This window comes from Cyprinodon tularosa, unplaced genomic scaffold, assembly GCF_016077235.1.
Source record: "Cyprinodon tularosa strain WSP-4 unplaced genomic scaffold, ASM1607723v1 ctg81, whole genome shotgun sequence".
NCBI classification, from domain to species: Eukaryota; Metazoa; Chordata; class Actinopteri; order Cyprinodontiformes; family Cyprinodontidae; genus Cyprinodon; species Cyprinodon tularosa.
Window position 1 is genome coordinate 2,058,533 of NW_024039574.1, and position 144,179 is coordinate 2,202,711.

A 144,179-nucleotide genomic window follows, 5' to 3' on the forward strand; every position below is an offset into this window, starting at 1 on the left:
TCAAAAGTTTCACAATATGAGTATTTTTATGTATAGTGCCTTTAATTTCTGTTTTTTGTTTTCTAGATCACCCTTGTGAATAAAAGTTTGCCTGAACTGGTCATTCCTAAATAAATTAGTTAATCATAAAAGGTCTGTTATTGCATGCTCAAACAAGAACTGGAGGACAGCACTTTGCTGCTACCTACTGGCCAGAGTTTATCCTAACAACATGTAGAAAAAGGTGAAATCCAATGTTTATTTGTGTTCTTTCGGCTGTCTCCTTATTCAGTGGTGGCCACAGTAAGTCATTATGATTAGCAAGTCAGCTTCGTTTAAGTTTTAATGCTCAATGCTTTCCTGACGCAGCAGGGATTCGAATGAATAACAAGTTATAATATATTTTTTAAAAAGTTAACTCATTTTGATAAGTGAGACACATTAAATAGATTGTTTATATCCTCATCTATTTTTTAAGCCATAAGTATGTCAGTTATGATAATTTGTCATTTATAGCCAATAAGAGCACATTTCAGATTATAACATTACCATATAGAACCAAAAACAATACGTAATGCTTAATAATGTCATGTTTTAAATACTGAAAATAATTGGACCATGATCTCCGACTTCTGAAATGATTGTTTAAGGCCCTGAAAGTAGAACCCTGGAAAAGTGTCCTGTAAGGTCTGTGAATTCTAGAAAGCATTCAATAAGTTCCAGAAGCGACTTTTTTAAGCTTTATTACAGACACAGGAATCTAGTCTATAGTAGTAACTCTGGAAGTCCTTCAGTTCAGGAATATAACCTTTAAGGTCTCTAACAGAAACATATGGAATGGGTTACTTTAATATAATTATTATTCTCTCATACTGTAAAAAGAAAGTACAAACCACCCAATTTATTTCTATCAGGAATGTATTATGTGTTTTCTTTGTTCCATTTTGCCAATAAACGAGAAATGAAATGATGAAATCTATGAAGTGTTGCACTCTTGATATCAGTTTTATATAATCCTACACTGTGTACTGTGAAGTCTCACAAAACAACATGGAATTAACCTCAAATTAGAGGAAGTCATGCTTTTGTTCACTAGCTCTGCAAGTTTTAGCTAAGAATGTGTCATAGTGGAAGTTTGAGAAACTTTTTTGGTAAAATCAGCCAAATTTTTAACTGTCAATGAAAATCACTTTAAAAGACCACTTCAGATTAATTTATTTTTGATATTTATTTCTGTTATTTATTATAACATACCTGCATATATCCTAATGGTTTCACTGCTGTAACCGTACCATACCACAGAGGCGCCTGTGTGTGCATGTGTTTATCAACAGCCACATCTGTCAGGTCTGAAGCATCCACACAGACCTCTTCTGTTCCTGCAAAGCGGCTCTTCTGGGCTTCATTCATTTGCTCTCACAGAGAAGTGTTTTGCTCTGCTCAGACACCTTCTCTGAATGAATGTGTCTGCCTAGCTAACAACTTCCTGTGGCCGGCTGCAGACATGTTTTTACAGCTCGTGGTGACGGACACAAAGCCTTCTTTGAGATGTGGAGTCTAAGAACATGCAGCAGAGGAACACAGGAGATGAGAGGTCACCATTCTTGAATTTATTCTCTTCCTTGGAATACATGCCGCTGAAACATTTCATGTTGTACAACTTTTAGATCGTTCACACACAGAAACACATCATTATAAGGTTCTTTCTTTGCCTCTCTGTGATTTTTGTTACATGTTTAAAAACTAAATGCATATCACTTAGTCTAATATTTCTTGGAAAGATTAGGAGTCAGCCCTCTCTTATTAGGGAAATATTTCCAGGTAGTTTTGTACAGATTCCAGAGAGTTTAAAGTCTGGAGGCTTTGCTGTGGTGTTTGTAATTCCAACCTAAAACAAGAGAAAGAAATATACTTAAGACATGATTTTATGCATTTAATATGTGAAAAAAAAAAAACCTTACATGTTCCCGTTGTCCTGATTTTTCTTTACCCACCTAAATGCATCTCAGTTTTGGAACCAGCCGATGACGTAGCTGCAGAGGCCGTGGAAGCTCTTCCAGCAGTACTCTGTAGCAAGGCGTGACACCTTAGATTCAGGTTCCTCTGTGGGGAGCGTAGTGGTCTTCACAGGCTTGAGGGTGCTTTTCTTGCTTTGGGAGCCCTTGCCCAGCTGGGGTTTACCTTTTTGAGGCTTCATAGTGGGTTTGATTTGTGTTGGTTCTGCTGGCTTATTTTGCTCCTGGGCGGGCTTTGAAGGCTTGGGAGCTGAAGTCTTTGGCCATGAGTTTAGAAAAGTCATTTGAGCCTCATCAGAATATTTCCTGCACATATGTGGTCGGTAGATCTTGGCTCCCTGGCAGGAGTTTTTCAGTTTCCGCAGCTCCCACATCATCTGGGTAAAGTAGTGGCGAGGATTGTTGTTGTAGGCTCGGCATTGGGTTGGTTTTCCCTGGAAGTCGCAGTAGTAGGACCGTCCTGTAGTCTGGCTTGGGGCTCTGCAGGACACACGCACACGAGTAAAGTTTCCTGCTACAGACACCGCCATGGTGCATGAGTCCTTTGTCTTGGTGTTGAATCTGATGGTGTCATCCCAGATGTTGGGCTGCTGCTTCTTGCTGTCATTGCTGCTGTCGCTGCTGAGAGCATTTGAGACACAAACAAATGCAACCAGAGGCAGCAGCAGCATCATAACTTTCATCCTGCTTCTCATAGCAAAGTTTGGATCTGACCTGCTGCGGTAACTGCTCTGCTTGCTCCAAAGGTAAAGATAGGAGAGGCTACAGCAGGAAAATGCAACTTTACAAGCTGACGTATGGTTTATTAATGATTGGGGCTTACTTAAACTCCTCCTTCGCTTGCTCACGCAAACATAAGGTACATGTTGCATGTTTAAACCTCAGAAAATGATTGACGAGATGGCTGGTAGGAGGGGAAGGGATGGAAACCACAGGAGGATATGGAGAGCTAATGAAGAGTAAGAGGCGTAAGAGACTTACACATGAGACCAGATGGTGGCATAACAGGAGGACCATTGACCATTGATGAGGAGGAGAGCAGCAGGAGTTTGCCCTCCTTGCAGATTTTATCTGGGTTGTTTTTTTCACTTTTTTACATTTTTAAAATCATTAAACTAATTTTGAAATCGGATCAAAATAGCTTGAGTTTCTTGAAAAGGGTCTTTTCAAGAAACAAAATTGAATTGAAAACAAAAATTGCCAATAAGCACTTGAAATAACTACCCAATGAGTTTTTTTTCTCACAACTCTTTTACCTTATCTTCAAGATTTTCTGCAAAAAAGCCAAAGTCATTGTTCTATAAGTTATGGCAAGTCTTCCAGGGGATGAAGCAATAAAACAACTGCAGATAGTCACACCGCTACCACCATGTTTAATGCGGTCTGTTTCTGAAATGATTGATTTTATGTATAATGCAACCATTTTTTGCATTTACTTAGTCATATTTATTCACTTTAACACATTTTTTTCATATTAGCATGGTCGGACATAGAACAATTGTGTGGAAGTAACTAAATATGATTAAGAAGCTAGATCCTAAAAACAGTTGCATTATTTTTTCAGTGCTGAAACTGTATTCTGGATTGTTTCTGGTTCTGAACCAAATTAACCAATAAAGCATGAAGTGTAGGGACTGTATAGTGATGCATGAAGTCGTTAATGTATGGCTAAAGTAGTTTTGATAACCTATAAATTTAGACCATAAGTTCTTGCAGTTGAATGTTTATTTGCATTTTCTTAAATCATCAGTCTAAAATCACTTATTAGTGTCACCAAACAGGTAAAGACAGCACTAAGCTAGGAAGACCACCAGTATTTGGCATCATTTTATGTTAATTAATGTCAAAGTCTTTTTAAAGTTAAGGAGAATTCTTTATCCGGAGCTCCTCAGAAATTTCCAGCACAAGCCTCCCGTCTGGGGTCTTTGGGGATTTATACATCAGCAGGCATGAGTTCCAGCAATGTTTCTGCCTCCCAGAAACCATCAGAGCAGACTGTTTAATTTGGCCTCACAGGGTGGTCTGCTAGTTTTTCTTTCAAGATGCAGATCCTGACTACCATACTTGTCCCCTTACATGTGGTTTCAATGACGTAATCAACCTTAATTTGACTTTATGGGCAGATGTTTCATCTTTTTTAGGAATACGGAAGCTACTGTATTATGAGGATAGGGACTAGAGAATTGAATGGCACTGGTCTCTTTGCATTAGAGGGATGTGTTAAATTGTGAGGGATTGAGGGATAGCACAGCAGAAATAACTTGTTATACAAAGAAATGCAGTCACTTTTAGGGGGAAACTTCTGAGTCAGAGAAGCTTTAAAATCTGTGACTAACATTAAGTTTAATGTTAGTCACAGAAGTACATTCTCTATGTAAAGTTTATTTGTGAGCATTTTTTTTTTAACTCAAACCAAAATGGCTACACAAAAGTAACTGAAGTAAAACATTCCTGACAATATAATGTTATGGTCAAGTTTGTCTACTAAGCCTAATAGAAAACAGCATCACAAACTGAAACATCAGGAAATGTAAAATAATAATCTGGCTGAATCTATTATTTGAAGGTGGGCTTCATAAATTATATTTATGATGCAAATCAGCACAGAACTAATCCACAAGAAGAAAATTAATTTCCTGGATGAGTAGCGTGGCCCCATGATGCTATACGGGTAACTGTGGGTGAGCTGGCCAGACAAGAGCATTAGAGAAGACCAAGGATGTTCTAATGAGATAGTGTGAAGAGGAATGGTGAAATATCCCTCTGTGTGTATTTTTCAGCCTAATAAACCGAAGTAGGCTTTGTTTAAATTAAAAACCTCACATGCACTTCTTTAAATGTAGCTAAACCAATTTGAGTTAGATTTGTTTTGATACTGCCTATACAGTAATTTGAGTTGTTTTAAAACTGATGAATGATTACATTAAAATGAAATTAAGCTCTGAAATGCTTTGAAGGAGAGAAAGTGTTGTTCCAATGGACAAAAGCGGGGCATGCAAAATATAAACAGCAGTGGTGCTAGTAAACTCTTGTACATGGGATTTTTAAAAACAGTATTAACTTTAGAATTTCCAATAATCAATAAGTATAGGCAAATTAAATATCTGTTACTTTTGTTAGTCATTGACATTTTGTTTTAATAACTGTTCAAATAACATTGACAAGAATACAAAAATACAATGGGTTTAAAAAAAAGTATTGGTTTGTAATTTCAAGCTTAAACCAAATATTCAATGTTTTAAAGGATTTAAAGCAGTGTGGTTAATAATGACTGTAATAAGTCATGAAATGAGCAGAGGGAAGAGTAGAAGCTCTTCGCCTCAGGAACTGGACCCTAAATGGCTGCATTGAGAAGAAACAGCATCTGTATATGTAAACAGCTCTATGCCTTAACTAAACCATGTGACAAAACCCACTCAGTAAGGTCATCATTTGCATGAGGATCATTTCAACACACCTAAACCCTCATGCCAATAATTGTATTTTTGCCTCTTGTCTTTTTAATCGAAATAAAACTGCTTTTTTAGGCTATTATTATGGTTCATTGCAGAGAGTCAGACTCAGTGGTAAGAGTTTATGATGCATACGCCAAAATTAAAACCTTAAAATAGAAGAAAAAACATCACAAAGACTTGGTCGACTGAAGTTTTTATTCAAATCTGCAATTTCTGAACAAAATTCATCATTTCTTTGGTCCCTAGACCTCTGTTGTCATGGCAACATGGTCTGTAGCAAAAGCTTGCTGTGCTAACTTTATGTGTTAGCTGTCCTTAAAAACTTAGCATATGAGTATGCTAAAAAGCTGAATGTATTGTTTGGTATTAGATCAACTCTGAAGCTGCCAATGATCTTATTTATTATTTAAAGGCATAGTTCAATATTCTGGGAATCCAATTTGTGGATCCTGACAGGGTTAGCTGAGAGAAGAGATGTCCAAAATTGAAAAACACAAAAACTGAATGAATGTGTTTAGAACAGAACAGAACATTTAAATTGTTTGATTATCTCAAATAAAATATATAGTCTCAGTTTATCTGTTATCTGTAATGTACCTTCACTTGGAAAGCACAGTGGTGGAAATGTTAAGCTTTTGTCTGGCAAACAAGTAAATTTAATTGAAATGCATTTTTATGCAGACATTCGTGGTGACTGGAAGAAAAGTTAAAGCTCTGGATCAAACATAGTTCTCATAAAGCCAATATCTGGTTATACTTCTAATATTTACGTAGAATATTACAATTATTTGTTATTTTGTGCTAATTAAACACAAAAGTGTCTAATTATTTACCGAAACTATTGGCCTGACTGTGATTTTTTTATATTTTCTCCTAAAAATCTACGCAGTCAATCATCCAAAAATAATTTAAGCTATGATACAAATACCCAGAGAGAAAAAAAACAACCAAACAATAAATCTACAAAAAACAACAACACTAACATTATATAAAACCAAAAATAAAAGATATATAAAACTTTCTAAAGTTTTGAAAGTGTAAAAAAAATTTACATCTCAGTTGTTGTGGTTGAACTGATGTACATAGAATTTCATTCTTTACAAGTCAGTGTTGATATGCAGGAACTGAGGGATTTCTACAGCGTGGATAGCTAGAAGGACGCTGGAGCGATCAAGAGAGGATTTTATAGGTTTGCAGATGGCTGCCATCAGAGATCTGTTTAAACAAGATGAGGAGTGTTCCTGATTCTTGGCTTTTCTTATCTTCAATGGATCAATAAGCTGAAACAAATCCCAGCAATCCTGGAAAAAGGACAGGAAAGGGAGCCATTTGTTATACTCTCCAATACTAAGAAAAATATGTAAGTTTAAAAAGCACAAACTCACCTTTCCAGGACAGATCAGTTCCAGCTGTCCTGCCCACTGCGGAGGAGAAAACATCAAATCAAACACGGTGCATTGTGCAAAAACACCTAAAATTTTAACTTTTTTAACATTGGCTGGAAACCTCTTTTTTGTTAGTGCTCAGAATGAGGCCAAAAATGATTTCCTTCATTGTTTTACGAGCTCTTTTAAGCGTTTTCTGATCAGAATAAATACCAAGTATCCAAGCTTGTTTCCTCATTTTTGAATTCTCCTACTCTCTCTGTCTGCTACTTTTCGTCTTCATTCATTAGTTTTTTACTAAATCATTGGTTATTTTAATTTAATCATCACTATACATCATTATTTATTTCAGTTTGATAGAACCTCTTGTTGATTCTTATATGTATCTTTCATTTGGTAATCTGTAAACCTTTAAAATAAACCTTTTGTAAAAAGTATTGTTTTTCTTGAGGAGTCACTTTTGGCTGCACAAAGAGGTTTTTTCAGTTCATTTCTACCGGTATTCTGCTTCCTGTGTGTGGTGACGAAATAAACATGGTTCCTCTTCCAGCCATGCTTGTCCAGTTCTAGTTGGTTTAAACATTCCATCATTGTTCTGAGTCTAAATACAGCCATTATGCAAGCAGTCATTTTCTTTTTTAGCCCTTTCCTCATATATGGGGATCAGCTATATCTGCCTTCAATAGAATGTTTTCTTATATTTCCCACTTAGCAGGCTTGGTAAGAGAAAGTCTCTGATTCAAAGTCATAATTGCACCCAAGGGAAGCAATTGGTATGAATATCGTCAACGCTTCAGTGAACCTTATTGTAGGGATGTTGTAAGGATTGACCAACCACCGGTGTTACTGCATTTCTTAAACAAACCATTATTTCCTCATGCGGGGATTGCTCCCTGCTTAATAAACTTATTTAAAGATTCGCTTTTTCCACCTTTTTCAGGCTGGACATTTTTAAAGTTTTTGTTTTTATCATCTAAACTTTGAGGGACGCAAAAAGGCAAATTATCAAGGAACCACTTTTAAAGGCTTGTGTCTAATTCTTTAGTAAAATCCTAAACAAATACTAAAGATAGGCTGGTTTAACAAGCATGAAATATTTAGGAGAGGTGACTTTAAAATGCATCCAATTGTCAACTTTACTAATTTTAAATAAGTGAAAGATGCCTAATTTTCTCCGACTTATCTACTTAATAAGGTCATTACTTATATCTGGCTGCTTGGAAGAAATTGGCACAGTACTCTCTGAGATTTAACTGATGTTGCATCATGGAGCGGTGTTGATGTATGCGAGTCAGATGGACAAGTTTTTATTTATCTTTTCACTGCAATCTTTAAGAAAAGACCACAGATCACGAAGGTGAGAGTAGATATTAAAAATAAAAAAGGTGATGTTTCTCATCAGGAGAATGATACCAAACTGAAGACGGTTTGATGCTGAGTGGCCGATGGGCGGTTAGTGAAGTTAGGTGACCATTAGATGGAGGTTTTCACAGGTTGTAAATACCTCTAATAAGGAAGAGCGTTCCTGAAGGTCACCATTCACTTGGTGGAGCTGAGGCCCGAGGGAACCAAGTCAATGTTTCATTATAGGGAGAGCTAAACACACACATGGACATGTGGAAGTCCTTATTACTGTCTTTAAAGTTACATTCTTTGAAACTTTTTTTCTGGGCTACAGATGAAATCCCCTTCACCAATTAATCCTTCCGCATGCAGACGAGCAGAGTTTCAAATAGAGCACAGCTCATACCTGAGCGGGGCGACGTTTCCTCTGTGATCACACACCTGTTTATCGTGATTATGTGTTTTAGCCCTACTGCAACACAAAATGGAGGGGGATGAAGATGAGAGTAACAACAGAAACACCCTCCTGACGCTAAAAAGCGTGAATTGATCCAAAGAAAGTTTATGCTGAGAAGTAGCAGGCAAGATAGGTAGGAAAGGTGTGATATGGTCCAAAATATCCCCTTAAGAAATGTGGGGATAAAAGGGAAAGGCTAAAAAGGCTAAAGTAAAGCTATAAGAAATTAGAGTGCAACAAGCCACGGGTAAGAGTATCTGGAGAAAACACCAGGATTGAATGAAAGGAAAATCCAAGAAGAAGAAGAATTATGGAAAGAGACAGAAAATATGACAGATTAGTTTCGTTTTGAGCTGAAAATGCTCTGAATCTCCGATAGCAGAAGTGAAAATATTTCCATCTGTAGCTGTCCAAGAAAAAATGATGCACTCACTCTTCAAAGACGTCCTCTGTGTCCATCCGTCTGTAGTATTTGGCCAGTTTGATGGAAAAGATAATGCTGGGAATCAGAAGGATGCAGCAGGCTCCCAAACCCATCCAAAATGTGTTCTGAAAAACAACAACACGAAACTGTTAGGTTTAATGCTGAGTTAAAATATGCATTTATTTAGATTCATAATTATAGAGGTAGATTTGTAAAGCTGTGGGCTCCATCAAAGAAAGAATCAGGTGGGGATAATCCTGCAGCAGGACACCAACAGGCCGATAACAGAGCGGTTCTAGGTTAACAAGCTCCAGTATGCTCATCAGAAAGTTATCATCTTAGAAATACAATAATAAGAAATTATTTGTTTATACCTTCTAATGAATATTGTACCTAATAGCATTAAATAAAATGGCTGGGGGTAGATTTAGCTCTGCAGAGATCTGCTAATAAGTTATTGTATGATTCATTTGTGTTGAAGAATGGGATGCATCTAAAAGCAGTAGGACATTAGAGGCTAAGAACTGGACTTGGACGACCCTTGACATCTTTCATGAGTGTAGCAAAACTTTTAAAATAAACCATATCTTTTACACTACAAAAATATCCAAATAGAAAACAAGTGAATAAAACATCTAATCTAATTCTATGGCATTCAAGAGGAAAAACCCAGATCATCACAGATCCTCTATTATAGTTAACAGATAACAGGAGGTGATTCTCCCTGTTTATTTTTTATTTTTTTCTTTCTTTCACATATTTAAATGTATAAACATTAAAATGTATTCAGGAACAAACTGAGCTCAAACACAGAGACAAGAAGGAACTTGTTTCGTTAGATTGTACCAGCTCTATGTTAATACAAAAATCAAACGAGGATGACTAACGTTTGAACTTTCTAAAAGTTATCAATTTCTTTCAATCTGAATTTTGAATTCTAACCTATTTAAAATTGACTGATTTAGCTTTGCTGAAGCTGCCAATCAATCGAAACCAGAATCAGTCGTAAAAAAAGAACTTTAGCTTCACATGCTCACAGTGTGCAGCTATTCAATGTAAATGTTAAATTTTAGAAAAAGGAAAAGAAAAAAAGAATGTTATATAGATGTGAGTTTGTAAATCCAAATCTTTTTTAAAGGTAAAGTAGCTGACTGCTCTGACTATAAGGGTTTGATCAGAGAGACAACCTAGGGAAATTATAATTGATAACAAACTGATAGGTTAATTGAAGATATGTGGTTTGTGTTAAAACGTTAGCATTTATAGGAAGCTTCCAATGGTCCTTTAGCAACTGCTCAGTTGGCTTGTGCCGGCTCTGGATGAGATCACAAGATGCCTCCTGCAAGTTAAGCACAGTCTGATGGCTGCTACTGAGGCTTGGTGACCCTAAGCTTAAGTGAGGTTTATAACTAACTTACTCTTAAAAAGAAATAAATTATAAATAATTAAATAATAATACAGGTTCCAAAAATGTTAAAAAAGTTCGAAGACATTTCGCTTCCCATCCAGGAAGCTTTTTCAGTTCAAAATGAATTGAATTTTTCAAAAGAAAATGAATTTTGAATTGAAAACAAAGGAAAGTCCAGTGGATTGTTTTTTTTTACTTTTTTGGAATGACTATGACCTGGATGTCTGAGAATCTCCACCAGCAATAATAAAGGTGTATTGTTAAACTGTTGAAATGTAGCTATAAACATATAAATTAATAACGAACTCCCAAAATGGATATTTTTTAAATTACTTTACAAAAACTGAAGTTTGATTTTAAGATGATAAGCACTGTAAAAACAAATGTTACCAGAGGTGTCAAATGTTTCTTACTCAAGTAGAAGTATACATTCTACTGTTTCAAAACATTTAGAACTTGGAGTATAAACTTCAGCTTCTTACTCAAATAAAAGTGTAAAAGTACCATTTTAAAACTACTTTAAGCATAAAAGGAAAAGTAATGCTTTAAACCTTATACTTTTTACTGCACTACCCTCTTAAAGGAACATGTTTCAAAAATTCTGAATGATAACTTCCTTATACTGAATTTTCTTAGTTTTATAACTAATGGAAAAAGGGTAAAATTTAACTTTGCATCATCTTGAAAGCAATCAGTCAGAGTTACTGTGAGCACACACAGAAACATCCACAATGAGTAATTACCACTGAGTCGATGATGAAGCTGCATGCCACGATCTCCATGCTGTCCACCATGTTGCTGATGGGTTTACACTGGGCTACCTCTGCTGTTAGCTGCAGGGGGATAAGGACACACAATATGAACATTGTTGAGTCCCAGGGTATTGCTGGAAGTTGCTGTTCCTGGAGAAACCAACTTAAATCAACAGATGAAATGTCCCGGGAAATTCCTGGAGTGGCTGCTTCTGGCCAACAGCATAACATCTAAATAAACTTCAGGAAGTCATTAGAACCCTGTATATACAGTAAGGCCACTTTAATGTGAACAGTGGGCCTTCGTGCATTTTTCCCCCATCTAGACTGAATCAGTTAAAAAGCAAACATACATCTTTGAAATGATTTGTAAAATACTCACCGAGTTTTTAACCCATTCAGTGTACTGCTTGAAGTAACTCACAAGGCTCTGCACAAAGGCCTTGGTCTCCTGCAGACCAGCAGAGAACCATGTTAGAAATGACAGACTTCAGTAAAAACATTCTTTTAGATAAAAGGATGTAATTAAACCAGAGGTTTAATAATGGTTCAGCAGAGAATAGAAATATAACATTTTAAGAAGGCTTAAATTATGACAAAGAGAGATTTCCTTTTCTTGTTTCTAAACAGACCTGAGCAACCCCTCTGAATTCAGATTTTGCTTCCAAAGAGTCAGACATTTCTTTATCTTTAAAGAGGGCTTGATCAACAGCTCTAGACCTTCTGCAGTTTTTCTATTGATGCTGCTTTCCCAACCTATTACAACCAAATGCTAAATGTGTAATTATTGAGATGCACCACTTGTACCAACAAATTGTTTAGGAATAAAAACATGAGCTTAGAAAATGAGCCAGTGTTCCTTAAGAACATTACAGAAAACAGAACAAGCTACTTCCAGACGGTGTCTGCTCATAACATTAAAGTCCTATCTGAATATGCACTGAAGTTAAATCCCTTTTAGAAAACAAAGTATATTAAGCACATGTATTTCCTATGATGTGCCAGTGTCTATTTTTGTTCAGAGAGAATTGTTATATCTTTTTATTATTTTTATTCCTAGTTTTGACGCCAACTCCGTCAACTAGAAATAGAAGCTACCTAATATTAGCGAAGAAGAATGCCCAGTAGTGTCTGCGCAACCATCTGCTTCATAAGGGTGGCTTAAAGTCAAACATAAATGTGACCAGTTGGATATCTGCCGGAGTCATCCTGGTTTCCTGAGGGAATCAGTTCTAAATCTAAATTTGTAGCACAACTTCTGCAGGGAGAATGGAGCCACCTTGTTTCCTACGCATTCTGGATAGAGTGAAAAGCATTTAAACCTAGATCTGCTGAACTTATGAATAATTTTTAAAATAACTTAATCTGTTGATTATTAAAGTTAATTTGGAATCTCTTTCATATGATACAATGAAAATTAGTATGATATGTGATTGTTTATTGGTCCATAAAACAATATAAACTCTGTCAGGATGCCTTCCTGCTGTGCTGCTTTTTCCTTCAGCTCAGACTCTCAGCTTAGTGTCACAGCCACAATCAGGTAAATAAAATAATAGTTATATACGGCATAAGCATCGGTAACATCAGAAATTAGATATATGAAAATGTGTTTTAATTATGTTTTCAAACAAAAAGCTCCACAGGAAAATGTAACTGTGACATTATGTTACAGTTCATAGGTTTGAGATTGATATACTGGATAAAAGAACAGTGATCATTTATAAAAATATTTACACAAAGCTAATGTTCATGGAATTCCATTTCATTGGGAAGTTCAGACTAGTTCATCCAGCCAGAAATCTGGTTCGCCAGCTCATTTATAACAAACTCTATGAATCTTCTCCTTAAAAGAACTGAAGCGACAATCAACGGGAGCCGGAATTGCTCTAATTCAAATGTTAAAGGTCTAAAATTCAAAGAATGCTGTTGAGTAGAGAAAGAGTCAGCTACTTTTTGCCATATCACTGAATTGTTGTTTGTCTATTCGAAATAGGTTCCTGGCCATTTTAGCACAAAGTTCAACTGTGAATGCCTTAGTGCCCCCAAGAGGTCAAATAAATATTTAGAAAATCTCTGACATCTAAGAGTCTGCTTCTTCACCATGTCCTTAACTCTAAGCATTCAGCATGAAATTATTTACCTGAAGCAGTGCATCTCCAACATTATGGAAACACCTGAGATTCTTGCTGAATGTGTTACAATACTTCATCATCAGAAACTGTCCCATCATTCAGTTTACATGTTATGATCTAGCTGCATGTCTGATAAACTACAAACAGTGCTTTAGCAATGAGGACATTCCAAAAGAAATGTCAGGTAGTTTTGTTTTTGAGGTCTGACACCTCTAATGTTTTTCTTCAAATGTCCACTTCTACCATCTCTTAAGGATCTAATGCTGTTCACATTTCTCTTCATTCAAAGAGCAACCTTTAAAGATCTTCAGAAAGCCCATCTAAGTAATTGTTAAGTGAAAAGAAAGTTTGTTTCTTAAGAAACAAAATATAAAGAAAAAAATTCACCATTGCAGCAAAAAAATAGACAATTTTGTTATGAAAAAGAGTGATATTGGCAACAACTGGTAAATTAAAAATAAACAAAAACAGGCTTTTAAAGCAAATGACACACATAACAGATCTGGGTGCTAAATTTAATCCACTTCATACTAAGCATGTTCTTATTTGCAAGTTGCTGTTTTTTTTACCTGTTTAACAACATGTGAAGCATTGTGAGTTATGAGGTACTCCGCTGCATCAATGGCACTCAGAATGTTTGTGACTTTCATCTGAGACACAAAGAGGAATTCAGCTCATCTGAGCACAATCAACTCATTCCAGTGTAAACTGCTCTTATGCTGACAGTTTTACCCACAGGCAGGTCATTGGATGTCCTCTGCAGCAGTATGATGCTCTGGCTGAGGGTGCTCTGCAGGAGGACACAAAAACCCAAAACTTTTAAAGATTTCTTTTATTAATAAAGGCACACCTAAACAGCTGGGTGTCACCCAGAGCTAAAAAATGTTGGTATTGTCACTGGAACATATGACCCACGTTATCACAGCACAAACACAGACAGAAAACACCTCGCAGCAGCTTACCCGCGCTCTGACATATTTCTTTTACCAAAGAGCGCAAGAGGAGAAGGAAGAAGAAGTTAGAAGAAACTTAGAAGATTTAATAATGTGAAAACAAGCTGTGACTGAAATGCACTGTAGCTCTTTAATATAAACAATATCAGTGTGCAACTCGCTCCTTTTTAAGCTTTTATCTAACTGCATAGTTTAAAGTGAAATTAGAGATGTAAAAGGAGTCGTCTCTATGTATTCAAGACGTCCAGGTTTTGGTTGCTTACCATTGCTTGCTCCAGTGGAACCACCTGCTCCCTGTGGATCGTTCTGATGCTGCTAGCGTGTCCCTTCAGTGCGTTCTCCAAAGCTCCACGTGGCTTTAACGCACAAATAATGTAGGATGAATAAGAATGCAGAAACTACACACTGATTTAAAGATCCCAAAGGTAAATGACCCACATATAGCACTGTGCCGTGATCAGATTAGACCAAAATAAAGCTCTTTGACATAAACTCAACCTGCTGTGTTTAGAGGAAAATAATTGCTGGATATGTCTTAAAAATCAGTAAACCAGCAGTCTATACCATAGATGATAACACTATGATTTGGGGCGGTTCAGTGTTGTGCATGAAATGTGTCAGGGTTCTGCCCTCTGTTTAAGTTTATTTTTAGTTTCTTTGTATTTGTAGTTGTTTTCTAGCATTGTATTGATCTTGAGTTACTCTCCGTCGCCCCCTTGTGTTTGTTTCCTTTCCCTTTGGCGTCCTTCTAGCTTCCATCCACACCTATTCCCTGTCAGCTCATTAGTCCAGTCTTTGTTCTCTCCTATATATGCTCTCCCTGTGCAGTTCCTCAGTGCTGATTCCACCTCTTTTCCTGGCTCCTCATGTATGTTTTCCAAGGTGTCTCCTAAATTCTGTTTTTTTTTTCTTTCTGTATTCCTTATTTTGGATTTTTTTGGAATTCTGCGAGTACTTCAATAAATCAGTAAAACTCAGCCTACTAATTTATGCATTTGGGTCCTAAAAGCCTCCACTCAATCTGAAAAAAATGCTTAAATGTTCATTTTATGAAAGACTTTATGAGGTAATTTTACTTTTTTTATGCCATTTTAAATTAGCAATGCTATATTTTTAGGTAGAGAACAAATAAGCTAACCCAGCTGTCACTCTGAGTTATGCATTCTAATTGTCAAGAGAGGCCTGTTAGAACATTATGCAAAGATGTGTAATTATACAGAAAAACAGGACAAGTGCAAAATGTTTAAGCTCATAAATAATTTATGACAAAACTTTAGATTTTTCATCGGAGCTTAGAGGCAGGGGGACAGAATGACTCACTACAGAGTAAAATAGCTGAGTTGCTATTCGACCCAAACACGTTGCTTTGATGATGAACCAACACTGTTTGAATCAAAAGAAACATTTCCAGAAACATAGAGGATTTAAAAAGCTCCTGTAAAGAGCGGTAGACTAAAAACCAACATGAGATCTATGCAAACATGCTGACCAACTGCAGAAAATATGTCTTTACTCGCTTGCTTAGCAGCAACTGCTGAGACACCAATCCTAAGTCATGTTTTACTCAGTTTGATTAATAAACACTTTAGTTACTTTTAGTTGTTATTTTAGACTTTATATCTGTTATTTCCCCTTCTGTGTGATCTTCAGAGATATACGCCTTTAATGAATGTATTTCTTATAATAAAAGCAGTGTTACATGTTCATGCAGTGAAATCAGGACTAACCAGCTGGTCGGCCTGGTCCTCCAGGTCAGAGCAGAAAGACAGCAGGTCAACAAGAGTGACCCCCTTATTCACCTGGAAACAGGATTACCCTTTCATTAGTGCCATCAACAAGTTTAAACTCTTTGTAATAAAACAAAAATATCAACAGTAAAGAAGTATTTATTTTTCTACTGCGGATGTTGTCACAGTTTTAACCTCAGAATGAAATGTTTGCAGCAGGATAGAAACGACAACTGAAGATAAAAGTATACAAATGATTTTTATTAAGCTCTATCTTAAATGTGGATAAACACAATGATTAACAATCATTAAATAGCTTGACTTGATGTTTCTGACATCACTGTGAGGATTTAAACCGACTCTTCTTTACCAAACACATTTTATCACAGCTTTGAGTAAAGATGAAGTTGGGGCTTCAACTACCCAGTTGCAGCATGTAGTTTTCCAATGTTCAGGCCTAATATTGCATGTTCATGATGTGTTTATGATCTTTGTCCTAATGACTGAGTTTGGGCAAAGCTTCAACAGATTTCCCTGACTTTGGTAAACAGAGGAGCTAATTGACTGATTGTGTAAATGGAAAATAATCACAAATAACTACACTTTTACCATACCTTAGAGATAAATTTTTGTAATTGTTGAAATGATGTTTTACTGTCACATATGACACTGTTCAGTATAACCACACATTTTGAGTCTGGTCTCATCAGCCTGAAGACATTGTTACAGACATCCTGTGTCTCATTCTAATAAGCTCTGAAGCCAGTTTTTTTTTTCTTTTTTGAAAAAGAAATTCGCCCCTTGCAAAGGATCAAATTTGCTTATGCTCGTTTCATTTTTTTTTTATTATTTAACAAGCTAACTGAATCCGAGAAGGAGCTCTTGGCATTTGCTGCATTTTCTCTGTGCGGTCTAGGTCTGGTCTTGGGAGGAATTTGCCAGAATATTTACTTCTTGGAAGATTTCCAACTAAAGATTTACTGACAGGTTGCCTTTCATGCTTTTCTGGAAATGGCCATATTAATGGAGGCCAACAGTATCTTTTCTAAGGTAATTTCTTGTGTATTTATGTCTAAACACAATGGTGACTAATCAATGAAAGACATCCAGAATTAGCAGCATCAAGCCTCTATTTTCTCTATTATTTTAACAATAAGCATCAAGGTAGTAGTGATACCTGTTTTTAGTCACAAATACATTGACAATTATAAATTCTCACAGGACAGTGACACTGAACAAGACTCTAAGTAAACAAAGAAGTTTATTGTGTTAATTTGTGCATTATAATCTTTAACAGACAAATCACCTCAGCCAGGTAAGCTTGATAGTCAATATCACCGAGTCCTGAGTTTGCAAAGTTGATGAGGTTATCTCTGCTGGCCTGGTCCAGTAGCATGATGTCCTTCAGGTCCACTTGAACTCCGTCAAACACTTTAGCCAGATCTCTGTTGTACTATTATGAAACAGACATAAAAAAAAGCAACTTTGATCACAACCATCCTGCCTTATCAGTTAACAGAAAGCAGTGAAACAGCGACACTCACCACTGTCCTGTTGAGGAAGGTGTTGATGTTGAAGATATTCTCCAGCTGCAGAGCGTGATACAGCCCATTGTTCTCATAGCACTCCCTGTTGGATAAATATCGTCATTACACAAAGAAACCCAACTTTACTGCCTTTCTGATGCAATTTCAAAGATTTCTTAATAATTTTCCGAACAATTTTTGGATATACATACAATACATACAAAAGGAAATTACATTGTTATCAGTTTTTTCTGCATATAAATATGTATATATAATCTCTTAAAAGAAATTAAAAATTGAATTTAACATAAATAAACAAAAATTATTGATGCACCAATTGGTGAGCTCATCTTCGTTTGATTTGCTCCCCTTGTTGATTAGCTAAGTGTTCCTAAAAAAATATACAAAACATCACACATCTACATCACTATTACTTTATATGTTAAAGTTTGTGAAACTTGGTCTTTGAAATTAAAATGTTTGAAAAACTAAGTCTAAATAACTGATTATGAATGTGTTGTAGTTCATGGAAAGAAAACCCAGAGCCCTCAAACATGTGTTTGACAGGGAATCGATACAGCCCAGTAAAGCTTGAAGAGCGCAGTCATTTTGTTGAAGACAAAAGGAGGAATTTCAAATAAATCAAATTTCAGCCTTCTAGAAAATGTTATGGATTATAAACTCCTGCTAATTGTCCTGCATGTTATCCTGTTTTGCTACACTTTTATTTCTGTCTCGGGGTTTTATTGGACCAGTTTCTTGCCCTTTTAATCAGCTAATGCACATCTTATTCTTCTTTAAATGTATTTTCATATACTTTTTCAACTGTTTCTTCTAATTATCCTTTTGCACCTTGAACCCTAACTTCTAACCTTGCAGTGTAAATAGGAATACTTGCAAACATTTCTCAACTTTTAAGCTTTAGCTACTCACCCATCCTGATCAGCAAAAGTACTACATTGGAGCCTATTCAAAAAACTAAATGTGCTTTCTTTTTCTATGAGAGTTTATAATGCATTTGCAGTTCTGATATGGGAAACAATAGTACAAAACGGTAAATATCGTTTTCTTTATAGACAGATGCGTCTTTTTCACCTGTACATGCTGCCCAGGGTCAGGTCGATGTTTGGATTCTGGAAGAGCATCCCAGGAAGGAAATTTCTTTTTTCAGGATGAACCAGGAAAGGTGTATCTATGATCTGCACAGACAAGATGTTCACCAACAGAACAATTTAACCCCATTCTACATCACTATCCTGTTCAGATGTGATTGAAAAGAAGATGGAGGAGAGTCATGATTCATGAATTAAGATTTCCATCTTTTGTACCTTGAACAGCTGTCGGTTAGCCAGAGGTTCACATATCAGCTTCTCCACGTTGCCTCCAACAACAAACATGGTTGTAACGATGCCCATCAGTCCCCAGGCAAAGATAAATGAGAATCCCACGCCACTGAACGACAAAAAGTCAAAATTACCTCTAAAATCTACTTTGGAAGTTTGAAATTTGTGTTGACGTGTTTTAAATATGATTTTTTGTTAAAACAAAATAAAAGACTTGAAAGGAAACTCTTAAATACTGTAACACTATGAAACTATTATCAATATCAAACTCTTGTAAAGTAGATTTATCCATAAAATAAATTGCCCAACTTGGTAACCTATAATAAATTATGTAATTTTTTCCACCATGTTCTGATTTTACTTTCATTTCAAGAACAACAACAATAGAGCAAGTATTGCTTGGTAGAGATTATTTTGTCTGTTTAAGAAAAAAATGCTGGACTTTTTTTACTGAAGACTAAACATGGTCATTTAAAGCAGATAAGTAAAATTGATAGCAGCCACTTAAAAGCTAATTTTGAACGTTTTTTATGGAAACGTACGCCATCAGCAGGTTTCCTCCGGTGTTCGACAGGCAGCCACGTGTTGTCGGGGAAGCCTGCTTATCGTAGCCACAGGTGCCACAGAGCAGACCAAGCACATTAAAGGCCAGAATAAGGACGACTGTGCAGAGCACAGCAACGCAGATGATCCACCTGCAGCACAAAAAAAAAACTGTTTAATAGTCTTCAGTTTCTCAAGTAGTCAGAAGTTTACATGGACTGATTGCTGGCTTGTTGCTGCTGCACAGTACTGTAAATGCATTTGTTAAGAAGAAAAATGCTGCCTAAGATAAATAAATAAATCAAACCTAGATCAGAAAAAGAAGAGAAATCAATTTAAAGTTGTTGTTTTTTTTTGACAAGGTTCACAAACCTGTAGAAATCCATTTGGTCAATCTGAGGATAAAACGACTCGAGATACTTGTGTCTTTCATTGAGAAATATGGTGAAATTAGCCAGAGAGGATTCCACTGGGAACATCTTGGAGAATGCGGTGATCTCATTTCCAATCTTATCCAGCATGTTTTTCACTCCTGCATGAAAACACAAGCAAACAACTGAAGTGACAAGGATTTAAAATGAAAACTGACATTTTGTCACAAGCTATGTACATATGCTAACAAACATCACAACACATCATCATGCTGTGGGGACATGTTTCTTTATTAGGCTCTGGGGAATCCAGTCAAAGTCGACACAAAGATGGATGGAGCTACAAAAACATTGGCCAACATTGTCAGAACCTGGAAGACAGTACATATTGGGCTGTTGATTAACCTGATGTCAAAGCATATGAATGTGTCAGAATGGGCTAATCAAAGAGAAAACAAGGTAATTGGAAATCTGTGGCATTATATTCATAGATATTCTCCATCCTGTCTAACTGAGATAGAGATATTTCTTGACAAAGAAAAATAGGAGGAAATAAGTGAAAGGATTTATTAATACATCAAAGGTCTTACAGTGTTGATTTAAAGGGGCTGATTACAAATTCATACCAACCCCCTAAACCGAAAACCATGAGCTAGATTTGTTAATTTTATTCTAATAACATCATTCAGAAGATCCATAAGAACATTGAAACAGGACTTACGAGGCAGAGCTGTGTTTCATCATTTAAAGGAATGCATGTGAAGAAAGAGCATGAAGCATTTAGTCAAAACTCAGTTTGATCTTACAAAGGGCCATGCACCTGCCATCCTCAAACCCATAGACAAACCCACAGGGATATGTGTGTACCTGTGACTATGTTTTTGGTTTGCTCTTTTACCAACGCTGGTGTGTCATTAAAGGAGGCATAACCCTGCAGAGGAAAATAAGAAGAAAAAAAAAAAAGGAAAGTGGAAAAACACAGATAGTTACTGGAGCATAAAGCTATTGACCAAACTATATGACAGTGTCTTGGAAACAGGAGTTTTACCTTTTGGACAATGTTGCTGAGATCTACCTTCAGTACCGTGTTAATGTTAGCCAAGGCATCATTAACATCTGGGAGCTGACAGGGAAGACGGAAATGTGAGTAAAAGGAAGAACAGGAAACGCTGGATTTACATTCTAGTTTGACAGTTTTGTCAGTTTAAAGGAATGATAATGTCCACTGTGAATTGACGGATGGACAGACGGATTCATACTGACTCTGGGTCATTTATATCAAGCACATATAAATCTTGTAATAAATTATCCTCTTACCCTGGAGAATTCAGCATTGACTCCCAGCTGAGGCAGCGCAGACCGGATTGAATTGCAGGTGGGAGACGCGGCTCCGTTTGTGCAGGCAGGGTCAGACAGGGTGTTGGACAGAGAGGAGCGCTCCCCTGTCAAACTGGCCTGAAGCTTTCCCATTCCTTCCTGAAGGATCTCCAAAGCAGAGCTGACGTTTTCAAGGGCCTCCTTGGTCTCCCGCATAGCTAAAATCAACATTGGACATGTGAGAGAGAGTCAGAAACTACATTTAGACATAATAGTATATCATCTGATTACATCAAACTAAACTTAAACCATTCATCACAACTTCACAGCTAAATGTAAATGATGTGCCTCTGAAGGTCATCAAAATTTGATCTATTTCAGCAGCTGAATTTAAAGCATGAAACATGTACATTAAGATCATCATACTGAGAACAGATTTCAAATGTACATTTCTGTTATTTTTGGTGATTATAGTTAAAAAGTATATTACACCCAATTCTTTTTTGATGAAAATTCTCCTACACACAAGACTAACATAAAAGACTGCAAACTTGCCTAGCTGATCCCTGACAAATTACATTATCAAAGAAGCTTCTGAAGTTTTTAACATTTTCTAAGTACTAAGTGAATAAAAAGAAGAGTAAAGGCAGTTGATCAACATTTCCATACAAAACAACCATTTTTTATTAGTCTTGTTTAATATTGTTTTTGTTTTGTAACTTTGGGTTTATGTAATAATCAAGACTAGAATTCTTTATGTGTATTTCATTTTCTAAATTGCAGTGCTGAAATAAACTGATATTTCCATGATTTTTAAAGCATTTTAAATGTACATGAAAAACAAATAAGACATCACCAGAAGGCCCACAAACACAACAACACAAAGACGGCACCACTGGATCCATATCAGCTTTGTTTACCTTTAATAGCACTCTCAACTTTCGCTTTTGGTAAAAAAAAAAAATGAAAAGGGGACCAGGGAAGTAAGAAGAGAGTACAAATAATGTAATGATTTTATTTGGTGCATTCGGGTTATTCTTCAATTATCAAATTAATCAAAAAGCAAAAAAATACTGTAGATTCATGCGTGCATTAGATTTGTGCAGGAATATGTCATCAACTGGGGGTCAAATAAAGCTCTGTTACCTCCTGCCATCCGAAGGGCAGCATCCAGCGCAGGAACCACCTCTTTCTCTAGATGACTGTGGATTCTGGCTCCCAGCAAAGGGCCAATGTCTGTCAGAGATCACAGACAGATTAGATGCATGAAAACAACAAAGGTAAAGAAAGATATTTGAAAAGCATCAATAATCTTACTGTCAAGGTCTGACAGGACTTTATTCTTTGCAGTGGTGTACTGGGCAGTCAAGTAATCGATTTGCTGCAGCCGGAAACACATTAATGTTATTGATTCATATACAGCTAAGTTGTTTCATATGTGTGAGGGTGAGTGTGTTTGAGAGAATACCGCTGGGGTGTTGTTAGCGAATGTCTTCAGGTCTCTCATGTTGGTGTTTATGAGTCTTCGAGTGCTTTTGATCTGAGAGCTGATGTTGTGGTTGGCTGCATAGGCGACAAGTACTCCCAGACTGAAACAAGCAAATGAGGGAAGAGTCAGATGTGCAGTGACCAAAATGAACCAGAGGGGGGCAGTATTGCTCCAAAACACCAGCTCTAAATAAAATCCTGTATTTAAAAAAACACTGAGGAATAAAACAAGGTGATTCAATTTTCATTTAAAATTTGGAGTAACTCTTGCTTCTTGGATACAAAAACTTTGTTAACAAAGAAAAGCAACTATAAAATATTATTTTGTATTATTTAAAATCTGATTTTTTTTTTCTTGATCAAGGAAAAAAAGGGAAAAATCGTGTTTTTTCTTTTCTGTTTTTGCCTCTGGCATTTTGATTGAAACTTTCCATTTTTACGTTTTTTGAATTACAACCAGCAAGATTAAACCTTTGGTATAATCTGTAAGGATGGCCTGTTAACTCATCTTAATATAATTAGTAAATCATTTTCATTATCTAAACTTGCTTTACATCCAGGCTGGCAATATATAATCTAAAGATAGCAGTTTTTAAGACTTTAATGGTTTCAAACAATGAATATGAGAGTGAATGTCACATGACCAACAAGTACCACATGGCCCACCACCTCTAAAACACAATATAGCACCAACATGGAAAAAAATACAGGCTAATATCATCAACCCAGTTTTACTTATTGGACTGATGCAACTTATTTATTTCCGATATGATACCAATATTGCAGTTTGAGTAATAACCAATCCCAATATTAACCAATACAATATCAGCATATATATGAATCACACATACTTTTATTTATTTATTTATATATATATATATATATATATATATATATATATATATATATATATATATATATATATATATATATATATATAAATGAAAAATAAAAACTTCTGTTGGGGAAATAAATTATTTGAAGAGAAATAATAACCAAATACTAGATTCCCATTTATCCTATCTGCAAAAGATTTTATCTTCTAAAAAAAATACCTACTTAAAACCAAAACAAACCAAACAAAAATGTATATATATTTCAATATATTTTTTATGTCTTATGATTTTTATGATATATAGAGTGATTTATATCAAAGTGATGAACCTTCCTATTAGACTGTTTACATTGGATTTTAGTTATTTTTCTGCCTTTTTCCAAAAATAAATAAATTATAATATACCTGAAAAGCTAAAAACATGAAATATAAAAAATTTGTGCAAATAACCTATTTAAAGATCTCTATATATTATATAAAACTAAACTTTAAGAAGGGAGGTCCCGTACTGCAAACCCTTTTCCATACACTTCCCTACATGTTTTTCTGTCTCCTGTATGTGAAACTATTTCCTTTATTCAGATTCACTGCTGTGTAGGAGCCCTGACCATGAATGAAAGTGAGAGAAAAAAAGGCATGAGAAAACAAATCCCCCCCTCTGGATCTCTGTGTGAGCATGAGCAGGCATGTTTGTGATGTGAAAGGCTCCATTCAGATGGAGACACAGAGGCTTCTCCCAGTCAGATCAGTAACAGCTAACTGTCCAGCAGATCCTGTTTCTGTGCACAGGTCAGCTTTACATCTATAGGTTGGTGCCCTGCTCTGTATCACTGCTGACCTGCATGGCTTCTTAGGATTTCAAATAGGAGGTTCTTTTTTTCCAGGACATCAATACATTAAAACCATTTTTCTTTAAAGCTAAAATGTAACTTCCAGAGAGCAGGGACTGTATGTGTCTTTTGCAAAACTCATACCCAGTCTAAAAAAAAAAAAAAAAAAATCAAGGTGAAAGGTGATACACATGTGCAGAACCTTCTCACAAATGGAAAACTGTTACATATACAAATTAAGATCCAAATAAGATAAAGGTAAATGTACAAGACTTAGAGGTTCTATCCATTTGACAATATGTTTGAAACCTTTGTTTCCTTGTATTTAAACCATAAGAGTTTTAAGATTGCTCTGTTTTATACACACAGGATTTGAGTTTAAACTGTGAAAAAAGGCTTTAAATAAATCTACATTTTTTTTTAGTTAAACAAAATGAAACAAATCAAGAAATGAGAGCTTTGAAAATGTCCCACTGTCTGTTAAACTGCACTTATGTAATATTCTAGTGGTTCAACAGACCTGAATCAAAAGAGAGGATAATTTTGAGACCTCCAGTTACTGAGGAAGTGTTGGAGTTTAGGTATTTCTGCATCCGAATAACAATTTCAGAACAGATTTTAACATGTTTGGGGTCATTATCTTCTTAAAAGACTAGATATGAGGCCAAATGAGGGAGTTTAATTTAAGATGCCCGCAGCATCACGGATCCTCCACCTAATTTAACACTAAAACTGAGGTTGTTCCACATATGCATTCTTTTACTGTAGGATTGTAAGATTTAAACCAGGGAACCTTTAGCCTTCCCAAAAAAAATGTGTCCTTCTTTAACCACTACGCCACCGATTCCCCTTCACAACCAAGAACAGCCACTCAGACATTGAGTTTGATAGAAAGTAGGACCAGTGACTTGAATGCAAATCACAGTGACAGAATGCTTTCACCAGTGGCGGCCGGCCCATAGGGGGCGCTGGGGCACCGCCCTCCCTGATAAGAAGAGAGAAAAGTAAAATATATTTTTAGAAATTAACTCATAAATGTCAGTTTTACTCTCTAGACTGTGTACCTATAAGCAAAACAGATTATATAAAGTACATTTCCCTATCTACTGTCATTAATTTGTGGATTTCCACAGACAGACTCCTACCGTCTCTGTTCTGGGGGCGCTGATCAGACTGACCCACATTTGCAGAGAATCTGTCAATCATGTACTATTGCTAGGTGAATTTAATGGCCAATCAGCGTCTCGGAACTTTATGGTATTGGGGCGCTGAAAATACTGCGCTTTAACAGGCTTCTGAACCCAAGCGCAGGTGCAGACAGTTAGAGGGAAGATGGCGAATGTAACGACCGAGATGCAGCTTCCACCAAATTCGGTGAGATCCTTATTTATCTACCCGTTTGCCAGAAGAATATCCCTGTTGTAGGATATGAACATTTCATGTCATGGTTATTGTGACTGTGACGAATCCACCTCGTCGCTTAAAACAACCTCTCTAACTTTGCGCGCCACACACACATTCCTGGTATACTGTGTTTGTGAGGACCAATACACTCGCGCTGAGACCAGTAGCTCCATGAACTTAAAACACACAAGCTGTTCCTGGTTACCTGCTGGCGTATTGAGGGTGCACACTTAATATTTCAGTGGGGTTAGCCGTGTGTGTGTGTGTGTGGGGGGGGGGGGGGGGGGGGGGTGTACGTGTTTATGCTACGGGGACTTGTCATCTTCAGTCTGGCTGCGTCTTTGCTGGGTTCAAACCCAGTTTGGTGTAATTGAATAAGTCAATGAATCTGTGTAAAAGAATTAAGTTGTAAAAATTATTTGTTTTTGTACATCAATTGTTTGTGGAGGTAATATATGGACAAAACTGATTAATGAGAAGAAATCAGAAATAAGAGAGCCTGAGGGTAGGGGCTTAAACTATTTAATGAGGGCTGTGGGAAGAAAAGCTGCAATTTTTGTTTTCTGTTTCTTTGTTACATTGCTGGTAACTGGAGGGAGGCTGAGGCCCAGAGTATCTTGTATGTTCAATAAATCACCAACACCGGTAACCCGACTGAGACTGGATTCTTGGAGGCCAAAGAACCCCGTCACAGTGACCCAAATCATCACTGTTACTGTTATTATATAGTAAATTAAATCATTACTGTTAAATTGTATGTATTGTCCAATTGTTTATTTGAATTCTTATTCCGGATTAGTTGGAGACATACACTAGGCTATATCAGCCCCACCAAAAATATTTTTCACCACCCGCCACTGGCTTTCACTACAAATCTATGGAAGGTTTTCAAACATCCCAGAGAGTGTCTACTGGGGCGGATCACACAGGTGTGACACTGAAACGCCCAGAAAACTGTGCCCTGTCACATGACCCTGGAGCAGTTCCCCTGCAGTGTGAAAGCTGCCTGTCCCAGCGTACCAAAAACAGGAGCCGAGGATGTGATGTAAGAAGGATGCATTTAAGTGGAAGAAGAAAAATAAGACAGAGCTCAAATCTAAAATAACAAAAGAAAAATGTCTCACGCTGCTAGAGTATTGAAGAGCTGCAAGCACAGAACTATACACCAAACAAACCCTCTGTAAATTGTTTTGCTCTGCTCCATCAGCTCAATAATTCCCCTCAAGCCATCTGTTGCACCAGCATGATGTTCTTAGGCCCAAACTAACAATCTCTCTGTGAAAGCAAACTCTGGAAAGTGAAGGTGTGCAATTTTTAACTTTAACTCTAACCTGGTCTGATCCCTGGACTGGACCAAACTGCCTCATTAGTGATCATAATGATCCTATCAGTGTAACTGTTCCAGCCCCAAGCCTGCTAAAGGACCATAACCCTGACCCCCTCAGGGGTTTCTTTTCTATCACCTCCTCTTTCCCCTCTGAACAAATGACTGCGTCTCAGTGGATCCATCTGAGAAACTCCTGAAGTCTGCAGATGACACCGCTCAGAATCTTCTGAAGCTTCATCGGCTAAAAGAAATTAAATCTTTAACGGAGAGCAACCCCCACGCCGTTCCCCCTCAGCATCTTCAACAACACTGTGTCCACTGTTCCTTGAAGTGTTTCTGCCACACAGACTGCTCAGAGAAAGACCCAGCAAAGACTGTAATCCATGCAGCAACTCAAACAAATCAACCTTCCACTGGAAGGTTATCCTCTACATCCACAGTATTCAGTCTGGTTCATGCATTTCCATCTGTGTGGAGTTTGGCTCATCTACAGAACTGGAAAGGTCCAAACTGTCATGACTAATCGGGTCTGCAGAAAGGATCATAGCTGCTGGCTTTCCCATCCATCAGCTGGACAATACTAGGCTCTAAAAGGAGCAACTAGCATCTCTACAGACACCACACATAGATATTTACCCTCAGGTCAGCGCTAAGGGTGCCATCTATTTGAACTTTTACAATCTGTTCACTTTTTAATGAAAAAAAAAATAAAAACATGCTACATGTGCTCACTTGTACATTCTGCTTTTAATCATGTCCTTTCTAACCCTTTCAGGTTTCTTTCTACACTGTGGTTGTAGTTTGAACTGTTTGTTAATATATGATATATGAGAGGATAACTAAAGCCAAATTCCTTGTTTATTTTATCAACTCATACTGATTCTGACAACAGGGAAGAGGAGGAGAACCGCTCACATGATGAAGATGGTGGTAGCAATGAGCGAGGCGGTGAAGAACCCTCGGTGGCAGTCGGCGTTTTTCCTCTGCCTCTGATGCATCTCACCTCCACAGTTGTCACAGCATCGACACATGCAGAAACAGGTGGCAACGATGGGGGTGAGGATCACAAACACGATCCCAAAGACCGCGCATATTAGGAATCCAGACTCATAGTGGATCCACTGCAGGGGAAAAGAAGATTTATCAGTAGACCGTTGGTTGCAGCTTTGGATGATATTATGGGAATAAATGACTTTACCTGTAGCAGCAGGACAACGTTGTCTGGCTGTGTAATCAGAGAGAGAGAGCCGTTGGAAAACAGAAAAAAAGAGATCACAGCAAAGACATTGTTTGCCTTTTGTTCAATAATTGAATAGAAGCAAAGCTCGTCAAAGATAAGATTTTATAAATCTTGATCCAAAACCTTTGAGCTTGAAGGTTATCCTTAGTGTATTGGCAGTTGCTGTTGTTTGTAATCTTTTAAAGTTGTCTTGATTTCAACCAGTGGGTGCTCCTTACTGTCTATCTGTTAAAACACCAATAACTGACTGACTAATTATTGGCAATTTTCACAAAGTAGTGATGCTACCAGAAATCTCAATAGCAGTTTATTGGGTTTTCATAAGATTTGAGGTAACCTTGCATCAACATGCTTTCAACCCTTTATTCAACCTGTATGAACTGTTTTGCTTGAAAAAGAAATCCAAATTAACTACCCAAGGTGTTAGTGATGTGTTAGTGATGCCACAAAAGGTGGAAAACCTGAAGAGGGTAAATATTTCTGTGATGATTTCTTTACTAATGACCACTGAGTAAAGGACATTTTTTAAATTGAATCATTTGGCTTGTAGTTTAAAGGGCCAAGGCCAATTTCTTGAGCTACATTGCAAAAAATCTAATCAAATAATTTTCGCTTAAAACAAGAGATTTTTTTTTCTTGAATTGAGAAGGTAAGTGAGACACTTTGCCAACAGAACGACAATTTATATATAAAATAAGAAAAAAACTATTGCATTGTCATATTTTAAGTGCATAATATCTAATTATCTTACTTTAGGAGTAAATATATTCATTCCATTGGCAAGTCATCTTATTTACCTACTGCAATTAGGGGGAAATACACTTAGTTTTAGAACTTTCTCTAGATTGTTTTTGTAGTGTAAATTTGGATAAAGACAACAGAAAATAACAGAGACAAATGTACCTGTAAAAAGATGATGTAATGTGTCTGCAATGTAATGAATCTCTAGATTTCTGTCCTTATGCAATGCTGTTTTTCTTTTGGAAAGTTGGTTTCTATATATTAAGCATGCATTCTACAGTATGCTGTTTACAGAAGTTGCATAACAATTTAGAGGAAACTAGCCTAAGTCTAAAAAATAACTTTAAAAGGCTTCCAGAAAAGCTGGAAAACAATCAGCCAAATACCAGAAACTCTGCCCAGATGACAGCAAAATAAAGTCAATCAAAACACAAGGTGCTTAGCTTTAATAAGGAATTGCATAAATTCTTACTGATGCTTTTAACTTGAAAACCAACATACCTTTCTCCATTCTTCTATTTTAATTCCTCCCATGTTTTGCTGTATGATTCTAACAATAAGATCTGAAACAAAAAAAATACAACATTAATGAAGTGCTTTAAATCTGTAAAAAAAAAAAAAGAATAAACACAGATTCAGACGCAGATCAACTTCAGTTTTTGGACGATAAGCGACACAGAAGTGGGAGGGGAAAAAATCCATTTATCTGCTCACAAACAGACAGGAAGGATAACATGGAATCAGTTTTTTTAATATCAGATGACAGTATTGTGATGATGTTTCCTCTTACGCCGAACAGCTGTGTGTTTACTGAGAGCTGTTTGAACCGAGCCAACCAGGACTTCAGATGAGCCCAGCTGTCTGTGTTTACTGTATCTAGGTCAGCTGACGCTAAGCCTACCTGCTGCACGTTGACTCACCCGCTCTGTTACTCAGCAGGTAAACTGATTCCCTCGCACACACGCTGCAAATGGGGCTAGGACATTTGCACACATTAAATGTACGGATTGTGAAAAAGTTGCTGATTTGTGGGTCTTGTTTTTCATAACACTTGTTTCAGATCATCCCACCCCTCTGGGGATAAAAAGCATGGATTGTTCATGCATTTATTTAGACTTAGACTAAGTTTATCATCATTTTGTGCACACAGGGTGTAAACTAGATAAAATTTCTTTTAGTACAGCTCTCAAGACATTTCCAAGACATTTTGTCAGCCTATAGTCAGCCCATAGAATATTTTCCCAATATTTTTCATTCATAAAGCAATCCAAACCAACCTGGTTTTTTCTTGAACATATATAACTGATTGTGCCTCCTGGGCTACAATAACATAATCAGTTGTTTAGGACTGATGGTAGTGAGAGTTTTTTCATTGCACTGGACGAATCTTGCATCTTCTGTGCAGAAATAATTTTTATTTCAGAGATATTGAAGGTTCTGTTTAAGGTCAGGCCACAGCATCTCAATCAAGGTGGACGTTTTATTATTATGACCCCCGGTACCATAAATTCCTGAGCTTGTTGTCACAAACTGATAGCCAATACATTTCCCTTTAATCACTGATCTGTCAATTCCAGCAAGTCATAGAATCATGAAGGAGAAAACATTATTCCACCATCTCTATGTTTGAGTGCAGTGCTGTGATTCCCAAATCTGTCCGCAGGGATCCCTGTTCTGCATAATTTAGATTTCTCCTTGGTGAATCAGACCAGGAAAGAGTGGCTGATAAACAGGCTTCTTCAGCACTTGATTGCAGAGGAGGAGCCCTAATTGAAATCAGGTGTGCTGGAACAGAGACATATCGTCGCTGTAGGAAAAAACCTTGTAACTCCCATTTTGGACTATTTTTTTTTTTTCATAAATTGATACAATTGGTCAGTCCCCACGTGTGAACGTATGTTTTGGAAAATATTAACCAATTAAAAGTGTTGAAAAAAGGTTGGGACTTAATCTCGTTACTCCATTGGACTTTTCCGCTGTCGCTGTTTTTACAATTTCATGTAAACTTTATGGTTTTGGACATACGAGGTTTCCGTCAGACAGCGACGATATGAAACATGCAGGGCAGGGGTCCCTGAGGACCAGGGATGGGAACCATTGGTATGGGTCTTTCTTGTTTTTGTTTTCTACAGCGCTGTTAGGAAGCACACCTTCTACAAACTTCCACTCGTCTCATCAGCCCATAAAATATTTTTAACCCTAACCTTTGTGTCCCTTTTGGTCAGCAGTAATTTTCATCTTTGATGTCACCGTAGCCCAGCTTTTCTTTTTAATTAACTGTTTCATTATGATCACTAAGGTTATAAGGGCTTTAGATATTGTTCATGTTTCCTTTATGATCTTCAGAGGGAGGAAGGGAAACCAAAACTTATACTCAAGTAAGATGTGTGTGAAATAGCATGAAAAATGGGAATCTGGGGAACTACTCATGTTCAGGACTATGGAATTGAAAAGGGTTATAATTACATCATTTTAAATTCTTCTTTCACTGAATGAGGTTCAGGTAAGAACTTCTAAACATTAGTTTATGTCACAAAAAAAGTTTAAATCCACCCAACTAGAGGAAGAAGTTTACAGTTCAAATAAGTAAATAGGAGGGGGGAAAAATGAAAGAGAAACAGAAAAGATGAGACAGGGGAAGGAAGACAGGTTTTTAGGAACAAAAAACAAACAAAAGTAATGATAACAGTAAGAGAAAGCAGGACACAGTAAATGTTAGCAACAAAAATAAGATTTGGACATACAAGACTTGATCAGACACTTAAAGGTGTAGAAGAACAAAACAGAAAGTTGTGATAATTGCATGTGTCATTGCAGGATCAAACCATACATGTTATATTGCAACGTGTGAAATGTGAGCATGAATTAAGATTTATAGTATAGAATTTAAAAAGCTTTTGAAAAAAGAATAACATTGCCAGTGAGCTCATAGATGGTATAGGACAAACATTTACTAATTACTAACTTAGGTTTTTTCATGACAATATTGATTAATATAACCTGATACTCTAGTAGGCTGTATACATAAATACACTTAAGACAATAAACCATCATTATGATTATTATGATTATGACTCCAGACCAGATGATTGTAATGCATGCCTTCAGGTTTTTAATAACCCCTCAGAATAAGCAGATGAAGAGGAGGATTTACAGCTGATTTGGTTCCAGGACTGACAGCACATTACATTAAGAAATCTCATCTTCTTTGTTCCAGTTGTTGCAGAAACAGCAGCTTGCCAAAGGTTACTAGCTCCACACTGAACGTGTAACAACTGTTACTGTGGAAATGCACATGCTATATTGGCTGTGTACGTAATATAAATGGTTTGTTGCATAATTACAACAATGGGCATCAAGGGATAAAAATCCCTCTTTAATAACAGACTTGTATTGTTTTTTTTTTTTGTTAATTTTCATTAACTGATTTAGATCTGGAGAAACTAAAACCGGGGGGAATTTGGGAGTTAATGTTCACATCAATGCAGATACACCAAAACATCTCTCCACTTTTTATTTAGCAACAGAATAATTTATGTTTCATTCATTTTAAAAATCAGACCCTGCTGATTCATCATTAAGTGGGTAAAATCACCGGATCACATAAAATAACATTAAAAAAGTACATTTCTGAGCAGAACTATAAAAAAAAAAATTTAATTTTTTCTTTGATTAATTCATTTAAATCCAAAAAAATGCAGAAGGAGAAAATAAATAGAACAGCAGATGGAGACTGGTCTAGCAGATTAATGCTGACACAGTTGTCACAAAGACTCACCATCAGTAACTCCATGGGAGTAAAAATAGACTTTAGGGTAACTCCAACAATGCTTAACAACAACCTTTTTACACTACAAAATATTACAATTCCTTGCACCCTTTACCTTTAGGTCCCAACATGTTCATATCTTCCATTACGTTTTTTTGGTTTTAGTTGCACTATAACACTATTTTTAAACATACTGCATTACTAGATTAACAGAGTTGTTTACTTTTGTCACACTATTTAAAGAAGACATCTGGGAATATGTTGCAGCTCTGTCTATAAATATTCAGGAGCTGCACCGATCAAGTGGTCACAGATCGAAATCTATCCCTCAATCTGTTTCTTACTGAAGTTTAAGCAGCTCTTATCAAACAAAAGAAAAGATGCACTGCCTAAGCTCCCTGGCTGAAAAAAAACTAGAAAAAAAACAAAATTAAATTCAATGGCAGAGAGCCCTTTATCAACCTTCCAATCTGACAGTTCACCAATTAAAGAGCCATCCACACATTTACAGTTGACACACTACAGAAAACAGTCAACTGAAAAACATGACAGAAATGTATGAAGATAAGGTAATCAGGAAGGCTGAGTCCATTTTGGATAATTATACCCATCCCCTACACAACGAATTGCAGTTTCTATCCTCTGGTTCCCGTTTTAAATATCCACCAGTTCGGACCAACAGATACAAACACTCCTTTATTCCCTCTGCTGTTCAGCTGCTAAACTCCACTAGGAAAAGCAGATAGCCATATGTTGCATGCATATAGGCCTATGCTCTCATTCATCCCCTGCACTGCACATATATATTTTTTTTCTCTCTCTTTTATCCACCTTACTTTTATCTTTTTAAAATATTTTTATGTGTTTCTTGTTTTTCTTCTTTTATTTTATTTTTTATCTGTGATTTGTGAAATGTGAACGTGTGTGTGAAAGGTGTACTACTACTGCACAAAAATTGCCCATACTGGGACAAATAAAAAGCTACTGACACTAAATTTACCTGATTAATGCTGACAGTTAACCCAGCTGCAGATGCTAAATTAAAGAACTATTTAAAGAATGTTTGTGTTTAGCACATTTTTTCTATTTCTTGCCAATAGTCTTTTTTCTTTTCTTGCAAGAAAACACACAGACACATAGTTTTTTAAATCATCCTACTCTCATTTCTTTGATCTCAGCATAGCATTTTTAATAACTGTAAAGGATTTTCTCTTATTCTTACTCTCTACTTTTATGTTTTGAACTTTGTGTGAAGCTGCAGATATACCTGAATTACCCACAGAGGGACATAGAGGATATTTCTCCTGTGTTCAATTAACGTAGTTCTCATTTGAAACACATAAAAAAGGTTCTCCTTCCAGTTTTCTAGATCAATCAAAACTAAGAAAATTATTCAACATTACTTACATGATTTCAGCTTTACAAATCAATTGACATTGTGTTTTCTTGGCCCTACTGGCCTTCATTTGATGGTATTCTCACAGGATATGGGTTTGAGAGAAAGAAGACTTGCAGCAAAGGGTCCACATGCCAAGACATGGACAAGACTCAAATCCTGCAGTGCCAGACGTGTCCCCCTGCTTAAGCCAGTACATGTCAAGGCCCGTCTCAAGTTTGCTAGAGAGCATTTGGATGATCCAGACGATGACTGGGAGGATATCATATGGTCAGATGAAACCAAAATAGAACTTTTTGGTAAAAACTCTACTCGTCGTGTTTGGAGGAGAGAGAATGCTGAGTTGCATCCAAAGAACACCATACCTACAGTGAAGCATGGGGGTGGAAACATCATGCTTTGGGGCTGTTTTTCTGCTAAGGGACCAGGATGACTGATCCGTGTGAAGGAAAGAATGAATGGGGCCATGTGTCGTCAAATTTTGAGTGAAAACCTCCTTCCATCAGCAAGGGCATTGAAGATGAAACGTGGCTGGGTCTTTCAGCATGACAATGATCCCAAACACACTGCTCGGGTAACGAAGAAGTGGCTTCGTAAGAAGCATTTCAAGGTGCTGGAGTGGCCTAGCCAGTCTCCAGATCTCAACCCCATAGAAAATCTTTGGAGGGAGTTGAAAGTCCGTGTTGCCCAGCGACAGCCCCAGAACATCACTGCTCTAGAGGAGATCTGCATGGAGGAATGGGCCAAAATACCAGCAAAAGTGTGTGAAAACCTTGTGAAGACTTACAGAAAACGTTTGATCTCTGTCATTGCCAACAAAGGGTATATAACAAAGTATTGAGATGAACTTTTGTTATTGACCAAATACTTATTTTCCACCATATTTTGCAAATAAATTGTTTAAAAATCAGACAATGTGATTTTCTGGATTTTTTTTTTTTTCATTTTGTCTCTCATAGTTGAGTTATATCTATGATGAAAATTACTGGCCTCTCTCATCTCTTTAAGTGGGAGAACTTGCACTATTGGTGGCTGACTAAATACTTTTTTGCCCCACTGTATATTAAGTTGGATTAAAAACTTCTTCCTCTGTTGAAGAACCTGCAGCTCTGTACTACATTTTGTGTTACTGCTTTAAATGAACGTTGTGCAACAATTTCCCCTTTTTACTGCCTGAAATCGAAAACTGCATTCACATATATGTTTTTATGGGTGTTTTATTACCTGCACTATTAATCACATACATTTTCATAAGGAAGAATTTTATATAAATTTTTATATAAGGCTGGTTGCCAGTCTGCTATCTTGAAAGTATAGATGCCGGTGAGGGATAAAATAGTACTGCTACGCAGAATAATAATGCATTTCCCCTTCCAGCCAGTTCTGTGTGATTGAGAGCCGGTGGTGAAGGTCATTTGGAGATGCTAACCCAACAACTGAAAGTCTGCACTACTGCAGCACAATGCAGGTCCATGCATTTGCAGCAGAGAGAACTGGTTTCACTTCTCCAAGAAAGCTAAAAAAATAGAGCTTAAAAGACAACACAAAGATACATTAAAAAACAGGGAGCTACTAAAGAAGAACGATTTTAAAAGCAACAATGAAGTTGCCATGTTTCTCAGTGACAAGTGAACTGTACTGCCTAAATTAGCCTAAAACTAGCTTTCCATTCAGTTAGATTAGACATTGGTGCTTGTTACCATGGAAAGTACAACAGCAGATCCTGCAAACGTATACCAATTTTGTTGGTATATGCCGGCTTTTTGGCACATTAAATGCCAGCTTGTAAAGACTTCATTTGACTTCAGATATCATAACATCTGCATTGCACAGTGTTTTCTACACACAGCAGATAGTTGTTGCAACGCTCCTGAGGCAGAGATGAGCTATTGTATAGTGTTCGTTTGAGTGAAATACCCACATTATACTGCGAGATTACAGTAATTCTTACACAATACCCCTTTAAATGAAAATAAAATGAAATTATCAGGATATTTCAAAGAAAGCTAGATTTCCATTATCTAGGACCAGCTTATTCAGTGCATTTTATATCTTAGCACCTTAAATAAGCTTGATAGAGAATGTAAACTCTCAAAGATACAGTTAAGCTAGCCCTAATAAGCCTCTCTTGTAGTAAAAGGGAAAAGAACAGTGATTTTGGTTGTCTCTTAGGACCACATAGTTAATCCTGTCAACCCCATCGTCGTAGAAAAAGAAGTCGTGATGGAAATTTAACAACACTTAAGGAAAACGGTCCATTCAAAGAACATGCCAGGCAGTGAAAGAGGGAACGCATCCATCGCTGCAGCTTACTCTGCAGATATGAGCATATGAGTACATCTGAGTTGTGTCGATGCCACCTGCTGTTTCTCAGCTACTTAGTTATAGTAAGCCCCTGAGGGCAGTAAGGCTTAGACAGCTTAGTTCAATGACCCCGTATAAGAGGTAACTACTGTAAAGGAAGGGGAAAGACAGGGATAAACAACCATCAGAAGTAGACTGGAAAAGGTGGACAGAACAGTTGACATGAACTAATGCTCCAACAGCAGAGAAATCTGTTTTTGTTTTTTCCTTCTGCACAACAAACAAACACATTCCATTTGCTTTGTGTATTTCATCATATTGCTAATATATCATCCTTTATTCAAAAGCAAATTCTGTCTAATATGTAATTCAGAACCTTAAAACCTGCTTACTGCAAAGCGTAAATATAGGCTAACACAATCCTCTATTCTGACCCGCTTGAAGAGATTACTGGAAGGTGTGGATGAAGCCTTATGCAACTTCAGCATCCCTCTCTGCCTCCTCACATACAAACTGCAGTAACATCATCCTGCTTCATTTGCAACAAAAAATGGATCTGAAATGACACTTAAAATAAAGGAACCAGTAAACATATTTCATAGAAGCATTAAGAAGTCCAACACTTATCTTTGTGTGATTAATATGTTTTTAGATACAAAAAACTAAAAGTTACTTTGAAAAAAACTTGTTTAACTGCAGATGTAGCTTTAAATACTAGTATAAATACTAGTTTTATGCTAGTTTCTTTCAGGGGAGTTTTTTTTTTTTTATCACACCAGCTTTAACACTTCTTTGTCTTATTGTTCTGTTTCTAGATGAGGCCATTACAGAAGCTACGACTACAATTAACTACATATATCCTTTGTAATTCATAGAACTTACACATGGCCCATTTATTCCATCTATAGCTCTCTCTTTCCTGGATGGAGACACTGGATGGTGGCCTACTGGTCAGGTCATTGTGCTTGGATCCCAGAGGTTCTGAGTTCAAGCCCCACTCTGACGGCCACTCTGGGTCTCTGAGCAAGACCCTTAACCCCAGCTTCCTGGGCGCTGCACAATGGCAGCCCACTGCTTTCCAAAGGTATGGGTGAATTTCGTTGCTTTGTAATTGTGACAGTGTAATGACAATGGAAGTTGAAGTCTATTCTAATGGATATTTTGATCCCAACAACAATCATCAATGTTTTTTACAAGAGTACCTGCTCTTGTTAAATTATGCTCTTGCCATCAGTATACAGCTGTTTCCATCCTAAATAAGAAATTGGAAAGGATTTTTTTACTTTTAGTTACTTGACTGGTTTTGGATATTTTTATTTACTTCTACACATTATAATCTAAAAAAATCCAACACTGTGGGAAAAAAATACATTTCTAACGCCTGCTGTGTCATGAAGCACAAACCAACATGATTAATGACTAATGTATCAATAAAGTTTGAAAACAGGATATTTGTCCAGAATGGAAATAACAAAAATTTATTGAATATTGGTGTACATAAAAAGAGGCAAAAATGTACAGGTGCTGGTCATAAAATTAGAATATCATGAAAAAGTAGATTGATTTCAGTAATTCCATTTAAAAAGTGAAACTTGTATATTATATTCATACATTACATACAAACTCATATATTTCAGATGTTTATTTTGTTTAATTTTGATGATTACAAATGACAACAAATGAAAATCTCAAATTCATCATATCAGAAAATTAGAATATTGTGAAAAGGTTAAAAATTGATGGCCCCTGGTGCCACACTCTAATCAGCTAATTAACTCAAACCACCTGCAAAAGCCTTTAAATGGTCTTTCAGTCTAGTTCTATAGGCTACACAATCATGGGGAAGACTGCTGACTTGACAGTTGTCCAAAAGACGACCATCGACACCTTGCACAAGGAGGGCAAGACACAAAAGGTCATCGCTAAAGAGGCTGGCTGTTCACAGAGCTCAGTGTCCAAGCACATTAATAGAGAGGCGAAGGGAAGGAAAAGATGTGGTCGAAAAAAGTGTACAAGCAAGAGAGATAACCGCACCCTGGAGAGGATTGTGAAACAAAACCCATTCAAAAATGTGGGGGAGATTCACAAAGAGTGGACTGCAGCTGGAGTGAGTGCTTCAAGAACCACCACACACAGACGTATGAAAGACATGGGTTTCTGCTGTCGCATTCCTTGTGTCAAGCCACTCTTGAACCACAGACAGCGTCAGAAGCGTCTTGCCTGGGCTAAAGAGAAACAGGACTGGACTGCTGGTGAGTGGTCCAAAGTCATGTTCTCTGATGAAAGTAAATTTTGCATTTCCTTTGGAAATCAAGGTCCCAGAGTCTGGAGGAAAAGAAGAGAGGCACTTCATCCACGTTGCTTGAAGTCCAGTGTAAAGTTTCCACAGTCAGTGATGGTTTGGGGTGCCATGTCATCTGCTGGTGTTGGTCCATTGTGTTTTCTGAGGTCCAGGGTCAACGCAGCCACATACCAGGAAGTTTTAGAGCACTTCATGCTTCCTGCAGCTGACCAACTTTTTGGAGATGCAGATTTCATTTTCCAACAGGACTTGGCACCTGCACACAGTGCCAAAGCTACCAGTACCTGGTTGAAGGACCATGGTATCCCTGTTCTTAATTGGCCAGCAAACTCTCCTGACCTTAACCCCATAGAAAATCTATGGGGTATTGTGAAGAAGAAGATGCAATACACCAGACCCAACAATTCAGAAGAGCTAAAAGCCACTATTAGAGCAACCTGGGCTATCATAACACCTGAGCAGTGCCACAGACTGATCGACTCCATGCCACGCCGCATTGCTGCAGTAATACAGGCCAAAGGAGGCCCAACTAAATACTGAGTGCTGTACATGCTCATACTTTTCATGTTCATACTTTTCAGTTGGCCAACATTTCTATAAATCCTTTGTTTTTATTGGTCTTCAGTAATATTCTAATTTTCTGATATGATGAATTTGAGATTTTCATTTGTTGTCATTTGTAATCATCAAAATTAAACAAAATAAACATCTGAAATATATGAGTTTGTATGTAATGTATGAATATAATATACAAGTTTCACTTTTTAAATGGAATTACTGAAATCAATCTACTTTTTCATGATATTCTAATTTTATGACCAGCACCTGTATGTATCAGCAGTAAGGAAGCAAATAAGCCTATCATAAATTAATTCCTCCACAACTATAAAGTTCCTTAACTTTTTGACTCTTCTAGTTCCTGATAAACATAATGTCCACAACCAATCACAGTAATTGAATCCAACAGGCAAACACCAGCAAATGACCCACTTTGCATGTGCCAAGGCATGTGTTTGCTCCTGTGTGCGTGTGTGTGTGTCACTGTGCCATCTGCAGTACTGGTGTATCAGCCCTCTGTTAGCATTAGCCCAGTAGCTGCTTATCCCCTAATCCAGCCTGTGTGTATGTAAGAGATAAGAAACAGATTCAGCCACAGAAAGATGCAGGAATACCGACTCCTGATGAAATTAGCTTTCAAAAGTAATCATTTTTAGAATACTTGTCAGGGAAGAATAAGGTGCATATTTATGAAAAATTACTGGATATTTATTTCTTTTTATTTGACAAAATACCACATTTTCGTTTAATCATCTTTCATCTCCTTAATGCCAAGTTTGTTTTAAGTTTCTTCTTTGTCCTAAGGTGTCCAAAACCCTAAAATCATTCCTTTTATTTATAAGATATAGAAATTTTTGCAATAAATCTATAAAGAAATTAAGCACATTTTTCATATCAAAACAGCAGTTTTAGTTGGGATGGATGGATGAATGGATGGATGGATGGATGGATGGATGGATGGATGGATGGATGGATGGATGGATGAATGAATGGACGGACGGATGGACGGACAGATGAATGAATGGACGGACGGATGAATGGATGGATGGACGGACAGACGGATGGATGGATGGATGGATGGATGAATGGATGGATGGATGGATGGATGGATGAATGAATGGACGGACGGATGGACGGATGGATGGACGGACGAATGGATGGACGGATGGATGAATGAATGGACGGACGGATGGATGGACAGATGAATGAAAATGAATGGACGGACGGATGAATGGATGGATGGACGGACAGACGGATGGATGGATGGATGAACGGACGGACGGACGAATGGATGGATGGACAGATGAATGGATGGACTAACGGATGTATGGGTGGACAGATGGGTGGATCTCTCAGCTCCCTTGTGCTCATAAAGTGGTAAAGATGGTGAGGGACATTGTGTAGTTTAGTCAAAATGTAGAATTAAAGAAACAAGGCAAGTACATCTAGTGAGCATCTAGTGAGCATCAAGTGAGCATAGTATCACTGAACTGTCAACGATTTATTTCAATAATTTCTAATGAGACACACTGTCCTTCTGGTCCTAATTCAAACCTGACATCCTTGTATTAACCCCACCATCTTGTAGTAGTCAGCACTTTTCCACCTAATCTGATAACCTCCTACACAGTGAATTTAGAAGTGTTAATTTAACTATTAAAGCTACAGTGTGTAATTTTCAGCGACATCTAACGTTCAGACTGCAGACTGCAGCAACATGAACGTCTCCCCCCCACCGCTTCTCCCCCCCAACAGTACGGCGAGCGTTACGGGACAAAATGTCTTCCACGACGTGGGCATCACCTACCTTCTCAAGTGATGAGGTTTGTTTACATAGATAATTTTACAGATAGTATTTCATTAGTCTGTGTAGGGTATAGATTTCATGTAGACTTAAGATAATAAATATACCCGTTATTTTTTCTACGTCGTCGTGACGTTTTGGTGAGCTGCTTTGCATGGTGATATAAACAGACGAAGTAATTGTAATTTAACAGCGAGATTGTGTTCGCTGGAAGAATATATATTCCCCGTTTACAGAGTCCAAGTCTTGTTTGTGGCACGGGGGTTACAACGCGAGGAAGAGGGAAAGGAAGAGGGCAGAGAGGCCGGGGTGAGCGTGCAGCTAGGGCCAGGCGAGAGAGGGGAGCCAGCGGGGTGAGAGCAGAGGAGGAAAGGCTTGAAGATCTCCAAAGGAGCCGGAGAGAAGTAACCGAGGTATATATCCAGAAAATCATTTTACAGAAAATTACTGAATCATTACCTGTGAAACGTCAGGGACGTTGCTGAATAAGTATACTGGAGAGTAACAGCATCATCACGCAGCATGATATTGTTTTAGACAGGTCTGAGCATCCTGTACTCCAAAAACTGCAGTGATATTAGACAATTGTGTGTGTAGGATTAATTACCTGTCCAACAGAAAACTGGCAACTTGAGCGTCACTTTGAAAACCTTTTTCCTCCATCAGTGACTTCCATCGTGTAAATGCCGTGCCAATGTTGATCCGTGTTTTTTTGTCGTTTCTTGTCACGCTTGCGTTTATTCTCGTCGTGTTTCCGCTTCTTAGATGACGGGGGTTCGGTGTCCGCCGCTTTTCGTTGTGATACAGAGTAGGCATGATCCTCCATTCGTCTGATGTTTGGCCACACAGTGCCAAACAGTTTGCAAAGTCACTCACGCCTGCCGCCTTGTTCACCTTTCTTGTTACTGAGGCGCAGTATACCTGCTTCTTCTTCTTCTTTGGTTTCAGGCAGACTAAACGCTTCTCAGGCCTAATACTGCCATCTACTGTTCAGTACCGTCTCAGTTAATCTCTCTCAACTTGCCGTAGTTATTTTCGAGCGTAATGGGAGATCTCGCAATCGCTAGTTTGTTGCCTCTGCGCTTGCCGTAGCGCAAAGATGTCAGCCTCCATGGCTGCGAGACCCGCTCCTATGTAATTATAAATAACGAATTCTAAGGCAACGCAAATATTAAGGTTAAGAGGCTGAGCTCATAGGTGATGATAAATAACATAGTTATGTATAATATATTAAATTTCTGACTTTATATGCCTGTAATTATTACACACTGTAGCTTTAAGCGATTAAATTCAAAAAAAATTTTAAATGTCTATATTGGTCCACACTAAATCAACTTAGAAAAAACTCTGAACACAGTGACAGAGTTGGAAAAACACTCTTAATAGTTGTGCTTCAGTACTTATCAGAGTCGAACTATGCAACACTAGTGTGTGGTGTCAAAACCTAACATTACACAATAGTGTTAATCGTTCACCAATTAATGGTGGTATGCTACACTACAACCACAGCTGCCCCACTATCAGAAGCAAAGCTGCCATACAGAAGGGCCACCAGATTCTCTGAACACCAGCAGCAGACAATGAGGGGAAGTATCGTGGCCCAAAGACAAAACGACTGAGATGGACTGAACTGGAAAACCCATTTGTTGTAAAATTCTGAGAGAAACTGTAGTGTTCATTTTTAAAACCGACACTAACTTACTCATAGTTCAATTAGACAAAACAAGTGATGAACTAAAGATGTAAACCTGAGCCGAAAATGCAGAGATCCCTATATTTTGCTTCAAAGGAGCCCCACATATATCCTATAACTTAAATCACTTTTAAAACCAATATTTTTTATTTCTGAAAATCTTCCAGGTGTATTATATTGGTATTTTTCTTCTAATGTTTTAGTGTCGAATAAGGAAACTTGAGGGGTGCTAATAAACATGATATGACCTCACAGTCAGTCCAATAGGCAACAGAAAAATCAGTGTTCACTATTTATCCTGAAGTGAAACAGCTCTTACCTGCAGGAACTGCACCTTATATACCTCCAACTAATATTGTTGGATTCAGAAAAAAACAACATATTACAACCATGGGTATTTTGTTAAAGTCCTTTAAAAAATTATATTAAATACTGACAATGGAAAACATGTAAATCAGACATGTGTTATCTTGACCCTGTAGGGGATGGAGTACCATTTATTTAATTCCCACAACCTGACAGGTGTCCTGAAAAATGTACAAGGTGGGAAAAGGCCTGCAGTCGACCACAGGAGCAGCTGAACACAAAAGTGATCAGCAGTGATCTTCCATTTTTATCATCATGACAACATATGCCAAATAAAAAAATTATTGATTAAGGCTTAAATGTAGTTAGCTTTTGTTTTTGAATGAAGACGTATGTTGAAACTTCTGGTTGCATCATTTTGGTCTTTGTTTACACAGACTGAGTTTACACAATGGGTTAAATAGGTTGTGTAACTTGATGCACTCAAAGCCAACCTAACTATGTGCCCTACATACTTTTTCCTATGGGGAAGATTTAGGGCATGAATTTGATTTGTCTGTGGTTGCCTTGAATTTCTTTTTTTTTTCTTTATATCTGCCGCCTTTGAATACTTCTCCAAATGCCTTATATAATGTAGAAAGCTTCAGTTCAGTCAGGTGGAGGGATATTATGGCCTACATCGTGTCAACAACATAGTCTTGAACAATATCTTTTAAGGACCTCTACAGTTTTCAGCTGCATTTTCACTGCTTTTTAGTCTTGCTTTCAGTGAATTCACTGAATGAGAGTCAGGGTTTTCCTGAACAGATCCATCACATCGCTACAGACACACAGGACAAACAACCAAGCAAACACAATGCCATAGTTAAAGTGAATTTAGAGAGACCAGTGAACCTTAAAGTCTTGTTTTTAGGCTATTGAAGTCGGAGCACCTGGAGAGGACCCACACATGCAGAAAGACTCCCGGGAGGGTTTTCAACCAAAGACATTCTTGCTGCAAGGCAGCCACAATCAGATTGAAAAATGAATTATGAAATACATTTAGATAAATGTTCTAAACTCAACAGAACCACTGTTTTTTCCTATTAAGAGCTTTGCAATATACATTTTTAAATGGAATCAGCATCTTGTTACCAGCTTACTGTCACATAGACACATTTTTCCTTTTTTTCATTTGCAAATCTATCTTTGCGCCAACAAGATGATTCCTGCAGATTCAGAATTGTGTCCTATTCTAAAAGTTGACTTTCAGAAACTGTTGATCTGCTGCAGGCAGTTTTCTTGGTTTAATATATTATTGATTGGGCTCCACCTGGTATCCGTCTCATTCTTTTTGTAGACACGCAGTAAAATATGTTGTAATGGTAGCTGTCACATATATATTGGATGGAAATACTCTTTAAGAAGACTGTCAGAAATTTTTAAGAACTTTTGAACAGGATCCTGTAAGAACAGAAAAAGAAAGTCTGCATCTGTGAAATCAAACTGCTACAATTACTTTTTTTCCCATACAGGTTAAAGATGACTTTTTCCCATGATTTCAATCATGCCTGAGCTTTTTAATTGTTTAAATTTGCACTTTAACACTCTTTTCCTTTCGGAATTGTACTATTACTATTTATTGTAATTCCAGTTTTAACCCTAACTCCTGTTTTCCTTTTTTTTCTTCTGCTGATTCTTTTCCTGTAAAACACCAGAAAATGGTTTTGTGTCCAACTTAGACCCTGTCCTTCAGATAGATTATCAGTTTAAATCTGTGGATGTATTTTTACTTCCTTCTTCAAACAGGTAGCAGCATCCATAAAACAGCATTTAGTCATAATTTTAAATATGTCTCTATGCAACATCTCACAAAGACTTTTAAACCTGAAAGAAAGAATGTTAAGTCAAAGAAAATAATAGAAGTAGTACCTGGTCTAGGGAGAAATGGAGCTAGACTGTACCCTGGTGGTTAAAGAAATCTTTTAAATGAGAGTAAATTTTGTATTTCCTCTGGAAATCAATGTTCCCAGCGTCTGGAGGAACAGGGGAGGGAAACAAATCCCATGTTGCTTAAAGTCCAGGTTGGTTTGGGATACCATGTCATCTACTGGTGATGTTTTACTATGTTTTCTTGTGTCCTCAGTCAAAGCAGTCATCTGCAAGGATTTTTTTTTTTAGAGCACTGCATGCTTTCTTCTGCTCATAAGCTGTATGGAGATGCTGAATTTATTTTCCAGCAGGACTAGGCACTTCTCCACACAGCTAAAGGTACAAAAACCTTGTTAATTGCCATGCCGTTAATGTATTTAATTGACCAGCGAACAGGTCTAACTTGAACCCCTTTAAGAATCTATGAGCTTCTGTCAAGAGTAACAATACCAAAGGCTGCTATAGAAGTAACCTGGGATTCTTTCAGACTACAGCAGAACTACAGGGAGCCTCCAAACCCCACCACATCAGGCCAGTAATTATATGGCAAAAAGAGACCCAAGCAAGTATGGAGTCAATAGAAATAACGTACTTCTCAGAAGACTCGTTTTAAGGAGCTCAAGTGATATAAAAAAAAAAAGACATTTAACTTTTGGATTTTTATTATCTGTAAGCAATAACCAACATAAGGACATGAAATAAGGAATAACATATTTATAGATTTATGTGTAATAAATAAAGTTCCACTTTCTAGAATGAATGTCAGATTTTTGTCACTTTTATACCTGGATTTTCCCACTGTGAGACAATAAAGCTATTTCTAGTCTATGGTAGACTGTAGATGGACCATAGGGTTGATGTATTTATGTTGAGTTATTGTTCAAAAGACATGTCTAAAGAAACTGAAATTAATTTTTATTTGAACAGCATGCTCTATCTGAAAAGTTTGATCTGTTTTAGATATGAAAAAATAAACTTTGTTGTTGTTTCTAGTTGTAGTTTCTCTCACTTTTTAATGCTGTCCTGAATGCTTTTTGTCATGATCTGGCCTGTTTGCTCTCCCTTAATTGGTTATTTTTTTCACGTGTCGTTTTCCCTCGCTGCCTCCATTATCATTTATTCCTCTCACCTGTTTCCTTTGGCTTATATTCTGTTCAGCCTGAGCACTCGGGGCCAGAGCATTATTTATTTTTCTGTTAGTCTGTCGAGTTCTGTTCATTTGATGCCACGGTTCATGTTCAGGATCCTGGCGGCCAGTTGAAGGAGGGTTTTGTGTTTGTCTCTTCTCCTGCTCGTCCACTGTTCCTCCCCTGCTGAGCCCTCTGGGTTTTTGGCTCTGTACGCGGGGAGGTTCAGTTTTTATCAAAGTAAGCCTGGCTCCAAGGTGGAGACCAGTTTAAAGGTCCTGCATTCAGTTCTGGTTCCACGTCCTGTCTCAGCTACCCTGTTCCACTGAGCCTGCCCGTCTGCACCTGATCCTGTCTGCTCCTGTGTGTGACCGTCTGATCACGCTTTTGACTCTGCTGGACTCTGAACCTGCCTGGAGGCCTGGATCCTGTTCTGTCTGCTCCTGTCTGTTCTGGATCCCTGACCAGGATCGGCTTCCTGCATGACCTCTGGGACTGCAGCACTGGGGACATTCTTGAACTGGACTGTTAAACCAGGTAAGTGACCAACTCAGATAATCATCTTCTGTCAGATGATCGTTGTCACTTACCTGGGTATCTCCCACTAACAGAGTGTCTGTGATTGGGCGGTGCCCCGCCCCCAACCTGCAGTTACTGTGTGCCACAGATCCTAGCAGCTCCCCTTTTAGTTGTGTTTTTCATTAAATAAACGTTTTGAACTTGCCCACTGACTGTCTCCTTGAATACTGGGTCCATCTGTCCTCGCTTCATGACCCTTTTATGATATATTAAACAACAAATATATTGTTATAGACTGAATGATTAGCAGTTTTATTAATAGTTATATTCTTAGCAGTTATTGATGCTGCATGCACTCATATTGCAATAAGGATACATTTATATTGTGCAGCTGAAAAAATAAATAGATTTATTTGACCAATAAAATTTCAGGTAAATTATTATGCATGTACAGTCATGTTCAGTGTAATGATAAATCTTCTTCATGCTCCAGGGTTACCTGTGGAGTACCACAGGGATCAGTGCTAGGACCAATTAATCAGCTATATCTGTCTTTAAACCAAGATAAAGCTAACCCATTACATTACAGGCATTTCTGAAGACAAAAACACGGATGACTCTTGAATTTCTGCTCCTGAATGCAGGCAAAACAGAAGTTATAGTCTTTGGACTATATTATTTTTGATCAGGACCTGTCATTTAAACCTCATTTCAAAGAGGTTTCTAGAATTTCCTTCTATCATCTGAGGAATATTGCAAAAATTAGAAATATCCTGTCCTGGGGTGATGCTGAGAAACTAGTCCATGCATTTGTTACTTCAAGGCTGGACTATTGTAATTCTTTACTATCAGGAGGTCCACAGCTGTAGTTAAAAGCCTTCAGCTGATCCAAAATGCTGCAGATGGAGTTCTGATGAAAATTAAAAAGAGAAATCATATCTCTCCTATCCTGGCTTCCCTTCATTGGCTTCCTGTTAAATCCAGAATAGAATTTAAAATGCTGCTCCTCACATATAAAGCCTTAAATGGCCAAGCTCCATCTTATATCAGAGATAAGAATGTTCCCTAAATTCCTAACCTAGCACTTCGCTCTCAATCTGCAGGTTTACTAGTGGTTCCTAGAATTTCTAAACGAATTGGAGGCAGATCTTTTAGTTGTCAGGCTCCTCTCTTGTGGAACCAACTACCAGTTTTAGACCGTGAGGCAGACACCCTGTCTACTTTTAAGGCTAGGCTTAAAACTTTCCTTTTTGATAAAGCTTATAGTTAGAGTGGCTCAGATTATCCTGAGGTATCTCTATAGTTATGCTGATATAGGCTTAGAGTGTTGGAGGACATAGGGGTCCCTTTTTCCATCTTTCTGCTTCATTCTATCTATTCTCCCATTCAGCAGAATTTGTTAGTTCAATCTCAACACTGTGCTCTCTGCTTTTTCTCACAGTAGCTTCATCTGATTGGTTCCTGTTTGGCAGTGACGCCATCCTGGAGTGAAATATCAGCTGTGCTGCTGCCATCAACACCTTTGTTTATAGATGTTCGAGATCGTCAAATTTTTTAGAGTAGTCCTGTTTCTCTGAATGTGACTGATTATTGAACTTTATTTGTTTGTATCTATCTCCTCAATTAGAACATATTGAATCTGTTTGATATTATAAAAATTTGTAATTAGAACTTAGTGATGGAAAGATTTCCTCCATCTTCTCCCACTTAGTCCTGTCAGGGTCACGGTGCGGCCTGTGTATATCTCCGGCAGAACCCATGCATGTACAGGGAGTACACACAAACTTTGTGCAAAGACCCTGGGGCAGGAATTAGAGCCAGAACCTTCTTGCTGCAAGGCAAAAGCGCTACCCATTGCTTCACCGTGTAGTCTGGAAAGAATTAATTCTTTTAAAAATCACAGCAATCTTCAAAGAAGCTTTTTTTAAGGATGGTACCCATCATTTTTCCCCTGAGGAACAAATTGTTTTTTTTAGGTTGAAGCTCCTGATATATTCTCTGCTTCAGAGGGAGATGAGCTTGTTTACTTGTTAATGGCTCAAATGGGCTGGCAACTCGGGTAGCAAACAGGTGAGACTGATCTGCTTCTCTCCTTAAGCAGCTACAAACACCTTAAAGTCCGTCTGTGTGCATTCGGCATGACTTTGCATGCTGCTGATATGTGATGTGGGTGCTCACGCCCCCCTCCCAGGCAGTCTCTCTAGCTGTGCTTGAAAGGGACGGTGAGTCACACTGGAAAGTCCAAAGCAGTGGCAGCATATGGCCCAGTGGATTAAGGTATTATGTGGTGAGGCAAGTGACAGAGAAAGCCTCCTCTAAGCACTGATTTTGCTAATTGCTTACCAAGCCAGCATCTATAACTCTGGACACCAAAATGGCAGCAACTTAAAACCTTCAATCCAATTTCTCTGTGCCATCCTCCAACGTGATGAGTCGTGGTTGTGCCCAAAAACAAACTGTGATTATTGTTCACCGGACCACAGTGGAGCAGAAAGCTATAAGGACCTAAACCTAATGTCAAACAATTTAACTGGCCAGGGGGAAAAAATCACTTATTATCTACGACAGATATTGATCCGATTAAGCTGTGCATAATGTTTGTTTTTTGGACCAAGAACACACAACGACAAAATCCCTCAGTATAATATCCTATCCTAGTATTACTACTAATTGCCAAAAAAAAACATTACTGTTAATTGGAAGACGGTGAAATCCCCAACTGTAATTGAATGGGAACAGAGACTAAAACAGATTTATTTGAAGGGGAAAAAAATGACTGCTTCATTACAGCTGAAAACTGACCTTTTAATCAGAGATAGCGCATAATTAAAGAATATTTAGATCTATAAATTACAGGGTTTATAATGAAGAAAGAAGAGGGAAGAAAAAAATTATATTACTATGGAAACCTGCTTAACATTTGTGGGTGTTTTTTTTTAATATACAAATATTTCACATCACTATATTGTTGTATATTATTGTACCAGTTGTATCATGTTTGCTGAGATGTGGAGAACATTCATATTATGTAGAGCGAGATATATGGACAAAATATCTTTAATATTATTATTATTATTATTGTTTTCACTTGTCTCAGATAATAATGTTCTTTTTGTATTGTTCTATAAAAGAATTGAAATAAAAAGTTCTAAAAAAAAATCCCTCAGGATTCTACCTCATGTGAAATTCAGTTAAACTGATCGACCAGTAGCAGAGGGAGATCTGGGCCAAAAGACAGTTTGTTTGATTATTCTGGTAGTTTTTGGACTTTGCTATTTAATTTATGACGTAAAATTGCCTTTGCAATTTAGTTAGGCTAAAGGGTGAGCTTGGTCATGTGTTTAACCAGTTCTATTTACCCTTTTTCATCCAGCAAAACCTACAAGCTGATCCTCAGCGCTGATTATTTTAGTTGTGCAATAAGCTTTAAGCAGTTAAACTGAACTAACAGAATTATCCTTTAAATTATTGTAACAATGACCAAATATAAAAAATCACATACACAACATGTCATAAATAATGGTTTTCTAATTGTATTGCTTTGGATCTCATATATGGTTATATATGGTTATCAAAACGTCTGGGCTATAATATACAACGAATCATATATAAGACTCAAACTCACTGCGGATCCAGACATTTGAATTGAGAAAGCTTCCTGGAGAGGTGGCGAAACGTCTTCAAATCTTGAAAACCAAGTCCAGTGGATATTTTTTGAATTTTTACGGAATGACTATGACCTGGATGACTGAGAACCTTCATCAGCAACGAATCATATTACCAATATTACCATAGCAGAAGTAAAGAAAAACTCTTTTGAACATAAGTGTGGCAAACAAAACTTTGAGAAGTTTTAAAAGTTTTTAATCCATAGTCTTCCCTAAGCTTGGAGGTCCAAAAAAGCAACAATTTAAATATGTAAATAAATAAATAACCTTAATATAAACCCTCAATGTGACTCTATAGCTAAAATAAAGAACCACCACAAATAAATAAATCTAATATATAAATAATTTCATACGCTATGAAATTAGATATGCTTGTTTTTTGTTTTCTTTTTTACTATCAGTGTTTCATGGTTTTGGGTTTGCTTGACTTTAATAACCAGTCAGGTGTTAAATATATATATTTGAAGTACCACAGAGACAGCTATTTTTATGGTATAGTAAACTACGGGAACTATTTAGATGGTTTCTGTTTGCTTGAGCTGTAGGCTGCAAATTAAAGCACTGAATTTTAACATCATTATTCTATTGTGTTGTTTTTTTTTTCTCTTTTTTTTAAACAGCCCTTGGTGAACATTTTGTTTGTGAAAAGGACCTAACCAAAAAGCTTTGCTTACTTATTGCAAGCAAAAGCTAGAAAACATTACTCTGACTCTAATTCATTTTTCTATGTGTTCTCAGTGAATTACACTGCAATAAATAATTAACATTTTATCAGTGTTTTAATGAACTGCAATATAATACTTTTGATAATATATATGTGATGTAACTACTCAATAAATCAGTATTTTTTTTTAAATATGTGGAACTTGTGGCAGTCCAAACAAATTTAATTTTTCCTGCAAATATTTTACAAATGAAAATCATTTTAGAATCAGTCTTTTTAATGACATCATTTTTAAAGGAAATCTGACATAAATATTATTTTATAACAGAATTATTTGGCACTTTTTGCACTCTGTACAATCTGTTCTTTCTAATTCAGTTGCTTCTTACTTTACTGGAAACGGCTAGTTGCATTTATTAGTTAATTAATCAGTTAGATCTAAATAAGAATGTATATAATTTCAACAAAATCTCACTGAGACTATATTGGTAATTCAAATTAAAAGGTTTAAGGTGAAAGATTAAACCTGAGACAAAATGTACTGAAAATATACAGGACAAATGATCTGCATTATACAAAATAAAACATTATATATATTTAGATCAGTAAAACAGAGTAGGTGTGTTTCCATAAAATTAAAGCATAATCTGGAGAGAATAAAATTCGGGACTATAAAGGGAAGGGATGAGCAGATGGGGTGCTAATAATTTAATCTCACCTTTAGGGAAAGAGTTTGGTTGAACCACATAAAGAAACGCGTGGACCATGTGAAAAAGGATTCCTATGGTCCCCGGCTCGTAGTATGCGTGGGTGTCATAAACCGCTGCGGGAACAAACCCAAAGTCCAGCGGTTCCACCGGCGGAGGGGACCGCTGCCTGCGGGGGTCTGACCTGACCCCATCCCGTTGGCCGTCCCTTTCCTCGGCATGCTGCTCCGCACAGGTAGCCCCCCACCAAAGCAGCAGGACGAGCCACTGTGTCCAAAACATAGCTCAGTGGTAATAATAACTTTAAAAAAAGCACCAGCAGACCAGAGTAAAGCGCGCGTGGATCCAGTCGGGATGGAGAAAGCAGCTGACACCTGTTCCTCCAGCAGGACCAGAAACACCTTCAAACATCCAGCAGCCGTTAGCTTCTGGTTCTCCTCCACGGACTCATCCCTGACATCCTTCCCCGAACACCTGCCGCAGTGTGTGGGACTCTCACTTTGCCGGTGTCCTCGGGTTCACCGGACCGAGAGCTAAGAGCAGCCTAATCTCACGTGCACGGAGAAGAGGACTCAACTGCGCTCGTGCTCGCCAGAAAACTCTACTGCGCATCTGCGGCGCGTGACCCTCAGCCACCACCTGTTCATGTAAACTAATAGCTGCTCCCTCGCTCCACAGATTCCCCCGATTGGGATTTTTAGTCACATTTTTCAGGTTATCAGACGAATTCAATATAAAATTGAGAAAATAAAAAGCAAACTTACGGCTAACTTAAGTGAAACGTGTGTTATATCCAGTGGTCTAGTTGTAAAAAAAAAAAAAAGATTTATTTAATTATTATTATTATTGTAGCACACATAGCCTAATTAATATAGTCTATTAACCTAAAGAAATATGCATGGTATGGTTGTTACATGTCAGGTATGCTGACCTTGAACAAGGCACCTTACAGTGGAACAGCAGTCAGTCACTAGCCTGACGTAGTAGTCCTATTCAATTCTAGTCAGAATATGAGTCTGATACTGCTCCATAGAGCTGTGATTATGGGGCGTGTTTCGAACGAACCAGGAAAAAAAATGCCTCTGCACTCAATTGGATAGACCTACAACCAATAAGAGCGACGGAGTGCGTGACCTATGTTAAGCGAGGCATAGTTGTTGTCAACAAAAATCAAAGCGTGCAGTTGCACGCCTAGAATAAGATGAGCCTTGATCGTGTTTCTCTGTTCCTCTTTTAAAATGAATTTGCTGTCGATATCTTCTAGAACAGACCTAATAGCAGAATCTACACACCTCAACTCTCCAGCGGCAGCCATTGTTGTTGTCACCCAAGTGCTTTGGTGACGTGGTTGATTACGTTACTGTTGATCATCTGTCCATCATCGTATAAAGCCCGCCCTGACAATTTGATTGGCCCGCCAGATATTGTGCGAGCTAGAGTCCTGCACGGGTCGAGTTTTACCAACCCGAACCCGTTAGGATGACTACCGAACCCGACCCGTCACCCGCGGATATCTTCAGTTCAAATCCAAACCCGACCCGACCCGTTGATATTTAACTTGCAACCCGACCCGTTAACACATCCAGTAATAGGCTATAGTACGCTGCGCTGCAGAACAGCGCCATTAACACTGCAGCAGACGTGTATGCACTGACTGTGGCCTTTTTGGAGGGAAGCCCACACTGCCGCCGGCAGGGCTTTAAGCTACAGCAAGGGTGACCCCAGTGCCTGATTGATATAACATTTCTGATGTCCATAACAACACACACGCACAAAAAAAAAAATCACCAACTACCCGCCCGCACTAAAAAAATATCTGCCCGACCCCGCGTACCCGTTTATTTTTATTTATGTATTTTTCCCCCGCAAAAGAGCATTTTAGCGGGTGACCCGTCAGGGACCTGCGGGTACCCGACCCGTTGCAGGACTCTAGAGTAGAGACTGACACGGGAGTGGATTTTCACTCCTGTCCCGTCCCACTCCCACAGAAAAAAATTGTGTCCCGTCCCGATCCCGGGCCAGAGTAGAAATCTAAATCCTGTCACGTCCCACTCCTGGTGAAATTACTCCCACTCCCATCCCGCTCCCATTCAGAATGACTCCTGCTCCTGCTCCACTCCCATTCTTGTTGTTTTTGAGCGCGGGTGAAAAACTCAGAGCGGAAGTTACTATTGGTTTGCTCCCGCTCCCGTCTGCTCCCGTTAATGTTTAATCCTGTACCGTCCCAATCCCGTGATCGTTACTAATACTGACTCCCATCCCACGGGAATCCCACGGGAATCCCGTGACCCGTGGGATTCCCGAAAAAATGTCAGTCTCTACTCTAGAGCGAACATACTCGCGCTACTATTGAGCAACCAGATCGAACTTCCCGACCTCAAACGTTGTGGGCGGGACTAAGTTCGGAATGGCACCCAGCCTAGTCAGTCCCTGGACCGGCATGGCTATCACTGCCCCTACATGGTTAGGGACTAATGCAGAGGACAAATTTCCCACTATAATCAGCTTCATAGTCATGGTAGGCCACTTCTTGTTTTTATTTATTTTGCTCAGGCTACTAGTAAGCAGGGGCAGACCTAGATGGGGGGCCAGGGTTGGCCATGGCCACCCCTACCATTTTTCCCCCTCTAATACAGACGGTGGCAGCAGTAATACTCTGAAGGGGAATGTTCAAACTTATTAAATATTTACATTTTTCATATATTAACAACTGATTGACAACAGAAACACTGCAGTTGATTATGCACATCAATATACAAACATTACAGATGATAGATACAGAATTCATGCTCTTTTATGAACTAAATTTTGAATTATTTGGGGTAAAGATAAAATTACCTGGCTCTGCAAGACATCTAGGAGTTTTCAGTGAAATCATAGATAAAAAAAAAACTACTTTAATAATAACATAAAAATTCATTAAATGTGGATATTAGTAGATTTATATATCTTTTTTTTTTTTTTTTGCAAAATGATTATTGATAAAAGCAGGTAATGACAATTGAAATATGTTGGTCCCAGAACTCAAACCTTAAAGAATTTTGTCCAATAAACATTTTATTTACACAGCGTAGATGTTCAAATATATGCGTCTATTTGCTATCAAATGCTGTAGGAAAGTATAGTTTGTCTTTATTTAGAAAATATGGATGTTGTGCTTGTTCCTGTTGGAACAGTGTAGATTGACCCTGAGCTTCTGGTGCCTGTCGACCGCCACTCAATGTTCATTGGTTATTGACTGGCCACCCCTATTAGGATTTTCTGGCTACGCCTCTGCTAGTAAACCCACAGCCTGCCAAATATTCAAAGGGCAATATTACTGCCATTATGGTTAATATATAGTAGACATTTTACACATTCAGGGATAAAATATCACAAGGGATGGTATGGTATTCATTTGCTGTGTACTTGATTGATATTTTTTTGAAGCGAAGCTTTTTAAATTGCCTTGTCGCTGAGATTTGCTATAAATCTTATTTCTTCATTATTTCTTTGCAGAGAGCTGTTCTGTAAATTTAACTGAACAAGAAAATGTTCAGTCCCTGTAACCTGCTGGCCTCTAAGCATATGAAAGGTTGAGAAACGCATGAAGCTCAGGTTCAAAAGAGGGAAATCCCAGACATTTTACCAGTATGGGCTGCATCACAATGCAGTGTTGGGACACATTTCTTCTAACATAGAACTGGGCCTGTAACTTCCCCAGTTAAAGGTCATTAATATGATGTTCTAGAACTAGATGTTTCCAGGAAGAAAAGCTCTCGCAAGTGTATCTAAGTGATGACTGAGACCCCTTCAGAGTCTGTACTGGTGAAACAGTGGGCTGCAGTGTTCCCACTCTTAACAGAGAGCGCAGTGACGTTTTTCAGTGAAACACCCACCCTGTTCCCTTGCTTTCACTCATTCACATCATACAACACAGGGTTGCAAAACAAAGTCTGTTTATTCTCCTAACATAAAAGGAGATGCACATAAAAAAAAAAAATCCTCAGGATGATGGTTTCATACATTAAGAAACACACTAGTGATGGCCAGTCCCATTTTTATAACATATGTAGAATCATTCTGCTTCTTTAACAGGGATGCTTCTTCTATCCCCGCTGTTTTTGCCTGTGTTGATTTGGAGTAAAGCCCAATCATTTCCTCTTTGCTTCTACTTTAGTGGCTCCAAAATCCTTTGCTTCCACCTTAAAAACATAATAGTGGTACATACATAACAAAATAATAACATAAAAAAATAATAATTCTCACAATCTTACAATTGAATGATACTCAAATAACTTTAAAAAGAAAAATCTGAAAAGTGCGGTGTGCATTTGTATTCATAAAACTGCCTTTAGAAATCACCCAATTATACCAGCCGTATTTAATATTGGGATAAATGCCGCTGTTTGGTAACTATTGCACAAAACTGGGAACAATTGCAAACTAAAAAGTAAAGGCTGATCTAAACTGACAGGCTGGGTAAACAAAGCATTCATGATGGGAGCATAATGCTTCCGCCGCATTATTCTGTGTGAGACGGCTTCTTCAGAAGGAGCAGTGAAGCTGGTCAAAGATGATTAAAAAAATAGATTAGATCAAAGCTTAGTCATGCATTAAAAAGGCCAAGTCCAAACCCAAATCCAACTCTGAAATATGGCAGCACTAGAAAACTGATACTCCCAGAGTTTCTTAATCTAGTTGGAATAAAATTAAGCTAATTTATTATTAGGAATAGTGCAAAAGGTAATTGTAGAAATATGCTTAGCGGGTAGAGACTTACCTTAAAAGTAGTTTAAAAAAAAGTTAAAGAAAAACCAAATAAGGAAAAATCTAGTTCTAAAAATCTTTTAGGCATTTGGGGCTAAATACAAATGAAAGCCACACTTTTCACTCATTCTAGAATACAACATGTTAAAACTTTGCAGTCTTATCCTTTTTCGCACCAACTTGTATCTGATTGCCCCAAATTTAAGTCAAAGTTGGTAGGTGGTAGCATGAAAACATTACAGGTGAGAGGGATACATTATTTTTGCAAGGTAATGTAAGATAAGAGGATTTTTTTTTTTGATTGACTGAGAAAAAAACCTTGATGCAATATTTGTGACGTGATATGATAAGTTTTGGTCTGAGAGATAAAACGCTACGATCTTGTCTTTTTGTTCAAAGTAGAAAATGATAATAATGCAGGCGAGGAAACAAAAAAAGCCTGCAGTGATTTTGTATTATCAACTGATTAACAGCAGATTTCACAACGATTTGGGTCACCAGTGCACAAACACCAAGTGCAACAGGACACATCGTCTTCATTAATTGCAGCCGGCGAGCAATGCGGGCATCAATTTAACTCAGCGACAGGTTAAATCTGCTGAGCGCACACCAGCGTAAACATAAACAATTTCACTATTTTTATCTGCATACCAGACTCTACTTTCTCACCACTTCTTCAATTTCAATGGTGGATCACAATACCCACAAAAAAATAAATGCTTAAAGCTTATGAGCTGCAGCTATAGTTTCTGGCAGCTTTATGTACAAATTAGGCAGAGTTTGAAAACTGAAAATAAATACAAACACATTCACACAGTGATATAAAGAGAGAACACTCAAAAAAAAAAAAAATGTGTTCACGGATGCTTTTGTTCCTCGCACCTTTTTAATGTCTCTTGGCCCACATGTATTTATGTGTAGTCGAACAATTCAATTTTAGAAAATACACCCAACCCTTGCAATAAAAATGTCCTTTAAAGGATTGAATTTGTTCGATTTTCGTTAAATAAAAAGTAGACATCTGACGACTGTTGTTTAAAAACACCTCTTTGCTCTGGCAAGAATTGTGCTTTTCAACACACACACACACCACACAGTCCAGCTGTAGTGTTCCATCCTCCATTTGATTTCCTATCAGCAGTTTTACTCCTTGTTTGCTTGCTATCACTCATGTTTCCTCTCGTTCCGAGTCCTCGTGGACAAACCAACTCCTGCAGGACCATCTGATATGGCCTCTGATATAACAGCATTATGCCTTGGCTGGTTTACCAGTAATAAATAAATAAATACTCCAAGAGTCAGGTGCATAAGTGCGAATCAGGTCTGAGCGGGCTCCACGACCCTCATCCAGTCCCCGGACCTTGTTGTGGTAGTCAGGACACCAGCTGGTGTCCTGACTACCACAGCGTTCACTTCACCAGCTGGTGTCCTGACTACACTTCAGCGTTCAGTCTATCCGGTTCCCACAGATGGTGAATCGGTCTATCTCCAATAAGTCTTTCTTGGGTGTTCTGAGTTTAAGCCCATCTTCCTCCAGTCCTGTGTCAGTGTTGATGACTTTGTCTTCTTCGTCCTCATCCAGTGTTGTCAGGAATGTGTCTGAGTCACTCTTTAGGATTGTGGAGGAGGCGCTCTCTGGTTTATCTGTGAGTAGAGAAATGCCCGATGCCGGTGATACTCCTGCTTTGTCTGACGTAATCTCTGTGGAAGAAAACACATTGAGAGATTGTGAACAAGTGAAATTCTTTGGTAACCATTATTACAGGCAGACAAATTTGTAAACATTTAATTAAAGATGTTTGAAAAACCTTGAAATTACTTTTTGGTTTTATGGGTTAGTTAGCTTGAGATTTAGAATAATCTCCCACTAACAAACCCTTGAATTTTAAAATATATTTAAACAAGAAAGAAAACATTGAAACATTATTAACATTATTATTGTTATATCTTTAGTTCAATTCGGTTTCATAGTGCATATCATTTCAACGCTCTTTACAAAAAAGCTGATTAGTGGTAAGCTTTACAAACACTAGAATAAAAAACTGAATGTTTTTTTCAAGGATTTATTGCAGGGGAGAAGGGAGAGCTCTAAAGCTGTGATGAGATGTGAATTTACAAAATTAATTACATGTTAAGCTACATTAATATAAAGGAACGGAGGGGAGACAGGGGGAAATAAAGCATGTAGCTTTTGAGTAATAATAAAACATTAGGAATGCAGAGAAAAAGGAAAGAAAAGAAACAAGAAAGTAACTGCAATAATGATAATAGCCACCAAAAATAAATAAATAAATAAATAAATAAATAAGAAATGTTTATCTGAATGTTCTAGTTAATATAATAAATACCAAAGCAATGCAGAAGGAACGTGTCTGGGAATGTTTTTTTCAACTAGACTAAGATTGACCTATACAGCAGGCTAAATAATTTTGCCAAAAAGTCTAAATAGCAATGATTTACGACCAATATTGCAATATTTAATTAAAATCAAGAATGTAGTCGTTTGACTCTATGGTTTTTAACTTTTTTTTTTTTTTTTTACATGCTCATCCATAGTAATCTGTTGCATGACTTGCTGCAAACTTCTAACTCCTACTAACATGCATGGATCTGTTTGCTAGCAGAAACTCTCTCTTCCGTTTTGTGTTGCGGCAAACTTATTTAAAGTGCATGATTACCACCTAAAGAGCTGGAGTAGGACATTTTGTGTCTTACTCTTGTTAAATCTAAAGTGACCATAATGAACCGCCTCTGCGATTTGAAAACTGCATTTTGTTAAATTGCAGATGCAATTAATTGCCCAACCCTACTTTACAGGGATCTAACTCTCTAGGTGTAAAGATATAAAACAAACTAGAAAAGTAAAACATGCACTTCTAAGTATGGTTGAGCATGTATGAGGCTGTGGGTCAATTTCCTCTCTCAAGCCTCTGGGAGAACTCAGGTGAGAGAAGAGAGCACTAGTCAGCACTCAGGCTCCCGTGTTTTAAACCTACATAATTACCATGAGTGTCAACAAATGTAAGTTTGAGTTCTGTTTATGAAAGAGAGGAGATTAATGACCTTGTTGAGGTGTAGCTTGAGCATTTTTGGCGCGGTTGGCTCTGGAGTTTGCACGGCTGGAGGAGACCGAAGGAGGAGGGTCGAATAGTTTTTCTTCCATCTTGGCCTCTTTGACAAACATGCAAGACGTTCCCAGGAGAACGATGCTGTTGAGAACCTTTAAAGTGATCATCCTGCACAGAAACACACAAGATAGGTCAAATAAAACACAAACATTTGAACATATAAGGCGGAAGAATGTTGTGTTTAATTACCCCAAGTAAAACAGCAGCACACACATGAAGGAAAGTGAACCCTGGATCTTCACTGAGCTTGTCACGACTCTAACCAGCTACAAAAGAAATAAAAAAAATAAAAATAACTGAAAAAATGCAAACAATTTAGCTGCAGATATATATGCATATAAATATAAAAAGTGAGGCAGACCAGCAAAGCTAAAGGAAGTGGGATGAAGCCCATTCTTCTGGACACCGAGTCGCTGTAGTCGGTGTAAGCCTGCCAACATTTTCATAACAGAAACATTAATGACATGTAATACTTCATCTACACAGCTAAACAACAAATCTGCCACCCAAAAAAAAGATCATTATATGTGGAATAAAAACATTTGAGCTGTTGGTTTATTATAATCAAGAATTTGAACATTACAGTTTTGTATCTATAAACTACAGGTCAAAAACATTCAAAACAAATATTAATAATGTAATAACAAATATATTGATATGTTACCTTATATGAGCTGAATCAAACCTTATAATTTTTTATTGTGTTTGTAATTTTCTTTTTATCAAAACAGGCTTATGTTGTACATGAGCTCTTGGATCTCAATGAGAAAACCGGCATAAATAAAGGTGAAATGAAATGTTGTAAAACTTAATGCTGAAATGCCCTGCAGACACATTCATACACCTCTGACTGACTATATGCTGCTATACACTCATTTCTAAAATCAGGTAACTTCAGAGGCTAACTTGATGCACAGAGATTTATTTAAGACAATCAGACAAATCAGCTATGAACATAAATGTTTTGAAACACTTTTCAGATTTTTATTTGGCACTGCTTAGTTTGCCCTTTTCTAAGTAAAAAACAGGGCGATAAAAGAGATACACATTTTACACCATGTAGCCAAACATCTGTGATTTGTAAATAGTCTGCAGAAAAGTTTGATTTTCAAAAATCATAGTTCTGCGGTATCTCTTTATTTAGGATTTTCTGCACTGCCACCAATTCAACAGTTCATTTACTCACCCATTATCCTGAGTTATGCTAATATGTCCCTTTTACACGACTACAGTAAAACAGGAAGGATACATAGTATTTCCTCAAGTTCTTTAAGTTGGTTAACTCACATTTTTCTGTCGACTACTGACGAGGTCGAAGGCCAAGCTGGCTCTGTATTCTCCATATACCTGAAACACAAGGAAACTGCATTTAAACCAAGAAATAAAAAAACAACAAACAAAGCCACAGCTAAAGCAGGTGATATCATGTTTGTTACAGAGAATGCACGTAAGCAGATGGTAAAAGTGGAGACCACTTAAAAGGCTGAGGGTTGTGTGATTTGATTTGACAGTGGTGGCCGAGTTAATCCCTTCTTGTGGGACAGTTTCTCTTAAGTAATTATGAATACAATGTTATGGTTGTTGGGGAGTGGCGGCCTTAGTGGTTAGAGTATAGAGCTTGGAATCCTGAAGTTTTGGTTAGAAACCCACTCCCACAGACCGCCAGTCTGGGTCTCTGAACAAGACCCTTAACCTTGCACTGCTCCCCGATCGCCCCACGATGGCAGCCCACTCCTCCCCAAAGGGATGGGTTAAATGCAGAGGTAAATTTCTCCAATTTGAGATCAATAAAGTTCAATTATAGGGGAGATTGAGCGATATGAAAAATTGATAGGGTTGATAGGAAAATTCTGCTTTCAAAAACAAGTTTTTGGGGGAGGGAGTTTGAAAAAAAAAAACACCTTTGAGGTTTCACCACAGTTATTAAATACATTTTATAACATTTTTAGCTTATGCGAGTTAAACGTTAAAGAAACAACTTCATCATTGGCACCACCTGTTAAAATTCTAACAGTTAAATACGTATGAACAGACAACCATGTCATTGCACTAAAATTAACAAAATAATAGGTTACTACAAATTATTTTCATTTCAAAACTTTCATTTGAAACACTAACTGGTAGATTTTAGTCAAATATCTTAATATAAAAGTCTGTAAGATATCCTAGTCCTAATCCTAATCTAAACCTTCCTAATCTAGAGAGCCCGCATTGTACTGGAGGACTTCACGGAACTGACCCCCAGCTTTGAACTCCAGCTATGTTTGTTAGACCTGTTTAAGTCATGGATTGCCCACAATGAACACCATGTTCAAGCACGCCCTCTGCCAGAGGTCAATGGTCGATTTTGTCATATAAATTGGTGCTACAGCTGGGAAAGATAAAAAATAACACCTTGAGGACAAGAATCGGACAGTCCTGAGCCAAAGAAAATGAGTGTATATAAAAGATGGATTACGTAGAATAGGTCCATCCACAGAAAATGTCATACGCACTGTTATACAAACTGTTCCATCAATCCTTCCTTTATGTTCCCCTAAAGTTTATATCTTTATTGTCCTAAGAATTCCTTGTTTCATCACACAATGTTGGCATATATGCCTGATGATATATGCCTAATGAACCTGATCCTCAAAAGTCAAAAAAATTACCGGTATGTGACATTCCTGTCTGTGAGGTGTATACATAACTGAAGAGTAGGACTATTTGTATGCAGGATTAAAACCAAAACCAGGGCACTAAATGGGCATCATAATACTTTTTTAGTAACATCTGACAAATTAAAGGAATAAATGTGACCAACTGAGAAAACTTTGTTAAGTCACTTAATAGAGAAAATGAAATAAAAGCTTACCCTACTTCACTTTAAATATCAAAACAGGACTTTTAGAATTATAAATATGGATCCAAATAATGTACTTCCAGAATGTTACCCCTCTCTTAATCAGATTACATAAAGCTCATTTTCATATTTTTGGGAGGGATATCAAAAACATAGAAACAAATAAAATAACCAACCAACTTAGCAAAAACAATGTGGCAACTTTTTGGGAAAGTATTTGCTTTAAACTTTACATGACACTTAATAAAAATCCGCATTTTAAACCAATAACTATTGAATAAATTCAGTTAGTGGCAGAAACAGCTAAACAAATAGAAGCAAAGACACAGGATAACAAAGACATTTAACATCATAAATTTGTGAAATTTTCCATGAGACCAAATAAAGAGGATTATTATTAAAATACTCCTAACAGTTTAAGACTATTGTATAAAACTAGCCTACCGACAGTGTGGCAGTGGTAGTGAAAACATTACTAATTAATTAAGCACAGTGCTGCAATTTTATGAATTAGAAAAATTGACTATTCACAAAAAAACTAACCCATGTACTAAAGTCGATCAAGAGGACTTGTATAATTAATGGTTGTGATGCATGCATGTCTACACCATTATCGATCTACCAACATAGCAATAAAATTAAGTACAAAACTAGAAAAGCTCTCTGAGACTGCAGTCCTCCACCAAACAGCTAATTTGGCCCCATATTGGGACTTAGATCTAAAGCTAAAACTTGCTTATGATCTGGATCATTAGCAAATTCAACTGAAGTGAGCTTTAGCATGTGGTGCACTTCTAATAAAAATTTCCCTGAAATCCTTTCATATCCAGTCTGCAGCCTCTGGTGTCTGTTCTGCTTTAACCTTCTTCATTCACTCTGCTTTCTTCTCTGATCAGCAGAGCGAGACTTTGAGCAAAGCATGGCCTACTTTTCCAACCGGGTTTTGTTTTTTTTTGTCTTCAGTATAATACTTCCATACTTTTTGAGTTCAGTGCTGAAGCTGTCAATGCTGCCACCCTATGGTTTAGAGGTGAATTGCTTGTTCCGCCAAATAATGTTTGAGAATCGTTTATGATATCCTGTACCCGTATTATGATCTGGATTATCACCAAAATGTAATGTATTGTTACTTGGCATGAGAGACACCTTTGGTAAAAATTTACTTAAAATCTGTTCATAACTTTTCAAGGAATCCTGCTTACAGTCAAACAAACACAACCGAAAACATAACCTACAAGGAGGAGGTAACAAAGCATTATACACTCAATTCAATTCAATTCAGTTTATTTATATAGCGCCAAATTCACAACACATGTCATCTCAAGGCACTTTACAGTTCAACCAGATCATACAGTCAAATTGATACAAAGTTTTCTATCTCACCGGCCACTTTATTAGGTACACCTGTCCAACTGCTCCTTAACACTTAATTTCTACGCAGCCAATCACATGGCGGCAACTCAGTGCATTTAGGCATGTAGACATGGTCAAGACAATCTCCTGCAGTTCAACCCGAGCATCAGTATGGGGAAGAAAGGTGATTTGAATGAATTTGAACGTTGCATGATTGTTGGTGCCAGAAGGGCTGGTCTGAGTATTTCAGAAACTGCTGATCTACTGGGATTGTCACGCACAACCATCTCTAGGGTTTACAGAGAATGGTCCGAAAAAGAAAAAACATCCAGTGAGCGGCAGTTCTGTGGGCGGAAATGCCTTGTTGATGCCAGAGGTCAGAGGAGAATGGCCAGACTGGTTTGAGCTGATAGAAGGGCAACAGTGACTCAAATAACAACCCGTTACAACCAAGGTGGGCAGAAGAGCATCTCTGAACGCACAGTACGTTGAACTTTGAGGCAGATGGGCTACAGCAGCAGAAGACCACACCGGGTGCCACTCCTTTCAGCTAAGAACAGGAAACTGAGGCTACAATTTGCACAAGCTCATCAAAATTGGACAATAGAAGATTGGAAAAACGTTGCCTGGTCCGATGAGTCTCGATTTCTGCTGCGACACTCGGATGGTAGGGTCAGAATTTGGTGTCTACAACATGAAAGCATGGATCCATCCTGCCTTGTATCAACGGTTCAGGCTGGTGGTGGTGGTTTCATGGTGTGGGGAATATTTTCTTGGCACTCTTTGGGCCCCTTGGTATCAATTGAGCATCGTTGCAACGCCACAGCCTACCTGAGTATTGTTGCTGACCATGTCCATCCCTTTATGACCACAATGTACCCAACTTCTGATGGCTACTTTCAGCAGGATAATGCGCCATGTCATAAAGCTGGAATCATCTCAGACTGGTTTCTTGAACATGACAATGAGTTCACTGTACTCAAATGGCCTCCACAGTCACCAGATCTCAATCCAATAGAGCATCTTTGGGATGTGGTGGAACGGGAGATTCGCATCATGGATGTGCACCCGACAAATCTGCGGCAACTGTGTGATGCCATCATGTCAATATGGACCAAACTCCCTGAGGAATGTTTCCAGCACCTTGTTTAATCTATGCCACAAAGAATTGAGGCAGTTCTGAAGGCAAAAGGGGGTCCAACCCGTTACTAGCATGGGGTACCTAATAAAGTGGCCGGTGAGTGTACATGTAATAGAAAAATTTCAATGGACTAATCACATGTAAGATTTTGCAGGTTGTTAAATTACAACTTCAGTGCATTCAAGGTCTGACTGTTAGTGACAGTTGAATGGACACTGGCTGTCCTTGACTCCAACACCTGGTGTAAACGATTTAAACAGATATAACTAAGCTAAAAGAGGAGGGGAAAGCTTGACAATGGAAAAGAAATATCAGAGTGAGTTAACTGCAATCAATTCGTCTCATTAGTTAATATCTCATTAGTCCTTCTGACCAGTTTCAGAGGATACCTTATATCTGCAAAAGAAAGCTTCATCAATACTTGACAGACTATACAAAACAACACACCAAGACATCCTCTGATGAACTTAGCGACATTTTTACTAACTGCTCCAGAAACTGCCTGTGAAACTGTCACTCCACTCATGAAACTACTGCCCTCTGTTACTCAATGAGCCTGCTCCAAGCAAACTTGACCCAAATTGAATGATTCTCCCAATGTATGTCAAGGCCCCGTCCACACGAAGTCAAAACGAACACGAAACGCTAATATTTTCCAGAACGTTTGTCGTAAAGACGGAGACGTACAATAAATGTGATCGTCCACACGAATGCATGAAAACGCTGCAAAATGTATGCCAGGCCTGTAAGTGGCGCTGTGGTGCCAAAGCGAAAATAGGCGACGAAATGTTGGGCATGCGCACTAATATTTATACATGGTTGCCCTGCGGGTCCATTTTCGTGGTTCAGTCAAATTCAGGTGCTAAACTATGTCGTCGATATTGCTCTGTTCTTCCTGGAGATATCCCAGAAGAAGAAGATTCTGTTGTAAGCCCGACAGCAGGGTGAGTAGCATGAGCAGCAACCATTCAACACAGTACGGCGCCATTGTTGTTGTGATACTGTGTCGCGCATGCGTGTTTAGAGGTGACGCTATGACGCATGCGTGTAAAAAAAAAAAAAATGCGGTTAGAGCTTAAAGATGGAAACGCGAAAACGGCGTTTCAAAATCTTCCCACTCTGAAGGCTGAATAAAAAAAAGATCGTTTACAGACCCTCGAAACGCCAGCTTCGAGGGTCTGTGGATGAGAGGCTGGTTTGGTGAAAAATTTGTGCGTTTAGGCCAGGGTTTGGCTTCGTGTGGACGGGGCCCAAATCTTTAGATAGATGTGTGTACAAAGGGTCATAATGTAAAACTAAAAGACTCACATCAGCGCTGATGTCATTGAATTTGGTGATAAAGGCATGCTTGACAACATCCACGGCGACCTCTGAGGTTATTACCATGAGTACGTCTGGGAAGAGGACCCAGAAGTGGTCTAAAACAAAGAGACAAAGCAAAATGAAAACACTGTAATTCTTCACATCATAGTTGGTTTGAGAGAAAGCAGTGATTGATGTTTTGTTATGGCTTAACCACAGATAAAACATACATTTACAAGAAAACATTTGGATTGAATACATCCAATGTAATGCTGCATGCATGTTTAGCATTTATTATTTACCGGGATTCCATGAAAACTGCTCCATGTTTCTCAGACACACGATGAGCAGAAGGATATAGTTGGTGAACCTCTCCTTTATGTCTGTGGGAAACAAACAAATCAATCCTGGATTAACCTACTTTTTGCCTACTGCAGCTGAGCTCGATCCCAGAAATTTACCTTGGATTAAATCAGGTTAAAGAGGGAAGGATAAAAAATATCCCCAAATCTGTGATTTTAGTGCAGAGGCTTCCATCACTTCCGACTTACCGCTGTTAGACATCTGGAAGAGGTTGTTCTTTTCAAACTTCTTAAACACACTTCCTTTGATTTCAACAAACTGCAAAACACAGAGGTTTAGAGATTCAATTTGTTTGCTGCAGCAAGTTTTTAAAGAGTAAAAAAATAAAATAAAATGTTAATTAAATTCTCTCACATTGTTTGACATCATTATGGTGAGCAGAGACTTGTTATGGGAGTTGAATGCAACGTTTAGTGTTGTAGCCTGAACCATGATAAGAAGGGCATGAAGGACTGGGTAAAGAAAAGCTGAGGAAAAACACATTTTGGGCAAAACAAGCTAAATTATCCTAAACGTCCACTAGCAGTAGCCAAAAAATGGATGGATGGATGGATGGATGGATGGATGGATGGATGGATGGATGGATGGATGGATGGATGGATGATCAGAAATGACTAGCATGATTTTTCTAAGATAAAAAAAACTTATTTTAAACATGCAGGTGAAACATCCACCAATAAAGGGCTGCTGTATATTTCTTAACTCTTTTAGATGCAAACTTAATTTAAAAAAAAAGGATGTAAAAAAAAAAAAACAACTACAAAAAAACAAACAAAATTTTGCTTGTGTTCATGGTTTAGATGAACTCATCCAAAATAACATTAATAATAATATAGATAGAAAGGTGTATGGAGAATATAGTCATTATGCCAGCTTCCGTCTCTGAATTTTGGACTAAGGGTGAGGATACAGACGTAGAGCACAGCCATTAAGAAGTGAGGAATAACTCCTATAGGCGCTCTCTTCTTCTCCTTTGGCTCAGTTGCTGTCCAGTACAGGGCATCCAGGATGTCTTGGCCAAAAGAAGAGAAAAGGCGATCTGCAACCTGGAGGAAAGACAGTGATCGACTGAATGGTTGACAACAAAAACAGTTAATAAAAAAAACAAAAATAACAAAAAAAAAGCTGCTAAAAAGCTTAAACTTGTGACTGTACCTCTAACATATTGTAGATGATGTAGAGTTTGATGACAGATTGCCCCCGTATGAGGTGGTACATCATGGCATAATCTACGTAGCTCATCATTGAGTAACACAGCACCATGATGAAGCCCTTCAGGACGTCACACACTTGGGCCGGCTGGAGCAAGCGGGAGCCACTGAAACCCCAAACAATTATAGAGCACAAAACTTTAAGTGATTAAAAAAAAAAGTCAGGTCAACAACATGACAGAGCTGTTTCTCTGACTTATAATGAGCTCAGACATACAGCTCTACTGCCCTCTGGTGGTTAACACATTGTTGGGTTAGGATTCATTCCCAAAGCAGATACATAAAATAGTCATTAAAATTCAGATGAGATGTGGGGAGAAAATCAACTAATTGATTATTGGTGATCTATACTGACAATTAAATACTTTAGTGTGCTCCCAATATACTGATGTTAACATAAGCTCATATTATAATAACACAAGTGAAAGTATTTACTCGGATTTTATGAGCTCAAAAAAGGAAAACTCTGAACCCCATGAAAAAACATGGTGTTGGATTAAAGGCATGTATTATTTTTTTCCACTTCACAATTATGCATTAGCCACACTACATTAAACCAAAATAGAAGACTATCAGGTGTATGGCAATAAAAGGATAATATGGGGAACATTTTGAAAAGTTATGGATAATTAACAATAATGACCTATTTCCAAATACAGCATATTTTACTATCAGTTTGTTTGGATAAAAAAAATGAAATAAAATAAAGGTGGTCTCAATTTAGTTCCTGATTTATTACTTCTTATTTACTGACCCGAGGCCGCAGCACGGCACAGTTATGACTCGTAAAAGGGCCAGAATCACCCGCAGGGGCAGCAGGGTGAACACGTAGAGAAACGTATCCAGACAGAGGAAGAAGCCGAAAGTCATCAGCTACAGAAAGGGACAAAGAAAGGAAATGTAAACAAGTGTGTTCATTTCTGGTGAGAGGGATTAATTTCTTTGGTCCATATATGTTTACCTTCTCCAGCTCCTTGGGTATGCGGAGGCAGGTGTACACCCTCTCTCTACGCTCTGTGTATTTGGCCTCGTTATGTTCAAGAAAGTAGCCTCTTGTTAGCTCGGTGGTTATAAACCTGATTAGAGAAAGGTCTGAAAAGAAATAAATGAGGGGAAAAAAAAAATCAAAGTCTAGGACAAACAACGTCATGGAAATACAAATTGACAACTTGGTCTCTGCTCCTCTCTGGTCTTTTCCTTAGACCTTAATTTCCGAATTAAATGCATTACTTCCATTCATTAGTTCAGGAGTTATTTAATACAGGGAATGCAACAGTTGTAGACCAGAGGCCTGTACCATGAAGCAGGGTTACTGGATTAGCAAGGCAACTTCCGGTTTAACCCTGACTTTCCAGTACCATGAGGCTGGATTCATCCTTAGCTAGTCTAATCACCATGGTAACGTACTCTGAACGGCAAACCTGCTCCCAAGCACAGTAGGTTTCAGAGCTGATCTGAATCCTAGAAAAGGCTCCACATAGCAGCCATTCAGCTGTTCGGGAAACAATAACATGCCCATTCATTGAACACCTGATTTAATTCAGAGCGCAAAGAGAACTTTAACAAAACAACATCCCAATGAAGGCATTGAATTGAATAGTTTACAATTAATTTTTCTTCTTCTTTATTTTGACATACCAACTTTTACTTCTGTATTCGTTTTCTCCTGAATAAGGTCCTTACATACTACTGACAATAACTTTTTTTCTTGTACAATTGTTATATGAAGATTAAAAAAACATATAAATCTAAATATATATATATATATATATATATATATATATATATATATATATATATATATATATATATATATATATATATATATATATATATATATATATATATATATGTCAGTGATGGGTGTCAGTGACGTCTTTACAACTGCTGAATAATTCCTCTTCCCTATGATTGTGTGGTTCATAATAATTCATTATTAAAACTCTTTTAAATGGTTTTATGTAACATTCTTATAAAAATTTTCGAAACACTCAAAATGATCAGAGTTGAACATTCAATCAATATTCTCTATGTAATGATTTTGCACAATATTTCGTTTTTAAAACTCATTAACTGAGATGTATTAGGATTTTTAGCATATTTGAATTTATTCCACATTTCTTGTGCACGAATTTAGTGAACTGACGATGATGCAAAAGAAAACAAACATGCAAAAAAACCCAAAAAAAAACAGAATAACGTCAGCAAAAAAAACATCCAGACAGACAAGGCCTGCCACACCTTTTTTATCCCAAATTACCACGTGTAATGTAAAGAATGCAACATAAACGAAGCAAAAAATCAAGCAGGGATGTTTTTGTTTATCTTTTAACTCTTAGTGTTTATTCAACTTTCAAATTTGAATAATTAAAATACCTAAAGCAGTCTATTGTTGATTACTTGCTGCTTTAACAGCAATAATAATATAGATTTTTTTTTATTATTATTGTTTGGTTACTTCTCAAACCTGGATGTGCAGAAGCTTCCTGATGCGCATGCGCAGAGCATCTAGGTCTATTTTAACAAAGATGCAAGCTGGCTGTCTCCGCTCATTTCCACATACCGTTTCCACTAAACTGTAGGACTCCATATAATCCTGGCATGTGATGTTTCTTTCTATTGCGGTGCTGTTCTGGTTCATCTCAATGTTGTAAACACGACTGCTACATCTGGCTGAACCGGTTCGCTACACTGAAATGTATTTAAATTGCGAAGTAAATGTGCTACGATACAGAAAGCAAATACTGTCACAACGTTTGCGGATAAATAGAAACTATTCTCCAATAGCCTGTTTGTTTTTGGAAACTATAGAGACCAGACGGTTTCTCACCTGACAGGTTCCCTTTTTCGCCTCTAGTACCGCCATTTTTCTCATGTAACCCAAGCGTTTCGTTAACTCCCTCTTTCTGTTTATTCTGCTCCGCATTGTTAGTCTTGGTATCTCTCTCCTTGTCTTCCTTTTCTTTTTCCTTTTCCTCGCCCAGACCTGTCAGCGAATCCGCCATCTTCGACAAAACGGCCTCAGCTGCTGCCAGGGAGACTGCGCAACGCGCCGTGACGTCACCACGCACCGTTCAGAAGGTGCCGTCAGAGACAACCTTCTTCTTCTTGTTGGAAGAAGAAGGCAATATACATTTAGTAGTATTACCGCCACTTACTGGTATGGAGTGTGGTTCGTGATGGACTATCTACCTAACATACGTATATATAATTTCTAAGGGGAAAGTATATATATATATATATATATATATATATATATATATATATATATATATATATATATATATATATATATATATATATATACTTATACATTACTTTGTATTCAAGAGTCAACCTTCAAAAGTAGGACAATATAGGTTGAATATGCAATCAGAACTAGTCTAGTAGCCCTCCACATAAAGTGGAATATAAAATAAATCTGTAGATCTATACCACTTTACCATAGAGTATCTAGTTACTGTAAGAGTATTGTTACTTCAGTAATATGAAAAACATATTACAGTTTAAGATGGATCGTGTGTTTGAAACCAAAGTTTATCTGGAAGAATTTGGGATATGATCAAATGAGCTTTTCACTAATTTTAAAGAAATTGGAATGTTTTCAGACCAATTCACATTGCAAATCCACGAGGTGAATAAAACATTATTTGGCCAAATAATGTTTTATTAAATGATTTGCTTAATCAAGAACCAAAAACCTTTAGTTAAATGATTCTTTACCCTCTTTGAAATAGCTAGCAGCAAATAGACATCAGGATTCCACTAAATGACTCTTGGTCATACTTGGTAATGGAAATGTAATGAGCATTTGAGGAACACATGAACACTAATGATATATCAGTGTTTAAACCCTTAGTGAATAAAGCTTGTCTAAGCTTTAGCAACAGCTCAACACATATTCCTGTAGCATAGCGTAGCATGGAGTCCATTCTTTAGCATCAATTAGCATTGTCTTTACTCAGCAGTAAACACACGATATGATTAGCATCATCAAAAGACATATTGCTTGTTCTGTCCCTAATCATGCCAGACCTGCAAACCTTTTTCCATGTCCATTTGGAAAGCTTGTGTTTCATCCAGTTTTGCAGCTCTGCAGTCAGGGGTTCTTTGTCTCAGTCTCACTGCAGGGGTCTCCTCAGGCTCACACCCAGGGTATGGTTCTCATCCAGTTTGGCTCTGTAAGTTCTGAAACTCAAGAGAAATGTGTTGCAAAAGTTCTGTTTGCAGCAGTTTGGTTCTGAAAGGTTCTGACTTATCCTTGATGGTTCTGGGGATCTGGTTCCCCTGGGGCCCGCATCTCCACTGTGGTGGAGATCCAGCCACAGTGGGCCCCAGCCATGAGCGCAGTACTAGAAGAGACCAGAGGCAAAAGGAGGCAAAAGAAAAAGAATCCCGTGTGCTCTGTGGTTTTGTGGGGGGGGGGGGGGGGGGGGGGGGGGTCACACCTCTGGTGGCTCTCATGTGACTTGCCTGTGGAGGCCTTCCCTGAAACGGGGTTGTTGCAGAGATTCCACAGCTGATTCCACATCATCATGTCAAGATGAAATATGGACACTGGTTCCCGATATCCAAAAAGTATAATCATGGCATATGGCACAACAATGACCAGGCAATAACCAATGAACACTGAGGGGTGGCCGAATGTGGATAGGCGCCAGAACCTCAGGGTCAATCTACATTGTTCTAACAGGAACGAGCACATCATCCATATTTTCTAAATAAAGACAAACTATACTTTCCTACAGCCTTTGCTAAAAAAAAAATAAATGCTTATATTTAAATACCGATGCTATCTAAATAAAAGGTATAGTGGACAAAATGTCTGAGGTGACCATTGCTTTAAATCTCAGTGGTTTACCTTTGGCTCTAATCCACGTAGCTAATACAATATACCAGATGATGTTCTGCTTTTGCTTTTTTTGTTTGTTAATATTGGCCTACTTTACTTAGTGTAACATCTTCTGATGATTTTATTCATTATTATTGATTTTATATATTTTATTGTGGCTTGTAAAAGCTTGTTTCAAATTACACTAAAACTTTATTTGGATTGTGTTTTTTTTTGCTGAACCTTTAAGGTTATATCATTTTAATTTAATGGAGAGATTACATTTTCTTTTTCTTATCTTAAGGGGATTGTACGTTTAAGTACATAAAGAAACAAAATGTCTTTTTGAAGTCCTGCAGCAAATAATTGAATAATAATGATTTTCATTGCATTTCCAGGGCTACCCAAATAACTTTCTCATTTTTTGTTTTTAAAAATTACTGAAATGACAGCCAAAAATATCATTAAATGGCATAGTTTACTGTAAGCCAGTATCATTTTTCACTGGCCTGGTCCTGCTAAGGGAGATTTCTTTTTATGGTTTCCTAGATTCCTGGCAGCACCCCTGCATATTGTCATAGCATCATGTTGAATGGTACAGTAAATACAAGGACTTCAAATGGCGGAGATAATAGCAAACCTTTGAATGATTTAATATATGCTGAATGGCTGACGATCAGCTTCCACAGACTCCCAAACACACCCCGATAGCTCTGGTAATAGTGATTTTACTAGTCTGTGCATACTTATTGAGTCTGGGGCAGGCAGCATCCCTCTGCTGTTCAGGCACATGAATTACCCTTAAATCACACAAAAAATTGATAACTACCAGCATGGAATTTAAGACAAAGGTGAGAGCATGCAAAAAAAAAGGTTATAAAAGGGCAATTGTGACATACAATTGCAGATTTGTGCAATTGTAATTACAGATTTGTGTTTAGAAACTTAACTGTAATTAATCTGAGGACAAAAACATTATTTCCCATGAAAAATGAATGAATCAACATACATTTACAATTACACAAATACAATGTAAATGCAGCAGAAGCTTAATAAAGAATTTTCTCTTGCTGAATTCATTTGTGATTATACTACAGTAGATAGCATTTATCCAACAATTGAAATATGGTCATCATTTCCTCTGTAGTTCATTTTCTGTCTGTGACTTGGTAACTCGTGAAAGAGGTCAGATACTGTCTGTTCATTCATTATACTACAGAAACCGGATTTTCAGTTCAGACACATGAAATCAGATGGAAATAGATAAAATTCTTTCTGGTTTGACTCTTGGGCGAACATCTTTTCCATTGTCATTACTTGCCTACTTTTATCAGCAATTATTCTGCACACTATTTATATTTAGAAATACTAATATCTACAAAAATTGATAATTTAATAAGTTTGTATTTAATTAGTTATTTCACTAGATGGCTTGCAGAGACATAATTTTCTCTTTACCCCATAAAACACAAAATCTAGTCCTGAAAAGAGCAAGAATTCTGTACTTATCTTTATCGTTAGTATATTAATGTGCAGAATTGACCACTGTTTTGTTGTCCAGAAATTGTTAATGTGTGAAAAATTAAAGTGTTTTTCCGCCATCTGTATTAGAGGGAAATAAATGGTAGGGGTGGCCAATGATTGACCATGGCCAAACCGGGCCCCCCATCTAGCTCCGCCCCTGCTGCCTACTGAAACCATTTTAAACTTTTATGGTATGGATGGCTTTTCAACAGGCTGGGCCACTGCTAAGTTAACATGGGTATTTATCCCATTGCAAGAGCCTTTTCTATTCCAAGTGTGTTTAAATTGTTTTATTTAACCCCAAGCTACAACATATACTACTGATTTGTTTCAGTAACAAACAATATTGTGTTATGGAAATCAGTATTAAACTCCATCCACCCCATGAGTTCCCATATTCCATTTAGAAAACCTCTTGAGTTCCAGCATCCAGTGTAACAAATATAAAAAAAATCTGAAATGTCTATTCTCCACCAGGGTTCCCTCTAGAGGAAGCATCACTCCAGCCACTGGGTTTCAGACATAAAATTCTAAATTTATTAATCAGATTTTCTAAAATATTCAGACTCAAATAAGTTGAATTGCTTTTATTATCTACAGCCTCTGATGTAAAGAACCAAACAAAGGTAATTTTCTTCAAAAGTATCAAACTTTTATTAAACATTCCATTCCACAGAATTACTACAATCGATTTCTATTCTCCACAACAGGTCAGGAGGGGCAGCGAGTGTCACCATGAGTCAGTCATGTGGAAACTGACCTCCTTCCTGTTCTGCTCTTCGGTCCCAGCCGAGTCACGTGATCTGCCAATGGAAACCTGGAGAAACGTTCAGACAACAGTGACTGTGGGAAGTACTGCATCACAATCCACTACGGCCATGCATGACAATCCAGTGCAACAAAGGTACACTTCCCCCGGTTTACCTGGATTTTTTTACAATCCGCGGACCGAGGAAAGGTTTAGGAGTTTCCTCTGGGCGCCGCCACGGAGAGCTCAGGAGCGACTCCTACCGGACAGATAGGATCGCGCCACAGCGCCGCTGTGGGACAGATAAAGCCCAACCATGAATCATGAAACAGATATAACATGACCAGGTCTAGAGTTTAACAGATGTACATACAATTCATATTCGTAATTGCAACTCTTCACAACAGTTTTCCTCGTGTTCAGTTATTGAGTTTGCATAGCAAGCGGTTCCACAGGGCCACGCTAACCGGTTCATTCCGGTTTCCAGGACGAGTCAAACAGCTCCTCGAAGTCTCTCAGTTGGTACTCCAGAATGTCCTCGAAGCATGAATCCAGAGCCGCGGACACACTCCTGGGAGACAAAGCCTCGCAGTAGATATGCCCTGAAAATTCAGTAGAAGAGGACTCCATTAACAAGGCGTCCATCTTCATATCTGCATACACATTACTCATCAGATACTGGGTAGTGTTTCTAGGCGCCATGCCCCCGGGTGGTGGAGGGGACATAGAGGCCGCAGCAACACGCTCCTCAACGCTGGAACCCACATTCTCTTTCTTCTTTGGTTTCCCGGTGTGGACAACGAAAGGCTCGAGCCTAGCCCGCTGTGCTAACCTTTGCGCCCTGCTGGGGTGTTTCTGGAGGGCCGCATCGTTTCGGTTCCTCTTCAAGATTAATTTCTGGTCGGCAGGATCAAGAAACGTCGTCCAAGTGCCTCTATATCCATGTCGCAGATACTCGGGTTTAGTTGTGTTGGTATTCATCATCTCTAAGCACATTTCTTACTTGATGGGGGGGAGCCACGAGGGGAAAAACTGCAGATGGTTGGTTTCCTCGCTTCCTCTGGAACTTAAACTCCTAGTATAAAAACAATGATCCAAAAGTGTCCACAACTCTTTCCTACTATTAGTTCTCAAAAATGACTAAAAACAACGAATAAAATAGCAATCCGTTTCCCCTATCTGTACCACACTATTCCCTGTGAAGATACGTGAGATATGTCGGCTAACGTATGAATGACGATGTATTTGAATAGAGGAAACCACCCAAAACCCCTGCCTTGGTATGGGTAAATCCCAAGGTCGCCCTCTAGCGGTATGGAGGGGAACTAAACACACAAGTGTGACTAAATCAATAATCCATTAATTCTATTAATATTTTGGCAATTATTTACAAATGAAAGTCATAAAAAAATCTATTTTTATGGGCTTATACAAATAAATCAGAATGTCATAAAAATGTAGTTATTTAAATTCATGTTGAAACTTGTTTGAATAATCAATGTGTTAAGCATTTACTTTAGTTAATTTGAAGGAATTGCTAGAAGCTGGATGTTCAATGTTTTCTTTTAGCAATACTATTCAATAAATATGTAAAAGAAAAACTGAGAGATACATTTTTTAAAGATCTGTCTGTCTGTCTGTCTTTCTAATCAAAAATGGCAACAACAAAAGAAATCAATGGCTTAGAATTTATTTTTTATCTAAGTGCTGTCTGAATTTGCTGCAGGCTCCTAAACATGCTTATAAGTTGTTCAACTCAAACTCACTTCATGCTTTAAACATCTAGAGTATTTAACAAAATCGTTATATTTTAAAAAGGTTCTTTTATGGACGGTGATATGTTGATTCATGATTGTTTCTTCTATTTTTGAAGATTTCCCGTGTGATTGTATTTCTCATTTCTTCCTAAAGTATGTTAACTTTTTTTTGTAGCATTTAATTTCCCATTAAATTTGGAGAGATTTTATTTGATTTCCTTTATCTTCTTTCATTTACGATTATGTTTTTTTTTAAGTTTCATATAACTCTTAATTGCAATAGGCTTATTTTAATCTGACAATATTTTTCAGTCATAATTTTTTTCAATACGGCAATGAAGCAAAATCTAATAATAAAATCTGTAGCCTGCTTTTTCACAGAGCTGCTTTAAATATCAGGACATTATTTAAGCAAGGCTCTCAGAGGACCTTTATGTTTTAATAAACCACATCTATCATTTGGATTAATAAATGTGCATAATTACACAGCTGACTGATTAACAAAATGCAATACACATAATAAAACAGTTGATTTGAAGTAACAGTTGCAAAGGTTAATTTCTCGCATGGATGAATGTGTGTGTGAGAGCAGGAAGGAGGCGCAGGATGAGGATCGAGTTTCTGCCAGTGAGAGATCACCCTGACGCTCCTGGGTTCAGTTTCTCCTCCCGTGTGACTTAAACATGAACACAAGCGACATCAATCCATGAGTCCAAACCTTCCTTCTGTCCAGACCCAGAGGAGGCGGTGAAGGGCTCTTTGAACTCATGGTGATCAGCGCGCGCTCCCAGCACAGCGCCCTGTTCCTGGGCCACCATGGGCTCCTAACATGCCTTCTCTCTGGAAACGAATAACATTCTCGGTGGCCTCGGCGCTCTGCCTCTGCTCGGTGGTCCTCCTGGTGGGGGCCCTGTCCACGGAGCGGTGGGTGATCGGGAGGATCCTGTGTAAAACCGGTGTGGACATAGTCAACGCGTCCAGTCCAGAGCTGGAGCAGTTTATTGGGGACATTTACTACGGTTTGTTCCAGGGAGGGAAGACCAAGAGGTGCGGACTCGGGAACAGGCGCTCCAAAATATACAGTAAGATATAAATGAGATGTGGATCTGGCAGGAAATACTATTTGCTGTTCTAAAACACCCCTAAAATTAAATCAAGTTCTTGTGGTAAGATGCAATATTATATGGTATTTATGAGGCCATACAGTCAGCTGAATTGTGATAAACTTGATATAAAGATGAAGGCACCAGCTCAGGGTATAAAACTGGAGACAGGACAAAACTCTGGTTTGATATGCTTAATGCTAAAAGCAGTAAAGATCTCCTCTGCTATGCCACCATCTGTTGTTTGATGAAGAGCTGCCCATAATGATCTTCATTTTATAAACAGCTCTCCTCTGTTTTGTTATATCATCTCCAGAGGTTCTAACAGAGCAACCAGAACTCAGAATTTTAAGCTTCTTCTTTTTTTCTCTCCAGATATTTATATTTTTATATTTTAAAAACACTGTACAGTACAATACTCTATTTGTTTTAATTTTCTATCTGTTATTTTATACACTTCTACTATAACCTTTTCTATTCAATTAAATAGATTTTATTTATATAGCACCAGGTCACTACACATGTCATCTCAAGGCACTTTACAGAGATGATTCAAGCAGATTCAGATCGATTAAAAGTTTTCTACTGAAGAAAAACTAGTTGATTGCATCGACTTGCATTGACTCGGATAAAATCCCTCAAACTAAGTATGCTTGTAGCGACAGTGGAGATGAAAAACTCTCTTTTAACAGGAAGAAACCTCCAGCAGAACCAGGCTCAATGTGAGCGGCCATCTGCAGAGGCCGACTGGAGTTCAAGGAGACAGAAGCAGAGATACAAAAAACAACTGTGTTCCAGGAAACACACAGCCAGGCAGTCGAGAGCCGAGCTTTTGCTGCTGTAATACCACATTCTATTCTATTGTTTTCTATAATTTGCTCTGATGCTGCTACCCTGCAGAAGCCACACATCCGCTCAATAATAAGCTGTCAATTCTGCATGAGTCTAAACTGTAGCATAATAACAGACCTGGCTACTCTTTTTTTCTGATTCATATTTATCCATTCTACATATGTGGGTTTAGTCTCTATGTGTGTTGATATGTATGGAAATAATTTATCAAGTAATTTTTAGAGCTTTCACCAATCCAACTTTAAAAACCCCTGAAAAACTGCTCCGAAATAAGAGTTATTCACCACATGGGGTCCTTCAGTAAGCCTGAAGTGTATAATTATTTGATAAAGAACATATGTCTATATTTGTCTATATGCATTTGCATGATTTTTGCTGTTTCTTCCTCTATATATATGAATATTTAGGAGAAATTCCTTATTATTCTTAAGGAGTTATCTCACCTCCACATTTTGTTTTTCCCATTGATTGTTTTCATAATTGTGTGTTTTTTTATATACTTTGCAAATAAAAAGAAAATTTTCCAGCATAGAACATGACAGTCTGCAATGAATGACCAGTTGTTTACTTGCTTTAATAGTTATACATGTGCTCTGTAGAACATGTAGAGATTTTTATTTATTAAAATAACTCTGTTTATATTAGAACAATAATGACCCCTGTATAAAATATTTACAGTTTACACTGATTCATCTTAATAACACTAATTTAAGGCATAACTCATATGGAGATTATATAAGTGTTACCGTTTTCGAATCTTTAATAAAATTTATTTCAAGTTTTAGATATAGTTTTATGCAGATGCTGGCTTTTCTTGGTCAGGAGCATTTTTCACTTGAATGTTTTTTTGGTCAAAGTTAGGGGTGTTTATTAAGGACAGAAAATACATCAATATGAGTTTCACACTCCTCTAAAAGCTTTTCCATCTGCTCTGTTTACTTCTGCAGTTTTTCCCAAGCTGGTGCAGACGCTGAATGGTGGTCTGCACATGATGGTGATTATCTTCCTGCTGGTGGCTGTGGGCTTCGCCCTGGTCAGTCTGTCCTTCTGCATTTACAACGCTCGTAAAGTGCCCTACCAGAGCATCAAAGGTCACAAAGGACTTTACCTGTGGAATTTTATCGCTGGTAAAGAAAGAAAAAAGAAAAAAATGTGTTTCACTTCCATCTCTTTTGCATTACTCAGCCTTAGTTTTATTTCCTATTCAATTACTGCTAGTCTGGCAGATATAGTTGTTTTTTTCTGTTTTTTCAGCCATTTCTCCAAAAGCAGTAGAACCATACAACAGCGTAACAATATAAACATTTAGGCATATTATATTTTATTTTGAAAATTGCATTCAAAATATTTATACCCTACCTAATAATCTTTAATAGTAATCAAAGCCATCTTATAATTGCTGAACACTGCATTTCCCAGAGTTCAATTGTTATGTGACTGTATATCTTTAGTGATGAGTCTCAAGCTCTCGAGGTTGGAGGGTCTCCTTGCCATCACCATAATCTCCTCTAACATATTCAAGCTGAGATCGTTGCTCGGACTGCTCCAAAATGTTATGCCTCTTCTTGGTAAACTAATAAATATTCCTCTTTTCCTTCAGCTGTAAGTTAAATAATGCTGAAGCCAGTATAACCTGTAACACAAAGCAGTTTAATATCATATATATTTAGTTTTTAATGTTTTGCTAGACTTGTCACATTTGCAATAGTATCTTTTATGCCCTATTTCAACTGTGACAAGTCCATAAATATTTAAGTTATCTAAAGATGAAACCAGCTGTTGATCTGATCTGATCTGCACAGATACCTTGAGGGGATTACTGTCAGCATATGTAGTCTAAGCATCAGATTTATAATGAATAGGCTACCTTCTGTAATAGGATTGAGGAAGTGTTCTGAATCTGAATGATATTGCTTCTGTAAAAATAAACAGATAAATACTTCTGGTATGTATACAGAACATATAGACTCTCATGAATGCTTATCTGTTACTCAGACTTTTTTATCTGTTTGATTTTTTTCTTTTTTCCATCCACAGCTCTTTTTGGTGCCCTAGGTCTTCTTTGTTTCCTAGCAGCCGTGAAGCACCATCGTCTGACTGAGCGGGTGGCAAACTATCGAGAGAACTTCTTTGTCCTGGAGGTCCTGGAGGACATCTTGGACTGGTCTTTCTGGCTCGGGGTCGGCAGCATCGTGACTCACTTCGCCGTTTGTGGAATGGTTGCCATGAGTCGCATAAAGCTGCCCAAACCGGAGATCAAGAAGCCTGAAGAGCCAACAATCTCTGCCCTGGACCTACTCTATTGAGAAACGCACACAAAAAACTGCTTTGTTTTTCAGTCTGGAAAACAAAAACCACATTCAGTCTGAGATTTGTAATAATGCTGCCTGATTCAACCTACGGTTATTTCAGGAAAAATATATTTAAAGGACTTTTAATGATGATTTGTGTCAAAAAATAAGTATCTGGAAATAGATGTATTAAAATTTTGTTTTGTAATATGTTCTTTTTGGTTCTGAACGGACAAATAATAACTTTGTCACTTATTTAAAGGCATCTAAAATTCAAAACAAGAAATAATAAAAATGTTCTTAATTTGGAAATAGCCAACAAATCACAAAATGCAGAGATACTGTATAATAGAGAAACATATCCGTCCGTCCGTCCGTCCGTCCGTCCGTCCGTCCGTCCATCCATCCATCCATCCATCCATCCATCATGAACATTCATGAAAAAAAAACCTTCCCCCGCAGCCTCATCTGACTCTTTTACATTCTGAGACGTTAGAAATGAATTTAATGGTCATCCTGAAGGATTTCAACCATCCTAAGAAAGACACTCCTTTCAGCTGCTTGGATATTTGCTCCTATAGGTTATAATCTACATCTCATAAACACTGGTGGGTTTCTAATTTCAAAATGCCTTTTTCATTGTTGATCACTTTCCTTAATCTATAAGCTCCCCAATCCATTGACCCATTTTCCTGAAAAAAGTAACCTAAGATATAACAGCTGATCCCCAGGAACGGAGCAATTGGGAGTCCTATAACAGACAGTCTAGTTCCTTTTAAGTATTGTTTTCAATTACCAGAGAGGTATTTTTTATTTCTTCTGCTCCTTAATTCATGGCTTTTTGAAAAAAATATATTTTTGCTTTTTACTCAACAATAAAAGAACATGTAAATATGACGATATAGCCTGCTATGACAGTATGGTTTTCAGCACCATTCAAAATGTATTCCTAAATAAACATTTTCCACATCTTGCCAAATATAAATTAGAATGCATTGTATTGGGATTTGGTATGATAAAACAATAAGTAACAAAAAAAAAAAATGTGGTAATGCAATGATCTTTTTTTTTTTAATCCATATTTAGTCACTGCAGTCAACTTTTCTGGGAACCAGTCTTTGTTGCAGTTTCTACCAGCTTCACCCAAAATAAAAACTACATTTTTACACATTCTGCTTTGCAAAACCTCTCAAGCTGGATTAGAATGATTGCCTGAATCTACAAATCTCTGTTTTCCGGACTTACCAACATTTTGGACATGACTACACTTTAATCTAAACCCCTCTTTTATAGGTCTGACAGTACTTTTTTTTTTTTTTTTTTTGCTAAAACAAAACAAAAACATATTGGCAGAATAGAGCGATGGTGCTAAATATGAGCAAAATAAAATATCTGGGATTCTTTTATTTTGCAAACTACAAAATAACGTCATGTGGCTTCCTTTAAACACTGATTTTCTCATTGCCTTTCATCAGTGATCTGTGGCATGCAATTCTAATAGTTGTCAACGCAACACAGTTTCCCATGTGAGCTCTCCTCTTCTACTGGAGCCTCCTTTAACCTGCTTCCAGGATTAATGCTTTCCTCTTCCAGTATGTCTGTTTAGGAGGATGATGAGCTCATGTTGGTAGGTTTACAGTACAAATCTTTATTCCATTTTTATAACATAACCAACTTTAGATCAGTCCAAATCATCAGACCTGTACTCTGTTTTCTGATGTGTTCAACATGTTGTTAGGTTTCTCTAACAAAAAACTGAAGCCTTCACAGATTCCCTTGATTTGCCTTTAATTTTTTATTGAACAACAGGCTACATACACAATTCATATTCACACACACACCTGAGTAGGTATACATATAAATACACAGTGAATATATGATCCTGCCTAATCTAAATGATTTATTTTTCATAAATATAAGCTTACATGATTTTTTTTTATACTGCTGCAAATTTTAAAAATTCACATTTTTACTTTTTTTTTTTAAACAATGCACTTTTGAGGAAACACCTCTGATGTCATCACCCTAAGCACAGGCTCCCATCAGGACTGCGTCCCCAGATTCACCACCAATCACATCATGAAGTTTGCAGGTGACACCACGGTAGTGGGCCTCATCAGTGATGACAATGACCAGAACTACAGAGAGGAGGTGGAGCACCTGGTGGACTGGTGCAAAGACAACAACCTGACCCTGAATGTGGAGAAGATGAATTAGATTATCGTTGACTTCAGGAAGAACCGGCCTAACCACGCTCCACTGGTCATCAACAGCTCAGCTGTAGATGAGCAGACATTTCCTCCCAGCGCTGGGTGTCCCGACCCAATAATATTATCAAAGACCCCTCAAACCCCGACCATGGACTGTTCTCCCTGCTGACCTCTGGAAAGAGGCTTCGAAGCATCAAATGCAGGTCCAGCAGATCCCATAACAGTTTCTTCCCCCCACCAACAGGCTACCTGTAAATCAAGTCATAGACTTTGCATTACACTGATAATACCAAACGAAAAGTACTGCATATTTGCACCATGTATTAATGCTCTGAACTTCCATATCAATTTGTTTTTGCACCATGTTTTTTTATCACTGATGCACTTTATGAAATAAATAAATGTTAATTTTGCTGTCAAGCTGCTCCTCATGCCTTGTCTAAAAGCTGAACAAAACGAAATTTGGTTTTGTATACCCTATACAAAATGTCAAAAGTTGTCTATGTCTAAGGTCTTTCCTTTCCCTCCTTTATTATGTTGGTCATATCAAATTTCATTAAAACATAGCCCACAGGTTTGTGCTTTTTATGTAAAACAAAAGAATAGAAAGGAGTTCAAAAGGTTTTGATGATGATTACTTTTTAAAGACATCAAGAGACTATTTGAGAGATGATAGCCAAAAATATTTTAGGCCCAAGATAATGTGAAAGTTTAAATTCTAAAAAAATAAAATAAACTAAATAAATGCTATTTTTGAATCGGGTTAAAATTGTTTTAAAATTACCAGAAGTACTCAATGTTTTTCAAGATTTTTTTCCAGCTTTATTGGCTGAGGAGATTTTTTTTAATTCAATGTTATTTCTGTACCTGAAGATGTGTCTCATCGCCGCCAGGTGGCGACAAAGTCCCACCACCTCCTATCGGTGACGCCACTTAAACGCGACTCATTGCTTATGTGAGTGTCTGACCTTCTAGCGGGGTATAACCAGGATACTAATTCAGATTAATACATGCCCAACAGGTGACAATGTTTGCTGTGAGGAAAGCTATACAGGCGACGGCGAGGAATCAAATCTGCAGGCCGTTTTCTGCCTCTCAGACTTACCTGCAGGAGAGAAAAGTGAGTAAATCACCTCCCAGTGGCGCAGCAGTGATCCTAGGAGCCGCTATAACAGCATGGTGTGGGGCTGTGTGTGTGTGTGCATCTATAGGGTCTGGTCCTGGGAGTGTTTGAGAAGGAGGCAGAGGATGGAGGTCTGCATCTAACAGAAGCTACAGCCAGGTTTGACCAGTCTCTGTCTGGAAAGCTCTCAGAGCTCCTGAAAATGTGAGTTTCTTTGTGCATCTGATCATCAGTCTGTGGATGGATTCTGTAAATGATCAAATATCAATCAAAGTGTTCCCATTGGTGGAAAGTTGAGAGGAAGGAAGAGGTTTCTGCTCCATAGAGATACATGCAAGACTGGATGAAGCAGATGATATGGGATGTGGAGCACAACTTTTGGAGCCAATGCAGACATGTATGCCTGGGAAGCCCATATAAATAAATATATATATATATAAGGCATGTAGTCCAGTGACTGTAAAACATGCCTTTAACTGACAGAGGAACCCACTTAGAGCACTAATTATACCAAAATTGTAAAATAAAAAATAATAATAATAATAAAAAAATAAATATATATATATATATATATATATATATATATATATATATATATATATATATATATATATATAAACATCTTGCATTTAAGATTATATGCTCTATCCAGAACTCTTCAAGTGGAGTTTCACCTGGTTTAATTTAGTAAAAAGTTTTTTAAGGAACCTTTGCTATCTGATTATTATTCGATTAGTTGAAAAAATGATCAACAGGTTAATCGATTTTTAAAATTATATATATAAATTTCCAGCACATAACTGCAGGTTGTAAGATGCTAGCAGGGAAAGCTTACATAGAGCGCCATAACCAAGTGGATGGAATAGTGTACAGGAACATCTGCGCAGAGTATGGGCTGGAAACCACATGGTCAAAGTGGGAAACACCAATAAAGATAGCAGGGAATGACCGATCCAAGATCCTGTGGGACTTCTAGATACAGACGGATCGAATGGTGATGGCAAACCAACCAGACATTGTGGGGGTGGACAAAGAGCAGAGGGAAGCTATTGTGGTTTACGTAGCAATACCAAGTGACTGGAACATCAGGAAACAGGAACATTAGAAACTAGAGAAACTCCAGGGGTTCAGAGAAAACCTGGAAGGTCAAGGCATCAGTAGTCATTCAGGGCAGTGACCCCCAAACTGGAGGAGTGGTTACAGCAGATCCCTGGAAATACATCAGACATCTCAGTCCAGAACAGTGCAGTCCTAGGAACAACAAAGATACTGAGCAGAACCATCAAGCTCCCAGGCCTCTGGTAGAGGACCTTAGCAGGAGGACAAAGTGGGGGAGACCACCTGCGGTGGTTGAGGATATATATATATTTTATAGATCTTTTGTTTTTGTATTTTTCCTCAGTGCAAGCCCTGGGCTCAAGAAAGGGAAAACCAGGATATTTTATGGAATCCACCAGGTAACAACATGTTGTATTAATATTTGACCTCCAGTCTTTAGTGGCTTCTGAGTGAATCAGGCTGTTGTGTGTATCAGGATTTTCCTTGTGTGGCAGTCGTCGGATTGGGAAAAGGCAATGAAGGCTTTTGTGGGGCTGAGAACTGGGACGCCAGGAAAGAGAACATCAGACATGCTGTGTCGGGTAGGACGAACACTGTGGACTCACTGTGGACGCACACTGTGGACCCACTGTGGACGTACACTGTGGACCCACTGTGGACGCACACTGTGGACCCGTCTCAGACAGATTCTCATAAGGTGTTTTCTTAATGAGATGTTACTGTTCAGCTGGCTGTCAGATTCTTCAGGAACTGGAAGTGAACCACATCGAAGTGGACGACTGCGGCGACGCCAAGTCAGCTGCAGAAGGTGCCGTTCTTGGATTGTTTAGCTATGACCAACTAAAGGCCAAGAAGAAGACCAGAGTAACCACACAGCTGCATGGAAGGTAACCAAACCGCTGACCTTCCAAAGATCCACAGTTTGATGATTTGGGAAGGAGTTTAGCCGTTTTCCCTCTCTGTGTTTCACTAGTGCTGCCGTGGACGACTGGAGGAAAGGTGTGGTTTATGCAGAAGGTCAAAACTTGGCCCGGTTACTCATGGAAGCTCCAGCCAATCACATCACCCCGACCGCCTTCGCCGACACCATTGAAGAGAAAATTGCCCCGTATGCTGAACGAGTCACCGTGAAGAAAAGGTTTGCGGTTTGATTCACCTCCAATTCCTAAAAACTGCATTTAAGACTTTAGATAAATGTCAAGATTTGTGAATTATGTTTAATGTGTGTTTAAAGCTGGATAGTGACTTATAATAGCATTACATTTCCTCAGTATTAAGAGGCCAAAGCTGTACCCATTTCTGGTTTCTTTCTTGAAAACCATTTGTTTTTATAAAGTAGTGTGCTTCTGTGCATTCAGTGAGGGACATAACCAAGCATCCAGGAGAAATTGCCTTATTTCCACTGATTTAGTACAACTAAGCACAACAAAGAGAATTAAAAGCTGTTGAAATTGTTGAAGTAATGTACAAATATTTATGTATTTAGACACATGTTGTAATTTGGATAAACAAGGTAGTTAACTAAGATATTAGGCACATGCCTTTTTTTTATTAAAAATAAATTATATCATTGCTTTCCAAGAAATGTATATCTTTATTTTGTACATATTTGCTTAACGGTTTACCTATTAATTGCCTCATTAGATTCCTGAACTATTTATTTAATTAGACGTTTATGTTAATTATTACTTAACTGAATTGCTCATCTATTAACCTGCTGTTTAAATGATGTGATGCACTTGCTTTCTTCTTAATTATCTTATTTTTTTATGTATATTTTAAACTTCTTTAATTAATGTATGTTTATGTACTTAGTTACATTTTTGCTTCCCTAAACGGTTACTTACTCATTAACTTCCTTACTTCTTGGTTGATTTAGTTTTTTTTTTTTTATCTATTCAGTTATTTCTTGATTTGCTTATTTAATTTGCCTTCTTGTTTTTTTTATCATGTTATTAAAATATTACTTATTATTTATTTATTTCCTGACTTAGTTCTCTGGTTATTTATTATCTTATGGGTTAACTTACTTCTTTAGATGTACTATTTACGCTTCCCTTCATATTACTAGGTTACTGAGTCTTTATTAGTATTAGTCGTGTTTAATAATTAGTATTTATTTGCAGATCCACGGCCTGGATAAAGGAGCAGCAGATGGGAGCCTTTCTCAGTGTAGCCAGGGGTTCAGAGGAGCCCCCTGTCTTCCTGGAGCTTCACTACAATGGCTGCCCTGACAGGAAGCAGCTGCCTCTCATGCTGGTGGGCAAAGGCGTCACTTTTGACAGGTTAACCATGAAATACTCACCCCTCCCAGTAGTTTTTCCAGGGGGCCCTGTTAGTTTTGTTTCCCTCTGATCTCTGTGTTTGTGTTTAGTGGTGGCATTTCTCTGAAGCCGTCTCAGTCTATGGACGCAATGAGGGCCGACATGGGAGGAGCTGCCACCGTCTGCGCCTCCATCGTCACAGCAGCAGCTCTGAATCTCCCGGTCAACATAATTGGTGGGCTTCCCCTTTCCAATCTGTTTCTGGCTTTTTATTTCTTTTTATTGCCCCATCATCCATGTTTTTTACCCTGAGCAGGTCTGGCCCCACTGTGTGAGAACATGCCCAGTGGAAAGGCAACCAAACCAGGTGATGTTGTCACGGCCATGAATGGGAAAACGATCCAGGTTGGTGGAGGCGTGGGATTGGTCAGATCAGCTGTCTGAGGGAGGGTTTAAACTGATGAGCTGCTGTTATTGTTTCATTAAGGTGGATAATACGGACGCAGAGGGCAGGCTCATCCTTGCTGATGCTCTCTGTTATGGACACACGTTAAACCCAAGAGCCATTGTCAATGTTGCTACGCTAACTGGTACGATTTTTACACAGTGATGTCAAAACGCTGTCAGTAGTTCTGTTCAGGTTAAATGTATTGTTTATCTAATATTAAATAAAAAAAATGGAAAATAGGATTAAGGATTTCTTTAAAATGACTGACCTCATTCTTGAAGGCGCCATGGATGTAGCCCTGGGCTCGGCAGCAACAGGAGTGTTTACAAATTCAGACTGGCTCTGGGAGCAGCTGCACAAGGTAGACGAGAAGCGAAACCCAGCTCCACTCGTCAGTGTCTCAGCTTGTCTGGTGACTAATGCTGTGTGTGTTTGTGTGTGTGAAGGCCAGTGCTGTGACCGGTGACAGGGTTTTGGAGGATGCCTCTGTTCCAACATTACACCAAGCAGGTTACCGACTGCCAGCTGGCCGACCTCAACAACATCGGCAAGTACAGCCGGTACGTACCTGAGCGCTGCTCTCACTGAGTCCCTCTCAGATCCATTAGGGACAGTCGTAGAGGCAAAGGAGTCTGACCAGCGTCTCGAAACAGTTTGCATATCAGCAGAATTTTATTATTTACTGGTTCTGAATTGTTCCTTCCTTCAAGTCTTTTCATTATTCCACCATTCCTTTCCTGCTCTGTCATCCCTTCTTCATTTCTTTCTTGAGACCTTCTCCCTCTCTATTTGTCCCCCCTCTGTTCTTCCTTATGTCCTTTTTTACATTCCTCTTTTTCCTTAATTTGCCCTATACTGCTCATTTCCATTGTCCTTCCATAATTGTTGTCTATCCTTCTCTTCTCCTTCAGCCTTTACTGGAATCTCTTTCCTCCCCATTTTTACTCCATCCATCCATCCATCCATCCATCCATCCATCCATCCATCCATCCATCCATCCATCCATCCATCCATCCATCCATCCATCCATCCATCCATCCATCCATCCATCCATCCATCCCTGATTTCTTTATAAACATTAGATATGTTATTTTGAACATAAATACCTAATTAACCCAAATATAAGATGTATTTTTTTTTTTCGTTAAAAACAATGTCAAAATCTGGGGTCGTATTATAATCGGGGTGTAAACAATTACACAGGCTGACAGGTGTCTGGGATAGCTACACAAATACAACAGCAGAGGGCGCCAGTTTTTTTTTTTTTTTTTGTCAAGACAGTGAGCTCACTGTGGCTGGGGTCATCTTTTTATTACTGCAGAGAAGAAGTGACAAGGATGCTACAAATGGAGAGTCGCTGCCCTGAACGGAGTGGATCAAAAGTCAGACAAGTTTGCAGACATGCGAGCGAGGTTATGACGGCAATTTTAAAATAATGGTGGTCAACACAGTGGAGGCATCAAACAGCTGTCAGGCAGCAAAGAAATACGGAGTTAGAGAGCAGTGTCAGAAGATGGCGCGTTCAAAAAAGACTGGAAAAAAGCAAACGGCAAAAGAAAAACGTATTAAAAAATAGCAGAGCTGCATGGGGAGAGTAGGAGTGTGGCAGCAAGGCAGAGGACTTCTGTGAGGAAAAGCCTCATGCAGGTTTTTTAGACGTTCCGTGAGCAAAGTTCAGATTGCATTTAAGGTAAAGTTCTGCAAGATTTCAAATAAATGTGTCATTACTATATTTTTTTATAGTTTAATTTAGTTTAATTGCACAAATCTTCCAATGCAATATTTCAATGAAACTCTTAGCACTTTGATATAAAATAGTTTCTTTAAACCAAATAAATTTGGTTTATCAGTGTTTATTTTTCTTTTTGTTTTGTCCTAAAAACTGCTCCTGGAAAGAGCGGGTCGGCTTATAATCAGGGTTGTCGGTACGGTATTTACAGTATAGCTAAAAAGTACTGTGAAGTGTTGTAGTTTGATTCTGGAAGAATTGAAAAAGTACAAAGAGAAATGTGAAGCTGGGTACTAGTTCCTGACGCGTTTGGCTGTTCTTTTTTCCGTGTAGAGCTGGGGGTGCGTGCACAGCAGCTGCTTTCCTCAGGGAGTTTGTCACAGCTCCTCACTGGGCTCATCTGGACATTGCTGGTGTGATGAGCAACAAAGACGAAGTCCCCTACCTCAGGAAAGGCATGTCTGGAAGACCAACACGTACACTGGTGGAGTTTGCTGCCAGTCTGGCCCACAGTGGCTGAAAGACGGAGATTAAATCTGACAAAGGGCAAAAGTTCAAGACTTTTCCTCAGTCGGTGATCAGAGATCTTCCACCGTGTCAAAGTTTGTACGGAGTTAAACGGATGCATAGAATAACTGATACTGATTACTGTTTTCTATACCAAGTAATGTGTAACAGTATTTCTCTTCTTCCATATTTTCCTGTTTTTTTTTTACTTTTCTCACATGTATTTGTTGCAGATTATCAAACGCTTTCAATTTAGTCAATGTAAACATATTGCTTTGCTGCCTTCAGTACTTTGATGTCCACACATACTTGTTGGAAAATCCTGATGCACACGATTCAAACTTTGTGATGTAAAAGGATAATTTTGCCAGTTTTTGTGAGTTTTTGAAAGCAGGAACTACTTCTAAAGTTAATAGCTTTAATAATAAGGCAAACAACTGACTGTTTCTAAATTAATTTTATCTTCATATCTTCAAAACATTTTTTTTCTCCACTGGTTCATTTATCTTCAGATTTCTTTGATCTGAAACTTAATTTAAAAATAGAAAAATATTATTAAGGGCAAATGCTTTCACTCAGCACTGTTAATAAAAACGATTTGTTACAGGATTGTTTACAGCATCATTTGTTGTCAAATAAGTTTTTAGAATAAACTATTACTCTTTACTAAAAGTTTCTACGTTTGTTTTTGTAGGGGAATGCGTATACTATGCAGGCAGGACAATGACAGTCCATGTTTCATTGCTGATCATTCAAATGTCTCCCTCTCATGCTGAGTAGCATAAAAACACAGAGAAAAAATCAATTAGTTGTATTGAGATTATTAAGTAGTAGAAGAAATGTATGGTGTAATTATTTATACCTAAATTGCTGATCACACACAAGTTCATACCTCTTGATATTTTTTCAGCTGATTGTTGTCTGAAGTTTAAATGACAACTCTTATGATTTTGTTTCTGTGGGACATAGATATATGACTCTAACAATGAGTGGCCCCTTGCAGTCACTGCACCAGATCTACAGTGGATCAGAGTGCCATGACAATCTGACCAGCTCTAGATGCATAATAACATTTTAACATATCTATAATAATGTATTTCAGATCTGGATCTATATCTAAAATATCTTTATCTGATTTATGTACAGAAACCAAACTTTTATTTGCTTTTTATCTTTTTCCCAGCATGGTTTTTAGCACTTATTGTGTTGGATGGTTTTGTTTATACCCTTTGAAATTTGCCTTTAAATAGTTTAAAGCTAACTGGTCCCTACTTGGTTTTTTTTTAATATATATATATTTGGTGTTCTAATCTGCGCATGCGCAAGACTTGCGTAAGTGACGGAGGAAAATGGCGTCGTCCATGAATGGGATGTTTCCAGGCCAGCAGCCACCCGGTGCTCATTCGGTAGGAGGACCTCCTGGTCCGGCTCAGCCTGGCTTTCCTGGCAGCGCTCCCCGGGCTCAGGGAACCAGTACCCTGGTGGACGAGCTGGAGGCATCCTTCGAGGTATGAGGCAAGCGGGGCGTATTAGCTCTGTTGTTAGCAGCTGTGGCTAACATAGCTACTAAATAACTATGAGCTTCTTCCCTTGCGACTCCTTCTGGGGAACGTTTTTTTTTTGTTTGTTTTTTGTAAAGAGAGTGCTTCTTCTACTGCTACATTATTATCTAGAGGTAACCACTTTAATTCAGTCTCAGTCAGAGTTTCCCTCTTTTTATGAATGTACATTTCTAAAAAAGATGCACACAGTAGTTTTCCTCTCCGATTTCCGCTTCTTGCGAGGATTTGATCTATCTCTTCTCTCAAGACTTTCATCTTTGACATTAAACATTTGGCCACCATACACTGTAGGTGATGTTCCAGTTATTATATGACGACACTTAACAACAAATGTCACCTAAACTTGTTTTGCTACGAGACAGATAACAGGTCATCAAGGAGGTGTAATTAAATCCGTCCATGTACACAGAGGTAGATAATTTAGGTGAAGGAAATTAAAAAGCCTGTGCAGATAGTGGCTCAAATTATTTCCATTTCCATCTCCACCACACAAACTGAGGGCAAACAAACCCAAGGGGTTTAAAAGTGAACAACCAATTTAATTATGAGGATACTTGCAATGTAAGAAACATTAAAACAAAACATCAGGGCTAAACTACAGTACCAGAGAAAACTGTACAGATTTTAGCTGTTAAAGATTGCATTATAGAAAAATTGCAACTAAGTAGGGTAATTTTAACAAATGTAAATATATATGGTATTTCTCTAGTTTATTTTTTTTCTTTTTTCCTGAAGCGACTGCAACATCAGGAAAAAAAGAACATGGAAAAACTAGAGAAATATCAGGGGCTCAGAGAAGAGCTGGAGAAAACCTGGAAGGTCAAAACATCAGTGGTACCTGTGGTCATTGGGGTCCTCGGGGCAAGGCATCAGTAGTCATTCAGGGCAGTGACCCCCAGACTTGAGGAGTGGTTTCAGCAGATTCCTAGAAATACATCAGACATCTCAGTCCAGAAGGGTGCAGTTCTAGGAACAGCAAAGATACTGAGCAGAACCATCAAGCTACCAGGCCTCTGGGAGAGGACCCGAGCTTGGAGGGAAAAAAAAGGGAGGAGACCGCCTGCGGTGGCTGAATAAGAGTTTTATATATATACATATTTTTAGATCTGTAAAATGTCCATAAAAACACCGTACATCATCCATGAATTAAAAGACTGCAAAACCAGCAGAGGGAAACACTTCTCTAGTTGGTTGGGAGCAGTGACTGTTATAAAGTTTAAAATATAATGAGAGGAAGGATCTGCAATTAAACCTTTTTATCCTATTATATCCCTATAAACCTTTCTATCACCATGGGCAATAATGGCTCAGCTAATGGCCTTCTCTTGGAATGTTTCACAGCTCAAAGCAGCAACATTAAGCAAAATACAGGTGCTGGTCATAAAATTAGAATATCATGAAAAAGTAGATTGATTTCAGTAATTCCATTTAAAAAGTGAAACTTGTATATTATATTCATACATTACATACAAACTCATATATTTCAGATGTTTATTTTGTTTAATTTTGATGATTACAAATGACAACAAATGAAAATCTCAAATTCATCATATCAGAAAATTAGAATATTACTGAAGACCAATAAAAACAAAGGATTTATAGAAATGTTGGCCAACTGAAAAGTATGAACATGAAAAGTATGAGCATGTACAGCACTCAGTATTTAGTTGGGCCTCCTTTGGCCTGTATTACTGCAGCAATGCGGCGTGGCATGGAGTCGATCAGTCTGTGGCACTGCTCAGGTGTTATGATAGCCCAGGTTGCTCTAATAGTGGCTTTTAGCTCTTCTGAATTGTTGGGTCTGGTGTATTGCATCTTCTTCTTCACAATACCCCATAGATTTTCTATGGGGTTAAGGTCAGGAGAGTTTGCTGGCCAATTAAGAACAGGGATACCATGGTCCTTCAACCAGGTACTGGTAGCTTTGGCACTGTGTGCAGGTGCCAAGTCCTGTTGGAAAATGAAATCTGCATCTCCAAAAAGTTGGTCAGCTGCAGGAAGCATGAAGTGCTCTAAAACTTCCTGGTATGTGGCTGCGTTGACCCTGGACCTCAGAAAACACAATGGACCAACACCAGCAGATGACATGGCACCCCAAACCATCACTGACTGTGGAAACTTTACACTGGACTTCAAGCAACGTGGATGAAGTGCCTCTCTTCTTTTCCTCCAGACTCTGGGACCTTGATTTCCAAAGGAAATGCAAAATTTACTTTCATCAGAGAACATGACTTTGGACCACTCACCAGCAGTCCAGTCCTGTTTCTCTTTAGCCCAGGCAAGACGCTTCTGACGCTGTCTGTGGTTCAAGAGTGGTTTGACACAAGGAATGCGACAGCAGAAACCCATGTCTTTCATACGTCTGTGTGTGGTGGTTCTTGAAGCACTCACTCCAGCTGCAGTCCACTCTTTGTGAATCTCGCCCACATTTTTGAATGGGTTTTGTTTCACAATCCTCTCCAGGGTGCGGTTATCTCTCTTGCTTGTACACTTTTTTCGACCACATCTTTTCCTTCCCTTCGCCTCTCTATTAATGTGCTTGGACACTGAGCTCTGTGAACAGCCAGCCTCTTTAGCGATGACCTTTTGTGTCTTGCCCTCCTTGTGCAAGGTGTCGATGGTCGTCTTTTGGACAACTGTCAAGTCAGCAGTCTTCCCCATGATTGTGTAGCCTATAGAACTAGACTGAAAGACCATTTAAAGGCTTTTGCAGGTGGTTTGAGTTAATTAGCTGATTAGAGTGTGGCACCAGGGGCCATCAATTTTGAACCTTTTCACAATATTCTAATTTTCTGATATGATGAATTTGAGATTTTCATTTGTTGTCATTTGTAATCATCAAAATTAAACAAAATAAACATCTGAAATATATGAGTTTGTATGTAATGTATGAATATAATATACAAGTTTCACTTTTTAAATGGAATTACTGAAATCAATCTACTTTTTCATGATATTCTAATTTTATGACCAGCACCTGTATGATTCCTGCCTGGTAGCTAAATGATCTATCACCCATTCTACACTATATTAGCAGGGCTGATAATGTGATGCGTATATGGTGGTCTGGGACTTGTTTTTGAGCTCAGTAAACCAGCTGCCTTGTTTACTGTGTGGTATTTTTTTTTATTCAATGTTTTGGGTCCTTTGGATAAAATGGGGTTTTCTTAGTGGCTAGTTTATACATGAACTTAGCTCATCTTTAAATAAATTTTCCTCACTATCTGATGTCGTGTCACTTGTTGTTATGAATCATACATTTTTATTTTATCAGAAAGCTAAATCTAATTTAAAAACTGAAATGTGTCAGAATGTTTGTTTTTACAATTTTCTTCCATTGTTTGTCCGAGAGCATCGGTAAATTCAAAAATAGGATTAAACACTATTACAACATGGTGATCACTGGTGTAATAAAGAGCTTATTTCAAAATATCTTTTTTTTTTAAGAGTTTTTTTCGTGTTTGTACGCCATAATGTCACTTTTATTTTGACATTAAATACCACAGCATATAGTTCTAAACAGTTAATGTAACCTATCATTGTTTTTTTAAATCGTTTTTCACGCTCTGTCTTGAAATGCATCAACAGAGAGAAAAAAACTCCACAAATGGCGACCATCAGAAACAGATCCTTTAGCGGAACCAGCTCTCTGAAAACTTAAAAACGAGGATCTAAGTTTCTCCACAATTGAGGGATATTTTTGAGAGCAGTTTTGTTAAACCTGCGTTTTCTTTATCTCTTAGGCCTGCTTCTCATCATTAGTAAGTCAAGACTATGTCAATGGAACGGATCAGGAGGAGATTCGAACAGGTAGGTTTAATGCTGCCTTTTTATAGTAAGTGTTTCATATTTATAATATGTATTTAATAGCATACTTATCTCATGTGTAGGTGTGGACCAGTGCATCCAAAAGTTCCTGGATGTGGCTCGACAAACGGAGTGCTTCTTCTTACAGAAGAGGCTGCAGCTCTCTGTGCAGAAACCAGAGCAGGTGTTAAAAGAGGTAAACGTTTGGACAGGGCTGACATTTATAAGTTCCTGCCGTCTGTATAATCTTTCTTCTCTTGATCACCTTTCTCCTCTCACTCAAGGATCTATCAGACCTGCGAAATGAACTACAGAGGAAAGAAGCACTGGTTCAAAAGCATTTGAGCAAGCTGCAGCACTGGCAACAAGTACTGGAGGATGTGAGTGGTCAGCCTCGTAAAGCCACTGACCTTCCGCCTCTGGGGCCGCTGGCCTTTCTGGAACAGGCCTCAGCTAGTTTGCCTCCTGCTCCTTTAAAACCGAGTTAAAGACTGATGCATGTTCAGATCTGTACAAGCTGCCCTGCTTGCTGTGTGCAGGAAAACGGTGACATCGGGCATTAGCTGGCATTGGTGGGGGTGTGCAGGAGGTAGAGCTGTATATTTGGACTGACTGCATCTGCATGGGAAAATACATGCAGATACTATAGACTGTGTACAAAGCTAATTGTAGACAAGTACAAGATGCTTTTCACATCTTTTTTTTTCTAGTTTTTGATGGATGTAAATATTTTTTTTCATGCGAGAATAAAATGTGCATTTTCAATATCTGAAAGGATCTTTTCTTTTGAGTGTGTTGGAAAAATGTTAATGTCCTAACCAAGTTCACCAGACATTCAGGGAGTGTCATTCTCCGTCTGGGTCCACTCTCCTCTTCTGCAGAAAAGTAACTTGTGTCTTGTGTTGGTTTATTTCTAGGACAATTACGGGGTTATTATCATTAACCCTATCAGAATCTGTTTCCACCACATGGCCATAGATTGAGTTCCAGAAGGATTATTGCTGACCATGTTGGTAGCTGCAAATTTTATTTAAAGGATCCCCTGCATCCATCCTTGTTTTACATTGGGCCTTTGATTTATATTTTTTAAAAAGACATCCGCGGTTATGTTTTTTCTATTTCTATTTTTTTTTAACAACAAAGCGGCGCATGTATGACGTCATTCGCTCGCCAGACTAGAGTTGTGACAAACAGCCTGGGCCACAGGCAGCTAAGCTCTACCTCTTCTATAATAATAATAATGAATTTTATTTATCATGGACTTTACATTTGATTTCAAATCTCAAAGTGCTACAAAACAAGTTTAAAAGACCATAACATTAAAAACAGAGTAAAAAGACAGTCATTAAAATCAATACATTAAAAGGCATACGTAGCCTATTAAAGAAAATCTAAAATCAACAATTGTAGGAATTTCTAAAAAGGAAAGTTTTTAGTCCTTTCTTAAAACAATCCACCGTCTGTGGGGCCCTAAGGTGGTCTGGGAGGGCATTCCACAGACGGGGAGCTGCGGCTTCGAAGGCCCTGTCGCCCATTGTTTTTAGCCGTGTCCTGGGTGGGGCCAGACGGTGCTGTTGGCCTGACCGGGTCCGGGAAGAGGTGTGTGGTGTGAGCAGTTCAGTGAGATACATGGGGGCCGCACCGTGCACACAGTGATGGGTGTGCAGAAGAATCTTGTACTCTATACGGGCGTGAATGGGCAGCCAGTGTAAAGTGTGAAGGATGGGAGTGATGTGCTGGTGTTTCCTCACCCTCATCAGGACCCTGGCAGCGCTGTTCTGTACATACTGGAGCTTCTGAAGGCTCCTGCCAGAGATCCCGACGAGGAGAGCGTTGCAGTAATCCAGCCTGGAGGAGACGAAGGCGTGGACGAGCTTCTCTGCAGCAGGGAGGGATAGAGAGGGACGGAGTTTAGAGATATTACGGAGGTGAAAGAAGGACGTTTTGCAGATGGAGGTGACATGATTGTCAAAGGAGAGGTGGGGGTCAAGCTTGACCCCAAGGCTTGTAACAGAGGGAGAGAGGGGAATGGTATGACCACAGAATGAAACAGAGGTGAGAGGAGAGGAACGGAGTTGATGAGGAGTACCAGTTTGGATGGCCTCTGTTTTTGAGGCATTAAGCTGCAGACAGTCTTCTAATCATTCGGTGAGCTAATCTGAATCGTTCAATTCCATTTCGTGAGTGAGATCATCTGTGGTAGTAGCACTAGACATCTTCCAGGCATGTGAGTAAAACTAGTAGCAGTTCAGTGGACAGGAGGAATGAAAGGTAGCCGGCGCGCGCGGATTACGTCATACACACTCCGCTTAGTTTAAAAAAATATATAACTGCGGATGTCTGGGGGACAGTGATTTGCCTACATGTTATGAATGCTGGCATACCATAAATTATAAATTATGAACAGTTTAGTTTGTGCCTTCAACTTGTTGCCCATAGGAAGACGTTACTTAGATATAACAAAACCGAATATCTTCAGAACAGCTCCAAATGACAGATGCTCCAAATGCTGATTTTGGAGCAGAAGCTTTCTAGTATGACATGATTTCAAGTTTCCACTGTGGGGATAGCTGATGCATTGTAGACTGTTTTGGGAATGTCTAAAACTGGCTTAAATTTATGGAATGACCATAACCTTCCCCATGTTGAAAATACACAGTACATATTCAAATTGAAAAAGCTCTAAAAAATAAGATTGGTAAAAATATACAGCAATCATAACAGTTAATGGCTACAATGGGTGTGGCTACTATTGTAGATAGAACCACCTTAACTAAAATAAATTTCATAAGACTGTTAAAGTGTATTGACATAATTTAAACTTTATTCTGTGTACAGCAAAGGCTGCTGCAAATGAAATTACAGAATAATAAAGATTATATTTAGATCTTGATGCAAGTATTCCACAAAAGAATTATTTACATTTTAAATCTCACTTTTTGACAGAAATGAAGGCATCGCTTTCACTCAGCCTGTTTGCTGTAATGTATTCAGTGTGTTCACACCATAACAGACTTGTTCTGCTTGGTTTCACAGCTCCTGCTTGTTCACCATCAGCACAGTCAGACAAAGATTCTCACAGATGGGTTCTGGTGGAGAGAGCTCTCACCAACAACTAGGCTCTCTCTTAATTAGACTAAAAGTTCTGTAAGGATTAAATCATTTACAGTAAATGATGGTCTTTTTTTCTGTCCTGGCATTTTTTGACCATTAAAACAGTGCTAAAATGGTTATGAATTAGGTCTGTTTTTTAAGCTATTTCACAATCCTAGAATTCCTGTAGATCTGCTTTTCACAAATACGGTCCTGGATATCTCGTGTCCTGCACATTTTACCACTGCTTTAGCTGAATTTTATCTTCAGTATGCAGGTTCTCCAGGGTCCTGGTAATTATATATTGAATTGATTCAGGTGTGTTTGTGCAGGCAAACATTTAAAAGTGTCAGGTCCCTGGAAGACTGGAGCTGCCCATCCCTGAATCAGTGCATTATGACTTAGCATGTGAGTAAAATTATTGACTCACTTTTCACCTCTAAAGAGAAAACAAGATCAAAAAAATAATATAAAAATTATTATATTTGAATTTATGAACTATGCATGAGTTTCTAAAACACATAAAAAGTAGATTGAGTTTTGCACTTATACCAATATAATGAGGTATATAGCTACCAATGAGGTCAATAAAACTTTTAAATTATTAGAAGACAGGTTCAGCTTAAAAACAAAGATATTCCTGCCCATTTGGCAATAAGGCAAGACAATGCATTATATAATACAACACCTGAATATTTGTGTAGCCATATTTAAATCCAAGTCTGGATTTCAGACTCTGATTTTTAACATGGCTGATAATTTTTGTCTTGCATTGTTTTAAATGGGATTTGCCTTTTTACATACAGTAAGATGGAATAAACACTCAAAATCTGATTCTTTTGCAAGGAAACTCATGCTTAGATATCAGCAGGCTAATTAAAATAAAAAATAAAGACTGGAAACAAATGTGAAAAACAAAAAGTGTTTGTATGCAATTTAAATATAAATAAGGTCAAATAAAAATTGTAATTGAAAACAATTTTTAACTGCTTCTGCAATTAAAATGTTTTGTTTTTCAGTCATGGTTTTACAAACTAAGGTCTACATTGTTATCCAGCCTACAGTTCCATCCAGCTTCTTTTACTCTGATTCTTACAATTCAGAGACAGATCAGTCATTTATCTTTAAATAACTAATTGGTTTAGTCTTGCCCTGTGCAATTATATATATTTATAAATACAGGTATAGATGGGATTATTATAATCCTTTAAGTAAAAGTCCAGTAAATCCAGTAATTAATGTATTAATAAACAGAGTCCGCCTGCATTCAATTTAATCTGAATGACTACAGCTGTTCTTTACATAACTTAAATGACATACCTGAAAAAAAAAAACAGCATTTCTAAGACCAAGGAGCCGTGCAGAGAGGTAAGAGAACCCTAACCAAGCTTTAAGGTACAACCAAACTGTGCGCAGCGTTCACAGTTATTACTGCAAGCCCTACAGTGAGTTCGCCACTCTGCACTACAAATGCACAGTGTTTACTGTACACCCCGGCCCGCATCATCAAATATAGGATAGGCTCCAGCTGCATGAAGCTGACACCCCACCCACATGAAAAAACTCAGAAAATAGAAGGAATGGTTAATGCTTTGTTAGTGCAGTTTTTCTGGTGAAATTATGATTTCTAAAAAAAACAACTGAAAATGATGGCATATATAAAAGATATACAACTAATTACTATTCAGTATTACTACTACTCATATGCACCCAATAAACAGTTGGGCCTCCTCTTGCATAAATTATTGCATCAATGCACCATGGCAGATAGGAGATCAGCTTGTGGCACTTTGTAGGTGTAATGGAGGCCCAGATTGCTTTCAGACCATCTGCCTTCTTTTGTCTGGCTGGGATGGAAGATTTATAGCCCATGCGTAGGATTTGTATTTGTATAGTCACTGCAGACTCAAGCTTTATCCTGAGTAGACTTTGCTTTTCGTACCACACTCTTCCTTCCGCTCATTTTTCTGTTGATATGCCTGGATGTGTCAAAAACCACCTTCTTCAATAATGACCTTTTGAGGCATAGCATCCTTGTGGACATATGTCAAGCCAGCAGTCTTATTTAACATGCTGACCCAGAGTGACAAGGCCCAGGAAGCCATTGTAGGTTTTTTTTAGTCATTTAGCTGATTTAGGTGTGATACCATGAGTTTCCAATTATCATTTGCGAAATCATTCACTATCTATAAGCCACAACTTTTAAAATGACAAGAAAAAAAAATTAGTAGATACACCTGTAATCTTTAAATAATTATGTGGAATATTTGCCTTGAGATTTGCAAATTTGAAGCGACATTAGTCTAAAAGCTAAAAATGGGAGTGATTGTATATCAATATAGGATGCCATACCTGTGAAGGTTCACCAAGCCTTCTCTGAGCAGTCTTCCACCGCTAGGGGGAGACATCACTTTCTTCCTGGACGCCTTGGCTGTTTAAAAGACCGTCTTTGCTGTCTTGTCCTTGTTTGTGCGTTTTAATCAGCTATTGAAAAATAACAGGTATCCTTCCTCGCCTCTCTGGCTCTCACAAACATTCAGGAGGACATCGCCAGTGAAATTAAAACCCATCTGGTTCGGTGTTTGGGGGGCTTACTTTCCAGACCGAAGTAGAAGAAGCAGACACCGCTGACCACATCGGAACCGAAACGTGTCCGTGGACAGAGTCACTGCAGTGGGCTGAGTGTTTATGTGAGCCCGGCTGCTTTACAGGGGCTGCTGTCAGCCCGCCTGCCCGCCCTCTGAGCCCCAATTCAGGCCTGAATAAAGACCGATCCGTGGATATGGAATGGTGCATACTGCTGGGCCAAGTTTTCCGCCTCTGAAAAACACCGGAATCATGGACAGTCATCCACTGTAAGTGTGTGTGTGTGTGTGTGTGTGTGTGTGTGTGTGTGTGTGTGTGTGTGTGTGTGTGTGTGTGGATGTGGATGTGTGTTGACATTTCCCAGTGGCTGCTTGACTGATAGTGCCGCATTAACAGAGACACTGGGCAGCTCGCTGAGCAGAGAGAGGTACTACCGCAGCCTGTCGGTGCAAAGTCTGGATGGTCCTGTAGGCATCCAGGATGGATGCAGGGGATCCAGGATGTAGTGGATCCTGGATGGATGCAGGGGATCCTGGATGGATGCAGGGGATCCTGGATGGATGCAGGGGATCCAGGATAGATGCAAGGGATCCAGGATAGATGCAGGGGATCCAGGATGGATGCAGGGGATGGATGCAGGGGATCCAGGATGGATGCAGGGGATCCAGGATGGATGCAGGGGATCCTGGATGGATGCAGGGGATCCAGGAATAATGTAGTGGATGCTGGGGATCCAGGATGGGGGATCCAGGATGGATGCAGGCGATCCAGGATGCAGGCGATCCAGGATGCAGTTGATCCAGGATGCAGTTGATCCAGGATGCAGGGGATCCAGGATGCAGGGGATCCAGGATGCAGGGGATCCAGGAATGATGCAGTGGATGCTGGGGATCCAGGATGGATGAAGTCGATCCAGGATGCAGGGGATCCAGGGTGGATGCAGGGGGTCCAGGGTGGATGCAGGGCATCCAGGGTGCATGCATGGGGTCCAGGGTGGATGCAGGGGGTCCAGGGTGCATGCAGGGGATCCAGGGTGGATGCAGGGGATCCAGGGTGGGGGATCCAGGGTGGAAGCAGGATCTGATCTATTGTTTCATTTGTTCTGAAGGTGCAGACAGAACAAGCGTGGATTCCCACAGAGGCGTGTGTGGGCATGTATTTGTGAAAGAGGATGGCAACAGGATTTTTCTGCATTACTTACTAATTGTCAATCCTTTATCTCAAGCCAGAGGTGTAACCAGACATTTTTATATGGGTGGCCAGGCAATAATCAATGTACACTGAGGGGTGGGCCGAAAGCAGATAGGCGCCAGAACCTCGGGGTCAATCTATACGGTTCCAACAGGAAAATTAACGAACACAACAGCCATATTTTCTAAATAAAGACAATACTTTCCTACAGCCTTTGCTAACAAGTAGACGCATATATTTAAACATCCATGCTTTCTAAATAAAAGGTATAGTGCATAAAACTCTTTCAATTTTGAGATATGGGGCATAATCTTTTCCATCGTCATTACTTACCTACATGTATAAACAAACATTCTGCATAAAATTGATATTTACAAGCACTAATATCTACATAAATTGATTATTTGATAAGTTTTTTATTAAAATTGTTATCTATTTTAATCTATGATATTACTGAAGACTCCCAGATAACTTGCAGAGACACATTTTCTCTTTACCCCATATAACACAAACTCTAGTTCTGAAAAGAGCACGAATTCTGTATTTATCATCTTTATTAGTATATTGATGTGTATAATTAATTAACCACAAAAATGTAAATGTTTTAAATATTCCACTTGAGGGTATTACTGCTGCTATCGTCTGTATTGGAGGCAAAAAATGGTAGGGGTGGCCACAGGGGTAGCCAATGTTTTGCTAAGGGTGGCCCCCCCCTGGCCCCCCATCTAGCTCCGCCCCTGTCTCAAGCACATTTGGAGACAAACATGGAGCCCAGTTTAATTCAGTTCAGTTTATGCATATAGCGCCTACTATATGCATCAGCCCTTCATTAGATCCGTATTTTTGTTTCTTAAGTTCTTTTCCTGGAGGCTGTAATCACAAGACGAGCAGCATTTATGTGCATGCCGGTGACGTCTGTAAGACTGAAGACTGTCTAGATTCACCACAGCAGTCCGGAGCTCCTTTCCTACCCTGGATAGTATTTGTTTGGTTTAGTTATATTAGGATTTGTTAAAGATTTTTTAAGTCCAGGTTTTTTATTTTAGCTTCTATTCCGGCTTTGCTTTAACATCCAAGGCTTAGATTAACAGTCCTGGTAGATTTAGGTTTAAAATTATTTTTATTCACCCAGGAGGAGGTTTGTGACCGATTTAAAAAGTGAGTCACCCATCTCTTTACAGGTAAGCAATGTAAAGCTATGTAGTAAACAAATGTATCTATTTTTATCTACAGTTAAGTTAAAGAAATGGCATAAATTAAATCCTTCTTTATTTTTGCTGATCAACCTTTTGCATGTTTTCACTGGTATTTTGATGACTTCTCTTTGATGGTGAGCATTTTAAAGACGTTGCCATTACCCTAATCTTCAGCTACTGTAACAGATTCTCGTCTCAGATCTCAGTAGGGAATGAAAACTTTGGTAAAATTCAAAAATCATTTGTATATAAATCTTTAAGGAATTGTTTTTGCCCTATACCAACTTGTACTTAAAGCCCTTCTTAAACAACATGGTCTACTTCCTGTTTCCTACTAGTCAGTCTAGTCTTTCAAACATGTTTGTCCTTCAATGTGACCATTATCTAACCACCTCCCTGCAGGTTTAAAGTAAAGTTGAACCCTTTGGATGAAATTCTCCCTCTTTATTATTCCATTAAATTTTGCTATGTTAATCAGCCCTGAGCACTATGCTACCATTACCGTGCTTTACAATTGGTTGTGTTCGAATGGTCAAAAGCCTCACCCTAATACATTTATCATGATTAATCCTTAGAGTATAAAGAACTGAATTTAACCTAAATTTAAATTCCAGAACCGAATGTTTCTGAAGTGGTAAAGCTTGTGGATATTTCCATCTGTTAGGAGTTATCACCTGGGATGCTTTAATGCCTGTGCCTGTTGTTTATGTGTCCCTTCCTAGGTGTACTAGGCTTTGTCCACACTCTCTGGACAAAGAAGATGGAGTGGAGAGGCAGGGTCCAGTCACTCTGAACCCGCGGCACATGAGGAAGGCGTTTAAGGTCATGAACGAGCTACGGAGGTGATATGCTCTCTCTGCTAAGTTATTTGTCCTCTCCTTGGTTGTCGATGTTACCTGTAACTTTTTTGTTTTACTTCTTCATCTCCGTTGTGCAGCCAGAGCCTGTTGTGTGATGTGACTATAGTTGCAGAGGATGTAGAGATTGCTGCTCACAGGGTGGTTCTGGCCGCTGGGAGCCCTTATTTCCACGCCATGTTTACAGGTAGGGAGCGTCTTCCATTTGTGTTTGCATTGCATTTGAAAAGGAGGTGTTCCAAAATCTTAATGATATGCTCACATTTTAAATCACTCAAACAGGAGAGATGACGGAAAGCAGAGCGAAGCGAGTGAGAATAAAGGAGGTAGGGGGGTGGACCCTGGGCCTGCTGGTGGACTACATCTACACTGCAGAGATACAGGTCACCGAGGACAACGTTCAGGTAGCCACTCACACAGATCTGCTCTAACACTGCGGTCAGAGATTTACAGGATTCTTCAAAAGTATTTATATTCCTTAAACCTTTATTTTTTTCAGTCGACTACTGCATACTTTAATGTATTTGACTGGGATTATTTTTCCCCAGTATTTAAACAGAGTAGTGCATAAAAATGATGTGAAGGGAAATTATTTTCCAAATGGAAACTTAGAGAAGCGTGTTATATATTTCCATTCTCAGTTAGATTTCTATCTGGACTTTCTGTGCAGCTTTTCAAAGCCAATAAGTTCTGGTTGATCTGAACTGGAGCTCTGGCTGCTTGTTACAGGTCGTTGTCCTGTGGTTGTTTTTGACTGCATCCATCTTCCCATCAACTCTGACAAGCTTCCCCATCCCAGCTAAAAAAAAAACATCCCCTCAGAATGATGGTGCCACCACCATGTTTTACAGAGTGGATGGGAGGCATTGATTTTTTGCGGTCTTATTGAGATCGCAAGTTTGTTTTTTCCCCTACAGAAACTTTTAGAAAAACTACTGTATTTGATCTGCAGCTTTCTTTTAGCCTCTCTTACCATGACCAGACCACCCATGGTGTTTGTGCTCCTCAGGCTCTGCTGCCTGCAGCAGGTTTGCTCCAGCTCAACGAGGTGAAAAAGGCCTGCTGTGAGTTCCTCAGTTCCCAGCTCCATCCATCCAACTGTCTGGGGATACGAGCCTTTGCCGACCTACATGCTTGTTCCCAGCTTCTCTCACTGGCTAACGGTTATGCAGGTTTGTGTCCTCAAACTACAGCGGCTCTTCTTACTGCCTCTTTAAATTGAGCTTGTGGTTAATTGTGGTCGAGACAATCTGGGACGGGGAGTAGGAGACAGAATGAGGACAGGTGTAATTAATGGAGCCGATCTGTTCTAGAAAACTTCTGCTGCTGTCTGAAAAGTTGCATTTGTGCATTTTCTTTGTGCTGACAGAGCAACATTTCACTGAGGTCGTCGGGAGTGAGGAGTTTTTGAACTTGGGTATGGAGCAGGTGTCCAGTCTGATCGCCAGCGACAAGCTCACCATACCCTCAGAGGAGAAGGTGCTCACTCCCCCTCTATAGAAAACAGGCCTGATTGCACGGCTGATAGCTCAGACTGATATACATCTGTGTTTCTGCATAGGTCTTTGAGGCAGTAATCGCCTGGGTAAACCATGACAAGGATGTCCGTCAGGAACACTTGGCCCACCTTATGGAACACGTACGCCTGCCGCTGCTCTCCAGAGAATACCTAGTGCAGGTATGTTTGGCTTCGCCTTTGTCTGCTTTATGAACGTCGGATAAAGAATCTAAATAATTAAAACACCAAAGGGTGGTTATTGTTGGTAAACACAATCCGTGTAATTCTAATCCCCCAGTTTTAGTGTTTTAATAGGGAGAGTTTAAACCAAAATGTTTAATTTAACAGAAAAGAAGCTATTTCTACTGCTATACACAGATTTAAACAGACACTTGAAAAAAGTACTCACTAAACGGAGTTATTTTTAAGTACTCACCTGCCTATTGTACAGAATGCTTTTTCCCCCACTTTTCTGCTCTTTATATAACATACGCAAAAAAAAAAGCAGATTTTTATAGTTAACTAGTGAGGCTGTTGGTTAGGAGAGATGCTGAAATCAGGTGGTTAATGGACATGAGGCTCAAAGCTACTGGTAAGCATTTGTAGATCTGAAACAGATTTACCTAAATATAACTAATGCATTAACCTGGAAGGATCTGGGATGGCCTGTAAAAAAAGGGTGATTTTTAGCACAATACTTCGAGGTGATTGGGTGACGGGCCAGCTTGTACCCGTCTTCCTTTATCAAACATTTTCCAAATTCTATTGGAAGAAAAGCACAGACATCTTTCCCATCTACAAATGCACAAAGTGCTTCTCTTTGCTCCTCTGTTAAACAAGAAATTGACGCTATTATAGCTAAAGCCGAGTTAATTGCGGTATCGACAGGCGAGTCCTCCAGCGTAGCCATGTTTGTTATGCCCTAGCAAGGTCCTTCTGACTGTCATCATTCCTACATGTCCCGCCCCAAAAAACACTGCTGGCATGTCACTGGTTCGACTTGCTGGTTGTTGCCAGATGCACAGGAGTCTTAAAGATGGATTTGTTGTGAGATTAAAAACTCTGATCTCGCAACAGTCCTGCTTGCAACGCAAGGTTGCATGGCACCCCATTACTTTTCACATTATGAGTTGAAAAACTGTACTAACATTCTTTCAGCAAGCTGGCCAGCAGTGTGTAGGAACACGTCATAACATTCTCCTTAACTTAATTAATGTTATGAAAAAAAAAGTTCAGACCTACAGTGGCTTTGAACTCTCTATCTGAAACTTAGTTATTTTTCCATTTTCCAATCAAAAATCCTACAAATAATGTTCTTTTACTTTTTGTATTCAAACATTCAACCCTTTTTGTTCTTTGATTTCCTGCCTCTAAAAAAGATTTAAAGGTTTTATGGAGGATTTCAGCAAATTTTTGAAAAGACCCGCCCTCACCACTTTTAAAAAAAAAAATGCACATGCGCAACCCTGTATCTGCTCCCAAGAAAGAACGCCTATTAAACATATAACATGAAAGCGTGCACGAGCCCATTTCTCTTCATGCATGCTCTGTTTAAAAGTTGCTGTTTATATCACTCATACAAGCCTACTTTCACCTTACTTACTATCAGTAAGTGAAAATCGGCACGTAGGACGGCCTTATGTAAACATATCACCAGAATGATTGACAAGTAGGAGGAGCCCTTATTTTGATGATCCACCTGGAAAAAGAACATCCTCCACTATACCTTTAACATGGAAAGCAAATCTTCTTTCTCCTAAACTGGAGCTGATCTAAATATCAATAAATCTTAGATGATGTTATTTTGTGGTTTACTTCAACTGAATGGAGGAAGTTCCTCTTGATTGAATTAGTGTGTTCAATACTCAGCCAGGACACGGGGTGTCTGAGTTGCTGCTCTTGGGTTGCAGAAACAGAGCACTAAGGTAACGCTCTAATGGACTGAGGCAGTTTTTACCATAGTGCCAGAAGTCCAATCAATACCTGGTCTCTTTTAACAGGGCCATGTGATATACACATTTTTCATGTTTCTGATTTATGACTGCACAATTTATGCACTTTAGTTTTTTCTGTATAGATTTTGTATAAATGTTGCTTAAATGGTAAAACATGTTTTTTTTTTTATTATTATTTATTTACCTTATCCAAGTGAATCCAGATTGCAGGAAAGCAATGAAACAAATAGCCCTTTAACACACGAGTTAGACACAAACTTCAACAATGATTCTTAATTCATGGAGCACACAGTTAATAAAACCAGACTTCTGCACAAGATCTTTTAAACATTTGCATTGAAACTGAAAATGTAGCTCAAAGCTGAAAAATAATCCTCTCTATTTTATTTCCCGTGAATTGAAATTTGTAATCTGGACAATCTGATCACCAAATAAACCAGCTAGCCTGCGATTTCTGTTGAATATGATGATGAAATCCACCCCTTTAAATCAGTTCTCACCCCGTTTATAGTGATAATATTTACCGCTTCCACAAGGATATTAGAGGCTTCACTTACCTCAGGATGGGGAATGCTTGAAAGTTTTTACCACGTACCCTATGCCACCATTTACTTTATATTTAACTTGGCAATTAAATGTTCTATTACTTGGAATATAAAACTTTATTCCTACGTGGTCATATCTTATTTAAAAATAAAGTTAAATAAGAACTAGATGGTGGCAAAGAAATGATACATCATGAACACTTGTGGAGAAAAGCAACTGAAACACTCGGATACCAAAAAACAGAGCAAACGTCGCTCTCTTTGTAGACATTACAGCTGATTCAGCAGCTGAGTTCTGATGACAGATGGTCACGACTCAACTGTTCTGAATGTTTGTTTCTCACCAAGTGCAAGATGATTATTCATCCCTTAATATCGTCTACTTTAGAATGTAGTAATATCTTTTTTACTGTGCTTCTCCCATCAGAACACATTACAGTCCAGTTTGATTTTGCTGGACCTGTTGGAGCGTTTTAACATAAGTTTTACATCTTTGTACTCACTTTCAGAGCGCAAAGCCGTCTATTTACAGGTTCTATCTCATAGAAATTATAGTTTGTCTTTTTAAATGGTGGGACTGGTGTGTCTTGCAGGTAAATACAGACCCTACAATTTGTGAAACGCATCACTTCAGTCTCTAAAAGCTGTAAATCCTGTTTAACATCCTGTTCTTTTAAAAACTGTTTAAAACCAATCTATTTGCGCAGGCCATGGATGGGACCTGGTTGGGAAAAGTACTTTAGCTTAAAAACATTTTACCTTATTTTTGTCTGTTGTGAAATATGTGTGTATATTTCTGTTTGAACTGTTGTAATGCAAAACTAGTGACTTGATATGAACATCTTATGGAGTTGGTGAAATAATAAGCTAAACTTTACTTTTAAATTACTTGGAAAATCAGTTTTACTACTTATTACATACCAAGTAGATAAACGAACTGCAGAAATAGTGGGGACCAAAAATAAAGCTGTCAGCCACTAAAAGTGCTCTCCAGCACACAAGGTAACAGACCAGAGACACAATGCAGGATTATTAAAGCTTTTACAATCTGTAGGGTTAACAGGCTCATTAGTTCAGCCTCACCTGTAAAGATATGAGTTTCACCATGTTTGCAGAAGCAGGCCAGAAGGAAGCACATAGATAAATTAGGGAAGCTCAATATTGCTTCCTTTTTGTTTTAACGCATCAAAATGTGTCCTATAAGTTTAACTGAAATATCAATAACCGATTTTTGTTTCCATCTTGTTGTTTGTGTATGCATTTTATTTTGGTGGGTTTGTTTGGGCCTGTAACCTTGATGATGCAGCAAAGGATCACTTAGTTTTTAATTCTGACAGAGAAGGAAAAGTATTTGTCTGTCCACTTTGTCATTTATATACATTTTATAAACCTCTTATTCTTAATTTTTATTGGGTCCAGCACATTGATGGACCCCTGTCCCCAATAACTGCAACTTTAATGTTTCTCTAAACACTTTCCACAAGGTTAAAGGTCTAGATGAGAAAAGCCGAAATGCAGCATCCAATGTAGTTTGTCCTAAAGAGGTTCTATGAGGTTGAGATAAGGACTCTGTGCAGGCCAGTCATGGATCTCCACACTAAACTTTATATCTGAATTAATTGAACTGGTGGTGCTACCTTTTACAATGTAGTGCATATTAGTGGTTTGGCCTTTTTATTTCATTGTGTGGAAGGAGTTGGAAATTGTCTGCCATAATAGTAATATTAGAAGCAGAAGCAGGTATCAATATTAGCTCAAATTGTCATTGTGATGCATCCTTAAAATTAATAATAGAAGAGGTCCAAGAACTCATCCCTAAGGTTCATTATTACCAACCTACTAAAAACGTAAGGTTGTTAAGCAATAGCAAATCTCCTGTTTATTCCAATCTTAAGATCTTAGCAACAACCCTATGATTCTAGAATTTGAAGAGGATGCCATGAATGGTTGTATTAAATGGTATTCATTAAACTCCAGTAGATAAGATTTTATGTAGTATTTCCTAACCTGGAAAGCTTACTTGTTCAGAGTCTATTATTACAGGACCTTACTGTTACTGTTGTATGAAAAGGTTCTTACTTTTACTAACATGAATGGATCTGTGCGCTAGCTGAAACTCTCTTCCTATTAGTGTGGCGGCAAATACACTTAATGTGTATTACCACCACCTAAAGTGGTGAAATGAAACGTTAGTCATTATTATTATTATATTATCTTAACTATTGTTAAATATAATGTGATTATAATGGAGTGCCTAAGCAATTTGAAAATTGTGTTTTGTTAAATTGTGATCATATTGCAAATGCAATTAATGAGCCCTAATTTAATTCTAAAGCATCGGTGTCTTCTATTTAATTTTTTTGTCATGTTGATGAGTTGTCTTAAATGGAATATTTAGTATATGTATGATTACAAACTTATTTTCAAAAGCAAATATAATTTAAAGATTTTCTTCTCTGTTGAAACAGCATTTTTGTTTTCACTTAAGTTTAAGTTTTCTACTGCTTCTTCTAAGCACACCCTTGCAGTGTCTTCTGCTTTCTAATGGGTTCTTTGTTTGCTGTCAGCGTGTCGAAGAGGAGTCCCTGATAAAGAACAGCAGTGCGTGTAAAGACTACCTGATTGAGGCCATGAAGTACCACTTGTTGCCTGCTGAGCAGCGAGCTCTGATGAAGACCGCACGTACCCGAATGAGAACTCCTGTCTCCTGTCCCAAGGTGAAGATAAAAGTCACAGTTGAAGGTTTTCACTTCAGAGTGAAAACATCTTACCTGTTATTTAAATGGCAGCGTTTTTATCCTCTTGCATTTAGGTGATGGTTGTGGTTGGAGGTCAGGCTCCTAAGGCTATCCGTAGTGTTGAGTGTTTCGACTTTGAGGAGCAGCGATGGTACCAAGTGGCTGAACTCCCTACAAGAAGATGCAGAGCAGGTTGGAAACCCTGAAATAAAAAAGATTTGCTATACAACTGCATAAATTTGCTGAAAGTCCTATTCATTCTCAAGATACTCTTCATTTAGGCTGGCGTGTGGTGGCAGTAATAAATTTGTACTAGACCAGTACTGGCCATGAAGATGTTCTAACTGGCCCCTTTTATGGGCCATCATTGGAAAACCTCATCCTGCCACATTTAGGATCAGTTTAATGTCAGTTTGCCCAGTCAAAATGTGTTGTAGAGGTCAGGATGATTTAGATTTAATTGGTGGGTGTGGCCATTAATTTTTACATCGCTGCACACTCTGAACTGAATCTGTCTAAACTTTGAATAGGACATTTTAATGCATAAATATATTTTGAACGAAGCTATTCCTATTTAACTCCATATTTTTTCCAATTTAACTCCATTTTTAGGTTTCCTCCAAATATTACTTTGTTTTAGTTCCACAAAACTCATACCAACTTCTCTCTTCCAACTTTTCAAGAAAGAACATCCCCACATCATGATACTGCCACTGTCACATTTCACTATGTGCACTGCATGTCTGTTTTCACACACTTAATTAGAGACACCCGTGGATTGGATATCAGTGATTGGATATTGGTGATCCTGTGCACTTAAAATAGAACTGTTATCTTTTTCTTTTTGCTACTCATTTGTTGATTAATAATATAAAAACATTTATATCTGTGTTAATTTGTTACATTTTTCGACAATGTTTATGTTGAGGTTAAAGCCGTCACCCACGTGCAAGATACATGGTTTATTCAGTCAACAGTTGAATCGGATTGCAATTGGATATCAGGCGATACACTCAGCCCAGATATCTGTATTGGATTTGATCAGGAAAAACTAGATCATTGCATCTCTAGTTTTAATGTTTCTACACCTAAAAGTTCAGTATTGGTTTAATCTTATATAACATGTTTGAAGATTTCCCTGCATGGATCATCCAAGCTGTAAATGGGATGGAAATGTGACTTCATGCGATTAATGTTCAGTATTATGTGTTCTTGCATATCTAATCATCTGTCAACAGATTCTCCCAGTTGAGCAGTGGACCTCTATAGCTCCTCCAGAGTTTCTATCCTCCTCATGACATCATATAGGACCACATTTAAAAATCTTTAACGGATGTTAATGCAATGTAATGTGCTGTGGATTTCATTAGGGTCTGAAGGTGATTTAAAGTCACCAGAGGACCTACAGACCACCAAAACTCTTTTCATTTAATTTTAAAAGCCTTAAAATTCCTAAACAAACAGTAGTGTGCAGAGCGTTGATGTTCATTGATGTATTTATTGGGTTACATTCTGTGTTTCAGGTGTGGTGTACATGGGTGGGTGTGTGTATGCCGTAGGCGGTTTCAATGGATCTTTACGTGTGCGGACAGTGGACTGTTATGAACCAGTGATGGATCGCTGGACTAGTGTGAGCAGCATGCAGGACCGGAGGTCAACGCTCGGCGCTGCTGTTCTCAATGGACTCCTGTACGCTGTAGGAGGCTTTGATGGCAGCACAGGTACAGCGTTCTGTGTTCTGTGGTTAAAACATGAAGATAAATGTTTGTGAAGCAGTATCTGATGGCGGGTTCTTGCTCTTTGATCGTAGGTCTCTCCACAATTGAGGCGTACAACGCCAAGACGGATGAGTGGTTCCATGTGTTGCCCATGAACACCAGACGCAGCAGCGTAGGAGTCGGTGTTGTCAACGGTGATTACAATTCTCAGTTTATTTCCAAGGTTTACAAATACCAAATATATTTTATTTGGTATTTTTAATTTTATGGAGAAACCACCATGAAAAATATGTTCTTTTAGATTTAAATACGTATTCTTGTTTTTTCAGGGATCCTGTATGCTGTGGGAGGTTATGATGGAGCCACCAGGCAGTGCCTGAGCACGGTGGAGGCTTACAATCCAAAAAGCAACACATGGAGCTATATAGCAGAGATGGGTACCAGACGTAGTGGAGCAGGTTTGTGATTTTTGTGTCACAAAATGTGAGAGCTAAATTTGCATTCACTCATACTTATCCGTATCCCTTTAGCTATAATAATTCCAAGTTACATTTATGCGTTGATACAGAACAGAAAATATCTGCTCATTGGTTCATTTTAAAGTTAGAAGTTTATAAATCTGATCTTGTGAAAATTAAAACAAACTTATCGCCTAAATAAACAAAATGTGCAGCAGAATTACTGTTTCTTATTTTTAATGATCTATTAAGCACATTTTCAAAAACATACATTTTTACCCCTAAAAAAAGTGTGTAGAGAAAGAAAATTTAGATGTTTGTCCAACAATGCTGAAGCATGTAAAAGTTCCACATCCTGCAATGCAAAAATGAAAATTATTTATTTATTTTTACCTACATTCATGTCCAACCTGTCCAATCTTCCTCCAAGAGATCACTTTTAATCAGGGATTTATAGAAAAGCTGTGCGGCTACCTGAGGTTGACGATTTTCTGTTAGAAAAGTCAGGCAATGATTGGCCATTTAGAAACTAAAGAATTAGATGAACGATAACTTTATTCTCTAAATAGGAACATTTTGTCAGTGATTAAGACATAAGATCATGGGTATTTACATAGTCACTAAAATAAACCAAACAAGAAATTTGCAGTAAACACACAGCTTTATAAGGACACACTTAAGCGCAGACACTGTTAAAAAGCAGAATTCAAAACAACGTCTCTACAGCTCATAGCTTCTGCGTGTACAGCTTAATAATTATGTACAAGGGCTCTAATTTCTGACTAAAATATGATCTGATAAAAGAAACAAAAGTGGCCCTAGTTCCAATCTGATCACCGTAAAGGATACAAATTATTGGATACGCTTTCTGGTTTGACACAATTGTTTTCTAAAAAAATTGCTTTTGGTATAAATGTTTATTTTTGTTTTGAAAGAGCATGGCAGCAGTACTTTCTACCTAACAGTAAAAGTCTAAAAGCAGGAAAGTAAGCATGTTTCTAAATGGCAAAATCAAAATTTTTACCTTTTGTCAGAGATTTCTGCTTTTAGCTGTGTTCCAAGTTATTCAGACTAAAACACAGCAGTAGGGCGCTTTAAGATCTTATCACGATGTTTTGCTGTACTATCATGATACCGATAAGTCAGGATTAAAAACATTCTTTAATGATTCTTTGAAGTCGTTCTAGCTGTGACTTCATGCCACAGCAGTCAGAGCCCCACAATTATAAATACCTCCCAGAAAAAAATATAACATTTTAAAATAGGCTTCTTCAGGATCCAAGATCCATAAAGAAGTGTGATTTTTTTATTTTATTTTTTTTTATCTAAATATCGATAAACATCCCATAGTAACACAGTTGAAAGGTATTCTTAGAATTTGCCAATGCCTGAATGAAAAAAATAATATAATATATATATATATATATATATATATATATATATATATATATATATATATATATATATATATATATATTTTATGTTTTAGTGTTTAACCCTAACCCTATATATTTTATGTTTTAGTGTTTAGATAAAAAATACCTTAAATGCCCACCCCTACCCAGCTAATTGCTATCAGTGATCACTAGTTACCTTAGTTTTTTGAGCTTCTGTAATGCCACCAAACCAACATAATTCCCAACTATTTAGAGGAAAGATTTTCTTAACTTTTTGAAAAGACCTGCCCTCTCCATTAGCAAAAAAAGGCACATCAGAATCAGTATCAAGTTTATAGCCAAGTAGGTTTGCACCTACAAGGAATTTGACTTGGTGTTGATGGTGCAGACAAAATAGATATATAAGCCTGTGCCTATTGAACACGTGCAAGAGCGTGCATAAGCCCATTTCTCCTCATGCACGCTCTGTTTAAAAGCTTTTCTCACTTATCAAAAGAAGATAACCTTACATAAACTTATCGCCAGAATGATTGACAATTAGGAGGACCACTTATTTTGATGATCCACCTGGAAAAAGAACATCCTCCACTATGCATTTAAGCTAGCAATGCAAATCATGCTAATTACTTGCTAATGCATCCAATTCATTTGCAAACATTTTTTTTTTTTAGGTGTGAGTGTGTTAAAAGGGTTACTATATGCTGTGGGCGGCCATGACGGTCCGTTGGTGAGAAAGAGCTGTGAAGTTTATGATCCAGCCTCCAACAGCTGGCGGCAAGTAGCTGACATGAACATGTGTCGACGCAACGCAGGTAAGTAAGGAGAAAACCCTGTGAGATGCCATCATATGATGTTTTTTTCCTCACTGGTGGATGCTTATCTGTGTGTGCTTATGTTTTCAGGTGTGTGTACTGTAAACAACCTGCTTTATGTGGTCGGAGGAGACGACGGCAGCTGCAATTTGGCCTCGGTGGAGTTCTACAATCCAACCACTGATAAGTGGACGCTAATGCCAGCCTGCATGAGAACAGGCCGCAGTTATGCAGGTCAGTGAATGCATTAGTGCGTTCACACTAAATGTTTTGCGGGTGATTTAACAAGAGCGATTGCGTAACTGGTGGCAGGTGCAAAACTGTTGGAGACGCCCTATTTAAATGATGGTTTTGCGCATTTTGTGGTTTGCGGCATCGCGAGTTTGGACAGCAGAAGGCGCAAAAGGAAATTCTACCCCATGGAAATGGAGGTGTTGGTGGATGAAGCCAACAAACATTTAAGTGAGCTACAGCAAAGAAGTGTGACTGTCACACAGAGGAACGCTATATGTGAACAAATCAGTAATAAAGTAAACGCTGTCGGTGAAACCTTGCGAACAGTGGATGAAGTAAAAAGAAGATACCAGGATATTAGAAGGCGAACCAAAGAAAAACAGGCATATAACAAAACATCTGCGAACAAAACAGGAGGGGGCACAGTAGATGAGATGCCTCTGACCAGCATTGAGGAACAAGTACAGCTGACGCCCTGTGAGGAGCAAATCACTGGAATTGCAGCTTCAAAATGGCAATGCTGGATAAATGAAATGTTTTGATGATCGTTTCCTCGTTCATTCCAAAAATATTCACACGGAGTGAAAAAATGCGTTCTCTGCATCTCCTTGCTTCATTTCCACAGCTTTGCTCAAAAACTGGTTATTTTTATTTTTGCTGGTTCAACTTTTCAGAACACCTGATGCTCATCGGGATAGATGCTTGTCATGTTGGAAGGGGAACTTGCTGCTAGCAGTCCAGCCCTGTTTAACAGTGGGGATAATGTGCTAGAGCTCATTTTGATTTGAACTGATGAAAACGAAGGCAAGGAGATGAAAAAGAAAAGATTGACAAATATAGATGGGAGATGAATCCTGGTAGAACGATGGGGCATGTTCTCTTTTTTTTTTTTAAGATAAAGATAAATCTTTATCAGTGTATTTTTAAATCAATTTTAATTTCAGTCTCATGAAATTATAGATTTTTCATTTAGGTTTGAAAAAGGGTTTTCCTTAAAGGTAAATAGCTATTAAAAATTCTTACAATTCACAGTTTTGTATTCAGGACAATACATTTAACTCTGGTCCCGTGTGACCCATGTATGCATCATGTGTTGTGTTGACCGGCCAGAAACCGAGCCTCTGTTCCAACATCAAGCCTCTCCAACATCCAAAAGGTTTTCTTTCTGGATTTGTGCCAATCTTTCAATATACCAAGACCATCTTCCCATAGAGAAACCCCAGAGTATGACTCCACCAGTATCATGCTTTACAGTGGGGATGGTGTGCTCAGGAGAATTTGCAGTGTTTGTATTTTATCACACAGTGTTTGTTATTGTAGGCCTCCTTCCACTTGTTTGCTGGGTTTTTGAGTAAACAGAAATCCAAAAATCTTTCTTTTTGCTATGCCTCCATGAAAGGAGTGAGAGGGGCAGGGTGAACATTCTGTTTTAAAATTGTTGCCCATCTGATTTTGCAGCAGTTTTTTTTTTTTTTTTTGACTCCACTTTAAATTTTTCTAAATAATGAAATATTTTTGTATCTTTTGCTTGAATATCTACAATAATTTCTGCATTTCTTTTTTTCATTGTGCATTTAGATACACAATAGTAATAATAAAACTAGAATGTATAATTTCTCTCTTTTTTGCAGGTGTGACGGTGATTGACAAGCCCTTATGACTGCTCTTGACTACTGCCATTAAATAAAAGCAGAGTGTTCTGCAGAATTCTGATCATGGATCTGTCTACGATGCCGATGCAGAGTTGAGCAGCAGGCACTGACGAAGATGTTGATGCTGATGAAGGTTCTTGCACTTACCTTAATTGGAGGGGGAAGGCGCTGCGACAGACGAGGTCCTCGAACCTGTGTTTTATTTCGCTCCTGGCAGGACTGCAGCAGCGAAGGGACATTCCGGTATGAAGCACCACTAGATCACTGCAGTGCCACTGAAACGCTACTGATATGAAGCTGCTACTAGTTACTTTAACATTAGTTAATTTTAACACAGACCAGATATGAGAAAGACCACTTGTCGGATCTATGGTAGAATCCAAGAAAAGACAAATTGTTTGGACCGAAGTCTGTTTCTAATTTTGTTTTATTAATCTGAAGAGTGAGCTGATGTGCTTGCATATTACGGTGCTCCGTCGTTTGCACATGTAGGCATGTGTTTTTGTTTGCATCAGAGAGTCTGTGTATGGTGAGGCCTTGTTCGATGCCGCATGAACACACTCTGTCTGACTTCTTACCCATTACAGTGTTGCAGCGAGGCCTGATGAGTGCCTGAATGTCAGAGTCCACCCTCCTCTTTGTTTTAGCCTCAGTACCGAACCAGCTCAGAGCTGGAATCAGTCACTATTTTGAGATAAGGAAACAAATGGTGACTTCAGAAAGGTTGGTTAGCTTGTGTGGATTCAGAATAACAGAATGTTAAAAAGCACTTGAACACGATTATGTACTTTTTTTTTTTTTTTTTTTTTTTGTGGAGATAAGAGACTTTGTAGAGAGAGGTGCACCAGTCACGTTGCCAAACACAGGGAAACGGAGAGAAGCTCGTAGTTAAACTGTTGGATATATCTGTGGTATCGTAACTGGGAGCCATATTTGCCGTGATTGTAAACACTAATGAAAGCAGGAGCAGCCTGAACTCAATGCATGGACTCTAGCCTGACTCTAGTCTCTAGCCTGTTAGCCAGTTTCCTCCCTTCCTTTGGTGTAACAACCTGTTTATAACTACTGCACACCCTGACGTAATATGAATGTGCCAGTTTTAATGTCTCCTCTTTTCTGTCTCTTTTTATCTGTGTTTCTTATCTCTTCTCTCTCTCTGGAAAGTGACCAAACCTCCTCTTGAGTTTCTTTCTTCAGTCTCTTTTTTTCTTTTTCCTGCAAATATTCAGAGTCGCTCTGAAAAGTAAAATTGGTATCCGTCTCTTGTGAGTGCATTGATGAATGTCATGTAGGCTTATAACTAAATGTTTTATTACATGTTTTATATTATCATTAATAAATATGCTTCTTGTATTTTAAGCTGTGAAACGCTATAATCTGTTTTTAAAACTTTGCCAAATCAGTAAAACATTTAAATTTAATGTGTCATGAGTGTCTGATTTCTTTTATTATGAAACTAATATAGCTTCTTTTTTTTCTTTTGAGATTTTAGTCACTGGTTAAAATTATATTCTTGTTACAAGTGTTTAGATTCTTGGATATATATATATATAAATATTAGTTTATTTTTATTTTTTTGCCTCTGGTTGTATTTTGAACAAATTGGGGGATAGTTAGCATTAAAAAAATGCTGATTCTTTGGACTTGAAATAATAAATTGCTTTAAAAGCTAGTTACATATGTAGAAATATTTTATTATGTAATTTGACTGATGTGTGTTTATATATATATATATATATATATATATATATATATATATATATATATATATATATATATATATATATATATATCCCAAGCCTTAGTTAGATTAAACCCAAAAAAATATCAATTGGGAAGGAAGCCAGGACCACAAATCAGCATTCCTGCAAAACAAAAAGTCAGAGCTCTATGTCCGAGAGTTATTGCTCAGGTCTTTCTGTTTGGAAGTACACAACATAATCGTTGCCACCAACAGGCATGCACATGATGTGTCACAATATCTTTGTGGTGACTTTCCATTGACTTTCATTTATTCCAAACTCATTTCTAATGCCCTACCCTAACCATTACCTCAAAAAGAGGTGATTTAACAAAGACCATCACAGCAATAAGATGTAGTGTCAAATATATTTTGTCCAGTCCCTGGATTAGGTTTCTCATTCACCAATGAAAAGCTTTAGTCTTCAGGTGAGGGGATAAATTAGGTTTCATTGATCCTACAATCAGGTTTTTTCTCCTTTCTCTTGCTCTCCCCACATTATTGGAAGAAGAGATGTCCGAAATGTTGGATTTTAATTTTGTGTTTGTTTCCAAACTTTACTAATATAGCTGATCCAGTAAACAAACAACAGAAAACAGAGCATTTCTAGAAACAGCAGTCACAGTCACTGTACAATCCTCATGGGGGGTCAGTCATTGGTCCCCACAAGAACCTATAAATCCTCAAAATTTGGCAGATTCCTGTGTAATCATCCCCACAAGCTAGAAAAGAATTGGCCACATTCCCATACGGGCGCACAGGAAACCCCACACAGACGTATGCAGAAACAAAAGTGGACTAGAGATTATTAGTCAGGTAATTTGGCCTTTATTTTTTATGAATACACAAGTAAACATTTTAACCATAGCATGAAACGATTGCTTGGGGTTATTGACTTGATGAAATTGGATTACATTGTGTTCTTGACTCTTCAGGATTCCCTCACACAGAGCATACACCAACAAAGTAGATAATAAAGATGCAGACATTTGAGACGAACACAAGAGCACTGATTCAACAAATACTTATACTAGAAAAGGTCACTTTTAACTAGCTTCATAAGTGGCTCTGATCAGGAAAGAAACTTTCAAGTAGATCAGCTCTGAACCAGTTCCCACATCAAAAACGATGAAACAGAGCCCATGATGTTGGTCAAAGTAAAAGCCCGTACATGAATGATAGAGGACTAAACACTGAAAAACAGGCCAACTCTATCATTTATAATTGAAGCTGCAGCAGCCCGGCTGATGCCTCCAGGATGGTGTCACAGCTAAACCAGAGTGACGGGCCAAAAGCAGCTTTTATGATGAGAAAAGTTTGATATTGAAGTGACAAATAATGAAAAGTGGAAGAAAATTGTAAGCTTTTCAACTGTGAAGTTTTATCAGTAGTCTTGAAAGTAGACAGGGTTTCAGTCTGACTGAGTATAAGTGGAAGTTGTCTTCACAGCAGAGCAGCCTGATAATTAAAACATCTGCCTCATTCTAGTTTTAGAAATCTGAAAATCCCTACTAATGCTTTTATTTGGGAGCAGATTGCTCTGTTTGAAACATGAGGAGCAATCATGTGTTGATAAAAATATTTATGAATGTATTACTATGGAAATTAATGGTGCTTCTTCAATAGAATTTTAATCAGGGATTGTTGAGAAAGGATTTTAAATGTTTTTCAAATTTTTCCATCGTTTTCTAACTTTATACATCTGTTAGTATTCCAAACATGTCTTTGCATTATTCACAGTTTGAAGTTGAGAATTTGTTTACGCATCTTTAGATTGACTCTGCCGTTATCGCAACAGGAACAGCTGGAGTCGGATCACGTAACAACATTAAAAAGTAATCTAGAGCCAACGTGAGACAACAAGAGTCATGACTAAAGTTCTGAGGGCAGACACCCTCCACCACCCGATATCTGCCCTCATACAGTCTGCTGGACTTAGCTAAACATTGTGAGCCTCTGATTGGCTGACGCTGCAGGGCCCTCCTCTCTCACTATCATCACTCCATTCCGTGAACCAATCAATGACGCTCCCTGGCCGTGACGTCCCCCTCGTCTCCTCTCGGCCAATAGAATTTTCCAATATTACTCTACTTCACCCTGCCGTCCTCCTCTAGCTCAGGTAGACGGGATACCCCGCGGAAAGGTGAGCGTTTGTGTTGCTTCGCTTTGCAGCTATTACTTTAACCTATTTTAGAACTGTTAGTGAATTTTATCATAGCTTTTAAAGCATGAGATGCCTTTGTTTCGAGATATACGTGTTGTTTTACGTTTAACCTCACGTTAGCTAACAGTTTGGCGTACGTAGCTGTTGCCGCTGTAATAAGAGTGAATATGGTTGTCTTTATCTTTGAATTGGTATTTTTTTTAGGATTTCAAACCCAGTGAAGATGTGAAGTATAGTTTCCTTAATCGTATTTGCAGTTTAAGTGGTATAAAGTATACGGACTATTTGTTTTGAAACTAATCTGACGTTATTTTGTTTAGGCTACTGAATTTAAGTGAGGAAAACATAAATTTTTTATTTTTTATTTGCTTCTAAGGCAGTCTTTCTGTTAAAGTGGTCAAACATTTGCTTAATAACATTACACATTAAAATGTGTACCACAAAATATCCCAAAAGAGTTTATAAACTGACAGACATTACAGATTAAAAGTTGTCTAACCAATTACGTTATTTAGAAAATTTATTTGCTTGATTAATACATCAAAGTGTTCAGAGGCTATTAAGAATTGAGGAAACAGCTTCGTTTAAAGCAGCATACAGGTAGAACATATTATTACCTATCTGTTAAGCAGAGTAGATAGAATACATAGTCTTCCTCCGCATAATGTAACACTGTGTAATTACAGAGGCTATGTAATTAATTAATTAACAATAAGCACAAATAATGGTACATCCTAGAGGCCAGATTGATATAGAAGAACACATCTGTCATCCTGAGGCTTTAGATGCAACAGGGAAGGAAGTCAGGGTCAGAAACTCATACCCACAGCTAAACATCCACCTGATGCAACATATAGGGTGTGTTAGATTATTGTGGCTGCGTCCTCCAAAGTCCCGGTCCATCTGGACTGGATCCTCCGAGGTCCATGAAAATAATGAGGCAGAATAGTTTAGCTATGGATTCAAACAGGTCCAGCCTTCTCCAGCTTTCACTGTCTGTAAGCTCTGTCGTCTAGCAAACATGAAAGTTGACACACAAAGCAGGCAAAGAATGGATGCTAAACTTCTCACTACTGTTCTGGGGGGTATTTACATTTTCAAGGAGCTTCAGCAGCAGTACCCTCATTGCGAATATCATATTTATATGACATAATCGGCCGACGAATCCGGCCTTCGGAGGGTGCTGCTGCTGGATTCGAGTCAACATTAGACTCATGAGGTATAAGAAGCAGAAGATGACCTTGTTCTGGCCTCATTTATGGAAGCCAACGCATCCTGTTGAGTCGCCGCAGTTTCTTGTTCTGAACCGATCTGATCCTGAATAAATTCTGTTTAATATTTTATTCCTTTTTTTTTGCGCTTTATATATATATATATATATATATATATATATATATATATATATATATATATATATATATATATATATATATATATATATATATATCCAGCCTCAGGTTAGAAGTGGTTTAACTCAGCAGTTTGCTCCCCCGAAAAGAACCGGAAGGGAAGCTCTGAGGCGTAGACATATTTATGAGAATATAAAATTGTTCCTTTTTTGACTACATAAAATAGAGGCAAAATAAATCACAAGCTGAAAAAATCTGATTGTTTTTTTTTTAAGATTACTTTAGGTACCTAAACTTTAACAAACGAAAGATCTTATGTAGGGATACACCGGGAAAGCAGCTGCAGACATGGAAGAATTTCTTAACCTTAAATATCACAAAGTGGATCTTGCTCCATGCATTCCCTGTCCAATATGTTCCATCAATGAATGATGAAGGATATAAGCTGGAAAATGAACAGATTTACTGATTGAAATTGAAATTGTTGTAATTATAACTGTTTGTAAGTAATAAAGTGCTTTAACATTGAAAGCCTCCATAACAGAGACCCAAATCGGTCTATTTGATAAATAATTTCACTCATTAGAAAAGATTAGTTTTCACTATTTCTGTTCCAAATGTAAAGGTTTAATGTTATGTTTATTTTTTAGCCTTTTTCCATCCTTCGTCATGGCGGCGAATGGCACTTCAGACATCTTGAGCTCGGCTTACCTTGCGGTGGAGTATGTGGATGCTGTTTTACCAGAAAACCCCCTTCAGCCCTCCCTGAAACACGCCTGGGGTTACATGCTGGACAACTACACCAAGTTCCAAATTGCCACATGGGGGTCACTCATTGTCCATGAGTTCATCTACTTTCTGTTCTGTCTACCCGGCTTCCTCTTTCAGTTCATGCCCTTTATGCAGAAATACAAAATCCAGCAGGTTAGTTTTTTGTTTTAAGCTACCTCACCTGGTTTTAGGTTTTGATGTTGATGTTGTTGTTGTTGATGGCACACATGTCTTTGTGCAGGACAAACCCGAGACGTGGGAGAAACAGTGGAGATGTTTCAAGATGCTGCTGTTTAACCATTTCTTCATTCAGTTTCCATTAATTTGTGGAACATACTACTTCACCGAGTTCTTCAGCATCCCATACGACTGGGACTCAATGCCCCGCTGGTCAGTGAAAACAACTCAAAGAATTCTTACATAAAAAGTTTGAAGCTCAACGCTGCATAATTCAGGGGTGCTAAATCTGGATTCAAAAGTGTTGACTCAGTCTTAGACTCAACTTTATTCCTTGGGATTATTCCTTCAGGGAAACTTTGGTTCCAGTAGGTCATATAGAGTACAAAGAGTTAAAGCAAGATGCCATTACAGATAAAAATATAACAGACAACATAAAAAGAGTGTATATAGTACCAAAAAAGCATAAAAATGAAAAAAGTTGTAATCTCTTGGAATATCTTTCCCATAGATATAAAAATATCTGCACAGTAGAGAGCTAGGGGAAAACTACACAGTCGTTGATTTGGATTATTGCACTTGTACTGCAGAGATGTACAACCTTGTAAATAAGTTTAAAAAAAATTACACTGTCTACACAGTAGTTAAAATCAAAACTTTTTGGACATCTCTTCCAATAATGCAGGGAGAGCAAGAAAAAGGAGAGAAAACCTGATTGTAGGATCAATGAAACCTAATTTATCCCCTCACCTGAGGACCAAAGCTAATCATTGGTGAATGAGAAACCTAATCCAGGGACTGGACAATAATATTTTACGCTATGTCTTATTTCAGCAATGGTCTTTGTTACATCAAGCAGGTCTGATGGTAAATGGCATGTGCTTATATAGCGCCTTTTTTCAAGTCAGGAGACTTGACCAAAGCACTTTACACTACATTCATTCACCCATTTACTCACACTGATGGTGGCAAGCTACATTGTAGCCACAGCTGCCCTGGGGCTCACTGACAGAAGCAGGGCTGCCATACACTGGCGCTCCGACCACCATCAGTAGACAATGCAGGTGAAGTGTCTTGCCCAAGGACACAACAACAATGAAAGTCAGAGCCTGGGCTTGAACCGTCAACCCTTCGATTTCAGGGCAAACTCCAACATCTAACGCCACTGTCGCCCTACATGATGCAGCTTTCATATGACAGTTTATCACGACAAAAAAAAGAGGATTAGTTTATATTTCTGTTAAATAAACCCTTCACTCAGGTTCATTTAAATGTGATCCATCTAACCTCGCCCTTCTCTGCTCTCCTCCAGGCCGTATCTTCTGGCGCGGTGCTTCGGCTGTGCTGTCATTGAGGACACCTGGCATTACTTCCTTCATCGCATACTGCACCACAGGCGCATCTACAAATACATCCACAAAGTCCACCATGAGTTCACTGTGAGTGAAACAACTCGCTGATAAACAAACACGCAGTCTTTACTGAGGAGTTACTTATTAAATCTGATGTCACGTGTCTCCGCTGTGCCTCAGGCTCCATTTGGCATGCAGGCAGAATACGCTCATCCCCTGGAGACTCTCATCCTGGGTGCTGGTTTCTTCATTGGCATCATGATCTTCTGCAACCACGTGTTCTTCCTCTGGGCCTGGGTGGCATTTCGGCTGCTCGAAACCATCGATGTTCACAGGTGGGAGACAATAAGAGCTTTAAGTGTTATGTCCTCAAAGATGGCCAAGTAAAACACAATCTCTGTGTATTTTGTGGTAGTGACCACTAGAGGGACAGAGAGGACTATTTTAACATTTGTAAAAATGCATGACGCCAATTTTGAAGTATCTTACTAATATTTCTTGTAGATTTTCGTCATTTATTTTCACCACTGATTAATATTGAGAGCCATTTCATTCAAAATTAAATAAATAAATAGTACTATTGATTTATTGTCAATAACATTTTTTTATTTAAGCTTTGAATAAATAAAAAAACTTGAAACATAATAAAATAAAATAAAACGAAAACTATCTTTCATTGGCATATTCATTTATTCAATGGAATATTTATTGAAAATGTATCAATAGCATTATTTATTTATTAATTTAATTTTGAATGAAAGGGCTATCCATATTGGAAAAGTAAAAATAAAGATATATATATTTTTTTTAAAGTAGGTGTTTAATTCAAAAATGTCTTAAACTACTGGAAAAAATTTTGATATTTTTTAAAAATCTATTCTCTTTGTTTATATATTTTTATAAAAGAAACTAATTACTTTATATACTATTCCTTCTTTATCTGCATTTTTTTTTTTACATTTAATTAAGTAAATATGTAATTTTGTATTATCAATAAAAGCCAATAATACTAGTACTCATTAGGGCTGGCAAATTACATTTGCAATATAATTGCAATAAAAAAAACTATATAAATTCTAAATTGCAGAGGCAGTCAATTTCATTTCAGTTTAATTACAAGTGCAAATTCACAACATATCATCTCAAGGATCTTTAAAGAGTTAGTTCAATCAAATCATAGAGATAGATTGAATTTCTTAGCATGCATGCAGCAGCAGTGGAGAGAAACAAAAAAAGTTTTAAGATGAAACTCATTTGATCCTAAACTTCTTTTAAAGACACTGTAATACACTCATTTATTACTCCGGGCCTTCAGGTGGTGGTGAGATGCTTAAAGTAGGTTTACTGCCACACAGAAGGGTGGAGAGAGTGTATGCCAATTAGAAGGGATCACTTTACACACTGCAGTCATGTCCTGTGTTATCGGACTTTGGAGCCTTGAATGCTATGAAAAAGAATTAACCCTTTAACTGCATGGTCAACCATTTGGTTGATCATGCAGTAAAAATACAATTAAACATTAAAAATAAATGTAATTCAAACATAAGATAGATAAAAGTATTTTTGGAAGCAGTTTTGAGGCATTTATTTTATAAAGTTAAACATGTGATTTATTTTATTTTGAAACAAGTGTATATTTATGTTGAGTATTGTTTATTAAGCAGGATATAATTAAACTATAGGGCTATACAGAAGGTTACTAAGGATCAGAGCAGATCTATTTTCTTACTAAATGAGAATAATTAGTATCTTAAAAATGTATTGTAATAGTGTAGTGTTATTGTGTTGGCATATTTCAACACAAATTACCTGGAAAAAGGCAAAACGATGTTAGTAGTTGATAAAAACATATTGTTTTGTTGGAACTGCTCACATGTTGAAATTAGGGTAGTTCATGAATGTGTTTCTAAAAACCATTTAAAAGGAAGCAGCTATCATTTCTGCAGTGTCACTACTTCACTTCCTTCCTGTTTTAAAGCTTTTGCTGTTCATCTTTTTATCTGAAACACAACAACATTCTGATTTGTTTCACTTAATAACGTGCCTCACCTTCATTCCTGTATTATTCCTCATCTCAGCGGTTATGACATCCCTCTGAACCCGCTCCACCTGATCCCTTTCTACGCTGGCGCCCGTTTCCATGACTTCCACCACTATAACTTTGTGGGTAACTATGCCTCAACCTTCACCTGGTGGGACAAGCTTCTGAACACCGACTGCCAGTACAACAAGTTCATGGAGAAACAAGAAGAGAAGAAGGAGCAGTAAACCAACCTCTGTGAGAAAGAAAGAAAAGTAACACCACAGCTGTTTTTAAACAGGCTATGTGGGTGAAAAGCAGGCCCGCACTGCTGTGTTCAGAATCTCAATCGGACCGAAAGTTTACCTTCTGTGCCTTGATGAATCTTAAATACGCTACTTTTATCACCAGTTGCTGGCTGAATAAAGAAAAACATCAACATCATGTTTTTTTTTCTCCTTCTCTTTTCATGATATGAAAGGAAAAGATAGTGTACCATATCACTGTTGTGAAATGCTCCTCTCTGAATGCTTAAGCACTTTAGCACTTCCTCCTTGAACTGATCGCCATCGATATGACTTAAGTTCTTCCAGTTTATTCCGTGGTGCAGTAGAGACTGTCTGAATGTGTTTGATGCAAACTCTTGTCATCTTTAGGTAGAAAAGGGAATGGTCTTGTATTTCTCTTCTGTGTTGTCATAAGAATCAAAAGCCTTTTTGATTTTAACAATGAATAAAAATACAGTTTATTGTTTCTTCTGCATTTGTGTTCAAATAAAAGTGTAAATATTCAAAACATATGTTTTGGTTGTAGTTTAACTGATTTGGATCCTGAGGTGTATATATGAATAAAAATAAAATACACTTAAAAATATGCTTTTGAAGAGATTGATTAATATCTTTGCTGCTATCAGAGAACATGTGCAACTTCATCCAGTTGTCAATTGGTCCTTAAGCAGCTGACATTTAACAGGAAGCAGAATATAAGGTTAAATATAGTGCATAATTTGAACATACCTATAGTAATTATCAGTCATCTGGGTCATGGCAATCATAGAACCACAGCTTAAATCCAATGCAACTGGATTTTGGCTCAGTTTTTATCTTAAAACATTATGTAAAAAAAACAATAAATAACTTAAGAGTTTTTTAAGTATCAGATTATAATGTCCATAGACTAATTTATATATTGTGGTTATTTTCTCTATTTGAAAAGAAACCAGAATACAAGAAAACAGCAGTAGAAAATAATGTATGAGCTAAAGAACTGTTCTATAGGAAAGATTACACAGTCAAACAAATAATACATTTTGAAAAACTTCTTTATCTAAAGAAAGTTTTGAGAGCTGATGGCCACTCACTCTGAGCCTGCTGGAGGTTTCTTCCTGTTAAAAGAGAGTTTTTCCTCTCCACTGTCACTACAAGCATGCTTGGTGTGAGGCAGTGCCTTTGAGTTGATGAGTTGTCAACTGGTTTTACGACGTGTTGTGAATTCACCTTATATAAAATAAAACTGAATATAATTAAATTTAGAGTAGCCCAACTTTGCTGTCTTCTTAGAATTTATATTATAAAGAACATTTCAGTTTTTCAAATTCTTTTTCAAACTTATCTTTCAGATCAACTTTTACCAATTGCACTGTTTTCAAATTGCGTTTTACAGATCACATTTCCTTGACTTTAAACCCAATAAAAAGGCTCATATGAGATGCACATTGACCAATCAAATTCTGATAGCTAACTTCAAGTGATGTGGGGAAAAAATAGATTTGGTGATATAATCGTGATTTTTGGCTAACTGATATAATATCCATCCTTCAGTTCCTTCTATAGATAAAAATAACCATTTTTGCCTAAACCCTAAATTACATGGATACCAAAGTAACTGTACAATCAACATCTTCTGATGAACAAATACAGTACTTTATTTTCTATACATTTTATTTTGATAGTTGGAAAAAATATTGCAATATATAGTGATGTTGCAATATCATGATAATATCACCCCTACTAACTTCAATGCAGACCAAGATGTTCTCGCTCCTCATTCCAGAGAAAAGCTCGCCCACAGAGGTGAAGAGAATGTGAACTGTGAAATGCAATTTAACCCTCTATTTTACACTCAGTGAAATACTTTGAAAATTGAAATTTCAAGCCAATAGTGTTATTGGAATCCAGGACAAGACTATATTACCTTAGTTACATAAAAAAAATATGGATATTTTGATGGTAAAAAATAATGTCAATGTAATAACAAGAAACATCCACTTGCCTGAATTTTCTAAGAAAAATAAGAAAAGTGCTTCTATAAGAAATTCATGAAAATCACTCAGAGAGTGAAAGAAACACATTTTTTTTCGTACAACCTAACCTTAGAGGCATTAATGCTGATACTGGCACTTAACACTTTTTAGTTTAGAAACTTAAATATAATTGTTAACAAGGCTTATTAACTTTTTAATTTTATTTTTCTCTTTTCAATTAGCTTTTTACCTTTTTTCTTGACTTTTTTTCTATTTATTTATCATTAAAGGGCTCATCTAATTGGTCAAATGCTAAAATAAGATGTACAGCCATGTAGCAGTATCTTTGCTGAATGGCTGGATATAGATCTTGTGCTTCTAGACCTCACTGAGGGACTCCATTTGTAAGGGGTATGCCAGGGACAAAAAACGGTGACTTAAATAAAGGGTTGAAAGAATTTGAGATTTTTTTTCTTCATTTTTTTTCATTTGCAAAGTGAAGTAGGAGTTTTTCCTCTCCTCTGTACTGTGGATCAATGCTTGGTGTGAGGGATTGTCTTCGAGTCGATGAGTTGAATTAACTGGTTGTAATTTAGAAAACTTTGAATCAGTTTGACTGTATGAGCTGGTGAACTGTAAAGTGCCTTGAGATGACATGTATTGTGAATTCAAGCTATGTAAAAAAATGAATTGAATTGGGGGGGGGGGGGGGGGGGGCTCCATTTGTAAGGGGTTTGCAACTGATCAAAAACGGCGACTTGCCCTATAAAGGGTTCAAAGAATAAAATTAAAATTGCAAAATTAAAAGGTAGTTTTTCCTCTCCACTGTCACTACATGCATGCTTGGTGTGAAGGATTGCCGTTTTTTGCTAAAACAACAAAATATGTTGGTAGCTTTATGTAACAGAAGCACTGAGGTATTTTATTTTGATCTAAAAGCTTTTATTTTGAAGTAGCCGCAGGATATGCGGGTTTGCTGTATTTACTTTACGGTTCTTTGGCTGCTCAGGTGCAGCAGCATCACGTTCAAAGGGAAGTAGAGAGAGAGAGGAGGCAGAGGGAGCGATATTAATAGCCCAGAGCGAAGCTGCTGCGCATCGATAGGACTTAGGAGCAACCAGCAGACAGACAAAAGGCTCTCCTACTGAAAGGACCAGTCGAAATGAGACCGCTCCTTTCTTCATTTCTATTAAGCGCTGCGGCGCTCGCCCTGGCCGGGGCGGCCAGTATGCGCACCGATCCAGGGATCTCCTTCGAGTACCATCGCTACGAGGAGCTGCGGAAAGCGCTGGTGTCTGTGTGGCTGCAGTGTCCGACCATCAGCCGCATCTATACCATCGGAGAGAGCTTTGAGGGCCGAGAGCTGCTGGTGCTGGAGATGTCAGACAACCCCGGGACGCATGAGCCTGGTCAGTTTTTACGCACACGCTCTGCGTCAAAATGCGCCGAGTCTATCCAGGCCATCATTTATCAAGTTATTTTTTCCCGCTGTAGAAAAGCTTTACCACTCGATGAGAGCGCAATAACTCATCAGGCAGTTTTGCGCAAAGCTTGTTTATTCTAATTTAACGCAGAATAAGAGAGAAACACATAAACGAGATGCGCAGGTGTGTTAAAACCGCGTTTCCAGGCCTCTTCTGCATTATAGCCGCCATTTTGCTGGTTGATCAGCATCTTTGAGTCGTGATTGTAGAACACCTCTACACCAAACCTCAGAAAGCGTCCCAGGGATAATGCATCAAGCATTACTCCTTTTTTCTCTCCAACAAATAGCCTCACAACTTAACATAGTGTTAGAATAAGTGGTATGGTAACCTACAGGCAAAGAGAAGCCAATAAGTTTGTGTTTTATTAAACTGGTTTTAGATTAACGGACATTATTAAAGTCATTATTAACCAATCAGGGTATCCCTTACTGATACCAATTAACCAGTTTGATCAATTTGGATATAAGACCCATAGCGCATATAAGAGAAAAACAAAGAGCAGCGGATTCTCTGATAGAGGCAGTGGTTTAGGGCTGAACTGTAAATGGATGAATTACAAGATTATGTCTTTATGCTTCTAATCATATGTTCCTAACCATCACTGGATGATTTAGACGATCAGAAGTGTGCATCAAGGTAATTAATTTTAGATTATTTGTTTAAAAAGGCTATCTTGCATTTCACAATGATGACTGATGACCAAAACTTGCTTACAACATAATTTCATAGGACCAGACTGACAACATGAAGTAGGCTAATACATTTAAAAACAACACGCCATGCTCCATTCTATGGAGATTAAAGAACAACCAGGAAAAGGGCAGTGGTTTCTTTCTAGAATATACAGAGCCAGAGAGGAACACAGTAGTCAAACCTGCTGGTGTTCTGCATCTGCTTTACGCCTTCATAATTGATTGAATTTGTCTTTATTGATGAAACAATGAATTCTGCTCAGAGAGGGACATATCTGGTCTTCTCAGTATTGTCTTACACTCCTGCTCATTTGGATTAATGACAATGATCCAAAGCGCACCAGCGTGATCCCCTTTAAAGGTTATAAAAAAGTATGTTAAGTCTAATGTGAATTAGTTGTTGTGGCGTGACTTTAAAGAGGTTATTCTTATTTGAAAAATATTGAATAAGGTTGAATAAAGAAGGGAGGATAAGCATTCTTTCCCAGTGACTCTGGTGTCCATTGTTGTCTCTGTGTTGTCCGGAGATGGACTGGTGACCCTATTAATGGATCTGATCTTTATGAAGATTTATTGTCTGACTTTTATTTTACTCTTATCCTATGACCTGTTGCTTGTGGCCATGTTGGGATCAGTATACAGTAGGGGGAGGGAAAGAAGGGGTGCCATGTGTGATTGTTAAACTAAGGAAGGCTACATCTGGGAGAATCTGCAGAAGCAAAGACCTCAGTGGAACCAGCTGTAGTTATTAAATAGTATCTCCATTTGTTGCATCATATTTAACCACCTTTTAAATTATTGGATTCTACATCTAAAATGTAAATGTTGCTTCCACTTTGTAGTTCCTTAAACATGGCCATTTATATTTTAAAAGATTGTTCCCATTAAAAAAATGAAATCTACATTAAAAACAGGGCCTTGAATTTATTTGGGTCTTCCTTTCAGTTCAGTTATTAAAATATTTATGGCCTATTCAGTTAAAAAAAAAAACACTTATGAATAAGGAATTCATTTCAGAAATAAACATTGATTCTAAATAATTCAAGTTGCTTTTGAGGACCTGTGCATATGACAGCAATTCACTGAAACCAGGATTGCTTTTCCATTTCTGTTAACATACTTACACTTAGACTAACTTTATTGTCATTTTGTATTAACAGAGTGCATACCAAACGAAATTTGGTTTTGTACAGCTCTGATGACATTTCCATTTCTTAAAGTGCAACAGTGATCAAAGTGTAAACAAAAACATGGTGTAAAGAACCCATCGATATGGTCAGTTTGATGCAGAGTCTGTGACATGACCTACATAATGATTTCCAGAGTTCATTGATTCCAAAACAATGTTCCTTCAGATTTCCAAGCTCCATGATTTCCATTAAAAAAGTGTCTTTTGAAAATCACTGTAAATTACCTGCCCTTTCACTAGTAGATGGAATGCTTCATGCATATCTTATTGTGGTGGTTATACACAAACAGTATAAATGAGGCAAAAGTTTTCAGTTTTAATTAAAGAAAAGTGTAAAATGTACAGAGCCTGAAATGTGAAGCTTTATCTCACCTTGTGTGAGCCAGAGCTTGTCTTAGATCATCCTGGCACGATGATGAATGCCACTGTCACAGCTGCAGCCAACTTGATAAAGACAAGGATTGACTTTTAGACTTTATTTGGTGTAAGTCAGGGCTGCAGCTAACAATTGTTTTGGTAATTTACTAATCTATCGATTATTTTTTGGGGATAATTCTACTAGTAACACTTATTTTTTTCCTGATGTTAATCATTATTTTCAGACATTAATAAATATAAATAATAAAATATTTCAAATCCTAGTACCCTTTAAATGTCCCTGTATTATTCCGTACCATTTATTTAACACATTTACCAATAAAAACCCAAAATATGAATTTGAAATGTACCTGACCTAATGTATTATTAGTAATGCATATTTATTTCTTAGCTACTAAAAAGTCAAAGGAAATCGAGATGTAACTAAAAAAAAAGTAATATTTTTACCTTTAATGTCTTACAAGGATCATAATTACTGTGTAAAAAGCTGAGCAGCACATTGAATGTCGACAATCATGCTGTCGTTTTTTTTAAGCCAGTCTTTCAGGCATCGAAAACCAAGAAAGAAGGATTCATTTCCAAATATACTCTCCAGCTATCCAGTAAAACATTAAAATCAAACAAAAATATGCAGTAGCTGCACATTCATCTAACCTCAGTAATGAATAAAACTAAATCTAAACTAAGAAAACTAAAATATGCTTAACTTTAGCTGTTGGATATCATCTGACTAAATTATAACTGGCTGTAGGATTTTGCCAAATTAGAATTGATAAATCAAAATGACTTAAATTAAAATTTCTTTTTCTCTAGTATATAGTCTTATTACAGAATATCTAAAATTTGATATATATGTCTTTCTTTCTATCTTTTATTGGTGTCTTGATATGATTTTTTTCAGATATTGCAGATATTGCAGCTTAGGTTGTTGAGCAAAATTGACCCAAAACAATATCAGTAAAAATCATACATGTTTTTGTTACTTATCATGTAGTCTAAGATGGTAGAAATGGCGTTATGAAATGATTTCACTCAGAGTCAACAACAATGGATATGAAAACAACTGATTCATTTATTATTTAAGGTATACAAAGGTATACAAAAACTTTAAACCTAAAAATGAAATATCCAACAAATAAATAAGATAAAAATATAATAATTTATACTGACTGCAGTGTTTATTTCAGACACTTGTTTGAAGTACCGTATGTTAGCTCTGTGTGCAAAACACAAGTGCTGGTAGATAGAATGAACGACATGATCGAGATCGATCTGTTCGCCCAACCGTCTGTCCATCTTGCCAATTTAATCTCCAGTCACTTCTATACTTTCCACTTTTTTAACAAAATAAATAAATTTTTCACTGATCAAATAATGAACAAACAATTAAGTAAATACATAAATAAAAACCGTACATTAAAAAGCATTCATTATTTACTGCAGATCAAAGTAAAGAAATATTTTTAAATTCCTTTTCATTGAAGCATACTACAATCATACCAAACTGTGACTTTAAAACCTGTAACCTATCTGTTAGTTTTGTGTCCTGTTACACCCATACCGTTCTGAAGTGAATCCTTCTTCCCCCCCCCCCCCCTTTTTTACACATTTACACGTGTAAAACATGTTGAAATACTCAACATCGAAAACCTTAGAAAATTTGATTTAGTTTTTGATGTTGTCATTAACCGTTTATTGCTCAAATTGTTCACTTTAAGCAGTTTGATAAACAACTTTGGTCTTTATTAGAGAGTTAAAGGATTAGCCTGCAGGCCTTTTATCCCTTAATGGTGTTTGGGAGTGGTTCAATTGTTCCTATTTTGGACTCCTAACATTTTCTATTATCAAAAGGTGATTTAGTTCTCCTTTAAAATCCTTTGAGCCCTCTCAAAAAAAAAAATAAATAAAAATAAGGTTACATAATCCAAAAGTGCCTGGAGAGAATTTTGTTGGATTTAAAATGTTTCATTAGGCATTTAAGGAGCTGAGGTGTGTTTTCCTCCCCATAAGACCACAGATTTGAAGTACAACTCAGCTCACGGTCTCAAGTACTGATAATTGTACATATTACTAAGCCGGTAATAGTATTGTGGGCGTGTGCCGGCATGAGTCACAGTAGCAAAGTGTAGCCCTTATTACTAACAGATGAGTTTCCAAGCTGCTGTTATTTTATTGCCTCCTCCTCATGCCGAGCAAAACATCTGTTAGTAGAGAGCAGCTTGATTCAGACAAGGAGACGAACAAAGTAGATAGTTACAGAAATCTATGTGTGATTGTGAGAATATAATACTAATCCGCTTTGAGGTGTCCCTCAGATATTTTCCTCTCTGTGCACCATGCTCAGACGAAGGTGGAGCTAAAATAGCTGTTGCCGGGGCGACTCATCGGCTTAGTGTGCTGAGCCGTCTGCCGGTTCGTGGTTGGCTGGACGACTGCTTCCGAAAGATGATGGTGTTTAGCCGATGCCTCTGTCGGAGTGCAGCCATCTGTCATACACTGCAGCATAGGAACTGCCCATAGCCAAGAAGGTACACATAGGCTACCACTTATGCAGGACTTCATTTTGTTTTTCTGCCAGTTTTACTTATTATGACCGTTTTACAATTGTAAGAAATCTAAAAATCTGTGCGATTCTGCTCTTATAAGCTCTATACATTATAATTTCTTTGAATCTTGCAGGAAGGCAGCAAGCCTGGTAATTCATAAAATAATAAAGTGCTTTAAAATGTGTTTATATTTCAATGAAATCTCAGATCTTGCTGTTTGGCTTAAAAAAAACCCCAAACACCTGCAGTTGATGAATGTTATCTCAAAAGAGGAAAAAAGAAATGTGGCATACAGGATGTAAAGTATGTGTGATCTTTTAGCTGTTTCGAAATCCAATTTTCTGTGTCAAACTTTTCTGTTTGACGTCTTCCATAAATTTTACACCAGTAAGGGAAATAAGCTCCCTTTAACACAGGTTGATCCCTTGGGTACATCATGCAACACATATAGGGAGGCCTCAGAACAAAAAGCACTATGAATACATTTAGTCTAATTACCAATTACAAAAGGCTTTCAACCTATTGGCATCGGAGCTGCTGGCAGCCTGCCTCCTGAAAGTATGAACACGAGTTAATTTGCTCTACTTTGTTCAGCTTTCCTTTTACCCTCCACCACTGTAGCCTCAATAATTCTCAGACATTTCCCCACATGTCATACAAGCTATATTTTTTTCTTCTTTAAATGCCTTATTTATTCTATAACCTATTTTAAAACACCTGACTGATTCAGAAATTTGCTAGCTTTCTGAAGGACCAAACAGCTCGTCCAACTCTGAGGATCATCTAGCTTCTTAGTACACCTTCAGTTTAAAAAAATAAATGAAAATACAACTGAAAGACAAAGAAACTATATTGTATTTTCCAAAAGACAATTCTAAAATACACAAACATTAGCTCATTTGTGTTCGACTTTGGAGATGTTGTTGTTTCTGTTTTGCAGTACAGTTTAAAGGCTGCTATATACTCCAGGAGAAGCGAGGCATTTGTTTCATTGATGGCTGATTAACAGGTTTTTACTGAACTGCAATCATCAGAATCAGCTGTGCTGAAGCAGAGAAACCTCTAAAACCTGAAGGACAGCAGCCCTGATTATATTACTATAGATCTTTTTTAAAAGAATGTAATTTTGTTTGTACCTGTCAGCTTTATATATATATATATATATATATATATATATATATATATATATATATATATATATATATATATATATATATATATATATATATATATATATATATATACAGGTCTACGTGTGAGGAAATTATGTGACTTTTAAGGAACATCCAGTGCTGTCACATCTTTTGTGGCTTTTAATGGTGTCTCATTCTGAATGTTCACTGGGATTAAGGGTGTTTAACTACATCAGGATGGATATGTTACATATGCTATTATTGCAGTTTAATGGAATTTTTTTTTTCTTGGATATTTAGGATTTAACTTAATTTCTCTAGTGATTTTGTTTTTTAAAGCCCTTAAGCAGTTAGATAATAATTAGTAGCAGATTTAGTCAGAAACTAATCAGTCTCAGTTCCAAGCACACTAAGTTGAATGATCTATCATCGGTGCAGACTGAGCGTTCGCATGGTGTTATATGATGTTAGTTCATGGTATTATTGGCTGATTTCTGTTATACATGATCACAGTTGTGTTATTCATGTAGCAGCACCTGTCTGCAGTTTACATGGCATTTGAGGGATGTGAAGCTAATGTTGCTAAATTCTTCAACATGTATAGTGATCTGTGCAAGCCTGGCTTAGCTGTAATCTAGTTAGATATGCTGCAGTGTTAGATCCATTTTGAGATGCTACTGGAGCTTTATTTACCCGAGGCAGTCTACCAGTCACATAGCCTCTGACAGATATGCAGGGTCAGGGTCCTGCATCTTTCAAGTTTCATCTCTGGAGGCATTTGGGGCATCTTGTATGAAGCATAGACTTTTGTCTAAGATGTTGTCAATCTTAGGTTGCCTTTAGTTGATTTTAGTGTACACCATCTCATGCTGTGGAGACTGAACGTTTCATCAAATGAAGGATAAAATCCCCAGTGAACACACATCCACAAATCCAGTAAGAGAGCAGCTTGAATCACAGCTGAATATGTCATCACAGCAGACATGTGGCATAGATTAAAAAAGGTGTCTTTTGAAATGGATTGAGTTTCTGTCAAACCTAAACATCACAGCAGAGGAGATGAAGGCACAGAAACAATATATATTTTTGGACATTTTGTTCCCTTGCGGACTAAGAGCCTCTTCCTGTTAGATGGAGGAGGGAGTGATGGGAAACAAAGATAAAAAGGGAAGGAATGATGATTGAAGAAGCTTAACATTTTCCCCAAATGCCAGTGCGATTGGGGAGATAACACAGAGGGGGCGCAGAACGGAAATGGGACAGGGGAAAGGCCCCAGCTGTCAGCTTGAGGTCATTTATTATACATCAGACAATCAGACAAAGCCACCTCCTCTACTGCTTTTACCTCCTCATATTGATTTTCTTTATTTCTGCTAATCAGGAACTTTCTGATTTGTATTTCATTGAACCTGTCTGAACCATGTCCATCTTTAAAAAAAATAAAGTTTCTGCCTCAGTTTTACTCTATTTAGAGCCTCTGAAGGAGCTCAGAGTGATTGTAGCCAACATAAAAGAGACATGTCACTTCTTGGGTAGAGGTTAGACTAAAAAGCAGAATCAGTGGTTTAAACGGAGGCTCAGTTTTTCATAAAACTCCCTCAACAGCTTCAGCATCTTCACAAAGCCCTTTTACTTTTTTAAGTTGACACTTTAACAGTTTTAGAGGTCACAGAAGCCTTTCTAAATGGTTTAATAGTCTTAGTTTGATTAGATAACTGTCACAACTTCAAACATCTGGAAATTATCGCAGAATATGAAGTACTATTCTGGAAGTCAATAACTCTCCTCTTGATATCTTGACAATTTTTATCTTTCTATGCTGCCAAACAAGAAGCAGGGTGATGATGAAGATGTTGTCTTATAGATCATCTACAGGTTTGCCTTACAAAGCCATGACATCAGCATCTGGGCTTCCCCAAGTTGTTTTTATGCAGAGCTATCTTTGTCTAATTTTTACAGTTTATATAAATGTCTGGTTTTAGTAGGTAATCAAACTGCCAGAAAGGCCATTGCCACCATAAAAAGGGTCCGTCTTTAGTTTTCTTTGCTGTGAAAACAAAGAAACCAGAGATATTTTGCAGCTCAACTATAGAAACTTTGTCACCTTATCAAGTAGAAGATATTTTACTGCACTAATTTGAAAAATAAGTATCTTCTTTATCTGAAGTTGCAAGTTAAAGCATTAAATTATATCACAGCTACTGTTATAGAATCCAAAAGAGCAATTCATAAGTGTGCTTCCCCCTCCTGTGCATATAATGTGTGTAATGCGAGACGTCAGAGCTAACAAATAGGTCTCATATGATTGTGATGGCGTGTTTAGTGGAACGAGACAAGCAAAGATCAGCAGATCGTGTTTACTCACTCTGTTGGATCGTTTGTCTCTGTAAGCACCTGCTGCTGTCAGGGTTGCCACGATGACTGAGAGCGCTCAGATCCTCCGCACCATTACTGACGCTGGAACTGCAGTCATTACAGACGGGTAACCTTAGAGACTATTGATCAACTGTCAGATGACCTAAACAGCGGCGACAAATGGAATAGGATGGGTGACGGCCATTAGGAAACATGTCATATTCACCTTTAGCTGGAGTTTGTGTTTTTCTTCAGCTGATAAAATGTTGTTTGACTCATCTTATGAGAAACAATGTGATGAGAAGTTGAACTTTTCAGGATAATTTAAATTTGTAACTATCTGTATTATTTTCGCGCTCCTACTTCTGTGTTTAATTCATTGTATGCCAGATATATTTTAGATTCAGAATGATAATAACACAAAAGAAAGAATAAAGGGATAACTTTTTATGTTAAAAAAACAACAAGATGATGTAAAGCTTTGGAAGAGGATCAGAGGGCAGAGATGAAAAGAGGGGTAAACAAATGTTCACAGTTCTGAATGAGTATGTTACAGTTTCAGATATTGTATATTAATAGACTGAATGATACATGATTCAATCTTAAACTGATGGTTTAAAGAAGACATGTAAAACAGAGTAAAGACTTAAATATACTGGTTTGCACAAAGATGTTTAGAAGATATATAGCTGATATAGAGGAGAGGATCTGTTAAAAAGATTCATTATAAGGATAGAAATTGAACTTCACTCCAACCCAAAAACATGGTTTAACATTAAAGAGCTTTGAGTGTTCAGCATGTAAAAAAAACGTCCCTGCAATCTATCACACACAGGCATGGTCATCTGCAGCATATAAAACATGATTGTTCTTGCAGAGAGGGTTGGCTTTCAGGTACAGAGCATAAAACCAGCTTTAAAGTGTGTGTGTGTGTGTAATGTGTGTGTGTGTTTCAAAGTCTGCAGATTATTCAACAGCCTCAGTGGGGAACAAGTTAATTTTTGTCTTGAAACCAGTGGTGGCAGCGAAGCCAGATTTGAGCATTTTTACAATTATATAACAACCAGATGTGAGGGTTAAGTTTGTGTGTGGGGGTGGGTGGCGTGTCACCTACTTCAGGAAACAGGAAATGGATTACAGGAGATGAAGAAGGGAACAACAAAGATGTTTAAACATCTGGATCACACTATTTGATAATCAACATTAATGAAGGAAGTATTGTAATTTTAGAAAGCAGAATCTAAGTTTTAACAGCACAAAATGTTCTCCAAGGATCTAAAGAGTTGTAAATAGGAAAATCCCACCAAATGTTTTTCCCATGTGCCAGTGAAGAGCCACAACCCATTACTGATCTAAACACAAGAGCCTTTGTTAAAAAAAACTGAGAGAAGCTCTTTTGTTTGCAGACAGTTACAGAAAACCATTGACATAACAGGCCATGTTTTCTGTTACCTGTTTGGATCCTCTCACCCTTTCTGCACCATCTCTGCAGAAAAGCAGTGTGCAGTTTAAAATCCAGGTTAAAAGTTAACATTCTATTACCTTTACTGTAGGTGTGAATGTGTGTTAGTATGGTTGCTTGGCCTGGTTGCCTCTGTGTTGTCCTTTGATGGACCTGCAGCATGTTCAGGGTGTACAGCCAACTCTCATTCAATGACCACTTAACACATTAATTTTTTTATCTAGTATTTATTTAACTTTTTTTCAATTCAGCAATGTTATTGCATTTTTTCACTGAAGAAAAAAGTCTTCACCACGCTGCCCCTTTGACTATTCTCTCTGATCAGCAAGCAGTGATGTGAGGCAGAGCGCAACATTTCTGCTCAAATTTGAAACAAAGTGATCGTTTTAACACCTAATCTAAACAGTGAGACCACAAAGTAGATTGTCCTGGTGACTGATTCTTAAAACTGGCGCAGTTCCTACACTAGGGCTGAAACAACTAATCGGATTAATCAGGTTAATCGAATATTGCAATAATTTTCAAATAATTTAGTAATGGATTAATTGTGAACTTGAGTTTAGAGACCGTAAAATATGTCTTTAGGTAAAAGAGTAACCAACCGTTGAGTAGTAATTATAGCTGAATCGTAAAAAAAATCAATAAATATTTCAAAGTTAAGATAAAAAAGCATTTTCGTCTGTCAATATTCTCTATTCAGAGCTCCTCAAGTGGACTTTTCTTAGTTTCACCTGGTTTAATTTCATAAAAAGTCTTCTTTAAGGAACCTTTGGCTATCCGATTATTAATCGACAGATTAATCAATTTGTCAAAAGTTCATCAAGCCTTTTTCTAAACTGCAACAGTAATATTGAGTTCCCAGGTATAGTAATATTGATACTCATGCAAGTAATTAAATCAAAGCCAGTTATTTATCATATGTTATCCTGTATTTGAATAATGGAGGCTTAAAAACACATTACAGTATATGGAACCTTTAATATAATTACTGATGGTACCATGGTTGGTACAGTGTGTTAATTACGAATATAACTAAAGCATTTGATTCATTTATACTTTAAAGTTGATCGGTTCTGGGAACCTGAACCTCTTTATGCAGGCTAGAAAAAGGGCTTCTCTGTCCCATAATAACAAAAACAAATTTGCAAAGTTCATTAAACTCTGCTGTTTGCTTTGGACTTATGAGATTATTGACATTTTTGGTAAAAAAAACAAATGCAAGCAACAGGGGTGAATACCATCAGCACCGGGTAATAATGTTTATTGCCTTTTTATGAACTATCGTCTATCTTTATTAATACTTTAAAGTATGAAAAAAGTATTTTAAACACTGCAGCTCATCTGTTAGCCAGTAAAATAAGAATGAACACAAAATCTTCGTGTTAAAAGTTTTAAATGGTCTAGGACCACCTTGCCTACATATTCTCAAATTCTTCTCTACTTTATTATATATATATATGTATATATATATATATGTTATTTTAATAACATTTTTAAACAATTTGGCCAACTGTTTTTAAACTTGCCATGTCATTTCATAGTTAAATTTGACTTTGACGCTTACAAGAACTTTTTGAAATAATAGGAAATATTAGTTTTCTTCTCTCTGCTAGAGATCTGAAACAGTAAGTTTTGAGTATAATATATTTTACTGATCTAAAGAATTAAGCTTAATAAACACATGAATGGCTCCTCCTAAATATTATGGAAAACTTGTACTGAGGAGAAACTGTGTAGAGAAGTGACCCAGAATCCCTCTCTCTGTTCTTCAACCTTCTGGAATGTGTTAATATTTGATAAAACACTAATACCTTATGATAGGAATTTGTAAACCCTAGATATTCTCATCTGTGAGTGTGTTAGTAGAGCTGTCACCAGCTGGCTGCTCTGCATCAGGCTTCAGCCCGATCAGTCAATGACTGTGTCTGTCTTCTTAATCTGCTGTCTTTAAGTCATTACTGTCAAAACAGAACTCTGGGCTGTAGAGTTCAGCTCTGGTTAACCTCGCAGCTATGAGCCAGTACACTCATTACTGCTGCATTGTGTGAATCTTGATGTCTCTGTTTAATTTCCAGGTTACTCTTAAAGTTTCTCTGAAAATAGGAAGCAATGATGAGTTCATATCTTAGAAATAGTGAGAGTTATCTCTTCTCATGCTTCTATTTTTTGTTTTAGAAATAAAAATAACAACTCAACATAAAACTTAGATGCCTCTTAGCTGATTAGATCTAATAGCACACCTTGTTTTCTTTCCTCAGGTGAGCCTGAGTTTAAATACATTGCCAACATGCACGGTAACGAGGCCGTGGGCAGAGAGCTGATCATCTACCTCGCTCAGTACCTTTGCAATCAGTACCAGCAAGGAAATGACACCATCATCGAACTCATCCACAACACCCGTATCCACCTCATGCCCTCCATGAACCCAGACGGCTTTGAGAAGGCAGCCTCACAGGTGAGGAGGCAGGTCTGAAATGGTCCCCTTACTCATTGGCATCTCTAGTGATGATAAAAAGCCTTGAAATAAGGCACAATCATTATAACATCTCAGTTTTGTTTATATATCTACATCACTTTGTGAAACAGTTCATTTCAAAGTACTTTATAGATAAAGCTGAGATTGTATTCTTTACTATTTATACATAATAGAGGAGGGTGCTGTAAAAGGAAAATCTTTGGATACTCTATTTGGCTGCAGTTATTTGTGTTTTTGCACCTTTTCTAACGATTCATTCTTGTTTGGTGCGAAGCCTGGAGAGATCAAGGACTGGTTTGTGGGTCGTAGCAACGCTCAGGGAGTGGATCTGAACCGCAATTTTCCAGATTTGGACCGCATCGTCTACATTAACGAGCAACAGGGTGGAGCAAACAACCATCTGCTGCAGAACATGAAGAAAGCAGTGGATGAAAACACCAAGGCAAGCAATTAGTCTAAGTGATTCAGTGAAACAGCTCATAGAAATCTGTTGTTAAATGCTTGATAGTTTTTATACTTGGGTTTGTGCAACTCAGCCCCACACCAGTCTATGGGCCGGATCCATCAAAGGTTTGCGTGTATTAAAACGTGAGCTATTTCACTGCGCACGCTAAAAAATGTACAAACTGATCTATCAACAGCGTGCTAAAAGCATTTGGTCTTTAAAACGTGCTAAATAGCGCCTCTGATCCATTTAGTACTTCTTCTGCAATGAATATGCAATATGGGGCGTTTACAAGCTAACGTGCGTCTTGTGGGAGGAGAACATGTAAATATATTAATTTAGCACTCGCAAAGTGATTTATCAAACTTGAACGCAATTTTGCTAACGGTATCTGACTCTATATTTAACACGTTTCAAAAGAAGGTGCAAATGCTCTGTATGCGTAATTGCGCACACATGGCAGCGGTTATTGTCGCAAGAAGGAGACATGGAAATAAAGCAAGGAGACGCAGAGAACGCATTTTTTCACTCCGTGTGAATATTTTTGCAATGAACGAGGAAACGATCATCAAAACATATCGTTTATCCAGCATTGCCATTTTGGAGCTGTTGGGGGAACTCCGAATGGATTTGGAGCCAGCC

The 144,179-nt window shown here is 37.8% G+C and overlaps 10 protein-coding genes across 24 annotated transcripts in view; 7 read left to right on the forward strand and 3 right to left on the reverse strand.

Annotated features, from left to right (window-relative positions):
• LOC119774393 (tripartite motif-containing protein 16-like) overlaps positions 1 to 947 on the forward strand; it is a 7,641-nt gene extending 6,694 nt beyond the window's left edge. For both annotated transcript variants that reach the window (XM_038271898.1, XM_038271899.1), the window contains one exon: positions 1 to 947. This exon is cut by the window's left edge. The gene's annotated coding sequence lies outside the window, so the exon portion shown is untranslated.
• Positions 948 to 1,196: 249 nt separating this feature from the next.
• Positions 1,197 to 2,783, reverse strand: fgfbp2b (fibroblast growth factor binding protein 2b). Its single transcript, XM_038271900.1, has 2 exons — positions 1,974 to 2,783; positions 1,197 to 1,867 (listed from the first exon to the last, which is right to left on the reverse strand). Exon 1 carries the CDS (start codon positions 2,687 to 2,689, stop codon positions 1,985 to 1,987), a length of 705 nt encoding a protein of 234 aa, XP_038127828.1. The 5' UTR covers positions 2,690 to 2,783; the 3' UTR covers positions 1,197 to 1,867; positions 1,974 to 1,984.
• Positions 2,784 to 6,281: 3,498 nt separating this feature from the next.
• prom1b (prominin 1 b) lies at positions 6,282 to 52,304 on the reverse strand. Of its 14 annotated transcripts, none has more exons than XM_038271880.1 (30): positions 51,736 to 52,304; positions 29,498 to 29,559; positions 28,214 to 28,240; positions 27,931 to 28,136; positions 22,600 to 22,720; positions 22,449 to 22,512; positions 22,278 to 22,367; positions 22,052 to 22,075; positions 21,132 to 21,349; positions 20,863 to 20,937; positions 20,682 to 20,745; positions 20,536 to 20,544; positions 19,816 to 19,975; positions 19,443 to 19,595; positions 18,886 to 19,009; positions 18,653 to 18,756; positions 17,576 to 17,660; positions 17,338 to 17,484; positions 16,032 to 16,103; positions 14,568 to 14,660; positions 14,314 to 14,331; positions 14,088 to 14,141; positions 13,921 to 14,001; positions 11,602 to 11,670; positions 11,211 to 11,300; positions 9,069 to 9,184; positions 8,585 to 8,650; positions 8,339 to 8,430; positions 6,835 to 6,870; positions 6,282 to 6,750 (listed from the first exon to the last, which is right to left on the reverse strand). In XM_038271880.1, the coding sequence occupies exons 1-28, from the start codon at positions 52,004 to 52,006 to the stop codon at positions 8,367 to 8,369; spliced, it is 2,727 nt and encodes a 908-aa protein (XP_038127808.1). In that variant the 5' UTR covers positions 52,007 to 52,304; the 3' UTR covers positions 6,282 to 6,750; positions 6,835 to 6,870; positions 8,339 to 8,366. The 14 variants fall into 14 exon arrangements, with proteins under 14 accessions (XP_038127808.1, XP_038127809.1, XP_038127812.1 ...); XM_038271881.1 differs by having other exon boundaries at positions 8,585 to 8,647; positions 51,736 to 52,006; XM_038271884.1 differs by lacking the exon at positions 22,052 to 22,075.
• A 5,613-nt stretch (positions 52,305 to 57,917) lies between these two features.
• tapt1b (transmembrane anterior posterior transformation 1b) lies at positions 57,918 to 70,870 on the reverse strand. Its single transcript, XM_038271770.1, has 14 exons — positions 70,644 to 70,870; positions 68,775 to 68,905; positions 68,568 to 68,686; positions 67,758 to 67,920; positions 67,513 to 67,648; positions 66,957 to 67,054; positions 66,791 to 66,860; positions 66,542 to 66,622; positions 66,246 to 66,355; positions 60,889 to 60,948; positions 59,963 to 60,031; positions 59,791 to 59,867; positions 59,537 to 59,709; positions 57,918 to 58,174 (listed from the first exon to the last, which is right to left on the reverse strand). Exons 1-14 carry the CDS (start codon positions 70,816 to 70,818, stop codon positions 57,921 to 57,923), a joined length of 1,716 nt encoding a protein of 571 aa, XP_038127698.1. The 5' UTR covers positions 70,819 to 70,870; the 3' UTR covers positions 57,918 to 57,920.
• A 6,420-nt stretch (positions 70,871 to 77,290) lies between these two features.
• Positions 77,291 to 81,117, forward strand: clrn2 (clarin 2). Its single transcript, XM_038271879.1, has 3 exons — positions 77,291 to 77,755; positions 79,576 to 79,755; positions 80,666 to 81,117. The coding sequence occupies exons 1-3, from the start codon at positions 77,503 to 77,505 to the stop codon at positions 80,932 to 80,934; spliced, it is 702 nt and encodes a 233-aa protein (XP_038127807.1). The 5' UTR covers positions 77,291 to 77,502; the 3' UTR covers positions 80,935 to 81,117.
• A 2,930-nt stretch (positions 81,118 to 84,047) lies between these two features.
• Positions 84,048 to 90,918, forward strand: lap3 (leucine aminopeptidase 3). Its single transcript, XM_038271921.1, is given in 14 exon segments — positions 84,048 to 84,249; positions 84,341 to 84,456; positions 85,655 to 85,709; positions 85,787 to 85,892; positions 86,039 to 86,198; positions 86,285 to 86,449; positions 87,438 to 87,596; positions 87,686 to 87,810; positions 87,892 to 87,980; positions 88,063 to 88,165; positions 88,305 to 88,384; positions 88,470 to 88,496; positions 88,498 to 88,583; positions 90,086 to 90,918. Coding segments are annotated over 14 exon segments (1,551 nt in total). The 5' UTR covers positions 84,048 to 84,156; the 3' UTR covers positions 90,273 to 90,918.
• Positions 90,919 to 91,575: 657 nt separating this feature from the next.
• med28 (mediator complex subunit 28) lies at positions 91,576 to 96,402 on the forward strand. The gene is made up of 4 exons (XM_038271771.1): positions 91,576 to 91,767; positions 95,565 to 95,631; positions 95,712 to 95,824; positions 95,913 to 96,402. The coding sequence occupies exons 1-4, from the start codon at positions 91,609 to 91,611 to the stop codon at positions 96,114 to 96,116; spliced, it is 543 nt and encodes a 180-aa protein (XP_038127699.1). The 5' UTR covers positions 91,576 to 91,608; the 3' UTR covers positions 96,117 to 96,402.
• Positions 96,403 to 101,137: 4,735 nt separating this feature from the next.
• klhl2 (kelch-like family member 2) lies at positions 101,138 to 118,979 on the forward strand. Its single transcript, XM_038271914.1, has 15 exons — positions 101,138 to 101,576; positions 104,417 to 104,536; positions 104,632 to 104,738; positions 104,834 to 104,955; positions 105,561 to 105,723; positions 105,921 to 106,030; positions 106,113 to 106,229; positions 111,117 to 111,266; positions 111,362 to 111,479; positions 112,811 to 113,008; positions 113,098 to 113,199; positions 113,335 to 113,463; positions 115,532 to 115,672; positions 115,763 to 115,906; positions 117,538 to 118,979. The coding sequence occupies exons 1-15, from the start codon at positions 101,509 to 101,511 to the stop codon at positions 117,564 to 117,566; spliced, it is 1,818 nt and encodes a 605-aa protein (XP_038127842.1). The 5' UTR covers positions 101,138 to 101,508; the 3' UTR covers positions 117,567 to 118,979.
• A 2,378-nt stretch (positions 118,980 to 121,357) lies between these two features.
• msmo1 (methylsterol monooxygenase 1) lies at positions 121,358 to 127,931 on the forward strand. Its single transcript, XM_038271763.1, has 6 exons — positions 121,358 to 121,442; positions 123,463 to 123,736; positions 123,825 to 123,973; positions 125,073 to 125,199; positions 125,293 to 125,447; positions 127,191 to 127,931. Exons 2-6 carry the CDS (start codon positions 123,482 to 123,484, stop codon positions 127,378 to 127,380), a joined length of 876 nt encoding a protein of 291 aa, XP_038127691.1. The 5' UTR covers positions 121,358 to 121,442; positions 123,463 to 123,481; the 3' UTR covers positions 127,381 to 127,931.
• Positions 127,932 to 130,368: 2,437 nt separating this feature from the next.
• Positions 130,369 to 144,179, forward strand: part of cpe (carboxypeptidase E) — a 22,314-nt gene continuing 8,503 nt past the window's right edge. Inside the window, exons 1-3 of the mRNA XM_038271876.1 lie at positions 130,369 to 130,783; positions 142,875 to 143,071; positions 143,367 to 143,534. Of these exons, the coding sequence (XP_038127804.1) occupies positions 130,537 to 130,783; positions 142,875 to 143,071; positions 143,367 to 143,534 (612 nt within the window). The 5' untranslated portion in view covers positions 130,369 to 130,536. The remainder of the gene's footprint in view (positions 130,784 to 142,874; positions 143,072 to 143,366; positions 143,535 to 144,179) is intronic.

Coding starts and splice junctions, on each gene's coding strand:
- klhl2 (XM_038271914.1), top strand. CDS start 101,509: ATGGTGCATACTGCTGGGCCAAGTTTTCCGCCTCTGAAAAACACCGGA. Junction 106,230..111,116: donor CCAGAGAATACCTAGTGCAG/GTATGTTTGGCT, acceptor GTTTGCTGTCAG/CGTGTCGAAGAGGAGTCCCT. Junction 111,267..111,361: donor CTCCTGTCTCCTGTCCCAAG/GTGAAGATAAAA, acceptor TCTTGCATTTAG/GTGATGGTTGTGGTTGGAGG.
- msmo1 (XM_038271763.1), top strand. CDS start 123,482: ATGGCGGCGAATGGCACTTCAGACATCTTGAGCTCGGCTTACCTTGCG. Junction 123,737..123,824: donor AGAAATACAAAATCCAGCAG/GTTAGTTTTTTG, acceptor GTCTTTGTGCAG/GACAAACCCGAGACGTGGGA. Junction 125,448..127,190: donor GAAACCATCGATGTTCACAG/GTGGGAGACAAT, acceptor TCCTCATCTCAG/CGGTTATGACATCCCTCTGA.
- tapt1b (XM_038271770.1), bottom strand. CDS start 70,818: ATGGCGGATTCGCTGACAGGTCTGGGCGAGGAAAAGGAAAAAGAAAAG. Junction 68,687..68,774: donor TACCCAAGGAGCTGGAGAAG/GTAAACATATAT, acceptor CCCTTTCTGTAG/CTGATGACTTTCGGCTTCTT. Junction 66,623..66,790: donor CTTCCAGATGTCTAACAGCG/GTAAGTCGGAAG, acceptor TGTTTCCCACAG/ACATAAAGGAGAGGTTCACC.
- fgfbp2b (XM_038271900.1), bottom strand. CDS start 2,689: ATGAGAAGCAGGATGAAAGTTATGATGCTGCTGCTGCCTCTGGTTGCA.
- med28 (XM_038271771.1), top strand. CDS start 91,609: ATGGCGTCGTCCATGAATGGGATGTTTCCAGGCCAGCAGCCACCCGGT. Junction 91,768..95,564: donor AGCTGGAGGCATCCTTCGAG/GTATGAGGCAAG, acceptor TTTATCTCTTAG/GCCTGCTTCTCATCATTAGT. Junction 95,632..95,711: donor TCAGGAGGAGATTCGAACAG/GTAGGTTTAATG, acceptor TCTCATGTGTAG/GTGTGGACCAGTGCATCCAA.
- clrn2 (XM_038271879.1), top strand. CDS start 77,503: ATGCCTTCTCTCTGGAAACGAATAACATTCTCGGTGGCCTCGGCGCTC. Junction 77,756..79,575: donor CAGGCGCTCCAAAATATACA/GTAAGATATAAA, acceptor TTACTTCTGCAG/TTTTTCCCAAGCTGGTGCAG. Junction 79,756..80,665: donor CCTGTGGAATTTTATCGCTG/GTAAAGAAAGAA, acceptor TTCCATCCACAG/CTCTTTTTGGTGCCCTAGGT.
- prom1b (XM_038271880.1), bottom strand. CDS start 52,006: ATGTTTTGGACACAGTGGCTCGTCCTGCTGCTTTGGTGGGGGGCTACC. Junction 16,104..17,337: donor ATCAAGCTTACCTGGCTGAG/GTGATTTGTCTG, acceptor TCCTGTTTCCAG/GTGAATAAGGGGGTCACTCT. Junction 11,671..13,920: donor CTTCACATGTTGTTAAACAG/GTAAAAAAAACA, acceptor GCTGGTCTGCAG/GAGACCAAGGCCTTTGTGCA.